The following is a 144,179-nucleotide window of genomic DNA, read 5'->3' on the forward strand; positions in this document are numbered from 1 at the left end:
AATGTCCACTAATTAAGTGAGTTACTGACAACTCATTTAATTAATATCTTAGTCCAAGAATAGTACCACTCAACCTTATCATCATGTCGGACTAAGTCCACCTGCAGAGTTTAACATGACAATCCTTATGAGCTCCTCTTGAGGACATTATCAACCTAGTATCTCTAGGACACAGTTTCCTTCTATAATCAACAACACACACTATAAGTGATACCATTTCCCAATTTATCGGGCTTATTGATTCATCGAACTAAATCTCACCCATTGATAAATTAAAGAAATAAATATCAAATATATGTGCTTGTTATTATATTAGGATTAAGAGCACACACTTCCATAATAACTGAGGTCTTTGTTCCTTTATAAAGTCAGTATAAAAGAAACGACCTCAAATGGTCCTACTCAATACACTCTAAGTGTACTAGTGTAATTATACAGTCAAGATAAACTGATACCTAATTACACTACGACCTTCTAATGATTTGTTCCTTTCCATTTTGGTCGTGAGTTACTGTTTATAATTTATAAGGTACTGATAACATTATCTTTTGCATGTGACACCACATGCTATGTTATCTACAATATAAATTAATTGAACAACTACAAACAAATGTAGATAATTTGACCAAATGTGATTCTTTATTCAAAACAAATGTTTACAAAAGCTTAGGCTTTCAGTATACACTCCAACACTTCCATACTAATGACTAGCCATATCTCAATATAGATTCTCATTCCCTCCACATGCTGATCGAAAGCTTTCGCCGGAAGGGCCTTAGTGAAAGGATCTGCCAGGTTATCCACTGATGCAATCTTGGCGATGACAACTTCTCCTCGCTTCACGATATCTCGTATCAGGTGGTACTTGCGCTCTATATGTTTACTTGCCTTATGAGCTCGTGGTTCCTTCGAGTTTGCAACTGCACCGCTATTATCACAATAAATTGTGATGATTTTGGGCAAACCAGGAATCACATCTAAGTCCATTAGAAAGTTCCTGAGCCATACTGCTTCTTTAGCTGCCTCAGAGGCTGCTACATACTCAGCTTCCATGGTTGAGTCCGAAACGCATTTCTGCTTAACACTCCTCCATGAAATGACTCCACCTCCTAAAGTAAACACATAGCCTGATGTAGACTTAGGGTGCGTTTGGTTCAAGTCATCATGTATAACCTTGGTTATGTGATTACCTGGTAATGCAACAAAAACTTGTTTGTTTGAAGGTTTTAATGAATACCCTAGTTTAATATTTTACCGTATTACCCTCAGTTACAAAACCAACTATACATAATAATATTATTATTATTATTATTATTATTTATTATTATTATTATTATTATTATTATTATTATTTTTATTGTTTTTTTACTTTTCTTTTTCCGGTATATTTTTTTACTTTTTTATGTGTTTTTTTATTTTTTAATATTTTTATATTTTTATATTATTTATATTTATATTTTTTTATTTTTTTACATTTTTTAAATTTTAATTTTAATTTATTTATTTTATTTTTATTTTTAAATTTTTTAAAATTTTTTTTAAAATTTTTAAAATTTTTAAAAAATTTTTAAAATTTTTAATTTTTTTTAACATTTTTAAAATTTTTATTTTTTATTTTTAAAATTTTTTTTTTTAAATTATTTATTTTTAAAAAAATTAAAATTTTAAATTTTTTAAAACATTTTTTTATTTTTTTACATTTTTTAATATTTTTTTTACATTTTTTCTCTTTTTTTCATGTTTTTTCTTATCGGAGGGTATTTTTGGTAAAAAAAATTCGTTAACCCCGAAATTTTTCCGATTCCGGGCTGCATGACCCTTTTGCTGACGTGTCGGGCATGGAACATTACTTGGGAATCATCGAATAACTAAACCAAATAAGATTTTTGTTGATAACCTTGGATGGATAACCAAGGTTATCAAGAATAACCCCGAACCAAACGCACCCTTACTGTTGTCCCTATCTGATTGGAAATCTGAATCCGTGTAACCCACAGGGAGCAAATCATCTGCTTGATAAACTAGCATATAATCTCTAGTCCTTCTCAGGTACTTTAATATATGCTTTACCGCAGTCCAATGTCCTTGTCTAGGGTTACTCTGATATCTGCTAACCATGCCCACGGCAAAACAGATATCAGGTCTCGTACATAGCATTGCATACATTAGGCTTCCTACAGTAGAAGCATAAGGAACTGCTTTCATGTCCTCTATCTCTTTTGATGTCTTCGGAGACATCTCTTTAGATAGAGCTATTCCATGCCTAAAAGGTAAGAAACCTTTCTTGGAATTTTGCATGCTAAAATGAGCAAGGATTGTATCTATATATGAAGCTTGGGACAGACACAACATTCTTTTCTTACGATCCCTTATAACTTTGATCCCAAGAATGTGTGCACAATCTCCTAAGTCCTTCATATCAAATTGTTTGGACAACCATACCCTTACGTCTGATAATACCTTGACATTGTTGCCAATTAACAAAATATCATCTACGTATAGTACAAGAAATACCACCACGTTTCCGTTACACTTCTTGTATACACAAGACTCATCCGGACACTGAATAAATCCATATGACTGGATTACTTCATTAAACCGGATGTTCCAAGATCTTGAAGCTTGCTTCAGTCCATAAATGGACCGATTGAGCTTGCATACTAGATGCTCTTTGCCTTTTTCAACGAACCCTTCTGGTTGCTTCATATGGATGTTCTCTTCAAGACTTCCATTAAGGAAAGCTGTCTTGACATCCATTTGCCAAATCTCATAATCCATATGAGCAACAATGAATAAGAGTATCCGGATAGACTTAAGCATGGCTACCGGTGAAAATGTTTCCTCATAATCGATTCCCTCTTTCTAAGTGTACCCTTTCGCAACAAGCCTAGCTTTGAAGGTTTCTACCTTCCCGTCTGTCCCTCTTTTCCTTTTGTAGATCCATTTGCATCCAATGGCTTTTACACCATCAGGTGGTTCTACAAGCTCCCAGATCTTATTAGAGTACATAGACTCTATTTCAGAATTCATCGCCTTTTGCCAAGATGCTGCATCTATATCTTGGAGTGCTTCGTCATATGTCCGGGGATCAGGTTCATGTTTACCCGGGATCAAGTCCGAAGACTCTCCCAAAAACATGAATCTTTCAGGCTGCCTTACAACCCTCCCACTATGACGAGGCACTGTCTGTGGTTGTGTATCATGTGTGACACGTGTTGCAGTCTCTTGTGGTACTTCATCTTGTACTGTTGGTACTGAAGTAGACGTGTCCTCTCTAAGTTCTTCTAAAACAACTTTGCTACTGGGCTTGTGATCCATTATATAGTTTTCTTCTAAAAACCGGGCATTGATGCTAATAATGACCTTCTGGTCTTTAGGACTATAAAATAAACCACCTTTCGTTCCTTTGGGATATCCTATAAACACGCGAACTTCTGTACGGGATTCTACTTATCAGCATCTGGTTTCAGCACATGTGCTGGACTACCCCAAATCCGAATATGTCTTAGACTGGGTTTTCGCCCATTCCACAATTCTATGGGAGTAGAAGAAACTGATTTAGAAGGTACTAAGTTCAGAACGTATACTGCTGTTTCCAGAGCATATCCCCAAAACGAATTTGGTAATTCTGAATAACTCATAATTGATCTGACCATCTCCATAAGAGTCCTATTCCTTCGTTCTGCTACACCATTCTGTTGGGGTGTTCCAGGTGCAGACAATTGGGATTGAATCCCGACCTCTGATAAGTAATTCCTAAACTCTCCTAAGAGGTATTCGCCACCACGATCAGACTGTAGTGTCTTGATACTTTTACCTAGTCGTTTCTCCACATCAGCCTTGTATTCTTTGAACTTATCAAAGCACTCGGACTTGCGGCGCATTAGGTAAATGTATCCGTATCTTGAATAATCGTCTATAAAAGAGACAAAATATTCAAAACCACCTCTTGCCTGGACAGACATAGGACCACACAAATCAGAATGAACCAATTCTAACACTTCTTTGGCTCTATACCCCTTGGCCTTGAACGGTCTCTTGGTCATTTTACCTTCTAAGCAAGATTCACAAGTTGGAAAATTTTCCAACTCTAATGAACTCAAAAGTCCATCAGCTATAAGCCTCTGAATCCTACTTAAGTTAATATGATCAAGCCTTAGATGCCAAAGATATGCTTGGTTCATTTCCGAAGGTTCTTTTCTCTTATTAGAGTTAGAAGATGAGTTATAAATTTCCATGTTTTGCTTTGTGGAAGAAATTGGATTTAAAGTATACAAATTGCCAACTAATGCACCAGAACAGATAATCACTTTATTTCTTTTAATAACTACATCGTTACTGAAAGAAACTGAATATCCATCTAAGAACAGTTTAGAAACTGAAATTAAATTCTTTCTAAAACTGGGTACATAAAGACAATTTCTTAAAACCAAATTTCTATTTCTACTAAAAGATAAGTAGACGTCTTCCACTGCAACAGCCGCCACCTTAGTAGCATTGCTCATGTAGACGGTAATCTCTCCTTCAGTTAGTCGTCGGGTTTCCTGGAACCCCTGCAGGGAATTGCAGACATGATCAGTGGCTCCCGTATCTACACACCAGGTGCTGGTAGATAACACCGCTAAACATGTTTCAACAACTATTGTATGAGATATACCTTTGTTGTTCTGATTCCTATGAGGACAGTCCGCCTTCCAATGCCCTGACTGCTTGCAGATGAAGCACTTGCCCTTCGGCTTCTTCACTCCAGCTTTAAATCCTGTACTCTGAGATTTATTCACTTTCTTTGCTGAGCCAGCTTGTTTCTTCTTCTTCTTTCCTCTCGGTTTAGAAGTAGAACCATTTTCAGCATAGTAAATTTGAGAATTGTGATGAAATAATCCTTCTGCCGCTTGAAGTTCTGTCAGTAGTTCCCCTAATGAATAAATCCTCTTATTCATATTATAGTTCAGGCAGAACTGCTCAAAACTTCTAGGTAGCGTTTGGAGGATCATATCTGATCCGGCGGTAAGAATGGGGGACCCACAGATGGGATCCCGTCCGAGCGGAACCAGAGATTACCCAGCCAAAGGTTTGAGTTTCCGACGCCAAAGCAGGAGAACCGGAGCCGAGTGGCCGAGCAGAGGTGTCCGCTCGGCCGAGGACAGAATGGCCGAGCGGAGGTGTCCGCTCGGTCGGAATCGTGGCGAGGGAACAGTGGTTAGCCGAGCGGCCTATTCGCTCGGCTCGGGATATGGTATGTCAGCAAAGGCATGATGATTAGACTGTACGCAAGATGGCACTATTAAAGGCCCCACTATCACGTCACGGAAAGGTTGATACAGTAGCAGTATGGTCTTATAGATGCCCTTCTGACAGGCCCACACCTAGGCATGGTCGAAAGCAGGTGATCGCTTCGATTGGTGTGCCCAGGCTCCTTCGAGAGGTCTATATAAGGCCTCCACTTCTTCAAGCGGAGGTACACAAGTCTACATTTTCTAAGCCACTTTCTTATTCCTTCGCCTAACTTGAGCGTCGGAGGGCCGTCGCCGGGACACCCCCCCCCCCAGCTCGGTTTTGTTGCAGGTTCGCCGGAGCACTCGAAGATCCAGCAGGGAGCGCCACATTCCCAGCGTCCGTTGACTCCTGGTTCGGACAGGATCAATATCGATCTGGGTTTCCCCATCAATTTCGTTCAGATAAGCCATCATCTTTAGGATATGATCCCTTACAAGAGTACCCTCTTGCATGGTGGCTGTCATTATCTTTCTCAAGGCTTCTTGCCTAGAAGCTCTATCCCGATGACCAAAGAGTTCCTTGAGATTGTTCATAATATCATAGGCTGTTGGTAAATCTTGATGCTGATGTTGCAATACATTTGACATTGAAGCCAAAATGTAACACCACGACATCTCATCTGCTTTTACCCATTTCCTATGATATTCAATCTCCTCTTGGGTAGATTCACCAGTAGGTGCTTCAGGGCACTGCTCAGTCAGTACAAATTTATAGCTTTCAACAGTAAGAACAATGTCTAGGTTTCTTTTCCAATCTATGTAATTAGGTCCAGTAAGTCTATTCTGTTGAAGTATGATGGACAGTGGGTTGAAAGTCATCCTAAGAATCACAAATAACTTTTGGTCAGAACTCTAAATTTAGAATAATATTGATTCCTCAAACAATACTATTTTAAATTAACCAACACCTCATAACACCGTGAATTTTGTATGCCACGTTAGTGTGGACGTATACAAATTCAACATTTGTAAAAGGAGGGTTTTAACCCATTAATTTTATTATCTTGTCAACCTAACTTTTTGACAAATAAAATTAATAGTTGGTATCATTTGGTCACACAAATAATAGCGATGACTCCGATGGGAGGATACTATTAGATGTGTCTAAGTGTATACCATTACTTGACACTAAGTCCATTAATAAGATTATGCCCCTTCCGTTGGGGAAGATCACACGCTCTTAATTAACTTCCTATAGTCATCCAAAAATAGAAGTATGTTCTAGTGATCCACAAATAAGCTCATCCGTTATGGAGGAAGGCACTCGAGCCAACGCAAGCTTGTTTGCATCACTTACAAACCAAGAATGGAGACCATGAGATTTACTTAAAAATCCCTCTCCCACTTAGTTATTTATAAATGAGAATTTTAACTATGCTAGCCTACTAAACTTGTAAACTAACATGCACACACAGCACAATAAATAGAAAATCTAATTTTCAACTATTATGGCTTTTATCTATAGTTATCCTCCGTGTGTTGTCATCCCAAGCTGCTGCCATATTTGGCCACCGCTACATCCATCTTGCTTCTAGTTCCACTGCGCCTCTGGTCCTTAGAAGGTTCCACGCTTTGCAAGATTCGATCCATGACATAAATAGAATTTACATTTTGATCCTATATTCCATAAAAGGAATGTACATGTATCTAGATCAAAAATAAAATCCTAATAAAACTAAATACAGCTCCTGCTGTATTTGAATACAATCATGCACATACAGATAAATGCCCTTGACATGTCCAAGGGTCCAATCACACACATAATAACTAAAAGCCGTAATAGTTGAATCCTGCATCCACAAAGTTAGCACATCCTACTATTAACCTGCCTAAATTATGTATGACATGTGCATAATTAACCTAATACCAAATACACAGAGGCAAAACCCTAGCTCTGATACCAATTGTTGGTTGCTACTCGGAAAACCTAGAGGTTCCACTGTACAAAATTTTTGTACAAAGGTCTGAACCTTTTCCTAGCTACCATGTGTTCTTTTAAATTAAATTTTGGATCGCCTGCGGAACTTAACACGTTTGATCCAAAACTTAATCTATTTGTTCTTTTAGGTTTTGACTTGGATCTCTTGCGGAACTTAACACGTTCTACCCAAGTCACCTTAAGTTATTAATTCTATTAAATATTAATTTCCATAATTGGTTCCCAGTACTGACGTGGCGAGGCACATGACCTTCTTGGATATGGGAGCAACCACCACCGACTAGACAAAACCTCTTATGGAAAGCTAATATTTAATTTCCTAAAATAACTTTAGGTTAACCGAAAAGAACAATCAAATCACAAGGAAAAATAAAACAAAAGAACACAACATCGAAAAACATATTCGAAATACTAGAATCGTAAGCCTTTTGTATTTGGTATTATTTCCATAAATAACTAGTATGATGCGGAAAGAAAAATTACTAGTTATATCTTTTAGAAAGACCTCTTGATCTTTTACCGTATTCCTCTTCTAACCTAGGACGTTGTGTGGGCAACGATCTTCCGAGATGAGAAACCACCAACCACCTTCTTCTCCTCCTAGCTAGGTTCGGCCAATCAATAAGGAAGCTTCACCAAGGAAGAAGATCAAAACACCAACCAAGCTCCAAGAGATGCTAGCTTTCTCTCCTTCTTCTTCTTCTTCTTCTTCTCCAAGTAGTATCCGGCCACCACAAGAACTCCAAGAGGGATGAAGTATTCGGCCACCACAAGAGGAAGAGAGGGAGAGGATGATGGCCGGCCACAACACCAAGGAAAAGAGGGAGAGAAAATAATAGAGGTTCTCCCATGAAGGCACCCTCACCTCTTCTTTTATATTCCTTAGCCTTGGCAAATTAGAAAATTTATTTATAATAAAATTTTCTTAATTTTTCTTGACAACAATTAATTAAGAAAAATTAAATAAATTTTCCTAATTAATTGTATGTTGCCGGCCACCTCATGTAGAGCAAATAGGATAATTTTAATCAACAATTAAAACTTCCTTATTTGTCTTTGAAAATTTTTAAAAAATAAAATTTCCTTTTAAAATCTCTTCATGGTTGATAAAAAGAAATTTCCATAATTTTAATTTTACAACATGTGAATAATTTTTAAAGAGAAAATAAAATATCTCACCAATCTACAAATAAGGAAAGAGATCTAATCTCTTTCTTTAATCTTTTGTAGATCTTTTACAAGAGAGATATTTTAATTTTAATTCTCTTTAATAAATTATACCTTCCACATAATAAAAATTAAAATTAAAATTTTTTTTTAAATAAATATGGTCGGCCCCTCTAGCTTGGGTTCAAGCTAGGGCCGGCCACCCAAATTCATGCTTAGGTCGGCCCTAGCTTGGTTCCCAAGCTAGCTTGGCCGGCCCCCTTTAGGTGGGTATAGAAAGTGGGTATAGGTGGGTATAGTACCCTATAAATAAGAGGCTATGATAGGGACCGAGAGGAGGAATTGGTTTTGGTCTCCCGATAAAATTAAGCATCCCGTGTTCGCCCCGAACACACAACTTAATTTTATCAATAATAATTCATTCCACTAGAGAACTATTATTGAACTACCGCACCAATCCCAAATTATATTTTTGGGCTCCTTCTTATTATGAGTGTGTTAGTCTCTCTATGTTTAATATATCGAATGTCCACTAATTAAGTGAGTTACTGACAACTCATTTAATTAATATCTTAGTCCAAGAATAGTACCACTCAACCTTATCATCATGTCGGACTAAGTCCACCTGCAGAGTTTAACATGACAATCCTTATGAGCTCCTCTTGAGGACATTATCAACCTAGTATCTCTAGGACACAGTTTCCTTCTATAATCAACAACACACACTATAAGTGATACCATTTCCCAATTTATCGGGCTTATTGATTCATCGAACTAAATCTCACCCATTGATAAATTAAAGAAATAAATATCAAATATATGTGCTTGTTATTATATTAGGATTAAGAGCACACACTTCCATAATAACTGAGGTCTTTGTTCCTTTATAAAGTCAGTATAAAAGAAACGACCTCAAATGGTCCTACTCAATACACTCTAAGTGTACTAGTGTAATTATACAGTCAAGATAAACTGATACCTAATTACACTACGACCTTTTAATGATTTGTTCCTTTCCATTTTGGTCGTGAGCTACTGTTTATAATTTATAAGGTACTGATAACATTATCTTCTGCATGTGACACCACATGCTATGTTATCTACAATATAAATTAATTGAACAACTACAAACAAATGTAGATAATTTGACCAAATGTGATTCTTTATTTAAAACAAATGTTTACAAAAGCTTAGGCTTTCAGTATACACTCCAACAGAAGCAACCGACGAAGCGACGAGACGCTATTCACCCCCCCTCTAGCGGGCACAAAGGTCCCAACAATTGGTATCAGAGCGAGGTCGCTCTTCTACGGACTAACCGCCAAGAGAGCAAGAAGCTAGAGGAAGAAGATGGTCTTGGGAGGTCCATTTGGATGGGACATCCAGATTCCTCCTCCATACGACAAGGAAGACTTCGCCTTTTGGAGGAATCGGCTGGAGACATGGTTCCAAATGGATTGGAACTAATGGGTTATTTTGAGTGACCCATTTGAAGCTCCTACGGACAAGAAGGGTAAACACCTCTGACCTCGGCATTAGACCGAAGAGCAACGAGAGCAATCGGAGGCGGACAAGGAGGTAACGAGAATTTTGCATAATTTACTACCTTATAATATTTTGTTGAGTGTAGGTGAAACCACAAATGAAAGTGATCTTTAGAAAAAGATCATTGCCTATCATGAAGACCCTACACAAGTCCAAGGAGTGGAAGGGCCTAAGGAGAAGGGTTCATTGGTCCAAGAAGAGAAGGACCAATCCGATGTTGACACGAGGTCAACATCCGAAGAAGATGAGGAAGAAAAGATGCAATCCGATGTTGACGAGAAGTCAACATTCAAGGAGGAAGAGAAAGAGAAGGAAGAGGTGGAAGAGGAGAGATCTTCCACATCCTCAAGAGATGAAGAAGGGGAAGAGTCCACATCCTTAAGTGAAGAGGAAGAAATAGAAGATGATGTCATCTCTTCATTGCAAGAAAATTAAATGGAGGATCAAGCATCAACCCTACAAGCAAAGGTATAAAGATTTCAATTATTAAAGATAAAAATCATATCATTTTCTTTGAGTGTAGGGAGCATGGTCACTACAAGAGCAAATGCCCCAAATTGGCCAAGAAGAAGGGCCAAGTAATAACAAAGGGCAAAGAAAAGCTCAAGGAGACAATCCCCACAACAAAGAAGAGCAAGGAACACATTGTGTGTTTCTTGTGTAATCAAAATGGACATTATCGAAGCCAATGTCCAAAGGGGAAGAGTTTGGTCAAGGTCAAAGGAGAAAGCACAAATCAAGGGGGAGCTTTTAAGAGCAAACCCAAGGTAACATTTAATAGTGCAATTCCTCCTAGTCATGATAAAATGCATATTAGAAATAATCCTTATCATTTTAATGCAAATTATTATGAAAGTAGGAAGCATGATAGTGTTAAGGGAAAATACATTCCTCCTCATGCTAGAACTACCACACCTAAGGCTAGGAAGGTAGATAACAATTTAGGCAATAACTCTAAGGATTATAGATATATGCCTAAATATAGAAATGCTTATAGGGGTCAAGAAAAATCCAAATCTATGGATTTAATGACAGAGAATTAAGTCTTGAGATCAAGACTTGATAACTTAGAAAGAGCCCTAGCAAAAATGGAAAATATGCTTAAGGGTCAAAATGAGCTTAACCTAGGAAAGTCTAGACAAGAGTCATCCAATGGCTTTAAAGGTTTGGGATACAAACCTAAAGTCAAGAAGGATGTGACTTCCTTTCATAGAGTTCCATATAGCTATGGGACCAACCCTAGGTTTAGAGGTCAAGTCAAAGAAACTAGGGAAGGAAACCTTAAAGGTTCTTTTGGCAAGACCAATGTGACCAAGACTTCTAAGAAGTATAACAAAGTCACAAAGAAGGTCACAAGGGAGGCCCTCCCTAGATTTGACTTAATAAAGGTGACTAAGGCCCGAAAAAAGGCAAATAAAGTCACAAAGAAAGTTACAAGGGAAATTATCCCTATGAGTGACCTAGTAGAAGTGGCCAAAGCTTCTAAGAAGCCTAGAAAGGTCCTTAGGAAGGTAACTAGGGAAGTCATCCCTAAGGAATACCTAGAGCATCCAAGGAACACCAATAGGTTTTGGGTTCCTAGGAGCATATTCTCTACACCCTAGATGGGTTTAGAGAGTGTCAACTCTAATTGGAAGGGTAGTTAACTCAACCTTATTAAAGTTGACACTTGAGAGCATTCTCAAGGTTATTGTTAACCTTTTGAAAATGAAAAGGTTTATTGGGTTACTCTTTGAAAGAGTGATATATGTGCCAAAATTTGAAGAGTTGAACTTAATCTAACTTGGCACACTTAAGAAAAGTATAAGAAAAATTAAGTTAGAACTTTGATACTTTCTTAAGGAATTAAGAGAAAACTCATGCTTTAATTAAATGTGATTAAAGTCTTGAAGAGCAAAAATGTGTCAAAGTTTGAGAAGTTAAATCTAATTTAAATTGACATACTAAAGAGAAGCAAAAGTAATGTCAAATTTGGAATTCGGCATTTTCTTACGGAATTAAGGGAAATGTAAACCTTAATCCAAATTGTCACTCTTGGAAAGAGTAACATGTGCCAAATCTTAAGGAATTATGTTTGAATTAAATTGGCACAATGTAGAAAAGGATATGAAATGCCAAGTTGGGGTTTTGACATTTTCTTAGAAGGTTAAAGGCAAATCCAAGCCTTAATTTGATTTCATTTACTCTTTGGAGGAGTAAAATGTGCCAAGTTTTGAGGAATTGGACTTAAATTTAAATTGGCACAAATGCAAAAAGAAATACCAAGTTAGAAATGAACTTGGTATTCTCTTAAGGGGTTAAGGGAAAATTTAAACTTTAATCAAATTAATTACTCCTTGGAAGAGTAAGTTGTGCCAAACTTTGAGGAATCACATCTAATATAAGTTGGCACACTTGGAAACAAGATAAGGAATTGTCTAGTTGAGATATTAGTATGTTCTTAAGGGATTAAGGACAAATTTAAGTCTCAATCTAAACATTTAATCCTTAAAAGGAGTAATATGTGCCAAACAAATACTTGAGTATTGAAGTCTTAATTTCAATTGGCACAAATAGAATAAAGGCAAAAGAAATGCCAAGTTGGTTTTGACATTCTCTTAAGGAAGGCATACACAATCTAGGATTAAATTAAGGCTTAGCTAAGGTTTAAGGATACTTAGATAGATTATCTAGGTATATTTTATTTATGCTAAAATGCCATGATTGCTTGCTCTTCATATGTCATGACATCATGTGTTGCATTCATGTTTATTATGAAAAATACAAAAATACCATGTCATGTCATACATACATCATGTAGTTATAGCATGTTTTTCTTTTGAAAATTGCTTATTTTGATGTATTAAGTTAATTTCCTTGCAATTAAGGATAAAGGCATTTATTATGAATGGTGAATATCTCAACAAGTGGGATTCTACTAAAATGACATCCTAGGTGGATGATCATAAGTCTCATAATGCCTAGATAGATATGTATGATCCCTTAGTTTAGGACAAAACCAAATTTACATCTCACAAAGAATCATAAGGTGACTTGTATGTGTTTTAGTACACATTAGATACAAGTGAGATGTTAGGATGGTGAATAAAACTCAAGATGCTGATTTAGTGCATCTTGTTGAGTTTTAGGTTCATCAAAACACATAGTTATGTGTTTTCCAATTATTGGGAAAGCTAATGTACAAGTTATGTGCATTGAGCCCAAAGAACATGATTGGATATTGGTTTTGAAAATGATTTTAAATGTACTTTGGAAAACCTTGATGAAGGCTATCCTTTGATAGTAATCATCATTGAATAGTTGAGCACAAACTTGGAAGAAAACACTAGAGTTTTTACAAGTTTCAAAGTTTGTGTCAATCTTTGAAAATAGGAAGTATTTTCATAAAAAAACTATTTTTCCTTGATAGTATATACCCTAAGTAGTGTCTACATGAATTTTCATGATTTTTAGATTTTTGTAGAATTTTTGGGGAGTTTCTGAAGTTCGCTGAAATTGAATTTCAGGAAATCAGAAACCCAATCAATCAGCCGATCGATTGGATTGGGTTCAATCGATCAGCCGATCGATTGGGAAACCAATTCCCTCGAATAGAAGGGTAGTGAATCGATCAGCCGATCGATTGACCTAGTCTGGATCGATCAGTCGATCGATTCAGAGGAAATTTCTGCGAGCAGTAGCTTGCGGAATCGATCAATGGATCGATTGAGTCCTAACTTCAATCGATTGGGAAGTCTGATTTTGGCTGGAAAAGCCTGATTTCAGCACTTCAAGTCACTTCGAGTCCCGTTAACCATTCCAAATCCCTTGGAATACATTTGTATTCATTTAGGGAGAGTTTTCATGTGAAAACAAGTATGGATTGGTTAAGAAATACCAAAGTGAAGTTTAGGATAAGGTTTAGTTTCAATTCTGAATTTTGGAACCTTAGAACTTCAAGTTTTGGTTTTCAAGGGTCATTAACCATTCCTAACCCTTTGGAATACATTTGTATACACTTAGGGAGAGTTTTCATGATGAAAACAAGCATGGTTTGGTTAATGTCGACTTAGGTGAAGTTTAGGTTGAGGCTAGTTTCATTATTGAATTTTGAACTTCAAAACTTCGAGTTTTGGTTTTCCTAATCATTTAGGAACCCCAAGTCATTGTTGGTGCAATGATAGAAGTTTGACCATATTTTTAGGGGGAGTTACTCTTTGAAAATATAAAAATATTATCAAAGATCTTGGAAGGTGGGTTAAACCTTCGTGATGAATTAATACTCAGGGTCGAGTATTAGAGAGCAATGGAAGGTTGGTTATTAATCCGGCGATAGGAACAGGGACCCCCCCCCTCTGAGGGAAGTCAACGCCACGTGAAAGTCAAAGGGCCGAACGGCCGACCGGAGAGGAGAAGATCGGTCGGCCAAACGGGGTCCCATCGGAGTCAAAGGCACCCGGCGAGGAGTCAGGGTTTCGACACTCGTTGAACAGGATTGTACGGCCGAGCGGGTGGCCCACTCGGCCGAAGGCATAAGGTAGCAATACTGCGATCAGTCTCCACAGAGCACACTACCGGGAATATCCTAAGTGGACCAGCACATATGACCGGCCGGACACTCGACATGTAGTAAGAAGAGAACAGGACAAGGAAACATCCTCTGACAGCGGGCATGTTCGAGGAGCAGGCCATACGCAGGATCTTATGACAGTGGTCCGCTGTTCCATCAAAGACGTACTCGGACTGTAGTAGTAAGGGGTCAGGTAAGCTTTTCTGACAAGCCCATATTGAGGTATGGGCTGAGAACACGTATTCGCCTCGATCTGTGTGCATGAGTCCCTTTCCAGCCCTATATAAAGGGCCTCACCCTTCACCGGAGGTACGCATGCTAGCATATTCGGAGTCACTTCTTTGTTGCCCACTTACCTGACTTGAGCGTCGGAGGATCGTCGTCGGGAACCCCTTCCCGGCCCGATTTCTTTGCAGGTTCGTCGGAGCGCCGTGCGACCGGCCGGAGATCTACATCAGTAACTCGGAGAGCGCCACGTGCCCAACGTCCGTTGATTCAGCTTTCGGACAGGATCAGTTATCTTCATTGCTAGGATGTTAAATGCTCTTGGATGAGCATTGTGGAGTAGATTACTGCTCAAAGGGGAGCATTGGGTTAATGAAGGGGATCAAACCTTCATTGGTTAAGTGGAAAATGCTCTCGGATGAGCATTGTGAAGACGATTACTGCTCAAGGGGAGCATTGAATACAATGAATCAGAGCTTCATTGGGAAGTTGATGCATGCTCTAGGATGAGCATTGTGAAGTGAAGTAGAGCTCAAGGGGGAGTTTTGGAGACAATGAAGAATATAAGATCTTCATTGTGGGGTTGTTAACAACATGTAAGGTTGTAAATAATGAAGAGTTGACTCTTATGGAGAAGAGTTTATTTTCTGATTTGATGTGTGACAAAGGGGGAGAATGGAAGGTTAAGTTAGGTCTTCATCCTAAGCAGAGGGAGTTTGCCCTCTAGGAAAGGAAGAGAATGAAGGAAACCTTCATTCATGCTTTGTCATGAGAGATTAAGGCTATGAGATTTAGTCTTGGTATAAAGAAGAGATTAAAGCTATGAGATTTAGCCTTGTGATAAAGAAGAGGTTAATGCTATGGGATTTAGCCTAACTTAGAGGAATTGTCAAACATCAAAAAGGGGGAGATTGTTGGGGCAATTTCCCTAGGTCATGTTTGACCAGTTTGACTAAGCTTGAGTTGAGTCAAGTTTGAGTCGGGAATTGAGTTTTGATGTTTGACAATGTATGGAGATTGCTGGAGAAATCGTCCGATTGTGGAGATGGTCAAGGGATTGACCAGGTTGATGAAAAGATAAGTCAAGTGGGTCAGTGTTGACCAGAGACTTGACCGGGTAAGTCCTAACTGGAGTTTAGGCAATGGGAAAGTCCTAACTGAAGCTTAGGCATCTGGGAAAGTCCTAACTGGAGGTTAGGCAAGAGTGAAAATCCAAGTAGGTCAGTGTTGACTAGACTTGGTGGTGAAAGTCCTGATAAGTGAGATCAGGCAATTAGAAAGTCCTAGTATAGCTAGGCAAAAGGAAAGTCCTGGTGAGGAGTCAGGAAACTAGAAAGACCAAGTGTGATCCTGGCAAAAGGAAAGTCCTGGTAAGGAGCCAGGCAATTGGAAAGTCCAAGTGTGATCTTGGCAAACGGAAAGTCCTGGTGAGGAGCTAGGCAATTGGAAAGTCCAAGTGTGATCTTGGCAAAGGTTGTAAGTCCAAGTATGTGGTCTTGGCAAGGTAAGTCCTAGCGTGACTTGGCGAGGAGAACCCGACAACTAGGATGAGGCCGATGGAAGCTCCAGAAGGCAAGGCATGAAGGATAGGGAGATATCCGAGAGACGCGAGGCTGATGGAGGAGGCTAGAAGGCTAGTTCGATGTTGATCGGGAGTAGCCAAATGCTAGGCGTGGAAACCCAATAGATCACGGTTTACCGAGAGTTGAGTTTGGGAAGCTGGACTTGAGTTTGAGTCAAGTCCAGGGTGTTCAATCGATCAGGCGATCGATTGAACAGGCTCCAATCGATCAGCCGATCGATTGGAGTGTGTTGCGATTGTTGAAACGGTTCAATCGATCAACCAATCGATTGGGGTAAGGAAATCGCGAGCACAGAAGCTCTCCCAATCGATCGGGCGATCGATTGGGAGCTGCCAATCGATCGGTCGATCGATTGGGCAGCAGAAGCTCTCGCGCGGATGCAGGAGCACAGAAAGGTTCTGAATCGATCAGCCGATCGATTCAGGCAGTTCCAATCGATCGGTCGATCGATTGGGAAGTGACCGTTGCGCAGGTTGCAGGCGATGAACGATTGGGATTGCTGGTTGCTGACGTGGCAATCGATTGAGGTTGATTTGGATCGATTGGGAGTACTTTATATAGCCTGGGCGGAGCGTTTTCTTCGCCAGTTCTTTGCAAGCTTCATCTGTGATTTTTCGTGCGATCTTCACCGAGCATCTTCCAATCTTCACCGCCAGTTCTTGAAGGCTCTTGGGGTGCATCTCCAAGGTTCAAGAGGCAACCTACATCAGAAAGATCAAGCAAGGAGAGATTTTATTTTATACCCTTGTTTATTTTCTTCTTGTTTGAGTGACTCTTGTTGTGAGGTGTTTGTATAAGGCTTCTCCGCCTTCGGCTGCGACCGAGAAGGAGTGTTTCATAGTGGAGGTGTGTGCTCGGAGTGTGGATCCTTGGATTAGTCACCTCTTCTTGAGGTGGATACCAAGTAAATCCTTGAGTTAGCGTTGGTTGTGCTTGTATTAGTATTCCGCTGCACATTATCAAGACGAAGCAACCGACGAAGCGACGAGACGCTATTCACCTCCCTCTAGCGGGCACAAAGGTCCCAACAAAACCGTCGGGGCAAAATCGTCGGAGAGCACGAAGAAAACGCAGAGGAAGAAATGACGACGCTGAGGCTTTATAAAGATGGGCGTGGCTGACCGGAGCCGTCCGATCTAGGGCTCGGGAATCCAAGCGCACATCCAACCGTTGAATTCGAATCATCAAACGTCACATCAGCAGCTGTCACCTTGGACATGTGGCGGCTGCGTTAGCGACACATGGCACCCTCCCACAGGGCAGCATTTAATGGGCGCGGGCGTGTGCTCGGGCTTAATGGGGGCGATTTGCACAAATCCCGAGGAGATTTGGGTGGCGTCAGGATTGACCGCCCAGCTCACGCTCCTCCAGAAGAGATGGGGAAAAAAGCTCACGCGTCAGCATACCCAAGTACAAAAGCTCAATGCGCCGACCGGCAGAGAGAGATCAGTCATACACGGGCCGATCGGGATGCAACCCGTCTATCAGTTAATCAGCTAGTCGATCACCAAACTACTTGTCCAGTCAGTCGGACTTGTAGCTGTTAGAGTGTATACTAAAAGCCTAGCTTTTTGTATAAACATTTATCTAGAAATAAGAATCACATTGGTCAAATGTCTACATTTATGATAAATGTAGTTGTTCAATTAATTTATATTGTACATAATATGGTGTGTGGTGTCACACACAGAGGATCATGTTATCAGTACCTTATAAATTATAAACAGTAACTCACGACCATAATGGAAAGGAACAAACCATTGGAAGGTCGTAGTGTAATTAGGTATTAGTTTATCTTAACTATATAATTACACTAGTACACTTAGAGTGTATTGAGTAGGACCATTAGAGGTCGTTTCTTTTATACTGACTTTATAAAGAAACAAAAACCTCAGTTATTATGGAAGTGTGTGCTCTTAATCCTAATATAATAACAAGCACATATATTTGATATTTATTTCTTTAATTTATCAATGGGTGAGATTTAGTTCGATGAATCAATAAGCCCGATAAGTTGGGAAATGATATCACTTATAGTGTGTGTTGTTGATTATAGAAGGAAACTGTGTCCTAGTGATCTAGGTTGAGAATGTCCCCAAGAGGAGCTCATAAGGATTGTCATGTTAAACCCTACAGGTGGACTTAGTCCGACATGACGATAAGGTTGAGTGGTACTACTCTTGGACTAAGATATTAATTAAATGAGTTGTCAGTAACTCGCTTAATTAGTGGACATTTGACATCTTAAACACAGGGAGACTAACACACTCATAATAAGAAGGAGCCCAAAATGTAATTTGGGATTGGTGTGGTAGTTCAATAATAGTTCTTTAGTGGAATGAATTATTATTGATGGAATTAAGTTGTGTGTTCGGGGCGAACACGAGAAGCTTAATTTCATCGGGAGACCAAAACCAATTCCTCCTCTCGGTCCCTATCGTAGCCTCTTGTATATAGAGATGTATACCCACCACATACTCACCTTCTTACCCAACCAATAGGGGCCGGCCAAGCTAGCATGGAGCTTAAAGGTTGGCCTTAAGGTGGCTGGCCAATAGCTTGGAGCCCAAGTTTGGGTGGCGGCCACATCAATTAAAAAGGATTTTTATTAAAATTATTTCTTATGTGGATATGATAGTTTTAAAGAGAGTTTAAAATTAAATCTTTCCTTTTAAAGCTTTCTACAAAAGATTTAGAAAAGATTTGAAATCTTTCCTTATTTGTAGATTGAAAGGAGATTTTATTTTTAAGAAAAACTTTCCTTTTTGACCATGATAATAATTTAAAAGAGAAGTTTAAAAATTAAATATTCTCTTTTATTAGTTTCTACAAAAATTAAGAAAAGATTTGATATCTTTCCTTATTTGTAGATTGAAAAGAGATTTTAATTTTTAGAGATAACTTTCCTTTTGGAAATTATCCACATGTTTAGAAGAAGAATTTTAATTTATAAAATTTCCTTTTTATTAACCAATCATGAAGGGATAAAAATTATTGGAGAAATTTTTATAAATTTCTAGAAACAAATTAGGAAGTTTTAATTCTTGTGTGAATTAAATTTTCCTTGTTTTGGGGAATTAGAAGTGGCCGGCCATTATTATTAAAAGAAGAAAATTATTTTTTAATTAAAATAATTTTTCTTTTTTATGACAAAAGAATTAAGGAATTTTTTATTAAAATTTCCTTATTTGTCAAGACCAAGAATTATAAAAGAGGGGGTAGAGGTGCCTTCACGGGTGATCAACTCTATTATTCTTCTCCTCTCTTTTCTGTTAGGACCGAAAAGTAGCTAGAGGGGGGGGTGAATAGCTCGTCGCGTTTGCTCGTCTCGTTTGGTTGCGCTTCGTTGCTTGTTTCTTCAAGAGATGGCAGCGGAAATACAAAGAAACAACATACAACGCTAACACGGTTGGTTTACTTGGTATCCACCTCACAAGAGGTGACTAATCCAAGGATCCACACCTACTCACGCACCCTCCACTAATAAAACCCTCCTTTATGGTAACTACCAAGGGCGGAGAAGCCCTACAAGACTCAATACAAGAAGAAAGGGAAAGGTAATGAAATACAAGCTTACAATGAGAGCAAAAACCCTAACCCTAGTTTCTTCTTCTTGCTTTGATCCGCCTCTTGACTTGGAAGAAACTCCAAGAACCTTCAAGAACTGGCGATCTCGAGCTTGAGAAGAGCTGTGGAGGAGATGAAAACAGTGAAAAGATGCCGAAGGAAATGAACGCCTGCGGCTTAAATCGACGCTGATCTCGATCGATTGGAATGCTCCCAATCGATCGGGAGGCTGGATCGATCCACGGATCGATCAGGCCTCCCAGTCGATCCACGGATCGATCCACGGATCGATCGGCTATTCTGAGCGGAGTGCCTCAATCGATCAGCGATCGATTGGGACCTCTGATTCACGCGATCCGGAGGGGTTCTGTTAGCGAGGACTCACCGGATCGATCGGTGGATCGATCGAATCTTCTGGAATCTCCGATCGATCGGGATCTCTGGATCGATCCACGGATCAATCAAACTTCCCTGGATCAATCACGGATCAATCCAAACTCTTGGATCAATCCACGGATCAATCCGGATCTTGGTTTTGCCCAAAACCAAGCCCAAGCCCCTAAACCAACATCTAGTCAACTATGACTTGTTGGTACATAAGACCTAGCATCCGGTCACCCTTGACCAGCTAGGACTCTCTCACCAAGTGTCTGGTCAATCCCTTTGACCCACTTGGACTTTTCTCTTCTTGCCAAGTATCCGGTCACTCCCTAAGACCTACTTGGACTTTTCTTCCTTGTGCCAAGTATCCGGTCAATCCCTTTGACCTACTTGGACTCTCACCAGATGTCTGGTCAACCTTGACCCATCTGGATTTCTCTTGCCTGGCTTCACTCACCAGGACTTTCCCAATTGCCTAGCTTCACTCACTAGGTCTTTCACCTGGCTTCACTCACCAGGATTTTCCTCCTGCCTAACATCCCAATTAGGACTTCCCAGTCAAGTATCCGGTCATCCTTGACCTACTTGACTCTTCTTCAATCAACCTTGCATTGTCAAACATCGAAATCCAAACCAAGACTCAAGCTTGGTCAACCAGGTCAACCTTGACCTGAGGAATGTTGCACCAACATTTTCCTCCTTGGTGGCTGGCCCTAGCTTCTTTCTCTTCTCTTCTTCTTATGGCCGGCGGCAACCTCTCTTGGAGCTCTTGATGGTGGCCGGTTCTAGCTAGGAGAAGAAGGAGAGGAAGGTGGTTTTGTTTCTTGCATCCCTTGGAGCTTGGTGGTGGTGGCCGGACCTCTACTTCTCTTGGAGAATTGTGGTGGCCGAAACTTGCAAGGAAGAAGAAGGTGCTTGGTGGTTCTCATCTCGGAAGATCGTTGCCCACACAACGTCCGAGGTTAGAAGAGGAATACGGTAGAAGATTAAGAGGTCTTTTTAGAAGGTATAACTAGTAATTTTTCCTTTCCGCATCATGCTAGTTATTTATGGAAATAATACCAAATACAAGAGGCTTTCGATTCTAGTATTTCGAATATGTTTTTCGAAGTTGTGTTCTTTTATTTTTCTTTTCCTTGTGATTTGATTGTTCTTTTTTGTTGACCTAAAGTTATTTTAGGAAATTAAATATTAGCTTTCCATAAAAGGTTTTGTCTAGTCGGTGGTGGTTGTTCCCATATCCAAGAAGTCCATGTGCCTCGCCACGTCAGTACTGGGAACCAATTATGGAAATTAATATTTAATGGAATTAATAACTTAGGTGATTTGGATCAAACGTGTTAAGTTCCGCAGGAGATCCAAGTCTAAACCTTAAAGAACAAATAGATTAAGTTTTGGATCAAACGTGTTAAGTTCCATGAGCGATCCAAAATTTAATTTAAAAGAACACATGGTAGCTAGGAAAGGTTCGGACCTTTGTACAAAATTTTTATGCAGTGGAACCTCTAGGTTTTCGAGTAGCAACCAACAATTGGTATCGAGCTAGGGTATTGCCTCGTGTATTTGGTATTAGTTTAATTATGCACATGTCATACATAATTTAGGCAGATTTATAGTAGGATGTGCTAACTTTGTGGATGCAGGATCCAACTATTATGGCTTATAGTTATTATGTGTGTGATTGGACCCTTGGACATGTCAAGGGCATTTTATTGTGTGTGTATGATTGTATTATAAAATACAGCAGGAGCTGTATTTAGTTTTATTAGGATTTTATTTTTTGATCTAGATACATGTACATTCCTTCGAGGAATATAGGATCGAAAAATGTAAAATTCTATTTATGTCGCGGATCGAGTCTTGCAAGGCGTGGAACCTTTTAAGGACCAGAGGCGCAGCAGAACAAGGAGCAAGATGGATGCGATAAGAAGACCCGGTGGCAGTGGCCAAAGATGGCAGCAGCTAGGGTTGGTGACACACGGAGGACAGCAATAGATAAAATCCATAATAGTTGAAAATTAGTTTTTCTATTTATTGCTTTTTATGCTGTGTTGTGTGTGCGTGTTAGTATGCATATTTAGTAGGCTAGCATAGTTAAAATTCCTCATTTATAAATAACTAAGTGGGAGAGGGATTTTTAAGTAAATCCCATGGTCTCCATTACTGGTTTGTAAGTGATGCAAACAAGCTTGCGCGTTGGCTCTGAGTGCCTTCCTCCATAACGGATGAGCTTGTTTGTGGATCACTAGAACAGACTTCCATTTTTGGATGACTATAGGAAGTTAATTAAGAGCGTGTGATCTTCCCCAACGGAAGGGGCATAATCTTATTAATGGACTTAGTGTTAAGTAATGGTATACACTTAGACACATTTAATAGTATCCTCCCCAACGGAGTCACTACTATCACTTGCGTGACCAAAAGGAAATCAACTATTGATTTGTCATAAAACTAGATTGGCAATATAATAAAATTAATAAACCCCTCTTACAAATGTTTGAATTTGTATACGTCCACACTAACGTGGCATACAAGATTCATGGTGTTTGAGGTAATTTTATTTGTCAAAAAGTTATATTGACAAGATAGTCAATGGGTAAAACCCTCCTCTTACAAATGATGAATTTGTATACGTCCACACTAACGTGGCATGCAAAATTCACGGTGTTTGAGGTGTTGGTAAATTTAAATAATATTGTTTGAGGAATCAATGTTATTTTAAATTCAAAGAGTTTTGACCAAATATTTGATCAAAGATAGATCAACTATTAATTTTATTCGTTATAAAGTAAAGTTGACGAGATAATAAAATTAATGAATAAAATCTCTTCTTCGATTTTGTATACAAAAAATTCATGGAGATTTTAAGGAGTTGATCTTGACCAAATATTTTTGAGATTCTTAGGATGTTTGTCAATCCCTAGTAGTCATACTATAGAAAAGACTTAGTAGTCCCAATTGTAATGATTGGAAATAGGACTTGGACATTAAGGCAGACTGTCTTCTTAGAACTAAGAACAATTTAGGTGTATTTAATTAATTAGTTGAAACATGCCTAGTGGTGTTATCTACCAGAACCTGGAGTGTAGATACATGATGCCATTAATCATGTCTGCAATTCATTGCAGGAAACCCGATAACTAAAGGTAAATCACCATCCACATGGGCACTACTGTAAAAGTGGTTGCAGTGGGAGATGTTTATCCTTTGATAAGAATAAAATATGGATTTTAAGTAATTATCTTTACGTACCAAGTTTAGAAAGAACCCGATTTCGGTTTCTAAACTATTATAGATATTGTGTCTATTTTGATAACAAAGTTGTTATCAAGAAAAATAGGGAAGTTATCTATTCTGGTATGATGGTTGACAATTTATAATCCAATAACTCCCACGATGCAACAAATGGAAATTAGTAACACATCTTCTAATTTTAAGAGAAAGCAACCTTCGGAAATGAACCAATTATATCTTTGGCACCTAAAGCTAGGTTATACTTAAGTAGGATTCATTGGTAGCTGATGAACTTTTGGGTTCATTGGTAGTGGAAATCTTTCCAACCTGCGAGTCTTACTTGGAAGGAAAATAACCAAGAAGCTTTTAAGTCCAAGGGGTATGGAGTCAAAGATATGTTGAAATCGGTTCATTCTGATTTGTGTGATCCTATGACTATCCAGACAAGAGTTAGTATTGAATATTTCGTCTATTTTATAAACAACTATTCAAGATACAAATAAATTTATTTAATGTACCGCAAGACTAAGTACTTTGATTAGTTCAAAGAGTACAAGGCTGATGCGGAGAAATGTTAAAGTAAATGTCACTATGGTAAGATCGTAGTGGCAAGTACCTCTTGGGAGAATTTAGGAGTTACTTATCAAAAGTAGGGATTCAATCCCAACTAACTGCACCTGGTACACCCCAAACAGAATGGTGTAGTAGAAAGAAGGTAAAGGACTCTTATGAAATAATTAGATAGATGATGAGTTATTCAGAAAATTATCAAATTTGTTTTAAGGATAAACTCTGAAAACGAAAGTGAACATAGTACCTTCTAAGTTAGAACTCTCTACATCATATAGAATTGTTGAATAGGTGAAAACCTATTTTGAAGCATATTCGGATTCGGGTAATCCAGCACATATGTTAAAGAGAGACAATGATAAGTTGGATAGGAGTTCACTTGTTTGTAAGTAATCCTAGATAAACAAAAGTAGGTTTATAGTCTTAAAAATCAGAAGGTCATTGTTAGCATCAATGACTGATTTTTTAGAAAAGGACTATATAATGAACCACGTGCTCATAAGTAAATTTGTTCTTAAGGAAATAATAAAGGACATGTCTAACCTAGTACCAACTGTACAAGATGAGATACCACAAGAAAACTGCAACACGTATCACAAATTGATACACAATTACAGAAAGTGTCTTGTTGTAGTGGGAGAGTTGTTATGCAACCTAAATAGGTTCATGTTTTGGGAGAGTTTTTGGACTCGATCCCTGGAGGACATGAACCTGATCTCCGGTCATATGATGAAGCACTCCAAGATAAAGATGCAGCATCTTGGCAAAGAGTAATGAATAAAAGAATTAGAATATATGTATTCTAATAAAATCTGGAAGCTTATAGAATCACCAAATGGTGTAAAAGCCGTTGGGTGTAAAAAGGTCTATAATAGGAAAAGAGGGATAGACATGAAGGTAGTAACTTTCAAAGCAAGGCTTGATGAAAAAGGAAACTTTTTCACTGGTAGTCATGCTTAAGTCTATCCGGATTCTTTTATCTATTTGGCAAGAGGATGTCAAGACAACATTCCTTAATGGAAGTCTTGAAGAAAGCATCCATATAAAGCAACCAGAAGGGTTCATTGCAAAGGGCTAAGAGCATCTTGTGTGCAAGCTCAATTAGTCTATGGACTGAGGCAAAGCTTCAAGGTCTTGGAACATCCGGTTTATCAACGTAATCCAGATCTATGGATTTAGTAACCGGATAAGTCTTGTGTATACAAAAGGTGTGATGGAAGCGTGGTGGTATTTCTTGTACTATACGTAGATAACATTTTTTGTAGTTGGAAACAATATCAAAATGTTGTCAGAAGTAAGAGTATGGTTGTCCAAACAATTCGATATAAAGGACTTGGGAGAATGTATATATTCTTGAGATCAAAGTAATAAGGGATCGCAAGAAAAAATATATTTTACTTATCCCAAGCTTGATACATCGGAAAAATCCTTGCTCATTTTAAGCATGCAAAACTCCTAGAAAGATTTCTTACCTTTTAAGCATGGAGTGTCTTTATCTAAAGAGATGTCTCCGATGACATCAAAGGAGATTGAGGACATGTAGGCAGTTCTTTATGCTTCGGCAGTTAGACAACCTAATGTATGCTATGCACGATATCAGAAATCTGTTTTGCCAAGGGCATAGTTAGCAGATATCAAAGTAACCCTAGATAAGGACATTGGACTGCAGTAAAGCATATATTAAAGTACCTTAGAGGAACTAAAGATTATATGCTAGCTTACAAGGCAGTTAATTTGGTCCCTGTGGGTTGCATGGATTTTGACTTCCAATCGGATAGGGACAATAATTAGTCAACCTCGGGATTTTGTGTTTGCTTTAGGAGGTAAAGTCATAACTATGGAAGAGTGATAAGCATAGGTGTTTTTCTGGACTCCACCATAGAAGCTTAGTATATGGCAAGCCTCTGAGGAAACCATAAAAGCTGAATGACTTAATTACCTCAAGATAGACTTAGATATGATTTCTAGTTTGTCCAAAGATTATTACAATTTATTGTAATAATAATGGTGCAGCAACAAACTCGAAGAAACCATGAGTCTATAAGGCAAGTAAACACAATAGAGCGCAAGTACTACCCAATACGAGAAATCGTATAAACGAGGAGAAGTTGTTGCCGCCTAGAATGCATCAGATGATGACCTATAGATCTTTTCACTAAGGTCCTTAAGGCGAGAGCTTTTGATGGACATGTTGAAGGGTTGGGAATCAGATGTATGGCAGCAGATATGGCAGCTTAGTCTTTTAGTATAAGTGGGAGATTGTTAGAGTGTATACTAAAAGCCTAGCTTTTAGTATAAACATTTATCTAGAAATAAGAATCACATTGGTCAAGTGTCTACATTTATGATAAATGTAGTTGTTCAATTAATTTATATTGTAGATAACATGATGTGTGGTGTCACACACAGAGGATCATGTTATCAGTACCTTATAAATTATAAACAGTAACTCACGACCATAATGGAAAGGAACAAACCATTGGAAGGTCGTAGTGTAATTACGCATTAGTTTATCTTAACTATATAATTACACTAGTACACTTAGAGTGTATTGAGTAGGACCATTAGAGGTCGTTTCTTTTATACTGACTTTATAAAGAAACAAAGACCTCAGTTATTATGGAAGTGTGTGCTCTTAATCCTAATATAATAACAAGCACATATATTTGATATTTATTTCTTTAATTTATCAATGGGTGAGATTTAGTTCGATGAATCAATAAGCCCGATAAGTTGGGAAATGATATCACTTATAGTGTGTATTGTTGATTATAGAAGGAAACTGTGTCCTAGTGATCTAGGTTGAGAATGTCCTCAAAAGGAGCTCATAAGGATTGTCATGTTAAACCCTACAGGTAGACTTAGTCCGACATGACGATAAGGTTGAGTGGTACTACTCTTGGACTAAGATATTAATTAAATGAGTTGTCAGTAACTCGCTTAATTAGTGGACATTTGACATCTTAAACACAGGGAGACTAACACACTCATAATAAGAAGGAGCCCAAAATGTAATTTGGGATTGGTGCGGTAGTTCAATAATAGTTCTTTAGTGGAATGAATTATTATTGATGGAATTAAGTTGTGTGTTCGGGGCGAACACGGGAAGCTTAATTTCATCGGGAGACCAAAACCAATTCCTCCTCTCGGTCCCTATCGTAGCCTCTTGTATATAGAGATTTATACCCACCACATACCCACCTTCTTACCCAACCAATAGGGGCCAACCAAGCTAAGCTTGAAGCTCAAGCTTAGGGCCCGCCAAGCCTAAAGGTTGGCCTTAAGGTGGCCGGCCAATAGCTTGGAGCCCAAGCTTAGGTGGCCGGCCACATCATATTAAAAAGGATTTTTTATTAAAATTATTTCTTATGTGGATATCATAGTTTTAAAAGAGAGTTTAAAAATTAAATCTTTCCTTTTAAAGCTTTCTACAAAAGATTAAGAAAAGATTTGAAATCTTTCCTTATTTGTAGATTGAAAGGAGATTTTATTTTTAAGAAAAACTTTCCTTTTTGACCATGATAATAATTTAAAAGAGAAGTTTAAAATTAAATATTCTCTTTTATTAGTTTCTATAAAAGATTAAGAAAAGATTTGATATCTTTCCTTATTTGTAGATTGAAAGAGATTTTAATTTTAGAGATAACTTTCCTTTTGGAAATTATCCACATGTTTAGAAGAAGAATTTTAATTTATAAAATTTCCTTTTTATTAACCAATCATGAAGGGATAAAAATTATTGGAGAAATTTTTATAAATTTCTAGAAACAAATTAGGAAGTTTTAATTCTTGTGTGAATTAAATTTTCCTTGTTTTGGGGAATTAGAAGTGGTCGGCCATTATTATTAAAAGAAGAAAACTATTTTTTAATTAAAATAATTTTTCTTTTTTATGACAAAAGAATTAAGGAATTTTTTATTAAAATTTCCTTATTTGTCAAGACCAAGGATTATAAAAGAGGGGGTAGAGGTGCCTTCACGGGTGATCAACTCTATTATTCTTCTCCTCTCTTTTCCTCCTTGGTGGCCGGCCCTAGCTTCTTTCTCTTCTCTTCTTCTTATGGCCGGCGGCAACCTCTCTTGGAGCTCTTGATGGTGGTCGGTTCTAGCTAGGAGAAGAAGGAGAGAAAGGTGGTTTTGTTTCTTGCATCCCTTGGAGCTTGGTGGTGGTGGCCGGACCTCTACTTCTCTTGGAGAATTGTGGTGGCCGAAACTTGCAAGGAAGAAGAAGGTGCTTGGTGGTTCTCATCTCGAAAGATCGTTGCCCACACAACGTCCGAGGTTAGAAGAGGAATACGGTAGAAGATCAAGAGGTCTTTTTAGAAGATATAACTAGTAATTTTTCCTTTCCGCATCATGCTAGTTATTTATGGAAATAATACCAAATACAAGAGGCTTACGATTCTAGTATTTCGAATATGTTTTTCGAAGTTGTGTTCTTTTATTTTTCTTTTCCTTGTGATTTGATTGTTCTTTTTGGTTGACCTAAAGTTATTTTAGGAAATTAAATATTAGCTTTCCATAAAAGGTTTTGTCTAGTCGGTGGTGGTTGTTCCCATATCCAAGAAGGCCATGTGTCTCGCCACGTCAGTACTGGAAACCAATTATGGAAATTAATATTTAATGGAATTAATAACTTAGGTGATTTGGATCAAACGTGTTAAGTTCCGCAGGAGATCCAAGTCTAAACCTTAAAGAACAAATAGATTAAGTTTTGGATCAAACGTGTTAAGTTCCGCAGGCGATCCAAAATTTAATTTAAAAGAACACATGGTAGCTAGGAAAAGGTTCAGACCTTTGTACAAAATTTTTGTACAGTGGAACCTCTAGGTTTTCCGAGTAGCAACCAACAGTAGCCTCCTTCGACTAGACTTGAAGGGAAGACATGTGATCCGGTGGTAAGGTGGGGCCCTCCCAACAGGAGGTCAAGGTGGTCAATGTTCTAGGCAGACGTCCGAGCGGGCGAACTACTTTCCCGATCAGCAGGAAGAGTAGCCGACCCGACACTTCGACAGCTCGGTCAGACATCGAGCTTTTGGCGCTCACAAAGCTTAGCAGGGAGAAACGAAGGACGAGCGGTCCCCCCGCTCGGCTAAGCAATGGATGCCGACTCGACCCAGCAGATAGGGCTCCCCCACTGCGGTAGGATGGCGCCGAGTAGCAGGTCATCGGCTGAGCGGACGCTCGGCCTGACCATTGTATTACCCAGATGACAAACTGGCCGAGCGACTCTCCCGCTCGGCCCAGTAACAAACAAAAGGAGCAGTTGACGATATCTTCTTAGGGACTAGCGTCATCGACAGGCGGCATGGTCGGCGACATGGTCTGACAGAGAATCGTACAGTGGAAGCTTCCACTGTCACGTCAGGGATATGCTCGGGCTATTGAGGTATGACGTCAAACATGCTTTTCTGATACGTCCTTTCCAAGTATGCTTCGGGAAGCGTGTATGCTAGGGAAGCGTGTATGCTAGGGAAGCGTGCACACGCCTCCCGGGAGCTCTATATAAGGACCCCCAGGTTTCGACGGAGGTACGTTCACTACTGTAGCTATAGTTACGTTGCTGCTCTTTCTTCTCCACTTCATTCTTCATTCACTTGCCGTTGCCTGACTTGAGTGTCGAAGGACCATCGCCGGGAAACCCATCACTGGCTCGACACTAACGACTTGTGGTTACAGGTTTAACTTGGCGGAGATCCACGTCACCTTCAGTCAACACCTGATCAGCGTGAGCACCACTTTCTCAATGTCCGTCAACTCATCTTCGAGGAGGAACAGGTCTAATTGTTGGGGAAGAGTTTTTTTAGTGGCTCATATTGTTTATCATTTTTTTTATTAATAACTATGATTTAATGTCCTTTATTACCTAAATTCTTTAATAAAGAGCCCATTGTATTATTTTCACAATATATTTTTTATTTTAATTTTTCAATTTTGAAATCACAATCATCTACCACTTTAATTTTTTAATTATAATGAAAAGAAGATCTTCATCATCTCAACTTCGAAGGACAAGAAAATCCATATGAGAATTATTATATTCAATTTATCAATAATAAGCTCCAGCAAATTTTGATACCCAAAATACAAGAAGTAATGATGACGATATATCTAGGATTTTAGATATATGAGCAACTTAAATACATGTAAATTATTTTTTTTATAAATTTTAAACTTTTTAAAATAATAATCTTAAATTCGATGAACCCTAAATTGAATACTAAATTGATGATTCTCAACCATAAATCATAATTCTTTTGGATAATTAATATTAAAAGTCAGATCTGTTAAAAAATTATCGAATCGATCCAAAGATCTAATCATCGATTTCGAATCGTAATCGCTACTCCAAGCCGAATAGAAGTCCATCCTTTTTCGCGCCAAACAATGGCGCCAAACTCTGTTCCCCGCTGGTTCAAGTCCCGCCTCCTTTAGTCCTTTCCTCTTTTTTTTCTCTCACTCTATACTCCCCGTTTCGCTCCGATGGAAGATCTATCGTGCTTGGCTGGTTCCCTCTTCATCTCTTCCACCGTCTTCCTTGTCATCGAGAAATACCGCTTCTCCTAAGGTTAGATCTCCCTTTTATTTCTAGGTCTCACGTGAGTTTCATCTTTTGGTAGGTTTTGAAGTTCCGTTTGATAAAAATAGAGGAAAAAGTTTCTAATTTGTGATCCTTTGGGAGATCAGAGGTTGGTTCTCTCTCGAGTAGAGATCCAGATTTCGTTTTTTGGGGGATCAGAGCTTCGTTTCTCTCTTGAGTATGGATCCAAATTTCGTGTTTTTTTGGGATCAGGGTTTGGTTTCTCTCTTGAGTAGCGCTCGTTGCTGTGATGGTTTGGAAAATGATATGCTTGTTCGTTTCTCAATGTCTGCATTATTGCTATTTGGACTCGGAAATTACTTCTTTTTTTTTTCTGTTTACATATCAAACATATAAAGAATGCCACAATATTAACTACGTTCGCTCCATCATCTAATATCTTCATAATGAACTACAGGAATAATCTTGGAAAAAACTAAGTGGATCTGGAGCTGAAGAAGAAATCTACCTGTGCTGTATACCTTTTTTCAGGATTTTTAGTTGCATCTTCCTAATATTCACTTGTGTCGGTTGAACGATGAAGGGCTCAACGTCTAGACTTCATGAAGTGCAGCCCACACGGAGATCTGCCAGACTCAAATCCTTACAACAAGTATATGAATCAGATGTTAAACTAGTGGATGGATCTTCAGAAATCCAGAAATACGATAACAACGCTGATTCTGGCCTTAGAAAACCGATAAAGACTGAGATGATGGAAACAGAAGACGAAACTTTTTTATGCAAACCACGTGAACAAGTTGAATCTTATACTTCAGGTACCTCAGATGATCAAATTGACATTCCTCTGAAGGTTCTACGTAAAAGGTGTAGAAAGAAGACACAGAATTTCCTAAAAGGTGTCTCTGATGTTAAAGTAAAGCAAGAAGAACCTGATCTTGAGGAACCTATTATCAACTTAAAGCGAAGGAATTTGAAAGGATCTATTGGCCACAATAAGCGAAGAAAATCTGCATTTATATCTTTAGATCCTTTGGTTTCTACATCTTCATCATGTCAACTAGCAGATACCGAGCAAGGGTGTTTACTTGCAATAAAAGACAACACATCAACCGAAATGAAAGTTTCAGAGGACACTACACATGTAGACTCAAATTCTACAGGAGGTGAGATCTCATTTTTTTTCTGTAATTCTCCCAATAACCTTTCTTGAGAAAAAACTTTCATTGTCAACCTAGATGATAAATTCTATTCATGGCATTCTGAATTAACTCCTTTTCGAATAATAGAATTCTGTAAAAATGTTTTTTTTCCAACTTTCTCTAGCTTTTATCAAGAAAATTTTGGGATACTGCAGGAACCCACTTTTTGGAAGATGGTGCAGCCCTTGTTCTAAAGGGAGATCCTATTTGTGCTGACGTTCATAAAACATTTTGTCATGCTAAAACTGACATCGTGGAAAGTTCATTGAATTATCAAACTGAAGCTAATCATGTTGTCTCCGCTACCTCAATGATTGGTTTGCTTCAGAAACACAATCAAATTAGTTCAACTAACCTCTCTATGGATGAATGTCATAAAGCCTCTTCTAACATTCATGTCGACTCTCCTATCTACAATATTGTTGTTATAAAAAATCATGACCTTCCTGAAGAATTTTTTAATAGTCCTCTTGTTAGACCTGATGAAGACGTTTTTGAAGATAAGCAGCTTCCTCCAATGCCTAATAAATTTGAAATATATCAAGCTGATGGAGAATCCAGAGAAGATACTGAACCTGAAAATAATAGGAATATTCATGACATTGGCAAAGAACATATTAGTCTGGAGAGGGACAATAGTTCACTGCCAAACCAGAACAATATTCCATCAGTTTCAGAAGCGATGAGAGCTTCTCCTGATAGTTGCAATGAGGAGGTTGTCTCTACTACGATGGAGACTAATCTTACAAACAGAAGCAAAAATGAGACTCAAAGGACATTTTTACTGGATGAAGTTACTCGTGGGATTGAAGTGGAAGAGAGTAATCATCCTAGTATACCGATATGCTTTCAGGTGAAAGATGTAACTAACACTCATAACCTACAGTGCAAGGAAGTATATGGGTTGGCAGAAATATTTTTGCAGGGGAATGAAAATTCATGTTGTGAGTTAATTAATGATGCATCAACAAATTCACTTGAATCTGTACCATCCTCCCAGATGTGCTTCAGTGCAATGAGTGAGTCCTGTAGTTCTGTTGAAAGCTCAAGCAAGGTGGAATCTTTCTGTAAAGTGGAAAACAATTTGACAGAGCAAGCAGATAAAGGAACCAATTCCTCATCTCGAATCTGTAATTCAACTAATTCAGATGGGTTGGCTGAACCTAATGCACAATCTTCTACAGCAGCTCCTCTGTTTGCTAATGCAAGCGGAATTCCGCAATACACCAATGATACTTCAGTGAAGGATACAGAAAACTCAAATTATGTAGTGGGAGAAAAGTTGGATGCCAATTCAAATCTGCAAACTATGAGTTCAATATCTATTGTGGTTGAAACAAGGAATGAACAACCTAAATGTGATGAAGAGATGTTGGAAGATCATAGTCCAATAAAGCTACTATCATATAGGAAGGTTTGGTTATTTCTTTTTGCACTTGTATATTGCTCATAATGTATATATAAGGTCACATTTTATCATTTGCTGTGTAGCAGACAATTTCTCCCACCTCTCAGGAAAAGCTTTGTCAGGCGTTGAGTGATATTGGATTGCAAGATGACAGTCAATTAACTGGTAGGCATCATTTTTGTGTATATTTAAGTTTATTTCCTTTTCTCAATTTTGCTGACCACTATCCATTTTGATTAAAGATTCCCCTGAAAAAAGGAAGAGTCTGTTATTAGACAAATTGCTCAATGTAAAGAAACCCTCATGCATTCCAAGTAAGAAGGAATCTGAATTGCTTATGCACCATGATCATGCGAATAAGAAGCCTTGGGATCATTCAAATGTCACTCCAGTTGGGAAAACAACTCTCAAGTTCCAGGAAATTTCTGGAAAGATGCCTTCAACAACTGACATGGATATGGAGAAAATCATTGAATTTTCAGAGCGGCAAATGCACGACATAGAAAGAATTGCTACACAGCTCTTGAAGAAATTGAATACCATGAAGACCATTGCAGAAACAACTGTCACTTCACAAGCACAATCTTTCCTAAATGCATCATTTGCTACTGAGGAGGTACAATCAATTCAGCTGCATTCCATTTATACGATTCAATCTGTTTTTACAGTTTTCACATCATTTATGTCACTGGAGCATGTTTGATAATTATCAAGTAAAGGGAAGGCAAGCGAACTGTATGATAAGATACTTGGATGGTAAAGGAGAGGGGAGAGGATAAAATTCCATGTATGTGGAGGAAATGGAAGAGTTCAAACATAAATTGGAGAAAGAAAAAGGAGGGATAAGAATTAAGCTTCCTAACAAAGGAAACATAACACGACCGAACCATCACAATCCAAACCAAGCCTAACTTAAAAGGAGGTGGTCTAGATGCTTAGATTTGTCTCACTGGAATTTTCCCCATCTCAACTTATTATGGTCAACTCTTCTTTTCCTGCCATTATTTCTTGAAGTAGAATTATTTTAGGTTGTAAATGAAGAGCTTGAACTCTGTGTTGAAACATCCAGACTATTTTCAACTTTTTGAAGTACTTCACTTTTATTCACTTATGATCATTGCTATCCTTTCATTCTTTCATGAGATGCTTGTACTTTATGATTGAGCTTTACCATTGACAGATAAAGGCAGCTACTGAAGATGCTTCTGAACTTGAAAAGACCACTAAGAAATGGTTGTCTATAATGAAAAAGGACTGCATTCGTTTCTGTAAAATAATAGTAAGTTTTTTACTTTTCTTATTTTCATAACAACAATCCAAAAGTACCTCAAACATGAGATTTGCTGCCATTTTATGTTAACTGCAGAGGTCAACAGACAACAAATCAACTTTTCCATCCAACGGTACTCAAAAGAAGAGGAGAATAACATTTGCCGACGAAGTTGGTGGCAAGCTATGCCATGTCAAAGTTTTCGAGCAGCAGCCACCACCCTCATTCACCTTACCCGAGCAGGCTGATTAGTAGCAAACTGAAAGCCCCCAAAGGCAATAAACTGCCATACCTCAGAAGAACAACCATTCAATCCATGCCGAGGTTCATGCATGATGCTGGTCTATGGGAGGTTCATGCATGATGCTGGTCTATGGGAGGTTCATGCATGATGCTGGTCTATAGGACTGCAACAGTGGCTCTTCTACCCTGATCCTCGTATAGACTACCAATACTTGACAATTCTCCTCCGGAATTGTCTAGATGCCAAAGGAACTTTGTGAAAGTAACTTGTGCTTTGCAGAAATTGATACTATGCCTGATGAGGGCAATTTTGAAATGAGCTGGTCCTCTTGTTGACTTTCACATTGTTACACATGATTTGATAAGATGTTTGCAATTACATATATGAGTGATTTTTTCACATTATTGATGGTCTTTCCTACTCTACACTATACTAATAACATAAAAAGGGTCTAAGAAATAAGTTAATAATTGTTTAATTAAGTCAAAAAGGATTATTTCACAACTATACCTTTTCATTTGTTAAGAATTTAATTTAATTTAAAATTATCTAAAGTTATTTATAATGGTAAAATTATTTGTGTATGATTTTTTAATAGCAAATTTGAGTAGAATGGAGGATAAAATTGTGTATAATAAATTTAATATGGTTTGATTATTTGTATGTATTGAGTTATCTTTTTTATTTAGTATAACCCTCTGGGGAAATGATGTAGCGGTAGGATATTTTAACCGACGATTCACTTAAGAACGTTGGATTAATAGGTCATTCGGCGCTTTCCAATTTACATAATGGTCACCTTAGAATTAATTGACATAAGTTATTGATGCGGTGATAAGGAGAGGCCCACCTTGGGAGAGATCTTCGTCACAATAGAGGTCAAAGTCAAGGCGGTCAACACCCCCTTGTTAGAGTGTATACTAAAAGTTTAACTTTTTGTAAACATTTATTTTGAAATAAAGAATCACATTGGTCAAATGTCTACATTTGTATGTTAAGTGTAATTGTTCAATTAATTTATATTGTAAGGTAGATCCGCTACCTTAGCGGCCCCCCTAGTGCCGGCCCCACGGATATGGAGGGAGGTTCATGCAGGTACACAGGCCATAGGCGCATGGCGGGGTAAACCCCAGGTCGTCAGTTCCTGAGAATCGACCCCTGGCCATTACGCCAGAGATACCATGCGCCCACCGTCTGTGCTACGCCCTGGGGGCGCAATTAATTTATATTGTAGATAACATGGTGTGTGGTGTTACATACAGAAGATCATGTTATCAATTCCTTATAAATTATAAATAGTAGCTCACGACTAAGATGAAAATGAACAAACCATTGCAATAGTCGTAGTGTAATTTAGTATTAATTTATCTTAACTATAAAATTACACTAGTACACTCTGAGTGTATTGAGTAGGACCATTTAAGGTAAGTTCTTTTTATACTGACTGAATAAAAAACAAGACTTTTGTTATTATGGAAGTGTGTGCTCTTAATCTTGATATAATAACAAGCAAATATATCTAGTATTTATTTCTTTGACTTATCAATGAGTGAGATTTAGTTCGATAAATCAAGAGGCTCGATAAGTTGGGAAATGATATTATTTATAGTGTATGTTGTTGATTATAGAAGGAAACTGTGTCATAGTAATTTAGATTGATAATATCCCCAAGAGGAGTTCATAAGGATTGTCATGTAAACCCTGCAAGTGGACTTAGTCCGACATGACAATAAGGTTGAGTGGTACTACTCTTGGAGCTAGATATTAATTAAGTGAGTTGTCAGTAACTCATTTATTTAGTGGACATTCGATATCTTAAACACAGGGAGATTAACACACTCATGATAAGAAGGAGCTCATATAGTAATATGGGATTGGTACGGTAGTTCAATAATAACTCTTTAGTGGAATGAGATATTATTGATGAACTCGAGTTGGGTGTTCGGGGCGAACATGGGAAGCTCAAGTTCATCGGGAGACCAAAACCAATTCCTCCTCTTGATCCCTGTCGTAACCTCTTTATAAAGTGTTATATCCACCCATACCCACCTTAAGATGGCCGGCCAAGCCTAGCTTGGAGCCCAAGCTAGGGCCGACCAAATCAAGGTGAGATGGTGGTCGGCCCTAGCTTGAACCCAAGCTTGGTGTGGCCGACCAAAATAAATTAAAAAGGATTTTATTTTTTTTAAATCTTTCTTATGTGGAAGCCATGATTTTAAAAGAGAGTTTAAAATTTAAATCTTTCTTTTTATAGTTTTCTACAAAACATTAAAAGAAACGTTTGATATCTTTCCTTATTTGTAGTTAAAAGGAATATTTTAATTTTTGATAAAACTTTCCTTTTAAACCATTAAAAGAGAGTTTAAAATTTTAAATATTTCCTTTTATAGTTTCTACAAAAGATTAAGAAAAGATTTGATATCTTTCCTTATTTGTAGATTGAAAGGAAGATTTTAATTTTAGAGAAAACTTTCCTTTTTGTAAATCAACCACATGTTTTAATAGAGAGATTTTAATTTATAAAAGTTTCCTTTTATGACCAACCATGAAGGGAATTTTTTAGAGAGAAATTTTTATTTTAAAAATTTCCGGAAACAAATTAGGAAGTTTTAATTTTGTGTTTAAAACTTTCCTTGATTGGAGGGATTAAGGTGGCCGGCCATGTGTAGTTTAAAAGGGAAATTTTTATTAAACTTTCCTTTCATTGGCAAAGAGAATAAGGAAGTTTTAATAAAACTCTCCTTATTTGCCAAGACCAAGGAATATAAAAGAGAGGGTAGAGATTCCTCACCTCATAACACATAATCTAGTATTCCCTTCTTCTATTCCTTGGTGGTGTGGCCGACCCTCTCATCCTTCATCTTCTCCTATTCTTCTTCCTTGGTGGCGGGCAGCATCTCATCTCAAGGAGCTTGGTGGTGGCCGGATCTTGTTAGAAGAAGAAGGAGAGATAGGAGGCTTTGTTTCTAACATCCCTTGAAGCTTGGTGCTGGTGGCCGAACCTCATCTTCTCTTGGAGTTCTTATGGTGGCTGAAACTTGCTTGAAGAAGAATGAAGCTTGGGTGGATTCTCGTCTCGGTAGATCGTCACCTACACGACGTCCGAGATAAGAAGAGGAATACGACAGAAGATCGTGATGTCTATAAGCTATAAAAGATATAACTAGTTATTAGTTTCCACATCATAACTGGTTCATCCTTTTATTTAGATCTTAAAATACCAAACACAAGAGGCTAATGAATCTAGGTAATGGAATTTATGTTTTCGATTTTGTGTTTCTTTTGTTTTTCAAATTTGTGATTCGATTGTTCTTTTGGTTAAACCTAGGGTTACTATAAGGAAATTAAATATTAAATTTCATTGAAAGGCTTTGTCTAAGAAGTGGTGGATGCTCCTATACCCAAGAAGGCCTAGTGCCTCGCCATATTTAACCTGGAAGCCAATCTCTGAAATTAATATTTAATTGAATTTGTAACATGGGGTGGATTTGGATCAATAATGTTAAGCATCGTTTGCGATCCAAGTCCAAACCACTAAGAACAGATAAGTTGAATTTGGAATCAATAATGTTAAGTTCCGTTTGCAATTCCAAATTTAATTTCTAAAGAACACAATAGGTTGTTAGGAATGGTTCAGGACTTGTATAAAATTTTTGTATAGGGGAACTGGTACGATATTCCCAGTAGCATCCAACACAATCACAGGTCGAGCGGGCGAATGGTTCGCCTAACCGAGATATGAGAGGCCCGATCCAATATCATCACTAGCTCGACCACCAGCTGAGCTAAGACACTCAAGACAGGAATGAACGCCAAGTGTTTGCAGAAGCAAGCCGAGCGACTACCCCGCTCGACCTTACATCAATACTTAAATCAACAGAGTTGAGTCATAGTTGAGCAGACCACGCATGAACAATGCTAATATAGTCGAACGACTATCCCGCTCGGCTAAGGTGCGCGCATGGCAACTAGACAGTGGAAGTATCGGCCGAGCGGTTACCTCACTCGGCCGAGTAGTAAATTCATCAGTTAGACAACGGAGATTCAAGCCGAACGACCATCCCGCTCGGCCCAGCAACGGACAACATTGAGGCAGGGAACTCTCAGCCGAGCGGCCATCCCGTTCGGCTGAACAACATACACCACAGGATATCCTTCAACATCCTTTTGGGAGTTAGTGCCGCCGACGGGCGGCATGACCAGGCAGAAGATCGTATGGCAGAAGCTTCCACTGTCATTTCAGAGATATGCTCGGCACATTAAGATACTATGTCAGGAACACTTTACTAACGTGTCTCTTTAGGGAAAGCTTGGGATTGCGTGCCTGCTTTAAGAAGCGTGCACACACGCTACAGGAGCCCTATATAAAGGGGGGTCAAGGCATCGGCGGAGGTATGCTTTTCTCGCGATCTCTACAGTTGCGCTATAGTTTTCGTTGCTTCTTGCTTCGCCAGAGACTAACTTGAGCGTCGGAGGGTCATCGTCGGGGATCCCTTCCCTGGCTCGGCACTGACACTGCTTGTGTTGCAGGCAGGAGCAAAGTCCCGCGGAGGTCAGCAGGAGCGCCCCAGCATCCACCTCCTTGACTTTCGGACAGGATCATATTTGGCGCCGTCTGTGGGAACGTCACTTGAATCCAAGCCGAGGAAATGGAAGACGTTGGATGGCTAACCACCGTGACGCTCACACAAGAGGAGTTAGAGATGCTCGTGCAAGCACGAGCAGCAAAAATAATGGAGCAGCAACAACAACAAGCGATCGCCGATCGGCTAGCATCGCAACCGGCGACCTCAGCGGCCGATCGACGAGCGGGGCAAGAAGACAGAGCGGAGCAACTCTCTGTATGGGGGCAGAATCGCAGACCAACCGACACCCAAGGGGAGGCGCCGCCCGCGCCAATCCCTTTCCATCGGGCCCTGTTTGAAACCCCTCGGAGATAGCTCAAGCACATCATGAGTTGGGGTCATCATCTGATGAGTGTCGCATCCCCCGAATGGATCAACAGACAGTTCTCAGAGGAAATCTTATAAGACCTTCTGCCTCGACACTATACCTCGTTGGTGATCGGGACATACAACGGGATGACCGACCCAGATGATCATCTGGATCGGTTCGACAATGAGGCTACGCTGCACCAGTACACGAATGGAGTAAAGTGCAGAGTCTTTCTCATGACTCTCTCCAGATTGGCACAGCGGTGGTTCAAAAGGCTGTCGGACGACTCGATACAAAGTTTCAAAGATTTCCAAGCCGCCTTCAGCACCTCTTTGCCAACAGCCGACGTTATCAGAAGACAAGCGCCAGCCTTTTCGCCCTAAAACAAGGGCCCAAGGAAGCGCTCCGAGCGTACATCCAACGCTTCAACCAGGTGGCCATGGATATCCCCTCGGTCTCGTCCGAAACCATGATGAATGCCTTCACCCAGGGGCTCGCTGAATGGGACTTCTTCCGGTCACTTATTAGGAAGCTGTCCCGGGACTTCGACCACATGCTGAAAAATGCCAATGAGTATATCAATATGGAAGAAGCCCAAGGAGGTGTCGATTGAGCATTCAATGCCAACCGAGCGTCGACCGACTAGCAGCCATCTGTCGCCAAAGGGGCCAAGAGTTGAGGGAGCACGACCACATCAAGAGGCTCAGACGCACGCCGTACAACATGTGGCATTCGACCGACACAAGGCGTCAAAGGGCAAGGTATGGACGCCTATGTTTTGTTCATTCCATCAATCGACAACGCACAACACACGAGACTGCTGAGGACTGACGTCGATCGTCATTCGATTGGCCCCTAGGGGGTATCGCCGTCACTCTCCATCTCCCGATCGATGGGACCGTCGTTGTTCAACCGAGCGGCGAGAAGAGAGAAGGGAGACCGAGGCCACCACCATCAGCGAAGGGAGGAAACCGATCCCTCCAGAATCCCGTCCGAGCGGAATAGGCCCTCCGCTCGGGAAGAGGAGAACCGAAATAATGCCTCCCGAGGTGAGATAGGCATGATTGTCAGGGGGCCGACCGACGAAGATTCCAACCGGGCCTGGAAATCATAAGCTCGGCGGTTGAAGATCCACGTCGTCGGGTGCAGCAAGGAGAAGACCGAAGGACCTCAGATCAGCTTCAGCCCAAACGATCTGGAAGGGGTTGAGATCCCTCACGACGATGCTTTGATCATCCGAGCGGTGATCGCCAACTACACCATCCATCGGACCTTCGTTAACATGGGGAGTTCGGTAAATATCATTTTCAAGAAGGGATTTGATCAGTTGCAGATTGATTGCAACGAGCTACTACCCATGGCGATCCCGCTCTACGGGTTCATGGGCAATGAGGTCTTGTCGATCAGCCAAATAAGATTAGCCATCTCGCTGGGGGAAGAGCCGTTGAGGAGGACCCGGACCACCAACTTCATAATTGTGGACGGACCCTCGGCCTACAACGTCATTTTGGGTCGACTGACCCTCAACGAATTCCGGATGGTAGTATCCACGTACTGCCAGAAGATAAAATTCCCAGTAGATGACCAGGTGGACGAGGTCAAGGGCGACCAACTGACCGCTCAGTGATGCTACATGGAGATAGTCAGAGCCGAGGCTAAAGCAGCACGGAAAGCTCCACGGCTAGAGGTAAATGCTATTATCGAAAAACCTCCTACCTTGATATATGAAGAAAAGGAGAAGGTGCAAATTTACCCGAGCCGGTCGGAAGCCACGACTTTCGTGGCTACCGACCTAGAGGGGAAGCAGAAGGTGGAATTGATCCTCTGTGTCAAGAGAAATTATGACGTGTTCGCATGATTGACACATGAGCTGCCCGACATCTCCCCGAGCGTGACCTAGCACAAGTTGCATGCCCGACTTGACACTAGGTCGATCAAGCAGAGGAATAGGGATTATAGCACCGAGCAGAATGTAATCATTCGGGCAGAGATAGAAATGTTGTTGGAGGCTGACCACATCAGGGAAGTCTAGTTCCCGAGTTAGCTTGCCAATGTGATACTAGTCTCTAAGTCGAGCAACAAATGACGGGTTTGCATCTACTTCCGCGACTTGAACAAGGCATGCCCAAAGGATTTCTATTCGCTGCCCAGGATAGATCAACTGGTGGACTCGACAACGGGCTGCGAGCTGATCTGCATGCTCGATGTATATCAAGGATACCATCAAGTGCCGCTTGCCCGAGAAAACTAAGAAAAGGTTAGCTTCATCACGGCCGACGGGACATACTGCTACAACATCATGTCGTTCGAATTGAAGAACGCTGGAGTCATCTACCAAAAGCTAATGAACAAAGTGTTCCGACGGCAGATTGGGCGTAACATGGAGGTATATGTCGATGACATACTCATCAAATCCCTCCGAGCGGCTAATCTATGCATAGATATCGATGAAACCTGTCAGACGTTAAGAGCATAAGGGATAAAGCTGAACCCAAGCAAGTGTCTGTTCGGCGCAAAGAGTGGTCACTTCCTAGGTTACATTATCACTGAGCGGGGCATCGAAGCCAACCCCAGTAAGGTCCACGCTTTGCAAAATATGCCTCCACCTCGGAACTTAAAGGAAGCTCAAAGGCTGACCGGTTGGATCATGACAGTGTCCCGGTTCATATCCAAGTCATCCGATCAGAGCTTGTCATTTTTCAAGATATTGCGCCAAGCCACAAAATTCCAATGGGACGCTGAATGCGACCGAGCGCTGGAGGAGCTGAAGGCATATCTTAGCTCATTACCTGTTTTAGCCAAGCCAGTCACGGGTGAGCCGCTCTGGATATATTTTTTATCCAATGAACATGTCGTTGGATCGGCTTTAGTCAGGCAGAGCGGCCAGGTTCAACAACCTGTATATTTTCTGAGTCATAAATTGAAGGACGCTGAATCTTGCTACACCGGTCTCGAAAAATTGGCCTATGCACTGGTACTCGCTGCGCGGAGGCTTCGCCCATACTTTCTATCACACTCAATAATAGTGTTGGCTAATAGTGCACTAGGGAGAATCCTCCTCAATTCATAAGCGTCCGAACGACTAATCAAGTGGACGACTGAGCTTAGCGAGTTTGACATTCAATATCAGCTCCGAGCGACGATCAAAGTTCAGGCCTTACGGATTTTGTTATAGAAGTCAAGAGTAACGAACCACCAGCGACATAGAAGATATATGTGGATGACTCGCCCACTCGGTAGGGCAACGGGATTGGCTTAATCCTCATCTCACCTCGGGAAGATCGGATGCAGCTGTCCGTCCGGCTAGATTACCGAGCTACTAACAACGAAGCAGAATATGAGGCACTGATAGTTGACCTACAAGAAGCTCGGCACGTGGGAGCGGATAGGGTCCTCATCCACTCGGACTCCCAACTCGCCGCTCAGCAACTATCCGGGACCTTTGAAATAAGCAACTCGCGGTTAAGACTCTATGTAGAGGCTTTCAAAAAGCTGAAGGCCAACTTTCAAGAGGTGGTTATCTAGAAGATCCCCCGATCGAATAATCAAGCGACGGATGAGCTAGTAAAGCTGGCCAGCTCATTAACGTCGATCGTCATAGGTCAGCCGATCGAGCAAGTATCACTGGTGGCCCACATCGACCGTATGGAGGGAATCACCTTTCCAAAAGACTGGAGGACGGGCCTAACAGAATTCTTACGTTCGGGGATTGTGCCTACCGATCCAGAGGATGCTCGCCTGATAAAGAAGAGAGTCTGTCGGTTCACCCTGATCAGCGACCAGCTCTATAAGAAGGCCTTCGCCCGACCCCTACTCAAATGCGTCGAATCAGAAGACGTCGATTACATCTTGAAGGAGGTACACCAAGGCGCTTGTGGGGGTCATCCGGGCAGCTGCACGTTGGCTCGAAAAATACTTCTGGCTGAATACTGTTGGTCAACCCTCCAGGATGATGCCGCTCGGACGGTGGCCACTTGCTTATCTTGCCAGAAGTACCACGACATGCCGCACCGACTAATTGAGAAAATGAAAGTGTCCACGGTATCGTGCTTGTTCGACTAATGGGTCATGGATATCGTGGGGTCTTTCCCTATGACAACCAGTCAACGGAAGTTCCTGCTCGTCGCGGTGGACTACTTCTCTAAATGGGTTGAAGCCGAGCCCCTAGCCAAAATAACTGAGAAGATGGTCATGAAGTTCGTATGGCAGAACATCATCTACCGGTTCGGCATCCCTCGCCGACTCGTCTCAGACAATGGAAGATAATTCGTCGGTCAAAGGCCCAGGGAGTGGTGCGAAGGATATGGTATCCAGCAGGCCTTCACTTCTGTGACCTATCCGCAGAGCAATGGGCAAGTAGAAGTCGCCAATCGAAAAACCCTCCGAGTCTTGCGCGCTCGGCTCGACCACATAGGAGGTAGCTGGGTCGACGAACTCCCCAACATTTTATGGGCTCTCTGCACGACTCCGAAAGAGGTGGCTGGCGTAATCCCATTTCAGTTGGTGTACAGTGGCGAAGCAGTCGTCCTAGTGGAGATGGGAGTAGAATCTGATTGGGTGCAACACTACGACAAAGGAACACCGAACGAAGGTAAATGGAGCTCGACTTGGTGGACGAAGCACGAGCAAAAGCTGTCGTTCGGCTAACAGCCTACCGACAGCGTATGAGGCAGAATTATAATCGGTGAGTGATCCCAAGATCTTTCTAGGTCGGCGACCTCGTCTGGAAGAAAGTGAAGCCGGTCGGCGATGTCGCCAAGCTCGAGGCATCATGGGCAGGACCATTTAAGGTCGTGCAGAAGCTTCGTTCAGGTGCCTATTATTTGGATGACGAAGAGAGGAGGCAGCTCGAAAGGCCTTGGAGCCCGAACCATCTGCAACCCTACAGGGTTGGATGAGAGGTGCACAAGTGAATCCTGTATTTTGTGGCTACTGTGTGCTTGCTGAGTGCAGGAAAAAGTTTGACTAAAAAAGCAAAGGCTTCTTTTAAGTGTGTCTCCACCAACGGTCGAGCGGCGACCTTAAAACCTCATCTCCGCCAATGGTAGAGCGGTGATCTTAAATCCGGGTGGAAATATATACAGACCGTCGAGCGGCGACGTTAAACGTGTGTCTCCACCAACGGTCGAGCGGTGACCTTAAACCCTCATCTACACCAACGGTCGAGCGGCGACCTTAAACCCTCGTCTCCACAAAATCGTCGAACGGCGACGTTAAACGCATGTCTCCACCAACGGTCGAGTGACAACCTTAAACCCTCGTCTACACCAACGGTCGAGCGGCGACATTAAACCCTCGTCTCCACCAACAGTCGAGCGGCGACCTTAAACCCTCGTCCTCACCAGAACGGTCGAGCAGCGACCTTAAACCCTCGTCTATACCAATGATCAAATGCCCAACCTCAGAACCCTCGGTGGTTGTGAGGGTGGCGGCAAGAAAGCCACAGGCGACGAGACGACCGCACCCTGCGGTGGCTCAACGAAGGAAGGCGTCCGATCTGATGAGGCTGCCTCCTCAATTTCCGAAATAGCGGGGGCTGATGTCTCGACCCTCTCGGCGGCCCCCACGGCAGAAGTAGTGGAGCGAGAGGGAGTCTCCGCCCGACGCCTCTTGCGCCTTATGAGAGGCTCGCCCGATGAGTCAGAGTCTTCAGCCTAGGCAGGGGGGAGTTGCTCTGATGGAGGAAGCGCTCTGCCAACCACTTTGAGGTTGGTTGTTCAGCTAGCAGTGGCCCCACTCACCACCGTAGGAGCTACTGCATCCTAGCCTGCGGGTCTTCCTGCGAGCCGATCGGATGGAGGCCATGGCTCGCTAGTTCCTCAACGAACGTCGTGTTGATTTCGACATCCTTGAGCTTGGTCGGACCAAACAGACGGACTCGCAACATGACTTCGACTGCAAAAATGTAAGAAAAATCAATTAGAATCAAAGGGAACAAGTAAAGTGGCTCTCTTACCTAGGCTGGCCGGCTGGTAGCCCGGTGCGGATCGGACTCATGCCAAAAATGTACAATACATCCTCCAGCAACAGCTTGTGGATGTGATATTTCTGATCGGCCAGCATGGAAGCCACATGAAGATAATCCGATTGGGTCTTATATCGCTTCAGGTCGGGCTGAGGCGCCACTTCAAGTTGCCAACAGGTCGCCACATGAATTCTTTTCAATGTTTATTAGAGGTCGACATTTTATCGAAGAAAACTAGGCCGACCTGAGACTGAAAAAGGAAGGTCCCCGACTTAGATTGCTTGGGATAATAAAAGTAGTGAAAGACTCATGGAAGGAGAGGAATGTCGTGCAACCAGAATAGGATGATGGCGTCGCACAACAGATGGAAGGAGTTCGGAACGAGTTGAGGAAGGGAGATGCGGAAGTACTTACACACGACGACAATAAAAGGATGGATAGGAAACTGTAGACCGGCGAGAAATTGGTCTCTGAACAGACAAATGCATCTGGTCAACGGAGCATTGGGTTGATCGGACGGAGAAGGTAAAACAATCTCGTACTCGAGAGGGAGTTCAAAGGTATTTTTCAGAGCCTCCGCGTCGCCCGCATCAAACCGGGACTCCATGGTGGTGTACCAGAGTCCATGAACGATGATCGACGGTTGCGAAGAGCTCGCCATTGCGATATAAAGCAAAAACAACGGAAGAAAGGCAACCGAAAGAACGAAAAGACCACTGAAAGGCCACTAGAACAGAGCAAAACAGAGGCAAAGGAGAGAGCTTACTGAAAGAGGAAGAGATCGCCGGGAGAGAAACACATGTGGTCGTCGGAGCGAAGTGGGCAGAGGAGCAGCGGTCGTTGGAAACACGAAGATGCAAGTGCGGGCGAGAAGCCGACGCCGTGGGCTTATAAGCGTTGTACTCAGTCGATTGGAGCCATCCGATCTAGGTCGTGAAAACCTATGCGAAGATCCGACCGTTGAATTTAAACCGTCAAATGTCGCAATCAATACCTGTCACGTCAGGCGTGCGGCGGCTGCGGGCATGACACGTGGGGTGCTACCACGGGTTGACAATTAAGGCCGGCATGGGAACCTGCTCCGCCTTAATCAAAAGAGATTTGCATGCTTCCCGAGAAATCAGGGTGACGTCCGGCCAGCCTGCGTTCTCCCAGGATAGACGAAGGAAAAAGTTTACAAGTGTAGGCTTTTGCTTGTCCGATCGGATCAAAGGAGCATGCTTATGACCAAGTGACCACCTTCAAAAGGCCGATCGGCAAGGGTCAAGCCCAGCCTGATCAGTCTGTACAGAAAGGAAGGCCGATCGGGAAGGAACCTGATCACGTAATAATCCTGTCAGTCGGACTGCGGCCTTCTTCGACTAGACTTAAAGGGGAGGCATGTGATGCGATGATAAGGAGGGGCCCACCTTGGAAGAGGTCTTCGCCACAATGGAGGTCAAAGTCAAGGCGGTCAACACCTTCTATCACAAGTCGAGCGGGCGAGTGGTTCGCCCGACCGAGATATGAGAGGCCCGATCCGACATCATCACTAGCTCGGCCACCAGCTGAGCTAAGACGCTCAAGACAGGAATGAACGCCAAGTGTTTGTAGAAGCAACCCGAGCGGCTACCTTGCTCGGCCTTACATCAATACTCAGATCAGCAGAGTTGAGTCATAGCTAAGCAGACCACGCATGAACAATGCTAATATAGCCGAATGGTTATCCCGCTCGGCCAAGGTGCGCGCATGGAAACCAGATTGTGGAAGTATCGGCCGAGCGATTACCCCGCTCGGCCAAATAGTAGATTCATTAGTCAGACAACGGAGATTCAAGCCGAGCGGCCATCCTGCTCGACCCAGCAACGGACAACATTGAGGCAGGGAACTCTCAGCCGAGTGGTCATCCCGTTCGACTGAACAACAGACACCACAGGATATCCTTCAACATCCTTTTGGGAGTTGGTGCCGCTGACGGGCGGAATGGTCAGGCAGAAGATCGTACGGCGAAAGCTTTCACTATGATTTCGGAGATATGCTCGACTCGTTAAGGTACTGTGTTAGGAACACTTTACTGACATGTCTCTTTAGAGAAAGCTTGGGATTGCATGCCTATTTTAAGAAGCGTGCACACACGCTACAAGAGCTCTATATAAAGGGGGGTCCAGGTATCGGCGAAGGTATGCTTTTCTCGCGATCTCTATAGTTGCGCTATAGTTTTTATTGCTCCTTGCTTCGCCAGAGACTGACTTGAGTGTCGGAGGGCCATCGCCGGGATTCCTTCCCTGACTCGGTACTGACGCTGCTTGTGTTGCAGGCAGGAGCAAAGTCCAAGTCAGCAGGAGCGTCACATCCCCAGCATCCATCTCATTGACTTTCGGACAGGATCAATTATCATGTGCTAACTAAAAATAAATAAATAAATAAATAATAAAAATAGTCTACTAGTTTTTTTCTTGCAAAATAATGAAATTTTCAACAAATTTGATAATTTCACATTCAATTGTTTGTCTATATTGCCATTAGTTAAAATACACAGAATTTCTGAAAATTTTGAATTTGCCCTCGACATCTTCTGGATCATAGTTCCGTCTTGTAAATATAATAAATTCATGGACTTAAACGCAATTTTGTTTTGGGGAACGGGTGGGATCCCTATCCCTGCCCGTCGCCCGCTACCCGTTTCCTCTACGTTCTCCATGGCCGCTGCTTCTCCTCTGACATTCGCGGCGTCCTCCCTTCCTCTCTCAAATCACGCCTCCGTCTCCGGCAAGGCCCAATTCTTCTCCTCATCGTTCCGACGCCCGATCCATCCGATCACCATGAACGCTCGCACTGCTTCCCTCTCCCGCCGATTAGCTGAATCCCTGGGCACAACTGAGGTAGTTCGACCTTCCTCCCCTCCTTCCCTGCGCTCAGCTGGTTGATATGGCATCCGATCTCTTTATATTCTTATTTTTAAGGTCGGAGAGGATTCTGGTGCCCCTTCTCCTCTCGATGTGGAAGCAAATGCCGATAAGGTCAGATGTTAATGCTTCTGTTTCTTTAGTTCATTTTTGCTTCTTGATTTTTCATGTCTGGTTTGTCTGTGACTAAGTGCACGAGAAGAACAAGTAGTCAGCAATTCAGACGATTATTCATGCATTTGAATGAAGTAATGTTGGAATTTTCTGTCCAATACTAATTGATATCTTTTGAAAGTTTAAAATTATAATTTGGGCATAGAAGTACAACCCTAACTCAAAGTTATGATGTTATGGGTGAGAAGTGTATACCTAAATTTTAACCACAATTTTCCTTAAGGATAATTTAAGTTGAACAAACGGATATATAGCATGTCTTTCGCTCTTCACTTAACCTTTGCATCTATCATAAAGAGTTGATGTTTCCTGACTCGATTAAAGATATTCTGCAGGTGGTCACACCTGCATGTTGTTTTGATGACGAGATCATCGACATAGCATTCGAGAATGTCATTCATAGATAGATAAGCTAGATCCTTTCGATCTCAAAATACAATCTTACACCATAAAGACCTGTTATATGTAGGAAGAATTATATAAAGATCTACCATAGGTTTTTGACACCAAGACAACTACCAAAATTATGTTTTTTCAATCAATTTAATATTTTTTATTTTTTATTAAATCCTTTGCATGGTATTTAGAGTTGGCCATACTTAAATTTTGTGTATTTTCATCAGATTATGATTGGTAGAGTATCCCCTATTTTGAAGTTTCTCATGTATATTGCACATGCAATATGTTTCTTAGCTTCCTATATATGGAAAATGGCAACAAGAAACCTCTTATGTTATGCTCAGTTGAACAAACTCTTAACATGCAGGACATTGGATTTTTACGTCATTTATGATCATGCAGAGTCTCTAAGATGTGGTAGTTTTGATTCCTTGTTGGATGGTTGTGCAGTAGTCAATATGCCCTCGCTTGATTACCATGAGAATCAGGTGCAAGGTCAGTGTAGAATGTATTGGGCCTCCTCAAGTTTCAAGGCAGGCTATTGTCTCATCTCATAGTCACGCAAGGAGCCATACTTGCTATCTCACCCCATGTCGAGTTGTTGAGTGGTTAAATGAACATTGGCATAACCTTGGAGGTGTTGGAATTTATATATATATATATATATATACACACACACACACGCACATTGTATGTGTGTAGTTGTATTTTTTACATCAATAATGTGATCAAACTTCCTCTTATTTATCTTCTTCTTTCATGGCTAAGAACATTGGCTATCCTCGCCCATGGTACTTGATCCTTGGTGTTCAAAATTGCTAACGCATTATCACATCCCCGACTTAAGTTTTTCTAGTTGTGGCAATGATGTTGGTATCAGGTAGACAGTGGTTTGACTGATGAGCAATTTACTTTCTATTTACTCATAATATGCTTCTGCTAGAAACCAACACACATCTTTGGCCATGCTTAAGACGTTTTGCTGACTACAATTTTTGAATTTTAATGCTATCAATCTTTGGTTTTATAGCATAAAACCAGAAAAAATTAACAGCCACCAGTGGTTATTGTTATCATTAGTTATCACCACAAGGCAAACCACTAACATCCTAGTAATGTTTTTATTCATAATTCTTGATTATATTATATCATTCAAGGATGAAAACAACCCTTCTTCTATATTGGTTTTGCTTCCAAATTATATCAGGTCTATCCCCTAGAATATGAAAATTTCTAGGATGCTATAATAGACTCCTGTAACTTTGTTTTTTTTTTCCTCTCATTTTTTGTGCAAAGAAATATGTTCTAGTCAAAGTACCAATTGCCTTGGGCATTATTTGGGGCACTTATATTATCTAATGCTAATGCATGTTTTTTTTGGGTGAAGATTTTTGTATATTATATTTCTAGTGAGTTCTAGGGATAAGATTTACTTACTTTTGAGTTATACTTACCTTCCACATCTTGAATGCAGTTCATCTGTATTGATGGATCATCGAACAACGTGAAAGGGCCAATAACACAATTTCCTTCTTCTCAAATTGAAGCTTCCACGGTGTTGCAAGAGAAGTTAGTGATAAGAAACACTAATGGAGAGAATCTTGTGGGAGTTATACAAGAAGCTGGTTCTTCAGAGCTTGTAATTTTATGCCATGGTTTTAGATCCTCGAAAGAAAGCAAAACACTTCTTAACCTTGCTGATGCTCTAGTATCTGAAAACATCAGTGTATTTAGGTTTGATTTTTCTGGGAATGGAGAGAGTGACGGTACATTTCAGTATGGTAACTATTGGAAAGAGGTAGAAGACTTGCGGGCTGTAACTCAGTTCTTCTCTGGGCAGAATCGTGAAGTGCATGCTATTGTTGGGCATAGCAAGGGGGGAAATGTGGTCCTCCTATATGCTTCCAAATTTCATGATATTCATAGAGTTGTTAATATTTCTGGTCGTTTTGACTTGAAAAAAGGTATTGAGGCTCGGCTTGGAAAGGATTTTATGGAAAGAATAAAAAAGGATGAGTTCATTGATGCTATGGACAAGACGGGAAGATTTATTTATTGTGTGACCAGGGAAAGCTTGATTGATCGTCTGAGCACAGACATGCACGATGCATGTCTTTCAATTGATAAAAATTGTAGGGTCTTGACAGTTCATGGTTCAGAGGATGATGTTGTACCACATGAAGATGCTTTTGAATTTGATAAGTTAATTATTAACCATAAGTTACAGATCATAGAAGGTGCCGACCACCGATTCATTTCACATCAGAATTATTTAGCTAGAGTGTTATTGGACTTCATCAGATAAAGTCAGGAGAATGGTGCAGTGGGACAAGAAACGTCCATTGATTTGAATAGATTTTCAAGCTTCCATTTTCTATAAATTGTGAAGGAACTGAAGATATTTTGTCACTCAAGAAACACTAATTGTTTACTCTAATTAGTAATGGAATCTCATTGAACCTGTTGCCCAGAAAGTTATGACAACAGGTGTCATCTATTGTACAATGATCTGGTGACTAGTATGCTTTCTCGAATAGGATTGGTGCTAGATTTATTGTGTGATGTAGTATACTTCAATGGTTCCCTTTTGGACAAGTTTATGGTATTTGAAACTGCCAGTGCCTTTAAGTTTTCATTCATCCTGGAAATCTCAACTCTTTTGTAATTTTCATTGGTTTGTCTTGCAATTTAATGTGACTTTTGATAGATATATAATGAAATGTAGCATACTTCAACTCTTGAGTTGTAGTAATTTTCTTTAGCTTGTCATTGAAGCACTAAATTGCTGTAAAATGATCTTGAAGCAAAATGTTTCCATGGCCCTTTTGCAGTTTCCAAAACCTTTTTCTAATGGTACTAGTCGGGACTTGTAGCAAACCCAACAAGTTTCTCTTGATGCACACAGAAGCTAGGTCGTCCCCTGTTGATGCTGGTCCTTTCTTTTTCCAATGTCAGAATGGCTGCATCATTTGGTTTCTCATGTCCATCTTTAATGCTTCATGTTTTTTAAATTTCATGGCCGTTTTGTTCTGTTAGAACTGACAGACTATTCTACATAAATAGGCATACGATCATCCAAATAAAGCATCTGTCATCTTAAGCAGAAAATATGAAGGGCAGTTTTGATGTACATACAACAGTAAACTTTGTGCACTGATTGATTAGGAACGAGAACAAATTGGAACTGAAGACCAGATTGCTGTTGATTTGAGGTGATTTTGTCGCTAGTACTCCGTCAGTTCAAAATGTTCAATTCATGTACCTCTTTATCTGTGCACCTAGCTTGCTAATGTGTTTTCTTGTCCATAAAAGCCATGTGCAGTTGCTTGTTGTTAATATTAGGCGTGCTGGGGATGCACCACTGCAATCATCTACTGCCCAAATGATCGACAAGCTGATGCTGCTTGGCATTCAGCAGATTTAGGCCTGGAGCTCAAGCTAGCTATCACTTGAAGTCAAGTTCATTTGGCTTTCTTCTTCGACATTTTTGATATCTTGTCCTGATACGGTTCTTGAATAGACGCCAGCTATAAGTATGAGCCATGTCTGTCTTTTGATCATATTACGGCTGTTGCTCATGGCCATTCTCTTTCTCAGTGCCTCATTCTGCGAATCATTTGGCGGCATGTTGTCTTTGCTGGCTTCCATCAGTGCCATTGATCACAGGATTCACTAGAATTGAAAGGGATAATATTTCTTTCTTGTGTTATTTACTTGCTTATAATGCACAGTGTCAGACAATTCCGTCCTCAAAATTTGTCCCTAACTTCTTAACTTGTTTTTCACCCAGTAGAAGACAGGGGTTTCTCAATAAATGCACACCACTCCCAATGAATGCTCATCGCGTTGTCTTCTTTTGAGCAGAGACAACCAGGTTTTGGACAGAATGAATTGCATACGACAGGAAGTAGACCAGCATCATGGGTGCCAAATTTGTTCCGAAGGTACCTTATCGGCCTTATTTTCGTCTTTGGATGCTTTAGGTTCTGTTTACTTGAAAGGTTCTAAGAGTACCATAGAGAGTAGTAAACATGGTTTTAATTCAACTTTGTTCTTCTCTTTGCATTGTTTACTTGACAATGATAAATTTTCTTATTTTACTTGAAAGAAAGATACGAAGAGAGAAAATATAAATTTGCTCAAATGATGAAACAAACTAAGGTGTCGTCGGAGGAAAAGATGGTGGCCTTGTAATTATAGAGTCGGTGGATAATATCATTTGCCCAAAAGGAAAGACAACATAATTATTTTAAACCTTCCCCTTCCCCTTCTTCTATAACACGTGCTTCCACATCCGCACCATCAACATGTGACATGGGGTCTGGCTAGTGAATCCATGGTGACTCAAGCATTTTGTCCTCTTGGTTGAGCTAAATTCTCCACTGGTGCCTTGGTCCTAAACTTGAGGCATTCCTGATGTCATTAAGCTCTAACCTGTGACTATATACTTCATACACATGGAAGCATATATATGCACTATTAGCTGCTTAGTTTTCACTATGGTTATCAGAATCATGATTTCAAATTTAATTCGCACGATTTGATTCAATTCACACCAAAAACAGTTTGAACTGTATAGACGAACAGACTTGATGCCAAACAACCAATTTGTATTTCGTAACTTAGGCATTAATAGGATATAGTCAAGTATATAGTTTCACACAATTAATTTACGAGAGGACATCAACATCTCCTAAAACATGTTATATATGATATTAGGGGTTTTCTCCCTAGAATGTAATTGAATATGAGGTTAAATTTTTTTTGACTTTTTTTTTGATTTTTTTTAATAAGAACCTTACAATTTAATACAATTTGCCATTTACAAAATCACTAAAACAATTTATGATTGGAACCTGGATTCAACACTTAACACAAACGAGAATAGATGGATATCTGCACCCATGCAATTTGTTTGTTTAAGAGAGAAAAAAAAAGGCCAGAAACCCAAGACAAAAAGTTTAGTAACAAGCAGGAGATTATTATTATTATTATTTTTGTTCTTTTACCTGTACTCATTATTTAGTTAAGACCATGCCATTGTTCTGCACTCTGCACTTTGATCATACCCCGCAGAAAAACTATAAATTGACCTAATAATTTAGCTCTCTTTACATAATCTGGACTATAATAAGTATCCGAGATGAATATAATCATTTTTTGCTACATTGTTTTGGAATGTACGAGAGATGCATTAATAATACCAATTTAATGCAGCAACTACCCATTTGGTTATTTGTTTATTTCACTGTGGGAGGTGTGCTCCCATTTGGTTAACTCTTTGCAGTATACTTCATTTGGGCTTCTGCATTGTTGACCTATCATGTGATATTAATCAATACTTTGCCAGTGATTGCAGAGGTACGGAGACTGTCACGAGAGGGGGGTTGGGTTTGCTTTTGGAGGCACTCCATTTCTCCTCATCTACGTGAACGATTCTGACCTCTATAAACCTTGAGCCAGACATGTCTAAGTGAACATCCTTACTCCTCTGAATCATGAGGGGGCACCCTTGCATAAAAGAATGTCTTTAATTTGGTCAAGTAAAGAGATGTTCTTGGGTCCGTAAAACATAACTGAAGTGAAGGAGTATGGACAAAATCATTCATGGCGTCACACCAAATAGACGAAGCAAAGTTCAGTAGTCTCTTGGTTCCTTTAGCTGCTCAAGCTCGCATCATTTGAATGAGAAATAAAGCGTGTCATATGCGATCTGAACTTGTTTTGTTTGGTTTTCAACAGGAAGGACATTGTTTCATCGAAGAAAAGAGAGGTGTAGGGACGGTGACAAGAGAGGCTGCACAATGAACTGGACAAAAGGAGGAGGTAAGCTATTGATTAGGGGGCAAAAAAAATATGCAACTTGCATCTTATGTGGTTGGAATCGAATCTAAATCTCACCAAGTCGAGTGGCAATATGCTTCTAGTCGGTTCGATCGGCTCGGTTGGGAATACGCAACCGATTTGGTAATTGATAAAATTGAGTGCAAAATCTCTTCTAGTGTAGTGATGTAGTGAATGAATCCTACAGAGCTTAATATTTTTTTTGTTCTTGACATTTAATTACTTATTTTTAGCACGAATATGATGTATCGTATATTTATTATATAATTTTGAATAGGTTGAATTATATATAAACTTTTATGTGTTTGTATTTTTTTACAAGACATTATGTGCCCTCCTTTACATCTCGCATCATCAGTTATCATCATTTCCTTGTTGACTAGGCATTCTATTACGTGGCTTGATTATATAGGAATCCGATGAGTGTCGCATTCCCTATCTATTGCAATGTTTAATCCATAGATAATCCACCCTATATATTATACATATACTGTCAACAGTTGTTGTCTCGGAATCCTTTTTTATTTGTTGTTTTTTGATTGAGTTATGGGCAAAAAAATTAAAAGAGCATTCAGTAATTATTCAAATGTATTTAGGGTGAGTTTAAAATTAGAGTTTAGGATTTAAATCGTGTAGAAATTATTGAGTAATTGCTATAACTTATAAAAACTACAAAGTAGTTATAAAAGTTATTCAGTAATTATTATAATGTGTTTAGATAAGTTTAAGTTTTAGAATTTAGGATCTTTCAACATTATTATATTAAAATATTATTTATCAACTTGTCAAATTATTTAAATTTTATATTAAAACAAAGTCACGGTAAATCTAAATCCTAAACTCCCTAAATATATTATAGTAACTACGAGCTAGTTATTAAATATTGTAACATCTTTTTTAAAAGGGTTCTGGTAATTTATTTTTACCCGTAAATTATCTTATTGAAGAGACCCATTTATCTTAATGGTCATTATCTATTTTATGGGTGGTTTGTTCTATTAATTATTTATAATTATTCATTGAGAGCACGAAAAACATCCTTATTTATTTATATTTTAAAAGATATTTCTTTTTTTTTTAAAAAAAAGTTAAAATAGCATTGTATTTATAATTATCTATCTAAATTATTCATTTGTATCCCATTTTGAAAGTGTTTTATATAAAATATTATCATTTTATATAAGGCGGTGTTCTTTTATATAAAATAAATAGTTTTAAAGTGAAAAATAAAAAAGAATATTTGAAAATAATTAAGAGGATTAAAATATGAATTTCATTAAGTTCAAATTAAGAGAAGATGATGTACCTAATGTTTTGTTTTGTTTTGTTTTGTTTTTATGGATAAGTAATTAATGGAATGGATATGAATTGTGATTTGCAGCGGCAGAATTTGGAGCGTTGCTAGTAAAGAGGGAGGCGGGCCGTGGAAGAGTCGGTGGTTGAGCTGTTTCCACGGTCGCCAGGGGAAGCCGCGTCGCTCTAACAGAAGGGGGCATGGGCGGGCAAAGTGACATTAATTATAGATAGATAGATAGGTAAGGTAGGGGGGCTGTGTATGTGGTGATATGATGTGCTAGGTCGCCCTTTACTTTTGATTTCGTAACCAACATCATCATGTCACCCACGCCACGCCTAACGCACCCTTTTTCTTTTAACACTTCTTTAATCTATAATTTATTTTTCAGTTAAATTAAATTAATCAGTATAGTTATTAAAAAATTTAATAGTCAAAAATTAAATTAATCGATATCATTTTATTCGATTTTTATTGAAAAGCTTGTTTTTAAATCGGTTCAGTCAAGTCCTACCTAGCTGCATAAGGTTGATTTTCCATTTTCTTTTCTTAAAACAAACTAATAAGGATATAATAAATGCTTAAAAAGTATTTCATAACTAAATTAGAATATTTTTTTTATTAATTTTGAATAAGTCAATAAAAATATTTTAATATAAAAATAGTTTTTTTTTATAAACAAATTTTGATAAGTTGAAGTAATTTTGAGTATTTTTAAAATAAAATATACATGATAATAAAAAGTTGCGTTTTGTTCACTCATAGGAATCAGAATGAGAATGAGTATCATAGTATATAGAATGAGAATGAGTATGAGCTTGAGTATGATTCTTAAAAATAATTTTTGGTTAGTTGAATAGAGAGAAAAAAATATGATGAGAGAGAATGTGTGCTGAGAGAGAAAGTATGATGGGAAAAAATGAAGAGAGAGAAAGTGTGATGTGAGAAAATGAGAAAAGTGTGGTGAGAGAAAATAAGGAGAGAGAGTGTAATGGGAGAAAATGAAGAGAGGAAAAGTATGATGAGAGAAATTGAGGAGAGAGTATGGTAAGAGAGATTGAGGAGAGAGAAAAAATATGATGAGAAAAATGACAAGTGTGTAATGAGAGAAAGTGTGATAGAAAAGAATGAAGAGAGAGAAAATGAGAAGAAAGAGAGTGATGGGAGAGAATACATGGAGAAAATGGAAGAAAATGTGTGACGAGAGAGAATGAGAAGAGAGAAAGTATGATAAGAGAATTAAGAGAGAGAAAGTATTATGAGAAAGAATAAGGAAAGAGAAAGTGAAATGAAATAAAAATTAAATAAATATATTAAGGGTATTTTTGTCCAAAACTTAATTTTCATTTCCATTCCTATTAAAACTCAAAGGAAGAGATGAGTTTCATCAATACTCATTTTTAGATTTCATTCTAAAATCTTGATTTCATTCCCATCAACTAAATACAAAGTTTAGAAATGAATTCATTTTCTCATTCTCAGACTCTTAAATCAAGCGCCATCTATATTATTTTTGTTATTTAAATAATATAAGAAATGTTGTGTTTAAATTGTAGTTGTTATTTAGGCCCATGAATTACACAACCAATTATTTTACTATATTTGTGCGTTTGGGGACTCACTTTTTATTTAAAATTAGTAATCATGCACATATTATATTTAATATGTATAATATAGTATACGAATACACGTAGTGTAGTATCTTAAACCCATAAATTAAACTTGATAATAGTGCGATAGATTCATATAATAATGCAATGTAAGAGTGAAGATTGAAAACTCAATAAACTACTATAATAAAATTTTATTTATAAAAAATTAATTTATATATATATATATATAATTAATGAGAAGGGTAACTAAATAAAAATCAAAATATTTTTTTTCATAGAGAACGATGAAACATTCCCATTCTATTTCATTTAAGAGACTCTTTTTTCCATCATCTTTTTAAATTACATTTTAAAATAGTTTTTTATAATTTTAAACTCTCATTTTTAAATTACACTCGTCAAAGTAGCTGATAGTTAATCTAGCCCGAGATTTTAAAACAAGTGATATGCTAATCTATCTTGAGAAATATTATAGCCTACTAAACTTAAATGGAAGAACTAGTGATGCTTAAATGTGAGAGCTCGAGATGCTCAAATTAAACAGGTTAAGAAACTCAAACATGATTGTCGATCAACTGTTGACCTAATTTGAGGTCTTAAAACATATAACATGTCGTGAGATCGCGTAGGCGTGATCAACTCACTAGGGTAAAATAATTAGTAGGGATATCAATCTTAAAGTATAGTTTTCAAGATTCTTAATTACAATTAAAAGAGATTTTTTTTATAAAATAAATAAATAAATAATTAATTAAAAATCCAACACAAAGGGGACTTCTTATCTTTTACGCATCTCCAAGCTCTTTGGCCCTTCCTAGTTGGCCCCATCCGGAACCTTCCCTCCTCCCCAAAGATACCTTCCAAAATAATCAATTCCCATAAATTTAATTATTAAATAAATAATTTCGCATTTCTTGTTCTAAATTACAAAATGGTTGGTTCTATTGCAAATCAAAGTTACAAACTTCAAAAGAGATTTTAATAGAGAAAGAAACTTCTAAATTTTCAATTCAATTAGAATTTAATGTTGACCGTTGATAATTTATTTTTATTAATTTAATTAAATAATAAAAAAAGGTCATCTTCCTAATTTACTTTTCTCATTAAAAAAAAATTAATCACTAACTCTTTCCTTTTCCTACTTATAAAGCCCCGCCGTTTCACTTCTCCATCGAAAAGGAAAGGAGATAATGCGACGGCCAGAAGAAGAAGAGGAGGAAGAGAGAAGCTCGCCGGGGTGGCGGCGCATCCCCATCAACGACAACGCCGACCTGCTGGCCGAGATACTCGGCCGCCTCGACGGGCGCTCGCTGGCCGTGGCGGGGTGCGTCTGCCGCCTCTGGAACGCACTCGCCCGCCGGGAGGCAGTGTGGGAGGTCGTCTGCTACCGGCACGTGGCCTCCGCCGGGGCCTCCGCCGCCGCCGGCGGGACCCGCTCCGTGGTGGCCGCCCTCGGTGGGTACCGCCGGCTGTACCGGCTCTGCATCGGACCGGCGCTGGACCGGCTCGCCGGAGTCCGGCGACGGCAGGGGCCGGCGGCAGCGGCCCGCCACGTGTCCCTCTCCCTGGCGCTCTCTCTCTTCTCCATCGACTGCTACGAGCGGCTGGGCGGCGGGGGCGGGAGGCAGCAGCAGCCGCCCCCGACGTCGCTGCTCTTCCTGGGCAAGCCCGTCGACGTGTCTTGATCCCCGCCGCCCTTCAACCCCGGAGAATTATCCTCCGTTGGATTGGAGGAACCAGAGGATTTCGCTTCCTCATTCTCCTCCATATTTAATTATTGCAGGGAAAAAAAAGAAAATAATTTGCTAAATTGCCTACTAAATTCCTGCCTCGATGTCTCATCACTATGAGATTTTTTTTGCTTATTTTATAGAAAAAAAAATCAGAAATTTCTTCATGGTAAGAACAACCCAACTATGAAATTTAAACTCTAATCCTCTTATTTATTCTTCTAAAGGCATAATTCAATTGGTTATATGTTTGGGAAGCACGAGTGAATAAAGCATATAAATGAGACACATCTTTCTATATTGTTTAAACAAAACACTTGTACACGAACTGCATTGTTTGAAATCACATTATATATTGTCTTTAACATAAATAACATGCCTTTCACACTACATAAAAGCACACATGAATAAGAATACTGTGAAGATTTAAAACAATACATCCATATCATGATCAAGGAATCAAATAGAATAGGAAAAGAAACAAAGATAAAAATCAAGGCACACACAGAGCAGTACAGGGATGATCACTTCAGACTTTGAGCAGTGGAGGAAACTTGGAGAGCTAACATGGACTTGGTAGCTTTTCCATTCACATAGTGTTGCCTGCAGACGGGCATGTATACATCAGCCCCAGCAATAAGCTCCGTCTGGGTATCGTTCGTCTTCCTCAGTGTAAAGAAAGCACGCCTACTGCAAATCTCGCAACGGGCTGTAAGCTTAGTGACAGAATCAGCAAGTGGCACAACATCAAGCACAGAGCCAAATCTCTTCCTGTCAAGGTAGTTTATTTACCTTCGTTAGGTGGAGGTAGGATCACAGAATAATTAGATAGATGCAAATTCACATAGTTGGATTTGTTTCGACTGCAATATAGTATAAAGCATACACAAACTGTTTCAAACTAAAGGGGATAGCTCACCTTAAGTAGTCACCATCAAGGCCTGCAACAACAATAATTTTTCCCTCGAGATCAGCAGCATTGCAGCAGAAATCATAGAGATCTTTGAAGAATTGGGCTTCATCAATACCTATTACGTTCAACTATCACGATGCAGTGTCAGCAGAAAAAAAATTGAGAGTTTATGAACTGTAATATAAAGCTCATTCAGACATTTCAAACATGTCCATGAACAATAAAATCCAGTTTAAGATACTCTTTCTATAAACAATGTATTAGATGCATTACAAGCAACCATGCATCAAACTTCTCTTCCGTTGCAGTATTTACAAAAATAAAGAGACAAGAATGGCATATTCAAGAAAATGATTTCTAAAAAATGTGAGAGCAAACAACTATGGAGGTGGTAAAAGGCGAAAAGCACACCCCTAGCGCCCCTGCCAATCTATCTTAAGACCAACATAAAGAAGGTAAATCATGATGACACTGATAAGGCAAGTGGCAAGTGAGGTGAGCAAACAACTATGGAGAATGAACATAGATAAGATAATATTTCAGTGATAAAATTGCTCAAATTGCCTTTTTACTCAAATTTAAAAGCTAAAAAAACACATGATTACTGTTACAAAATGTCACTCATTCAATTTGCTTATGGATTCTTTCCCTTAGGATAGTGGTGAAAGGAGACTTGCCAATCTTAAGAGTTGGTCCTCATTTTGAAGGAGACACCCTTTGAAGGCTTCCATACAAATGATAGAGAAGATGCAAGTAGTCTATTCCAACTAACAAATTCCAAAGATCTCCATCCCTATAGCTATCTCTTACAAAATTGCAAGATTCAAAGTGTCCGAAAAAAATAATAATAATGTTGTCACATGACCACTTATCACTCCCTCCGCCTTGCAACCCCAGAGGGAGTCATGAACACTGCATCCAAATTAAGGTTGGATCAACATAACAAAAATGCATACCATTTCTTACCATCATTCATATCAAACAATGTCAAAAAGAAGACCAAGCTGCCCCATGGTTTCCATAGCCATGTTGTTTATAGCACAGGAGGTCAAAATGACTTGGAATTCTCATAAAGATGATTATAGCAATGTATAAACTCATCCCCAACACTCATCAAATCCTAACCAACACAAACAAAAAACACGTCACAACAGCATTGCCATATTCATCTCTAAAAATACCTAATTTAAAGAATCTATCATGAAAATTGACCAACGATAAAATTTCTCACAGCCACATCACCCAAATAGTATAGAAATTATTTAAGCTTGCTTTAAACTTTCATCCTACTACTTCCCATCCCAAGTAAAAAAAGGAGTAATTCAAAACAGCTCTCCATTGATTCAAGTAAAATTGAAGATGCAAAAAAAAAAAAAGCAATAAAAATTCATCCTTTGTATATATCCGTTCTCCTTGTACTGCCATCCATTCATCCTAATTTCCATCACCTCGTTTCAGTTATTATCATATCAGAACCATTAGATATTGACATCATATCATTGGCAAGGAGAATATGAAAAGAATCGTATCCAATTGATCTTCAGAAGATCACCTTGTAGACAATTAAACAATTACGATAATCATTCAAATAAACAACGCATCGTTTACAGGTGATGTCTGCATGCGTATCAATTTGCAAGGGATGAAACAAAATAAAGCACAATTTTGATATACCTTTTGATAGGCTGCGTCTCCTATTTTATCTCGTAGAGAAGAAAGCTTCGAGAGAGAAAAGCATGGCATCCTGACTCCATCATGCGTCACCACCGAATCGAGTCCGTACCGCGTATCCCTCTTCGGTTTAATCACCGCCACCGATCTGCCTGGGCAGAAGGAAAAGATCAAGATCTGAACGAATTATAGCAAAGAAAGCATCCCAAGAACAAACCTTCCGCAGTCCTTCTCGGCCTGGATCCTCCGGAGGAGGGCGGTGGTCTTCCCGGCGAACATCGGGCCCAGGATTACGTGAATCTCTCCTGAAGGCGATGGAGAAGCCATTGGCGGCGAATCGAGCCTCGATATTGGGAAAGAGGAGACGATTTAAAGGCGGATGAGGGGGCGGAATGGGGGAGACGGCGGGAGACACGTCCTATTAAATATACAATTTGTCCGAATAAGCGCGCTGAATTGATTTTGGCGGGAAATGTCATTTGGAATTTGAAATTAGAGCTTTGGAGGGAGGGAGTGGGTGGGTGTTAAAAGAGGGTTACGATAATTATTTTTATCTTTTTTAAAATAGTAGAAATTATTTAATCATATAAATATAAAAAGTTAGAATAGCACCCTCTGACGCTCAATAGCTATTGGATAAGATTCATCATCTTCGAGGTTAATTGATTTAAAAAGTTAAATACTTAAATTAATATAAAAAAAATACCACGTCTCACTTTAAAAATCATGAAAATTGCTCTTCGTTTTTTTATATCGCTGGATGATTGGTTTAGTCTTACAGTAATTTTTTAACGTTAAATTAAAAAAAGTACTTGACGATCAGTCAAGAAATTTAATCTTCTTTGATTGCATCTTGCATTTTAAAAAAAAAATTTACTACAGTTTAGATATCTTATTATGATATCATGATCCGGGGATTAAAAATTACTATTCCTTGAGTTTCATGAAAAACGTCAAATTTGAATTTATTTTTAACTATAACTCCTTTTAATCAGATTTCTTTAATAAATAAATAACTATATATATATATGTCCTATTATTTATTTCTGATAATTTTAGATGTGTAAACAAATAAATTTAATATATTTATTTTAATATACGAGGACACTTTATTAACTTATCCATCTAAATTTTCAAATATCCATAAAATTACTAAGCTAATGATAAAATTATGACATTGGAAAAGTAAATGCATAATTTGAATATTTGAAAAAAATAAAAAGGTCGTTATTAATGGAAGGAGAAAAATCCCAATCGTTATAATTAAATATTATTTATTCCCTTCTGTCATCGTTTTCATTGACTTAAATTATTGTGTCTTTGCTCAATCAAACGGCTGTGGTCATAACTAGAGGTCACTTTCCATTTCATGCACATGTCAACAATTTCTTTACTTGCAAAGCTCCTCACTACGATCCAACTAATGCGGATTAATCCGACCCACAAAAGTTTTATGTCAATCTCCAAAAGCAAATAATAGAAGTGCAATATCAAATCGTCAATATTCAATCTTTGCCATCTTCGTCACCTTATAACATCCAACATCGAATCAATACTCTGTTCATGAAGATAAACTCATAAGGTTTTTAATCTAAATTTTCCACTAAATTTAATGCCAAACAAATCCAGCATTTTAAGAATCCATGTTGTACCTTATCGGTCTACCATGCCTATGGGGTTAAAAAAAAAATCAAATAAAGTTCGCAAAACAATTACCAAATATATTTAAAGTTTAAAAAATACCAAAGACATTTCAATGGGCAAACAAAAATTTAGTCAACTTTTATATGGTAAAAAGGTACCTTCCTCTAAGGTGTCCATTTCAATTCATCCTTTTGTGATTAAAGAATAGAAAATAAAATTCAGTCAACTTTAGCAATTGATCAAGAGGTCAATAACCAGTTAAGTCAGCTATATAAACAACCTTCAGTAGTGTTCCTATCAGCAGTGGATAAGCCATCTCCATAATCACATCATATTCACATCAGACAAGTATGTAAACTAATTGTTTCAATTAAATTTGTTAAATTTTATTGAGAGTAACTAAAGGTCATTTTAAATTATGTAATTCATCAAAAAAGGATATCTCTTTTTTTCTTAAAAATAAATAAATAAATAAAATAACATCTCATGATATTTTATCCTAAAAATATCTCTTATTTTGATAGTATTGTAATAGTTACAACTACTTACTAATCTATATAGCTACTACAACATTTGCCCTCAGAACGTAATACAGACAATAAACACATAACATCTTTGACATAATGGATCGATTCTAAAAAATTGACGATCTGAAATTTATCCTACCATAAATCTCACGCTTGTGTACTTATATTTATCTCCTTCCATATCCGTAGACTATTAAGATAGCAGATCTATTTTTTTACTAAATAGTTACTATAATTATTTTGAAATAATTTTGATAAATTTAAAATAATTTAAATACTAATTGACTTGTTAAAGAATATTTTGATATAATAATATTCAAAAATTTAAGGAGGTTTAAGATTTAATTATAATTGTGTCATAGTTATTTAGGCAGTTACTATAACTATTTTAAAATAATTTTAAGCAAATTAAAATGTTTTTTAATATAGTTTAAATAATTTTGATAAATAAGTAATAAGTATACAGTAATTTTTATTAAAATGAAATAATTATTTTTTTATATTATAGTAACTACTTCCAATAACACGCAGTTGCAACTAAACTCCAAAACCTTAAACAAGCACAATTATATATTAAAATATTTTTTTATCTAACTCAATTAAAATTATTTAAACTTATTTAAAATCACTTTAAAATAATTTTAAAAACTGTTTTGTAGTTGATACAATAGTACTGAAATAAAGAGTATTATTTGGATAAAATATTTGATAGGATTTCTTTTTATTTTTTTTTTAAATGAACGTCATTTAAATTTTTGGCAAGTTTATTTTGCCTTTAGTTGTTTATGGTGGTTCACAGCTGTTGTTGGTTCATATGATTTCAAATTCAAAGCCAACAGAGTCCCAAGACACATATTTGTATTGATACAGGCACTTAAAGCTATCACCATCTCAACCCTCAGCCGGCTGGAATAGCCAACACACTTATCAACCAATATCTACTAAAACGGATGCTTGGCCACAGAGATTACAGTAATTGCTTGCAATACAATAACAATTGTGTTAGAATACCTGAGTTTATGTGCTGTGTTGTTGACAATGACTCCTGAAATTGATATGTGGCCATGGATAAATTATTTCCAAGGTCATATAAGACATAGCAGTGACCATCACTGCAGTTTGAAGGTGCTATTCATAAGCCAAGTTGTGCAAATAATGAGTCATTTAGCTTCTGGGATTCTATCTTATCAAGAGGCTGTGAGAGGAAGAGCCAATTCCCATGCACCAAACTTTGTCTCAATGCAGAATTTCAGCAAGAAAAGACTTATTTTAAAATCATCAACACTAAACAATTTAAGTTGCTCATACAAACAAAAGTAAATAATTTCACTGAAATAGTTCATACTAGTTGCTTAATTAAGGTGTGAATATTCTAATAGAATGATTTTTTTTGCTTTACATTCTAATGATCATTTGTTTCAAAAGTTTAAGGTGGTGTGATAAGCATATTATGATCTTTGAATATAGGAGGATCATTATGGTTTTAGCCCTGACAATGTCACAAAGTAGCAGGCAAATATTTTAACTAGCTATTCATCAATAATATTTGGATGAAGTAACCTATGTTGTCTTATTGGTCGGCAGGGAAACTTAGCTGAACATGAAGAAGAGAAAAAAATCACCAGATGCATGCGTAAGCTTATTCTCAGTTTGATGAATATCTCGACTTAATTAGCTTATGGATGATAGAAGATCATAAGTCATTACCTAATAAGGCTGCAATTAGCAAATACAAATATGTCAGAACATTCCTAATTGTTAATAGCATGAAGATCATCAGATCCGTTTTAGAAGCACAAAAAACAGAGATCGCGTCATGTTTAAATAATGTTTTTCCAAGCATTGGCTGGGGAGTAGCTTTCGTATGCCGCGCGTCATTGGCATGACTATGGACAGTCTTAATTTGGTTTACTATGTAGTTAGTTCAGCTCCTGCAACCACTTAATGCATTATTGACAAAGACAACAAAAGATGAGTGGAGGCTCATCTACAAGATTTCTATGAAGGGGCTCTTTAGTAAAGGATTTGCATTCCTGAAGATTGGTGTTTACATGCTGAAACAGGTTGTAATATCATGGGTCCTCCTCCCCAATTGTTCAGGTTCAAAGAGACGAGTTTCGGCTATTGGTTCCCGAGTGAATCAGTTGAACGGAGCAACACATCCTTCAATCATATCGAACACTCCTTTAGAGAAAAAGATGCAACTAATATTGGTTACTACAAGAAATTTTTGTACTACACAGCTAAAAAATCAAATCCTACTCAAGACCAATCCACATTTCCCCAAATCTAGTTGAATTATACAAACAATATTATATAGATATATACACACACATACAACTCCAGAAAATGATACTTCTATCAAGAGTCATACTGATGGCGATTAAAATGTATAGAAAATGATAAATTTGAACAGGGATTAACGTTACCGAGTGATCTTTAGTCTGCCATGGCTGGCGCAGAGGAGTTGTTCTAGTGCCGCAGCTCCCGCAAATAGCCCAGCAGCATCGCTGCCTGAGAAGGAATTGCATGAAGAAACAAGCCGGTGGTTGTGTGGTTAGTGGAAAATTGAGAAAAGAAGAACAAAAAGTAAGCCATGGACAGACCTTGCGCTTAGCTCGCGTTGAGCCAGCCTGCGAAAGCTCAACCAATGGTGGGATTGCGCCTTCGCCCAAGAGAAGCCTTTGGATATGGGGACTTTCGGCGGCGAGCTGCAGCAGCGCGTGCACAGCGAACTCTCTCCCAGCTGTTGGTCCGGTTTCCATTGCCTCGACCAGCACCGGGATCCCTCCCGCTTCCGCCACCGCATCCTTACCCTCCGGCACCGCAGCCAGGCTTCCTAGCACCACCAGCGCCTTCTCGACTGTGCCGCCGCCGCGTTCCCCCACCAGCTCCACCAGTGGAGGCACCGCCCCGGCGCTGATAGCCCTTTCCTTGTTCCGCCGGACCGAGCACAGCTTGTACAGCGTGGTTAGGGAATCCTTTTTTCCCCGGCTCGAACCGCTCACGAGCAGAGACACCAGCGGCGGAATCGCCCCGCAGGCACCGATTGCCCCCCGGTTCTCCTCGATCATCGACAGGCTAAGCAGTGCGCAGGCAGCATTCTGCTTAGCCACTGCTGTCCCCGTCCGCAGCGCGTATACCATCGGCTTGATAGCCCCCGCGGTAGTGATGGGCTTCTTGTTCTCCTCCTCCAGCGAGAGATTCAGAAGCGCCGTCACCGCGCTCTCCTGCGTCGCAGGGTCGATGCTCTTCAGCAGAGGCACCAGCGCCGGAATCGACCCCGATGCCCCGATCAGCGCACGGAAGTCCGACCGGTGCTTCGCCAAGAGCCGTATTCCCGCCGCCGCCGCCCGTTTCAACTCCGGGGACGACGCCCCAAGCGCCTCCACGCACGCGCCAACCGCCGGCCCGATGCTCTCGACCGAAGCGCTCTCGATGGCCTCCAACGACGACGACGACAAGGCAAACACGAACTCGTACGCCTCAGCATCGGCGGCCGCGGACGCCGAGGGGCTCGGCTGCGCCTCAGCGGGTGGCGCAGAGGCGAGCCGCTGAAGCTCGCCGGATATATCCGAGCTGAAGCCGGAACAGTCAGAGAAATCCCGCGATAGCTCGAGAATCTCGGAAACAGATTCGGCGGAGGAGGCGGCGGACTTGGCATCGGAACCGCGGGGAGAGCCGACGGCGAGCTGCTGCAGCTGGAAGTCGACGAGCGAGTCCGTCAAATTCTCTGATACAGCGGCGGAGCCCGCATGCGGCGAAGCGCCGGCGGGCGGATCGTTGCGGAATAGGTTGGAACGGAGGGTGCGCATGGAGCGGCCGAGGGAGCGCTGGATTCGGGAGGAGGACGAGTCGGCGAGAAAGACCATGGCGAAGGAAGAGGAAAGCAGTGGGGCGTGGCGTCGGTGGGCGAAACGGACAAGGAGCGGAGGGGATTGGAAGAGGAAGGAGGGAAGGGGAGGGAAGGGGAGCGGGGTAAGTTTTGGAGCGAGGGTTTTTGTCGAGTTGCGCTGAGGTGGGTGGGTGGATGGGCGACGTGCGGCGGGAGGAATGGAGCGTTGGGATCGCGCCGCCTTGTGCGGTGCGGTGGCGGCAGCGCCGTTTGTTCCGCCTGCGGCGGTCGAAGTCGAGTACAGGTGGCAGTTTGGGTTAGATCGACCTGTACTCTGGGCACCACAAAATACAAAAACTAGGCACACAGAGGGTCCCACCGCGACAGTCGCGAATGCTGGGCGGTACCTGACTTTTATCCGTCTCTCACATGTATCTATGCGTCTGTGTCATTTCCGAGTATCTCGTACACCCAACAGGGGATTAGAGTAAGACGCAATGCTACAATGTTATAAGGACATCTACAGTAAAAATTTATAACATGCAATGCAATGTAATGTATTAAATTTTTCAATATAATTTTTTTTATTATATAGATGAAATTTATAATTTTTTTTATAAATTTATATTAAAATCTTGGGATCAAGTTTATAAAAAAAATAATAGAAAAAAGATAAAGAGAGAATTTTAAAAGAAGTGGAGTTTTTAAAATTGAGAAGTTTTACGATAATAGAGAGTAATTTTTTTTAAAAAATAAGCTTTTTAACTTTTGATGTGACAATGATGTGGCAGAGTATAAACCTCTTTAAGAGGTTTATGACTGTGGATGCTCTAACATCCACCACCTCATCAAAAAGTATGGGGTCCACTGTCACATACTTATTATAACAACATCCTTCTTTCACTCACATCTCTTTTAACATTAATACTCATTATTTATGGGCCCCGCAATCCACTCAATTATCTTAAAATTAAATCATATTAAATAAATATATTTTAAATATGTTTTAAAATATTTAAATTATTATTATTATTCTTAATAATAATATTACTTTTAAAAATATAATTTTATTATTTTTCAAAAATAATATTAATTTTTAAAATATATTTATTAAATAAAATAGATGGTTGTGAGGAAACGAAATTACAATGTTAGGAAAACGAAATTATAAAATTGGGAAAATCGAAATTACAACTGAGCGCCTAAAATTATAAAGTTGGGAAATGAAATTACAACTGAGCGGCTAAATTTATAAAGTTGGGAAACAAAATTTATTTTAAATTACCATGTAATTATGAAATTGAAATGTAACAATCACTTAAATAAACCATACAATTATGAAATTAAAAATAATATATGAAATACTAATTCATGGATTGTTGTTGTATTGCCCCCAGATATGCTCAACTAAGTCGGCGTGAAGTTGGTGATGAACTTGAGTGTCACATAGCTCAAAATTTGTTCGAAGATAATCCTGAAATCCTCGGTTTGAGCCATGGATAGGTTGTGCGGATTCGTCACCTTCATCGTTATACCAATTTGTCACGTGACCTCCCTCATCCTCAACAATCATATTATGTAAAATAATGCATGCTAACATAATTTGTTTTAACTTTTTCTTATACCAATAACGAGCTGGACCTCTGACAATTGCCCATCAAGATTGGAGCACCCCAAATGATCGTTCAACATCTTTTCTTGCAAACTTCTGTCTTTCCTTAAACAACTTCCTCTTGGGATCCTCCGGGCAAGGAAAAGCCTTAATAAAAATAGCCTACTCGGGATATATTCCATCTGTTAGATAATAGCCTTTCGTATATACAGTGTCGTTCACTGTGAAATTAATCTCCAGCATATTTCCTTGCAAGACGTTGTTGAATATGGGAGATTCATATAACACGTTAATATCATTACGTGAACCGGCGACCCCAAAAAATGCATGCCATATCCACAAGTCATGAGACGCGACCGCTTCAAGTACGATTGTTGGTGACCCATGCCCCCTTGTAAATTGACCTTTCCAAGCAACTGGACAATTTTTCCATTTCCAGTGTATACAATCAAGACTACCTAACATGCCAGGGAAGCTATGTCTCTCATCATGCATTTGAAGAAGACGTTGAACATCATCAGCATTTGGCCTTCTCAAGTACCTATCACCAAATATTTCAACCATGTATTCACAAAACTTGAAAAGACACCTGATGACAGTTGATTCACCCATACGTAGGTACTCGTCAAGATGATCGGCAGGGACTCTGTAAGCAAGTTGACGAATCGCGGCGGTGTATTTTTGTAGTGGTGACAACCCTTTTCTTCATACAGCATCGTCCCTATGTTGAAAAAATGCTGAATGATTCTCTAATGCATTCACTATGCGGAGGAATAGCTCTCTTCGTATTTGAAATCGTCTTCGAAATGTTTCATCATGATACACCGGGGTTATAGAGAAATAATCATTGACGAGCCTCTCATGCCCGACTTCACGATTTCTTTGGACGAACTTTCTTTTGCGCATGTCCCTCCTCTGATATGCTTCCATAAGTTGTTGGTGTTGTTGAAGAACCAATAACATCAATTCTTCACCCGGATCATAAGCTTGCTCATCGATTTCAACATGGACTTCGTCTTCACTTGTCGAGCTAGAACTTGAGCTAGAACTGCCTGTAGAATGAGACATTTTTGGAAATGGTATGATAGTCGAATGAAAATCTTGTAGCACAATGTGTCTATATATATTATTTTTCTCATGCAATGGCTAGTTTGTAACGACTAGTTTGCAACGGTAAGTTTGCAACAGCTAGTTTGCAACGGCTAATTTGCAACGGTTAGTTTGCAATGGTAAGTTTGTAACGCCTAGTTTGCAATGTCTAGTTTCCAACGGCTAGTTGTAACAGCTAGTTTCCAAGGCTTGTTTATAACGACTATTTTGTAAAATTATAATAATTAAAAATTACATTAATCGAAATGAGAAATATAATAATTAAAAATTACAATCACTCGAAAATATAATAATACTAGAAAATGAGCGTTCAGTAAATAATTTAGATATTCCATCTCGACCTAATATCCTGGCATAGGCATTCATGTATGATAAGCTTCTCCTTTGTCATCTGCAAGGTGTCTTTATTCAATATTTCGTACTCCTTCAACTTCAGGCGACGATTCTTAGCTTCAGATTTGGACAATGCAACTTTTGCCTTAATCTCCTCTACTTCGAGTTGTTTTTGTTTCAAATCGACTTCGGACTTTTTCACGCTTGTGTACTCAGTGAAATTTGTGATAATATTGTTGTAGTTTACTGTCAGATCCTCCATGGTCGATTTTACTTTGTCTTTTCCCTTTCTTTTTACTGCCTTTTGTCCAATTGGACGAGTATCTTCATAATCAAGGTCTATACTCACATCTTGGTTGAAGGAGGTGTTGCTTGCTCCCGATTCTGAGGTCCTCGTCTTCTTTGTGGCCACAAAAGTGATCAACGAACTGTGGAGTAAACATTGGACGATCTTTGACAATTCTCCACATATGTTCGAGATTGAATGCAATACCATTGTTTTCGGATCGATATTTTTCGTACGCAAACCTCAATATATCTTCATCACTGTGACCACTTCGATATGAACTATAAACACTATTGTAATTTGCGTTGAATCGATATACCTTCTTTTGGATTGTATTGTGTCAATGTGATCGTATAACATTTGCACTTCTGGTGTTTGAACCTAGGGGAAGATTTTCATTGTAGTACCTTGCAACCCATTCCCAAAAAGCATCCGCCTTTTGATCATTGCCGATTATTGGATCATCACTGATAGTGACAAAACTTCTCGCTAAGACCTCGTCTTCAACCTTTGTCCAACTTGATGTAAAATACCGGAAATAGGCGAATATGAATAAGGGAATTTTCCGGAATTTTTTTGACATTTTTCGAGAATTTTTCGGAGCTCGTATGGATGAATTTACGGGGATAAAGTTGGGTCCCGGAAAAGCCTGTTTAGGCTACCTCATTTTAATGAGGAAATGGTTGATTTTCTTCTTATTTTCCTTTTCTTTTCTTATTTTCCTCCGCCGAACCGTGCCCGCGTGCCCTCACCCGACGGTTTCATTTCTCTTCCGATTTCTTCCCTGATCTTCTCCCGAATTCTTCACTGTGTCGATTCCTTCTTCTCCTCTTCATCTTCTTCCTCTTCCGATTTGCCGACGCTGTGCCCTAGCCATCATCTCGACTATGCCTTCTCCACCCGACGGCGCCGCGCAACGGTTCCTTATTTCCTTTGTGCTGCAGCCGACGCCGATTCACAGCCCAAGCGCCGGCGACGCTCGAGCCACCGTCGGTTCCGATGTCTTCTCGCCGTCACTCTAGCACCGCCGACATCTACTGATGCCGACCTTTCCTCTGCCCTAGTTCCTCAGCCGCCGTCTGTGTGGGGTCTCCAGCCGATGGTCTTCTGCCATGCCAAAGGATTCTAGACTTTCACCAAATCCAGAGAAGGGTAAGGGAAAAACATTTCTTTTTGTGGCTGGATTGAAGTTGTGAATGGATTTTTAGGTTGATTTATGATATTCTTTTGATCCGGGCAGTGAGGAGGGTCTTCCAACAGTACTTTGTCCAACAGCAACCCTTGAGTTCCAACAGCGGCAGAATTAAGGTAAGGATTAGGTGTATTTGAATATTTATTGTAGATCATGTTCCGAATTGGAGGATTTGGTTAGATGATCATGTGAATCTAGGTAAGGAACATGATTATGATACATGTTGATTTAGGAAGGAATTGGTACATACATAATTGTTTATGTATTTGAATTAGGTGTGATGTAGTTTTCATGATTTGTAAAAATGGAATTAGGTGATTGATTATATAGATGATTAATCATGTGTAAATGGAATTAAGTTTGGATTCTTGATCTAATGGTAGATTAGGGATTAGGTAACTAATCCTAATTTATCGTTAGACTTTGTTTAGGTAGGTTGAGGTTTATAGTTTAGGGTTTTGTCCTAAATTGTTATTAAGGATTTTATTTAGCTATTCATTTAAATTTTTAGCTAAATAAAAATGTATACATTGGTGACACAGGACTTTGACGCGAGACGAGTATCTCGGAGTCAGATTTGGACCATTTCGATTGGAGGCGGGTACTTTTGACTTTTTGTCTTTGATATGCTTAGTAATGAAATTAACATATTGCATCAATTGTGTTTCTTATCTGTTTCGGTTAATCACTACCCAAATCTTGATATATGTTTGATTGATTGATTTGTTTTGCATCCCATGTATACTTTACCTGGCTATACATGCTTATAGGGGTAGTGATATACCATGCTTCACCAGGTTCAGGACCTAGGTTTTTATACCTTCTGTGTACCTTTGATTCGATATGATTCGTTGACCTAGGGTGCACTTTTCTATATATATGGATTAGGTCAGGATGTTTATATGGTTGTTGCCATGCATCATTTGCATGATTGCATGCTGTGCGATAGTCCGCTCCATTATTGTTGAGCACATCGCCAGTTACATGGATCTGCACACACCACCACTCATGGGTTAGTGGTCGATTCAGGCAGAGTGTGTTGCAGCAGGGACTCTGTTAGGCACCGTTGGTCCGCTCATGGGTGTTGGTGCGGGTAGCACTAACGGTCTAACCCAGGTTTTGATGAATGACAAATAGGTTAAGTTAGTTGTGTTGTTGTCTGACACTTTGATCGAGTGTGCAGGAGAAGTCCAGACAGGTCGACGGGCTGACCAGATGTCTGGCACGAAGTCCAGCTAGGTCGACGGGCTGACCGGATAGCTGGCGAGAAATCCAAGCGGGTCGACGGGCTGACCGGACGCTTGGCGAGAAGTCCAGCTAGGTCGACGGGCTGACCGGATAGCTGGTGAGAAGTCCAAGCGGGTCGACGGGTTGACCGGACGCTTGGCAAGAAGTCCAGACGGGTCGACGGGCTGACCGGACGTCTGGCAGGTAAGTAAGGTAAGTCACTGGAGGGGAGTGACTGCGAGGACGCGTTCCCGGGAAGGGAACATTAGGCGTCGATCCGGCTTAGATCCATTTCGGATATCTAAGTCGAGATCGTGACTAGATTCCGGAAAGACGGAATCTAAGTCATACTCTTGATGCTAATTTTATTACTTAGCGTATCTGTAAAAATGTGCTAACAAACTGTGCTGCAGGGTTTATTTGCCTCGGACTAACACCCGTTCGGTGTAGGAATGTGTGTGCTCGACGGCCCCTTCTCCGGCGCCTGGAAGGTCCGATCCGATCAGGTTTTATCCCGTGACGACGTTGACTTTGAGTCTCGTTGAGTTTGGACTATTCGTCGCCTTGCCGCGGAAGGGATCCCGTGCCTAGCATATAAAAGAAGCCCTGCAGGGCTTCAATATATCGATCTTCGAGAACTCGAGTCCAATCACTCCGCTCTGCACTCCAACGACGTTCACAAAGCTCCGACGACTCACTCCGGCTCTCTTTTTAATTCATTGTTTGTCGGTTAGCTTTGTTTTCTTTCTTTTCATTAGCAATATTTGTACGTAAATTGTAATTATCCGAATTGCTAGTGAATTGCCCAACGAAAGTACTCAAGGAGTACGGGCCTTCGAGTAGGAGTCGTCACAGGCTCCGAACGAAGTAAAAATTAACAGTGTTCATCTCTTCTTTACTTTTCCGCTGCGTCTTAACTCGAGATTTTCGAATCGATATTCACCCCCCCTCTATCGAATCTAACGGTCTTACAAGTGGTATCAGAGCAGGTACCGCTCTGATTTGGTGCAACCACCAATCAGACAGGGGGTGAAATCATTTTTTTTAACAATTCCAAACTGATATTATTATCTTTTTGGAAGATTTTTTTTCTCGTTGCATTTAAAATCTAAATTGGTACAACACCAACTTAGAGTTTCTATTTCTCCCGCACTGCTAATCCAAGACGAAGTCTTGGGATTTTTTTCCAGTTAATTTAGTGTGTGCAGGATAAGATGTCTCAACAAGAAGGCTTCAGCACAGTACGCCCTCCCCTATTCAACGGGGATGACTTTTCGTATTGGAAGAGGAGAATGGAGGTCTACATGAAGATAGACTACGACCAATGGATGAGCGTCACAAGGGCTTACAAAATTCTAGTAGACAACTCCGGGAACATAGTAGACCCTGAAGACTGGACAAATGATATAAAGAAAAAGGCATCAATTGAAAACAAAGCCATCAATACTCTACACTGCGGACTAACACGAGAAGAACTGAACCGGGTCGGACCGCATCAAAACGCTAAGGAGCTTTGGGATAAACTGATCGAGCTGCACGAAGGAACAAGCGACGCGAAGGTAACAAAAAGAGATTTGCTGTTAAATAAAATTTTTAATATAAAAATGCAGGAAGGAGAAACGGCAAGTCAGCTCCATGCGAGGGTCAAAGATATCCTCAACGGTCTCCATGCGATAGGCCACCAAATGGAGAACCGAGACTTAATCAGGTACGCGTTAAATGCTTTTCCGCGAAACAATTTGTGGGCATCAATCGTAGATGCCTACAAAATTTCAAAAAATTTATCTAAATTAAAATTGGATGAACTCTTTTGTGAATTAGAACTTCATGAGCAAACTAACGCCGGGGTCGAGAAAGGTGTAGCTTTATTTGTAGGTTCCTCTAAAGAAAAGAAGAACAAGCCCGAATCTGAAGAAGATTCCGATCAAGACTCTGAAGACGAAGAATACCTGGTGAACCTGGTAAGGAAAATGTTCACCAGGAAAAAGAGAAGCTTCAGCAAACAGGATCTTCAGAAGATCAGTTCGCCAGCCGACTCAAGAAATGTCACATGTTTCGGATGTAACAAAAAGGGGCACTACAAGAACGAATGCCCAAGATTGAAACTTGACAAACCAAAGTCAACAAAGAAGAAAGCCCTCAAAGCAACATGGGACGATTCCTCCTCAGACGAATCGGAAGGAGAAAAGCACCAAAGTCACCTCGCGCTGATGGCTCGCGAAGCTGAAACGGAAGACGAATCAGAGGAATCGGAAGACGGGTCCGAACCCGAATCGAGCCACGAGTCCGTACTCGTTTCCGAAGGTTCCGAAGAGGTATACCTAAACTTAAATCGTAAATTCTTTAGAATTATCTCGTGTTTAAATAAAAAATTAGTTAAATTGGAAAATAAAATAAATCGCTTCTTGAGGAAAATCAAAACCTCAAGGAACAATTAAAAAATTCGAATCCAACTCAAGATCGAACACTTGAGGAGGAGAATTTATCATTAAAAAATGAAATTAATAAGTTAAAAGAATTGTTGGAAAAATTCACAACAAGATCTAAAAATTTAGATTTAATTCTAAATAACCAAAAGACATGCTATAATAAAACCGGACTTGGATATAAGTCAAACTCAAACAAAACCTTTAAATCATTATTAACCCAACACAAAGCAACTAAACAAGCTTGGGTCCCGAAAGCATGCTTAACCACGCAAGTAGGACTTAATCAATTCTATATACCTAAAGATAAAATACATTATATAAACTTGAATAAATCAGATCAAAAACTAAAATATAAATCTAAATTAAAATCAAAATTCAAAACTCAACAAAATTTAGATTATCACCAAGTTGATTATAACTATAAAAAGAATCGACACAAACCCAAAATCTAAATTAATGGCCAATAATTCAGGGGGAGGCTCCAGAATAGCTGACACCTCCAAAACTAACCTACCCGACAGGGTAACCCAAACTAACCTACCAGGTAATTAGGATTAGTTAAGAGACCAAGTTTAACTTGACTCATGGTACTGGTGAAATTTTTGGATGATAGTACGTTAGGGAAGCTTGGGCATCGCATGTCTAGAAAGATATGGCTTCGATCTGGTGCATTTGGCCAAGTGGAACTGACCAGTTAGACGAATCCTAACCAGTTAGACCAAGATTTAGTACTAAGTTCCGTGGATAGGACTATTCGGAAAACTTCGAAAGGTTGGTTACTTCTAATGATGTCCATGTGACTCACCAAGCTTAGAAATTTATCCGAAGAATGTCTATTTGTGGAAACCAAAACTAAATCTGAATCTAACACACGTTAAACCAAAACTCCATAATTAAAAATCTAATTTCATCTCACAAAATCATAGGATTCCCTGATTGATAATATAGATCGGGTGAGATGAATAAGGCTTAAAAATTAATTTCAAAATTTTAATTTTAAATTAATCTCAAAATTTAATTTTAAACTTAAATTTTAAACTTAAAATCAATTTCAAAATTTTAATTTTAAAACTTAAATTAATTTCAAAATTTTAATTCTAAAACTTAAATTAATTTCAAAATTTTAATTTCAAAAACATAAATTAATTTCAAAATTTTAATTTTAAAACTTAAATCAATTTCAAAATTTTAATCTTAAAACTTAAATCAATTTCAAAATTTTAATCTTAAAACTTAAATTTCAAAATTTTAATTTTAAGACTTAAATTAATTTTAATTTTTTAAAAAAAAAAAGGTCAAAAACCAGGGGCGGGTGCCCTTGGTATTCTCGTCGGGGGCGCCCGGAAGGGATTCCAGGCGCCCCGCCCCAGCAACCCCGGGCGCTCGGAAGGGATCCGGGCGCCCGGAGTCCCCTATAAATAAGGGGCAGCAGGCGCCCCCAACCTCTGCCCCACTCATTCTCACTTTTTGCCAAGGTTCACTTTGAACCTCAGTGCGAAAGTACTCTAAATCAAAATTTTCTTGCGGTGAAGACGCTGTTGCGATTCAACCGAGGTCGTCAAATCTATATTTTTTTCGATGGCTCCTCGGTAAAACATTCTTCCCCTCTCTAAAATTTTTTTTGTCTTCTAAATTTTTTTTTAATATTCTTTATATACAGTAGGAAACGAACAAATACTGGTGCTGGACCCTCCAATGCTAGTACAGACCCTAGGTTTCCCACAGACGAACTTAGGATTAAATTTGAGTCCACCATTTATAAGGCCATTAGGACTACCTGCATAGATAGAGCGTTCTTCCTTAGGTCATGTCCCTCTGCTTTAGAGGTTATAGGCCACTATAATTTAAGGAACCTTGTCGAATGTACCAGTCCAATAAACATAAGTCTATGTGCCGAATTTTGCAATAACCTAGTAAAAGTAGACGATTTCACCTACACCACTAGGGCAGCAGGCACTGATATCGTATTTTCCCCTACGACTATCCGAGAGTTTTTAGAGTTGCGTCCATCTACTTGCTCCTTTTTGTGCTATCCTCCGAGGGATCTACCGTTCGACGATCCCTACTCACATATTACTCTCGATACGATGTATTCGTATTTTTTTGAGGGAGAGAGAGATCCCACTGTGACACAGTTTAGGTCAGCAGAACTTAGAGTCCAGGACTACGCTCTTTATAGGGTTGTAGTTCTTTGCATTTTACCACTGACTACTCGGGACATCGCTGTAATGCGCCCATTCCATTCATTCTTACTTTATGCCCTGATTCATAGGTTAGAAATTGACATTAGCCTATATATCTTCTCCACCATCATTTACTCAGCCGGATTCGTGACTGACAATCGAGTCCATATGCCATTTGGTCACATTCTGACAGCCTATATGTCCTCGTTGCACATTGATGTCACTAGAGGAGACGTTGCCCATATGACCGAGTTCGATGTTATATCCTCTCGGAACTTTTCCCTAGCCGGCATCCAGGTAGATAGAGATGACGGGACTATGACTTGGCGGAGGGGGGCACAGCACCAGCCTGATCCAGACGCACAGATGGACGAGTTCATGCTCGCACTATTTCCGGAGGAAGCCGCACCGGCTCCACCACCACCCCCAGCTCGAGCACCACGACACGCTCCCCGCACCCTAGCCGACCGTATGACCGGACTAGAGAGAGCCATGGGGAGTCTCCAGCAGGAGAACTCCGATTTTCATCGGGACATACGGCGAGAGGTTGCCGAGTTACGAGCTGCCGGGGACACCCGCCACACTGAGCCGATGGCACTTCTTCGATCCTTGGGATCTGGACCACCCCCTTCATCATCTCAATAGCTTTAGTGATGACCTACTTCTGTAGCTACAATATTTGTAAAATATTTTGGATTTATCTAGTGGCATTTCAAACTTACATTGAATATGTTCTATCTTAATAGACTAGGATCTTTCAAAAATACTTTCAAAAATGATTTTATCAACTTATAGGCTAAACGTGATTGTTTTCAAACTTTCCATTTTTAGACTTTCAAAAACAGTTTTGGCCTTAGACTAGTTTTGAATCCTTAGAAAGCATGTACCCATAGGTTTAGTTCTTGAGCATCTCACCAACATCTTAGGTTGACCTTGCTTGTGTTTGATAAACATAGAAAGGGGTGAGATGCATAGGCCAACTGTCTGGACTTAAGATGCTTATTTCAGTGCATCAGCATAAGTCTGGACATTAAATACAATTCAGATATTAATCAGATTAAAGTTCATCGGTCAAGTCAAACACTGACTGATCATAATTAACTTAATCTGACTAACCAAGTGAAAGCTACTATCTTCTGATAGTTAGTTAGTACCAAATTGGTTAGACAGCTGGTAAGAGTTAAGTATCAAATTCAGGGGGAGAAATAAAACTACTTTAGTTTTCCAAATTGAATTTTAAACTTAATTTTAAAAATCAAAATTTAAAAACAACTTGTTTAAAATTGTGAAATTTTTTTAATTCACAAACTTTTTTTCCTTTTTACCTAGTCTTTGAAAACTGAACTTTTCAAGTATTTTAAACCATGGTTTTGAATCTAGTACGTTTAAACTTTGAAAATTTGATTTTGGAAAACAAATTTTATCAAAACATTCTAAAAAGTAAAGATTTAAATTTAATTTAACTTTACTTTGAAAATGTTCCTGCATCTAGTTCTTAAAATTTGATTTTACTTAGTTTTGACAATTTGATTTGAAGGTTAAATTTTACAAAAATTATTTTACAAACTAAGCTTCTCAAAATCATTTTCCTTGATTTTGAAAATTGAATCTTTTACAAACTTCGTGTTGAAAAATAAATTTCAATTAGTTTTGAAAAATAGATTTTTCAAACTTAGCTTTGAAATTTTGGTTTTGAAAACTTATGTTTGAAAAGCGTTTCAAAGTTGAAACTTGTTTCAAAGTGTTTCAAAGTTGAAATTTAATCTTGAAATTTAGACCTTATACACTTATGTTTGAAAATTAAACTTAAAAGTTTTCAAATCTTTATACTCCCCCCAGTCAACTTGATCTTTTCTTGGATTTAAAAATTGTACTTTTGTCCTTGAATCCTGAACCAAACTCAGTCATTTTTCAAGATTAAGTGTTATTGTTTTAAGTAACTCTACACTATGATTGTTTACCCTTGTTTTTTTTTATGAATGCCAAAGGGGGAGAAGGGTTAGGTGGTTAAGTTAGCTAAACCAATCTGAAAACACAAACTAACTTTAAAACCACACAAATGCATGTTGTTTCGTACATATGCTTTCACTAACTCAACCAGGTTGTCATTCCATCAAAAAGGGGGAGATTGTTGGTGCGGGTAGCACTAACGGTCTAACCCAGGTTTTGATGAATGACAAATAGGTTAAGTTAGTTGTGTTGTTGTCTGACACTTTGATCGAGTGTGCAGGAGAAGTCCAGAATGTCTGGCACGAAGTCCATCTAGGTCGACGGGCTGACCGGATAGCTGGCGAGAAGTCCAAGCGGGTCGACGGGCTGACCGGACGCTTGGCGAGAAGTCCAGCTAGGTCGACGGGCTGACCGGACGCTTGGCAAGAAGTCCAGACGGGTCGACGGGCTGACCGGACGTCTGGCAGGTAAGTAAGGTAAGTCACTGGAGGGGAGTGACTGTGAGGACGTGTTCCCGGGAAGGGAACATTAGGCGTCGATCCGGCTTAGATCCATTTCGGATATCTAAGTCGAGATCGTGACTAGATTCCGGTCTCGGAAAGACGGAATCTAAGTCATACTCTTGATGCTAATTTTTATTACTTAGCGTATCTGTAAAAATGTGCTAACAAACTGTGCTGCAGGGTTTATTTGCCTCGGACTAACACTGTTTTGCAGGTAAGTCCGGGCGCCCGGAGGGGATCCGGGCGCCCGAAGGTCCGTGCGCCCGGAAGGGATCCGGGCGCCCGGAGGCAAATTTTATCCCCAGGACGACGTTGACACTTGGAGCATGCTGGTTGGGAGTGTTACGTCACATTCCAGGCGCCCGGAAGGGATCCAGGCGCCCGGAGCAGCATATAAAAGAAGCCCCAGGTAGGAGCTTCAATATATCTGTCTTCTGAGAACTCTGAGTCCAATCACTCTGCTGCTCTGCACTCCAACGATGTTCACAAAGCTCCGACGACTCACTCCGACCCTCTTTTTAATTCATTGTTTGTCGGTTAGCTTTGTTTTCTTTCTTTTCATTAGCAATATTTGTACGTAAATTGTAATTATCCGAATTGCTAGTGAATTGCCCAACGAAAGTACTCAAGGAGTACGGGCCTTCGAGTAGGAGTCGTCACAGGCTCCGAATGAAGTAAAAATCAACAGTGTTCATCTCTTTACTTCTTTACTTTTCCGCTGCGTCTTAACTCGAGATTTTCGAATCGATATTCACCCCCCCTCTATCGAATCTAACGGTCTTACAATGGGTAGTGTGACACAACGAGTTATCCGATAGGGATTCCTCCCCGTCATCGTGTACCGGGAGTTGAGAGCATTGCTCTCCCCCATCTATGATTTGGGGTAGGAGGATAGGTGTACTCCGACAGCATCCCGTCCACTCGGTCACTCATCAGGAGTAGTGACGACAGAGTGCACGGTTGTCACAGCCCTACCCACTCGGCCTCACTTTTGTATGAGATGATCGACTGGCGTCAGGGGTGACCAGGACACATCATTGGCATCATATGCATGATGCATTTATTGCTTGTGTTTGTGGTTGCTGCATTTATATGCTGCATATTGTTTGGATACCTATGTTTGACATGCATACAGGATCCCTATACCACTCAGACTGTTTGACCTTATACTCAGGACCTGGTTAGTACAGTATTCTCTTGTTTACTTCAGATGCATTTTATCTTTCTTATCAGGAGACTGTACGCATGATTAGTGCTAGGTGTTGTTTCTTTACTTTGCATATCAATTGTACCTGCTGAGTGTTGGACTCACCCCGCCTCCATTGTTGTTATTTTCAGGTTGATGCTGTCAGGAGGGAGTTCCAGTCGCTGGTCCCCACAGCACATAGTGCTACTCCTCTGCTGGTTTTGAGTTGTTGTTTTATTTTAGCTTTTCGCTATCAGACTTTGTTTTAGTTTTGTTTTGGATTTTACATATGGATATTGTATGGAATTTTTTTCGTTGGATGGACTTTTGGTATGATTTGGATTTACTCTACTACATGCCTGCCTGGACGGCAGAAGAGGTGAGTTCGTCGGTTTTGAGCTTTACGAGTGTAGTTGAGTAGGGTGGTTTTCGAGTCAGAGTATTACTACTTTGTTGATTATATATAACTGCGTGGATGGTTGTGTGGAATGTGTTTTTTTATTTATTGTTATTATTCCAGCCGCATGTGGCTGAGGTATGGAGATATGTAGAAAGTTTCAGATTATCCGCCGTACAGGGGAGATGCTGTCGAAATTTCTTCGGACGGGGACTCCTTTGGGGCGTGACAATTTAGTGGTATCAGAGCACAGGTATACGATCTTTTGTTTTCGTATTTTTGATGTTTGGGATAACCTGATACCAATTTATTTACTTGGTATCAGAGCGCCACGTTTGGCGATACTTGTTGGATTTTTGTATTATGGATTTTCGAAAATTATCTGATACCAATTTATTTGGTATCAGAGCGGGTTATGATACCTGCTTTTGGTGTTCTGGAGATTTATCGGATACCTGTTGTTGGTATTCTGGGTATTTGGTTAGCCAGGTTTGCGAGTCAAACTGGGCATTTTCGGATTTTCGATATGGTTATGTTTCGGATTTCCGTTTCGGATTTATTTGGATTTCCGGCGATATTCTCGTTCAGAATTTTGAGGTCAAAAGTTGGGGACGGGACAGCGATGGAATATCTCCAGACGGCAAATAGGTATGATGTTTATTTTATGATAGTTAGGACATCTATTAGCACTTTATCTTTATTACCTGTCTGGTTGTTGTAGCCATATTACATGTGATGGGTTAGCCACTGATCTTGGTCGACCCTCATAGAGATCAAGGATTATAATCTCTGGTGATTTTTTTCTTATCATACCATCAGTAGTGTTAGCTTCTGTTACTACTCGTAGGAGATGGAGGCACACTGGGTAGTGGATGATACCTACATATTCCTGTTGACTTAGCCAGGAGAGTTTTATACTCATATCTTTTGGATATTAGGGTACCAGGTACGATGGAAATTGATCATTGGGGGTTACCATGTTTGATCATTGTTGAGAATGGTTTGAGGTTGAGGGATATTGTGAGATAAGATATTATGATATGTTGATTTCTAATGATTTATGAGAGTAAATGTTATGTGGTTATTTGATGATCAATTACTAGATATTTATTTTGATGATCTATTAGTGGATAACTATTTTGATGATTTATATTTGGGTTGTCATTGATGGTGACATAGTGAGTGTCATTTATGATATTCACAGGTTTGATGATTATGGTTGGTGATCAGATTATAAATTGGGTGCTGGAGAGTTTTATAGTTGAGTGTGCCCATGAGATTTTAATATATCTGGTTAGTTGTGGTTAATTAACAGGATGATAAAATTGATATTTGCTTCCTCTGATATGGGACTATATGGATAAATAATGATTGATGTTTTGAATGCTAACTTGCCCTCATGGGGAGTAGAGATTTATTCATCTGATATAGTGTGGGCTGATGTTTTTGAGGATGAAGATGAGAGTGTCTTGATGATCTTGAATTCTGACTTTATCTTTTGGGTCGTACACATTTATGCATATGGTATTATGTGGTTGGATATACCTTAGTTGCTTGTAGAGGATTAAGGTAGGGGTGTAATCGAGCCGAGCCGAGCCGAACTATCGGATGTTTGAGTTTGGCTCGTTTATAATCGAGCCGAGCTCGAGCTTTATTTAACGAATATATTCATGGCTCACGAGCTTATTCGAGCTTTTATCGAGCCTAAACGAGCTTAATAAATATAAATTATAAATTTAAATATTCATTAAAAACTAAATTATATATTTTAAAAAAAATATAATATTCTTGTTAAAATTTATAATTTTATTCTAATAAATAAATTTAATATATTTGTCTATGTTTTTCATAAGTAGAGTGTAAAATCTATAAATTCAATATCAAAACTATTTTTTTTTTATTTAAAAGTTGATTTATGAGCTTAACGAACATGTTCACGAGCTAACGAGCCGAATATTGTGAAGCTTGAGCTTGGTTTGTTTATCTTAACGAGCCTCATTAAACGAGCTCAAACGAGCTTTTATCGAATCGAGCTTCGAATAGCTCACGAGCAACTTGGCTCATTTACACCCCTAGATTAAGGTATTTTTGATTAGTTAGTAGATGAATGATTTAGTTTTTGTTGGTTGATCAGTAAAGGATTGCCATACTCTATTTTTAGAGGTTCAAATCTTTAGGTTATTTGTGCTTAGTTATGTATTTAGAGCACATTTGAGTACATGTTTTGTACTGACGTGGAAAGGACTGATTTAGCCATATATCATTATCGGCTTGGATTGGTTTAGAGGATCGATGTATCCTAGTCCGTGAAGACTTTGACCGTGGACTGTATATACCTGGTGGGATAACTTAGAGGGTGCATTGGGATATGTGACCCCACTGATGCAAGGAAGTGTAGAGCAAATTGCTTAACACTTATCGGATATAATCGTTACTAGTGTATTCTGGGAGAGTACATTTAGATTTATGATCATAAAATTTTTTTTCCCATTGGATATAGTCTTGGTAGTGTATGACATTGACTGGCAATGTTATACCACGGTGTGTATATCGTTCTTGTCCGATACCAGTTCCTTTGAACCTAGAGTAGGGTTGTTACTGGATGATTAGGCTGCTTTATTTTGGGTTGCCTTTGATTGATGTATTCATGCTTGATACATATGCATGAATTTTGTTTAGATATACCGGTAACCCATGAGTGTTGGTAGCATAAGGTTGGTCTCTTTGATTGAGCTGGTATGCTGATTTTGCATGTATATCATGATTGTTTTGGGTTGTAGGAGTCCTGTGGTAGACTGTCCATTTTTAAGTAGTATATGTACTCATGTTCTGATATGGTTTGAAGGTTCCTTGTGGATCATAGATATGTAGTTGGGTGTATGTATCTGGAGGTATTATTGAAGATATCTTGTTGATTAAATCTGAGATGTAGTATAAGTACATCGGTGGTGTTTTGATGGAGGCATTTTGTCGATTTAATCTGAGTTGTGATATGTACATATGTGTTTGGTGTGGTATATGAGGTATCTTTTTGATTATGTTTGATATGTGAGTGCACCTGGGTTTAGTATGCTTTATTGGAAGTATATGTTGGTTATACTCTTGGCATAGGTGTATATATGCCATGTGAGGTTGTTTGAGGTGTATTGTCGATTATACCTATGTTGATATATGCACACGGGTTCGGTATGCATTGTTGGAGGTAGCACGATGATTTATGCCTATGTTGTGAGTATGTTTGGTGTGTACTAATTGGAGAATTATGTCGATCATACATATGTTGTGTGTGCATGTGTGCCAGGTGTATGGTGGGTAGCATCATGATGATTCTACCTATGTTGAATGTAGAATGCTGAGTGTCTACATTATGTTATTGGTTGTATAACCCTATCAACTAATTCTCCTATTAGTGGGTGACCAACCCACTAGGATGATGATAGAGTTGACTATGGATTTGATTTGTTTACTAGGTTGTTTATACCTTTGGCTGCCCACAGTGATATGTGGTCGAGTGATCTCGTGCAGCCTTTAGTTGGATAGTTAGGTGCCTTGGACACTTATGGATCGTTTGTGGTGGAGCGGAGCTCCCACATATACATATTTCGGATTGCTTGTAGCGGAGCATTGCTCCCATATCTATTGCAGATACATGTTATGGATTATTTGTAGTGGAGTGTTACTCCTACATATTGAGGATTTCTTGTGGTAGAGCGTTGCTCCCACATATGTGGTGTTTCTCTGTGATGGAGTGTTGCTCTCACCCTGGAGGATTTATTCTTTGGTGATTTATGTTATTGATGATCAGATTTTTCGATTTATTATTGGAGATCTTATGGATAGGAATGTCTGTGATACGGACATTATGTGTATTGGTTTTTGCCATATAGGCTTACAGTGCCTTAGATGTTTTCAGGGACTCGATGATCCTGGTATGTCGAGGATGTTTGGATATGTGTCCATTATCTTTGTGGACGATGTTGTGATCTATTACGGATCCGAGGTGAGTCACATACACTACCTTTGCATAGATCTAGAGATGATTCGACGAGAACATCTATATGTGATTATCAGTAGTGCTGGTTTGGATTGTCTTTTATTATGATGTTTGGGACACACGGTCACTAGTAGGAGTGTACCGTGGTTCCACAGGAGATAGAGGTTGTTACCGTTGGGAGCAGCCGAAATCAGTGTAGGAGATCCGCAGTCTTTTGTGACTCGCAGGATATTACAGACCTTTCGTCGAGGGTTTCTTCCGCATAGCTATGCTACTTTCACGCGTGACCATGAAAGGCGTGAAGTTTACTTGGACTGAGGATTGCAAGACCAGCTTCTAGGAGCTGAAGCGGAGACTAGTGTCGGCTTTGATTTTTTGGTTTTTTTTACCTTCGGAAGAGGACGAATTTGTCCTCTACACCGACGCGTCTCTACAGGGTATGAGTGCTGTTCTGAGGTAGCACGGTAGAGTATTCTTATATGCTTCTCGATAGTTGAGGGAGCCTGAGAAGAAAATACTCAGTTCATGATTTGGAGTTGGCTGCTATTATTTTTGCCCTGAAGATTTGGCGGCAGTACCTGTATGATATTACATTGAGATTCTCACTGACCAACGGAGTCTCAAATATCTGTTCACTCAGAAGGAACTTAATCTTCGACCGAGGAGATAGATGGAGTTCCTGAAGTATTATGACTGTACCATTAGCTATCACCTGGGAAAAGCTAATGTGGTTACCGATGCACTTAGCTAGAGGTCCAGAGGGACTTTAGCTTGCCACCGAGTTGTGGTCACAGATTTGATTCAGGATTTCTCTGAGTTAGACATTGAGGAGCAGGGACAGACATAGCAGGGTATTCTTGTTACCATAGTTGCTCAGTCATCGATCAGGACGAGAATCCGAGAGACCCAGTTGTTGAGACCTCATAGAGCTCAACGTGAGGCAAAGTGGTTCATATTATCAGACAGAGGATGTCAGAGGCATAAGACTGCCAGAAGTGTTATGCTGATCGGAGTCGGAGACCCTTAGAGTTCTCCATTTGCGGCCAGGTATTTCTACGAGTTTCACTCACGAAAGGGGTGAAGAGATTGACATCAGAGGTAAGCTAGCTCCGCGATACATTGGACCTTTCCAGGTCTCGGAAAGGATTGGAGCAGTAGCTTATCGGTTGGCACTATTGCCGTCCTTGGCAGGCGTTCACGCCGTATTCCACGTATCTATGTTGAGGAGATACGTACCCGATCTGATACATGTGTTGATAGATAATCTCAGTTCTCCTTTCAGCCTGACGTCACCTATGAGGAGGTTCCGGTATGGATTCTAGACCGGAAAGAACGTCAGTTGCGGAACAAAACTATCCGGCTGGTTAAAGTCGGATGGTAGCATCATTCGGACGAGGAGGCTACTTGGGAGCTCGAGGATACGATCCGAGTTCGATATCCCGACCTTTTCACTTGAGATATGTGATTTAGTATACCGTTCAGCATTCATACTTTCTATATCTGTCGTAGTACTTGCTGATGGTAGATAACGAAATTTGGGGGACCAAATTTTTATAAGTGGGGGAGAATGTAAAATACCGGAAATAGGCGAATATGAATAAGGGAATTTTTTGAAATTTTTGGACATTTTTCGGGAATTTTTCGGAGCTCGTATGGATGAATTTACAGGGATAAAGTTGGGTCCCGGAAAAGCCTGTTTAGGCTACCTCATTTTAATGAGGAAATGATTGATTTTCTTCTTATTTTCCTTTTCTTTTCTTATTTTCCTTCGCCGAACCGTGCCCGCGTGCCCTCACCCGACGGTTTCATTTCTCTTCCGATTTCTTCCCTGATCTTCTCCCGAATTCTACACTGTGTCGATTCCTTCTTCTCCTCTTCATCTTCTTCCTCTTCCGATTTGCCGACGCTGTGCCCTAGCCATCATCTCGACTGTGCCTTCTCCACCCGACGGCGCCGCGCGACGGTTCCTTATTTCCTTTGTGCTGCAGCCGACGCCGATTCACAGCCCAAGCGCCGGCGACGCTCGAGCCACCGTCGGTTAAGCCCTTCGCCCTCTTCTGATTTGTTGCGCGCCGTCGCCGACATCTACTGATGCCGACCTTTCCTCTGCCCTAGTTCCTCAGCCGTCGTCTGTGTGGGGTCTCCAGCCGATGGTCTTCTGCCATGCCAAAGGATTCTAGACTTTCACCAAATCCAGAGAAGGGTAAGGGAAAAACATTTCTTTTTGTGGCTGGATTGAAGTTGTGAATGGATTTTTAGGTTGATTTATGATATTCTTTTGATCCGGGCAGTGAGGAGGGTCTTCCAACAGTACTTTGTCCAACAGCAACCCTTGAGTTCCAACAGCGGCAGAATTAAGGTAAGGATTAGGTGTATTTGAATATTTATTGTAGATCATGTTCCGAATTGGAGGATTTGGTTAGATGATCATGTGAATCTAGGTAAGGAACATGATTATGATACATGTTGATTTAGGAAGGAATTGGTACATACATAATTGTTTATGTATTTGAATTAGGTGTGATGTAGTTTTCATGATTTGTATAAATGGAATTAGGTGATTGATTATATAGATGATTAATCATGTGTAAATGGAATTAAGTTTGGATTCTTGATCTAATGGTGGATTAGGGATTAGGTAACTAACCCTAATTTATCGTTAGACTTTGTTTAGGTAGGTTGAGGTTTATAGTTTAGGGTTTTGTCCTAAATTGCTATTAAGGATTTTATTTAGCTATTCATTTAAATTTTTAGCTAAATAAAAATGTATACATTGGTGACACAGGACTTTGACGCGAGACGAGTATCTCGGAGTCAGATTTGGACCATTTCGATTGGAGGCGGGTACTTTTGACTTTTTGTCTTTGATATGCTTAGTAATGAAATTAACATATTGCATCAATTGTGTTTCTTATCTGTTTCGGTTAATCACTACCCAAATCTTGATACATGTTTGATTTGTTTTGCATCCCATGTATACTTTACCTGGCTATACATGCTTATAGGGGTAGTGATATACCATGCTTCACCAGGTTCAGGACCTAGGTTTTTATACCTTCTGTGTACCTTTGATTCGATATGATTCGTTGACCTAGGGTGCACTTTTCTATATATATGGATTAGGTCAGGATGTTTATATGGTTGTTGCCATGCATCATTTGCATGATTGCATGCTGTGCGATAGTCCGCTCCATTATTGTTGAGCACATCGCCAGTTACATGGATCTGCACACACCACCACTCATAGGTTAGTGGTCGATTCAGGCAGAGTGTGTTGCAGCAGGGACTCTGTTAGGCACCGTTGGTCCGCTCATGGGTAGTGTGACACAACGAGTTATCCAGCAGGGATTCCTCCCCGTCATCGTGTACCGGGAGTTGAGAGCATTGCGCTCCCCCATCTATGATTTGGGGTAGGAGGATAGGTGTACTCCGACAGGATCCCGTCCACTCGGTCACTCATCAGGAGTAGTGATGACAGAGTGCACGGTTGTCACAGCCCTACCCACTCGGCCTCACTTTTGTATGAGATGATCGACTGGCGTCAGGGGTGACCAGGACACATCATTGGCATCATATGCATGATGCATTTATTGCTTGTGTTTGTGGTTGCTGCATTTATATGCTGCATATTGTTTGGATACCTATGTTTGACATGCATACAGGATCCCTATACCACTCGGACTGTTTGACCTTATACTCAGGACCTGGTTAGTACAGTATTCTCTTGTTTACTTCAGATGCATTTTTATCTTTCTTATCAGGAGACTGTACGCATGATTAGTGCTAGGTGTTGTTTCTTTACTTTGCATATCAATTGTACCTGCTGAGTGTTGGACTCACCCCGCTTCCATTGTTGTTATTTTCAGGTTGATGCTGTCAGGAGGGAGTTCTAGTCGCTGGTCCCCACAGCACGTAGTGCTACTCCTCTGCTGGTTTTGAGTTGTTGTTTTATTTTAGCTTTTCGCTATCAGACTTTGTTTTAGTTTTGTTTTGGATTTTACATATGGATATTGTATGGAATTTTTTCGTTGGATGGACTTTTGGTATGATTTGGATTTACTCTACTACATGCCTGCCTGGACGGCAGAAGAGGTGAGTTCGTCGGTTTTGAGCTTTACGAGTGTAGTTGAGTAGGGTGGTTTTCGAGTCAGAGTATTACTACTTTGTTGATTATATATAACTGCGTGGATGGTTGTGTGGAATGTGTTTTTTTATTTATTGTTATTATTCCAGCCGCATGTGGCTGAGGTATGGAGATATGTAGAAAGTTTCAGATTGTCCGCCGTACAGGGGAGATGCTGTCGAAATTTCTTCGGACGGGGACTCCTCTGGGGCGTGACACTTGAACGCTTTCTTGTACCCTCAGCATTTGAAACCACCTTTTCTAAATTGACCACCTCAATTGGGGATTCACGGTTGGAAAGTTGAGTCTCCGAGACAAAAGTCAGAGTTGCAGGTTCATTCGACATCGAAGGAGTGAAAGACATACCAGTTGTGAGTGGGGTACCATATCCATGAACAATCGACGCGCGTGAAATACGGATGACTCATGTTTTGCCAATATTCAGCTGGAAGCGGCTGATATGGACCTCTAGGGGCATAATTCAGATGATTCATAGAATCTCCAAAACCTTGAAAATTTTGAAGATTTTGTGGAGGAAACGACATATTGGGAAATGGATGTGAGTATTGATAATTTGGTGGAATTTGTGGATTTTGGGAAGATGAATATTCTTGCGAGTTGTTTGTAGAATTTAAGAAATTTGTAAAAAATGTCCTATTATTTTCATCCATTTCGGGTAGAAAATAAGATGGTAGGAACTTGAAAAAATAGATGGGGAGAGAATTTAGAGAGTAGAATTGAAAGAGTAGTGAGTTGGAATGAAAATATGTGTACATATTGATGGATATTTATAGACAAAATTTTGAACTAGTTGTTAAAAAATAACCGTTAAAAAACTAACCGTTATTACCTTTTTAATTTTATAATTTATAAATTTTTTAATAAATAAATTTTTAAAATTATATATATATAACATGGGTGGGCTGGACTAACCGTTATTACCTTTTTAATTTTATAATTTATAAATTTTTTAATAAATAAAATTTTAAAATTATATATATAACATGGGGTGGGCCAGCCCTGGCGCACCCCATGAAGCTTGAATGCGTTCAGAACACTGAACGCGTTCAAGCAATGAACTTTAACGCGGTCGTCTGTAACGCCGCGTTAAAGCTACAGTGACATTATAACGCTGCTTTAACGTGGCGTTACGGATGCTCTTAGACCATCTTCAACCGATGCCCTTTTACATCATTTTAATGTAAAAAAGACACCAAATCTCCTTCAATCGAGACCTCAAAACTTATAAAAAATGGTGCAAGTACGGATTTTTTAAAATATAATATATTATAATATTAAATTTATATTTAAAATATTCTTAAATATTATAAATTAATATTATTTAATTTAATTAAATTTATTATGTAACTAATTAATTTTCTTGTAACTAAAAACATAATATCATAAAAATTAGTTATTATATACAATAAATTTTTTAATTTTAATAGTAATTATTATGGTAATAAAAATATTTAACAAATTAATATGTATGTTGAATAATAAATTATAAGATGGAAAAATAGAATATTCTAAAGAATATTCCTTTTTAGTGTAGGAAATGGTGTGCATTGGTTGAAGTTGGAAAAATTTTTGGTGCTCAAATGACACCAAATTGATGTTGAAAGTACATCAATATAGGTTTTGTGGTTGGAGATGGTCTTAAATCTCAATGTATAAGCCCTCCTCTTGTTGAATCTTTTAACTACAATACCACGGTAGAATATTAAGGTTATTATTCAGATATTACGATTCGATTTCTGGCTATAGTATATATTTGTAGAAAATTTTCTTTAAATAGGGAACGTAATCAAAGGATACTAGGCTTCTGGGTTGGCCGCCGACGTGCTTCTCGATTTATCCTAATGGATGGTGGAAAACTTCTGTAGGGCCGGATTGGTCATCTAGGGATAATCAATGAGACTAACTGAGTTTATCATTTTTTTTAACCCAACCTCAACATCAACCGTAAGTTGCCCTTGCTATATTAAAACATCTGAAAAATTAAAAACAAAGGGAAGATTTACCTTCAGGAAAATTAGAGTTTGGTTAAATGACTGGAATGATTATGGGTATGAGTTTGATAGTAATATGAAATGAGAATGAGAATGGAAATAAAACTCACCTAGTTATATGAGTTTGGATGATTCCTATAAATCTAGAAATCATTCCTAAATTGTTATTTCCAAACTCACAATACAAATACTATATTTTACTATCATTCCATTTTCTAATTTCCAAATCCACCAACCAAACATCACCTGCCATTTTTGGCAGAAAGTCTAGATACAGAAGTAGCAGACTCGATTACCTATCATTTTTGTAATCAAGATTGTTTAAATCCTACGTATTTATATACTCTACTCAAAACATAAGAACACTTAGACATAGTAATCTCTAGACTCGAAAATAGAAATCATAAGAGAAAATCCTGCCAAATATTGAAAACGAGATAAAATCTATTGTAAATTAAACATCATTAATCCTGATCTGACTATTGAGTCACAAGACTTAAAATACACCAATTGGGAAAGAGAAGAATGTAAAAAAATCACATTTCTCAATTACTTACACTTAAGGTCATACAACAGTCTGATTCTAGACATAGGAACCTTGCTTTTATTGTTAACAAAGGAGCAGAACAAAAAAGAGGTTAGTCTAAAATCATCTTTAATTATAAGCATTTCAATGACAATTGTTATGAAGATGATTACAAGATACCAGATAAAGACCAACTACTTAATAAAATTCACAATTCAAAATAGTATTCCAAATTTGATATGAAATTTAGATTTTGGCAAATTAAAATGCATCCAGACTCTATCACTTGGACTACATTTTCCTATCCTGAAGGACATTTTGAATGACTTGTAATGTCATTCAGACTCAAAGTAGACCCCAAGTTTTTTAATGCAAAATGAATGATATTTTTAGAAGAGTTACTTCTTTTTACTTGTGTATAATATTGATGTTGTACTAGTCTTCTCCCAAACAAAGGATGAACATTATACTCATCTACACATAATACTTAACTTATTTGAAAAACATGAGTTAATTATCTCTCGGAAGAAAATAAAATTATCAGTCTCCCATATTGAATTCTTAGACAATATCATTGGCCAAGGGAAAATCTCACTCCAGGCTCATATAGCTACTAAGCTATTAAATTTTCCTAACAAAATAGAAGATACAAAAACCCTTAGATCTTTTCTTGGTCTACTTAATTATACCTGACCATATCTTAAGATATTAGAAAAATAAATGGTCCATTGTATAATAAAACTACAAAGATATTTTAACCAACAAGATATTGATTTGGCTAGACAAATTAAAACTATGGTTCAACAACTGTTAATGCTAACTCTACCCTTAGATTTAGACTACTTAATCATAGAAATTGACGGATTTGAAACTGGATGGGGTGGAGCCTTATTTCGTAAACTTATGATCCAAAAACTTTAGAAGCCTTGTGTAGATATGCCTCAGGAAAATATAAAGAAAAAGGTCATTTTACTTCCTTAGACTACAAAATACTTACAATAATTTACTACTTAGATTCTTTTATGCTTTCATATGCAGTAAAGCAGAAATTACACTCAGAACTAATTGTTAAGCTATAGTAAAATATAGTCAACAAACTAAGGGCACTAGGAAAAGACTTGACTAAAAAAGATGGATTAAATTCATAGACATAATCATCAATAGAAGATTGAAAATTAATTGGGAATATATAAAAGTAACTAATAATTCTCTAGATGATACTTTATCTAAATTACTTTAATAACTTGACTTATACCATTCAGGAAAGATGGACAAACAAAAGAAGGTTCCAACTTATGGATATAAAACTATGAAGTTCGGTAATCAAGAACTTTTCAGTTTAATTTAATAGCACAATTCGATCCAGTACAACATTGTTTGATAGATAATATTTGGAATATCTCTACTTCACCAAGAATAGCTAATCATAAGATAACAATTATCAATGCTTTTTCTAATTATTTCTTAACAATTTTGCAAAACTCTATGGGGAAAAAGTTTTCTTGCTATGCTATTTGTTAGTGCAATTAACCTCTAGGGTTTCGATGTTTGACAATGCACCCAAGTCTGGTCAGTTTGACCAAGGGTTAATCTAAACGGAACTTGATGTTTGGAAGAGAGTAGTCTAGTCAGGACTAGATGACTAGTAAGGAGAAGTCCTAACTGGAGGTTAGGCAAAGTGGAAGTACTGGTGAGTGAAACCGGGCCCTAGTGAGTGAAGCTAGGTAATGGAAGTCCTAGTGAGTGAAGCTAGGTCCTAGTGAGTGAAGCTAGGTGGTGGAAGTCTTGGTGAGCGAAGTTAGACCCTAGTGAGTAAAGCTAGATAGTGGAAGTCCTGGTGAGTGAAGCCAGACCCTAGTGAGTGAAACTAGGTGGTGGAAGTCCTAATGAGTGAAGTTGGGCCCTAGTGAGTGAAGCTAGGTGGAGGAAGTCCTGGTGAGTGAAGCCAGACAATGGAAATCCTAGTGAGTGAAGCTAGACAACCTTAGGGGGGAGATAACCCTAAGTTACTTGAATTCTATTAACACTGTTTTGCATTATCATTTTATCTATTGTGCTAACTCAGTGTTGTAGGAAAGTTCAGCTAGGTCGACGAGTTGACCGGGTAGTTGGTACGAAATCCAGACTGGTGGACATGCTAACTAGATGTCTGGCAAACGGTAAATGAAGGTAAGTCACTGGAGGAAAGTGACTGTGAGGGCGTGCCCCAGTTGAGGGACATTAGGCGTCGGCCCAGTCTAGGACCATTTTAGATCCCTAGACTGAGACATTGACTAGTTCCTGGTCTTGGGAGGATAGGAACTAATTACTCTTTTTATCACTTGTTTATTTGTCCTAACACATGTCTTGCAGGACAAAAGGAAGAAAATGACCTTTGGGTGAACAGTGCCCGAAGGCGCCTTCCATTGTTATGGAAGGCGTCTCGGTACTGTTCATAGAAGGCGCCTTCCATGGCTATGGAAGGCGCCTTCCACAGGATAAATTTTGATCGGTTCGCAGATAAAGTACAACAAAGTCTGGATAAATTTTTATCCCATTGATGGTGCCTTCAAGGCCTTTGGAAGGCGCCTTCCAAGCCCTTTATAAGACTATTTCGAGGAGACTTTGAAGAATCAAGAACATACGAGCTATTGTGCGCACCTCTGAGCCTCCGACTACTTCCTGTTGCTGCTACGACATTACCAAGAAGCTGCTGAGCTCGATGACTGATCCGAGAAGTTTCGATCATGCCCGACAGATAGACATCAACACGGAGCACATCATTTTCATTCCTATAAGAGTGTTCATAACAATTATTTTTCTACACTTAATTTCTATAAAAGGGTAAGTGCAGTTTGTTGCACTTAACCTAATTCTTGTGTACTCGACTCTCTCTTTCGGGGGTACCGGAAGAGATTTTTAGTGGATTTCCCATCGATAGGTCTGCAGGGCCTGGGCCTTGGAGTAGGAGTCGCCGAAAGCTCCGAACCAAGTAAAAACCGCTCACGTTGTTCTTGTGTTGCTTTCGTATTTTATTTTCGTTGCTTACTTGAAAACGATTTTCAACGAACGCTATTCACCCCCTTTAGCATTTTCACGATCCAACACTATTTTCTCAGGACTCTATATAGGATTATATGCTAATTGGGATGAGGTGGGTTGGGGGGGGGGGATAGCGCTCGTGGCTTTCACGTTCGTTTAAAACATGATCAAGTAAAATGTAGCGAAATATAAGTTAAATAAAAATAAGCAATCACTAACACACCAATATTTACTTAGTTCGGAGCATGTGGTGACTCCTACTCCATGGCCCGCATGTGAGAGTACTTTCATTGGACAATCACTAATAGCTCAAATAAGATTATAAATGTGAATTATAATAGCTATAAAATAAAGTTACCGACAATAAGAGAATTAGCATAAATTCGTTTGTCGATTGTCGGAGCAGCGTTTGAGTGTCGTCAAATCATTTCAAGAGTAGCATGCAAGAGCGGAAGATGTTTGAAATGATGTGTTTGAGGTGCTGGTTGAATCCTCCTTTTATACCCACTCCGGGCGCCTGGACCCTCCCCGGGCGCCTCCACAGTGCTGACATGGCATTCTCTTGTTGAAACTCAATCTGACAAAAACCATCCACCTTAAGGCCCCCGAACCACCTTTGGGCGCCTGGACTATGACGTATGCCCCCTAGTCATCACGCTCCAGCTCGTAGTGCAGATCAACTTTTGGTCATCCGGGCGCTTGGAGCAACTTCGAGCGCTTGGCCAAGCACCCTCTCGGGGGCGCCTCTTCGCCGAACCTTCCCGGGCACCTGGACAAACTTTTTTTACTCAAATCCTTTTTTTTTTGTAAAATAAAGTTAGTCCAGGCAAAACAATATAAACAAAATATGATTTTTATAGCATTCGGACTGTCCAGTCTTGACTTTGAGTTTTGCTGAAATTCTAGGTCAGACCGACGCCTACTATTCCCTATTTGGGGAACGAGTTCTCACCTACTATTCTTAAGAGAGTTTACCTTTTGTTAGATCGGTCCTCTAAATTGTCTGGACTTTTTCTCAACGTTCGAGACGTCATGACTTCATGCTGGATGTCCGATTCCCGACCTATCCAGTCTTCCACCTGGTGCCCATGACCCACAGGATTTTCACCTAGCATCCTCGACCCAAGGATTTCGCCCAACATCCTTGATTCGTCAAGACTTTACCTAGTCTCCCAGACCAGGACTTCATTGCCTAACCGCAGTAGGACTTTCCAGCTACCTAGTGTCAACTAGGACTTTCCTTTACCTAAGATCACTTAGGACTTTCCTGTAAATTCAGTCACACTTGTTAGATCATAAGATAGCTTAACTTTGAACCCCTTTTTCATTATCAAAACACATGTTCGATCGTCTGGTGCTCCCTGCACTAACAATCTCTCCCTTTTTAATTATGACAACTTGGTTCAAAAGTTAAGTAAAACAATATAGCAGTTCAAGGAAAAAATATAGTAATTTAATACTAAAGTAATTTAAACACAAAAAACTTTTTAAGAATAAGTTCAAGTGTTAAAGTAACTTTTAAAGGAAAGATTAAGAAAATAATCTTTTCAATTTAGCTCCTCCTTAATTTAACATTCCCCCTTAACTTTCTCTCTTCCTTAACTTTTGACCATTTTCTCCCCCTTTTCCATTCATCAAATACAATTTAGGGGAAAAAGAAAAACAAATTGCTTAATTTCAAAATTAAATATTTTAGTTTTTCAAATACTTATTTTTTGTGACAAAGTTTAAACTTAAAAAAACTTATTCTTTGAAAAATACTTTGAACCAAACTCTGCTTTTGAGATAGTAGAATTTTACTTTGAAAAACTTTAAAAAAAAAGAGTAAAAAAAAAATTCAAGTAGGAAGTTTAACTAGAGTACTTAGTTTTTAAAAAAAGCTTACTTGATGAAACTAATTGGGTTTCAAACAAATTATCTTTTGGAAATACTTAGTATTTTTGTAAAAGCCTTAAAAATTAATTAACATTTGAAAATACTTCATCTTTAAAAGATATTTTTTAAAGTAAACTTTAGCTTTTGAAAAGATACTACAGGTTTTGAAAATAATTTGAAGTAGAACTTAGTTTTGTTTAGCTTTTAAAAACTTTATTTTTAAAAAAACTTAGTTCCACAAAATACACTTGACTTTTGAAAAACCTCTTTCTTTTTCTTTTTGGTTAAAAAAAAACCAAAAAAAAATACAAGACTAACCGCATGAGCAACAAAAGTGATTAAAGTAAAAAACATTATCTATTTTCCTAATTTTTCATCTCACCCTTTCTAAATTATGAAAAATGTTAAACTTATTAGTTTGTGTGAGATAAAGTTAAGTTTAATTTTGAAGTTGGTTTCAGGTTTTGAGAATATTATCTCTAAATTTTGGAGAATATTTAAGATTAAAATTTGAAAGATATTTAATTTTAAAAAAATATTAAAGTCTGAATTTAAGTCTAAACTTTTGAAAATATTTAAGTCTAACTTTTTAAAAATAGTTAAGATTAAATTTAAGTTTCTGAAAACAAAATTTGAAAGATATTTAAGTCTAAATCATATTTTGAAATTAAAATTTGAAGATTAATTATGATTTAAAAATTAATTAACTTTGAAAATAATTAAGATTTCAAAGATTAATTATAATTTGAAAGTTAATTAACATTTTAAAAATAATTAAGATTTTAAATTTGAAAATTAATTATGATTTGAAAATTAATTAACATTTAAAAAATATTTAAGATTTTAAAATTGGAAATTGATTTGAAAATTAATTAACATTTTAAAAATACTTAAGATTTTAAAATTTAAAAATAAATTGAAAATTAATTAACATTTTAAAATAATTTATATTTTAAAATTTAAAAATTAATTATGATTTAAATATTAACATTTGAAGATTAAATTAAGTTTAATTTGTTTTGATTTAAGTTTAGTTAAATTTGATCAAGTTTAGGTTAAGTTTGATTAATTTGAATTATATTTACTTTGATTTAAAGATTAAGTTAGGTTTAAGCTTGATTAATTTGAATTATTTTTACTTTGATTTAAAGATTAAGTTAGGTTTAAGCTAATTTTAAATCTAAATCCATCTCACCTTTTTTCTAGATTGTCAATCATGGAACCTTATTTATTTTGTGAGATGGTTAATTTTATCTTTAATTTTGATTAAAATCTAAGGATTAATTTATATTTGAGTTAGACTAAGATTTAATAATTAGTCAATTAAACATCCATTTCAATAATAGGCTTTCCAGGCTGTGACGAGGTACTAGGCCTTCTTGGATATTGAAGCAATAATCACTTCTAGACAAAGTATTTTAAAGAAATTGAATATTTATTTTTCTTTCAAAAATCCTAGGTCTAACTAGTCAAGTGTCAATCAAGCCTAAGTCCTTATCTATCTTAATTTAAGCATGTATAAGAAAAGTGGTAAAGTAAGCATCAAACAAGTTTATCTAATAATAAAGATGATCTTTCTATTGGCTCCCCCTGGATCATAGCCTCGATAAAGTTTATCAAGGTAGTGGATTTGATCCTCAGGGATCCAATATTATCAAGTCCAACTTTTTTAACCAGGTTAGACTTGGGGACCCATTCTTGGACTAGGTTCTTAGTTGATCGATTCACTAAAGATAAGTAAGATTTGAATAGATGTCTAGGCTTGTACCCAAGTCAGGCTCGGTTGTATACAACTCTTTATTTTCAAAGAATCATATCAAGCTAAGATTCTTGGAACCCAAGGTGAATCATTCCAACGTGCCCTTAAGTCCTTTGACTTGGGTTTTCAAATTGAAATTTTCTTCCTTAAGTTGTTGGACTTGGGTTGAATTTCTACTTTGAACTGGCTTAGTTAAAGGACTTGGGTTAGTCTCCTCCTTAAGGGATTCAATCTCCTTTTGGAGTGTCTTGACCCAGATATTAGAGTTAGCTAATTTTCTTGATAAGTAAGAAATTAAATTAAGCGGTCTAATTAAGAAAATACTTATAGTAGATTGGGAACCTTCTGAATCAAATATGGACCCGTGGTTTCACTCAGACTTAGCTTTCGATTCTGTCTTGGACTCGGATTCAGTCTCGACAACATAAGCTTGTACTGGTAAAGCAAGGAAGCTTGTTTGCTCGTGTTCTTTGTTGGTGCCTTCCAAGGATTCAGACCACGTTGCTTTTAAAGTCTTCCTTCTTCTTTACTTCTGGTTTGGACATTCAGGCTTGATATGCCCCTTCTTATTGCAGCTGTAGCAGGTGACTTCGGACTTGGCCTTTGTGTTTAATTTTAGACTTGGTTGTGTCGTCTTTTGACTGGATCACCTTCTTGATCTCTCTTTTGGTGAATCCCTTCTTCTTGTATAATTTTTGAAATAGGTTCACGAGTTCAACGGTAATTTGATCATCTTCTTCCAAGTCGGATTCACCTTCAGACTCGTGTTTGATTTGGTACTTCTTCCTCAACTTCTTTGTCTTGCTTGTACCTACAACCAACGCAATACTTTTTTCAACCGAAAGTGCATTAGTCTGTTCATGCAATTCAAATTCTAAAAATAGCTCATCTAGTCTAATTAAAGAAAGATCCTTAGATACTTTGTAAGCATATACCATCGATGCCCACAACGTATTTCTAGGAAAATCATTTAATGCATACCTTATTAAATCATGATTCTCTACCTTCTAGCGGATCGCGTGTAGTTCATTAAGCAGGTCTTGGATCCAAGCGTGTAATTAGCTCGCTGATTCATCATCCTGCATTTTAACATTATAAAACTTATTTAAAATTAAGTCTCGTTTACTTACCTTAGTGTCGGAGGTGTAGGGGATCGGTGGCCGGCTTGAAGGGGGGTTGGATAGACGACACCCCCAAATCAATAGCTTTCTTCCTACACTTGTTAGCTTGCGTAGCGGAATACAAACAAAACAAACAAGTTAAACACTAAAGCTAAGAAAGGAAATGAAATGCAAACCGCTAACACGTTTGTTTACGTGATTCAGAGATAACTTGCTCCTACTCCACGGCGTATCCGTAAGGTGAACGATCCCTCAATCCATCGATGGATTAATCCCTGACAAACTCCAGCTAGCTCAACCTCCTTGTGGGTGGAGAAACCTCACCACAACTCCAACCAAGACCTCTTGGCACACAAAGATCTTTTGAGCACAAAAGACTTCTAATTAGACTTTAACCAAGTCTAATTTCGTCAGGGATAACCAAGCTTCCAAGGCTTGGTTATATAGGCCGTGGGTTGAAAACCCTGCCTACCAGTCGACTGCCAAAACACGCAGTCGACTGCCCTCTATGGAAATTCGACCGTCACATCCCAACGGCTCGATACCAGTCGACTGCTTCATATTGATCGAATGAACAGAAGCATTCTGTTCGCTCCCAGTTGACTGCATGATCGGCTGCACCAGTCGACTGCTACAGTAATGCTATAGTACTGCTACAGTAAAACCCTAAACTAGGATTTTACTCCGAGTACAATCTCTCATGCACTTGTACCCTCACCCTTATGACTCACTTGATGCTTCTTTGTAGCCTTGACCTCTTACCATCAAGCCTACTTCCTTTGGCTCTTGTTCCTTGGATGCATTCAAGCACGCGACTCGTCCCCAATGTCATCCTTCGCATATGCCTCGAAGTCGCTTCCCTCGGCCTTTGTCTTCGCTGCTATAACGATCTAAAATTCCTCATTATGAGTCCTAATAGTATGTAAAAATATTTAGAAATGCTTTAGAAAAATTCTAGAGATTTTTAGAAATTTTTAGAGTATTTTTATGTAATTTTTGAAGGTCGTTTAGTATTTTTACTAAACGAAAGAAGTTTCGACAAAAAAATGTTCAAGCCGAGATTCAAACCCGAGACCTCCGGCCGAGCCAAGCCTTAAGTGAATCCGGCTAACCAAGTGTGCAAGCAGTTGTTACTGATCAAATAGGAAAGGAAATATAATTAAGAAGTAGTTAGGAACAGCTAAAATAAAAAGGGGAATAAAAAAGCTCGGCTGAGGATTCGAACCTGCGACCAGGGGTTTCGACGAAAACGCAGCTAACCAACCGTTCTGCAAGCGTTTTGTAAACAAATTTATAATGACTAGGTGTTAAACCATAATAGAAATGCTAGGTTATAAGAGGGATAAGTTGATATTGGATTTTCTTGCCCGAACCCTAATCCCTCTCTTCCCTCCTCTCGCGCGGCGTCGGTTCTCTCTCGGGCGAAGACGAAGCCGAGCTAGGGTTTCCTCCCTCCGGCGGCCGGCGAAGACTTCCTTCCTGCGAACCTTGGTGATTTCGATCCTCTCGTTGAGGAGAGCTCGGGGGGACGAGGAAGAGGCCGGGAAGCTGAAGCTCCTCCGAACCCTAGAACCTCCTTCTCGGCTGTAAGTCCAAGAAAATCTAAGGTAAGTTGCTTACTCACCTGCGGTAAGATTGGTTTTCGCATTCTAGAATTCATTCTTTGATTTCGGTGGTATTTGTGGCTTTAGGATTTCCTGCCGTGAATTGAGATTTCGGATTTCTTATCTTTTCCGGAGCTTGATGAAAACCCTAGAGTGGATTCCGAGATTTGATTGTTCTTTTGGCTTCCGAGTATGCTGCTTAGATTGAGCGGTTTTGGTTTGAAGTAGCTGCCATGTATTTCAAAAGGAAGGAAGGAAGAAGATGTGTATAGTTTGAGCATGTAAATTGAATCCTTTTACCTCTACAATTAGTATATCAGATTAGACATTTCTTTAGTTTTGGTCTATATGTGGCCTTTCGGTTTTGGATTTGTGGTATCCTTATGTTTTGAAGCATGTTGTGAAGATTTGGGGGTAAAGTGTAGAGGTTGTATACTGATCAGTATATCAGATTAGTATAGTGGTAGTTTGTTAATTGTAATATTTCCTTTAAGCATTATTAGATGATATATGTCGTCTTTGAGTTTAAGATGGCGCTACCCACCTGTATATTGTGATATGCCGTATTGTGTTGCAAGTTTGTTGATTATGAGGAATAAACGGCAATTAAGAAGAACAATCATGTTTAGTTCCTTCTGGTATCCGAATTATATTATAAAGGCTATGGTTTAGGGCTTGTTGTCGTGGGATTCAAAGGATCCGAGTTTGATTTGAGATTCTTTTAGGATTTCAGAATATATGGTTAAGTAATGCAGTTTATTTTTAGTAGTTCAGGTTTTAGATTTCTTTTGCATATCGGTTATAGATCTTTTATAGAGCTGTTGGGCATGAGCAGATTGTATAATGAGTAGTGCCCATTAGCTATTAGTTGAGCATAAGTAATTTCCTTTGCTGCCATAAAACTCAATTCGAATTGTGTAGTTTTGAAAAGTTGGGTAGTATATTAGTTTCTTCAGTTTTCATTTGCTATTGATTATAGCATGAACAGTATTGATTTATCTCTGTACAACATTGGAATAGTTAGAGATTTTTGAGTAGCATGCATTCTTTGCTCTCTTTCTTTTATCTCTGTTGTAGCAAGATTTAAGGTTTTAATTCCAACAAGTTTTAGATTTAGTTTAAGCTTGTATGATATGCAGACTTTCATAAGTATTGCTTGCAGATTTTAATAAGTGTTCCATGCAGAACTCCAATCTTAAAACAAATTTTTATTAAGCTTAATATGCAGAATTTTATTAGCATAGTAGGCAGATTTTTGGTTTAAGCATTTTAAAGTTAGAATTTGCTTAAACATTTCAGTTTCTTTTTAAAGAAGCATTCTTTTAGAAGTATTAACAAGTATAAGAAAGATAAAGAAAAGCAAGAAAAAAGCCAAGGCCTTAAGTAGATCCCAAAGTCAAGACTTTAGGGATTTTGACACACAAGGTGCTTAAAGGAAATGCCGAGGCATTATATATTAGAAGTAAAAAAAGATAACAAGTATTTTACTTTATTTAAGAGGCTAGTACCCGACTTCCGAGGTTGTCGTTAAACAAATCCAGGTGTTCAATTCCGAGGTCTTGGCCCTGGTAGACCGAGGTCTGCTCTTTTAGGATTGGTGGCTCGTTACCCCAACGTATTAGGGAACGCGCATAAGATGGTACTACGCCTGGGCCCAAGAAGAAAGTTGATTATTATTTTGAAGTACTATAAGTATAAGCTTTTGAACAAGTAAAATAAGTTTCACATAAGTATAAAAGTATTCAAGTATAAGTTTTAAACAAGTGGAATAAAAGAATAAGTTTAGAACAAATGAAATAAGTTTCATTTTGTTTTAAATCAACAAGTTTAGTTTTCTTTTATGCTAGCATGTTATTTAGATTAGCTTACTGTTCTTTGCTATTAGAAGAGCATGAGTAGCTTTACATGTTTAGCATTTTAGCCTATTTGATTCCTTTACTATTGGATGAACATGAGTAGTCTTCAGTAAGCATTCAGTTAGTTCATGTTATAGATATATGTACATGCATATCGAGATTTTTGTGAGTTAGATAGCGCTTACTAAGCATTTTGCTTATAGATTGCATTTCCTCTTACTGCAGATAAAGGAAGGCGAAAAGGAGGTGAGGATGGTGTGTGATGCCAGGACTATGGGAGATGCTTGGGCATTTTTAAGTTTCCGCATTTTAGTGATTAATAAATATTTGAGATTGTATCTTACATTTCTTGTCATTAGAGATTATTTTGTTTTAGATTGTATGCTTAGATGAGTTTGACACTTATTTAACTGTGTGGTTGTTTGATATATGTTTCAGCCGCCTGTGGCTGACGTATACTATGTATGTATCTCAGTTTATGGTCACCGGTACAGGGGAGATGTTGTCGAAATTTTTCGGTAGAGACTTCTCGTGGTTTCGATCATACCGGTTAAGTAGAGTTAGTAGTTAAGTAACGGTCATCCTTAGAGAGTAGTATAGTAAGAAGGGTGGTCGTTACAGTTGCCTTGTCCACGGTCCCTCGGATGCTCCATCCTTCACCGGACCTGAAGCCATCAAACTGAGTCACATGTGTATCCTGCATTCCTGCACACTCACATACATATATCAGATAACAAGGGTGAACCTAATTTAAACCCTTTGCCCAAATACCAAAACACATGGTCCCACGGACCATTGGAATTGCTCCAACAATCTTCCCCTTTTTGATGTTTGGCAATACGTTTAAGTTAGGGAAAACATAATAGCAAATAAACATGCTAAAACAAATGGACTTACGTTGCCAAGGCTACACACTTGGATTTATACCGCCGAATGGACTTACGTTGCCAAGGCTATACACACTTGGACTTACACTGCCGAATGGACTTACGATGCCAAGGCTACACACTTGGATTTACAACGCCGAATGGAAAATAATGCAATATGCATTAGAACCTATCATAAAGCTCCCCCTACACCTAAGCTCCCCATTGAGCTAGGAATTTCCAACAAATAGGGATATTTAAGAACTGATCACAAGGCTCCCCCTATGCAAAGGCACTAAGATTTTCCCAACTAAATCTTACTTCTCCTCCTTTGCCTAACATCCAAAAAGCTTTTAAACAATATCTCAATTGTTGAAAACTAATCATCCAACTGACCCTAAACTCGTGTATTTATTCCCCATGGATCTCATACACATATACGAGCTGAACCGGTCAAAATCCAGTGTTGAAAACACTTTCAAACTGGTATCAGTTGACTGTAAGTAGTACTAGTCAACTGACCTTATCGAAATGAGCTTACAGAGACATTCTGTGCTCAAAAACACTGTTACTAGTCGACTGCTAACTGTAGCAGTCGACTGGTACGCTATTTCTGAAAAAATCAACCTTTTCTAACCAACTTCAGAAATGCACAAGAAATTCCATATACCTCAAAAAATTCTCAAATTTTGTAGAGAAGTCTATTTTATCAATGTCTACTTGGGAAAAATATATATAAAAATATATTTATCACAAATCCCAAGATTGACACAAAATACAAAACTAACTAAAAGTTCAATTGAACCTTGACCTAAAGTCCTAGTGTTGGCTTCCTCTTGATGTATTTGCCCATACTAACTCACAATGCATCCCTAGCATTGGTTTATATGACATATATACATCTAAAATCAATTATCATGCTATATGACCCCAATGTCATATTTCTAAGCATGAAACATAAACCAATTGTGCCAAATCCCTAGGTTTGAGACTCAAGTCCGTCTCCAAACCACTTGGCACATTTCATGGCTCGTCTAGACTCCCAAGTAAAGCCCACCTGAGATCCATTGGCCATGGGTCCCAACTTAACTCTTTGAGCTCCCCCTAGAGCTCTTAACCTTAGCCACCTCCCTAGGTGACTCATCCACAATTACTAGGTCACATCGGTGTACCTCCGGTGACACTTGGCCTACAAACCTAACCTTATTAACCTTGGACACCTTGTCCTTGGTTAATTTCCCTTTACCTTTAAATGGTTTTCCCTTGTCATTTATTGACTTCTCCTTTCTATAGTCATATGCAACCCTAGCATAAGACTTTACCTTAGCATTGGAGACATTAGATCGGTATCCCAAACCCGATCTATCATTGTTGAATTTTTAACTACCCAACACCATGCTTAACCCTCTAGATCCAACATTGAATCTATCTAGGGTTTTCTCCAATTGATCAAGCTTTGCTTTCAAAGCTTGATTTTCCCTTTCTAGGTTCCTAAACCTAGAGTTAACATATCCACCATGGGCATTCCTAAACCTACCCATTTTTCTAGGCATATGTCTCCTCTTCTTGGGATTAATGCCTTGGGTCTCCTTAGGTCTACCCTTACTAATTTTATCATGAATGATTCTCCTAGGGTTATGCTCTATAATTACGCTATTCCTATCATGATATTTAAATCCAAAATTTTGCATGACTACATAATGATAATCATTATTTTTCCTAGCATGCATGAGAGTATAAGAATTTGAATTACGATTCAAGTTAGGGTATACCTCCCTTACCCTTGAAGCTCCCCCTTGACACTTGCTTCTCTCCTTCTTCTCCCATTTCTTTAGATGCGCTAGCTTCTTAATCTCTCCCTTCTTGGGACATTTGGTGTGGTAGTGACCCTTCTCTCCACACGTGAAGCATATGATGCGCATCCTCCTTCCTTGGGTTTCTTCATTCCTACAACCCTTATTAGTATTCAAATTAACTTGAATGGGTTTAGGAGTTACCTTCTTCTTACCCATTGGACACCTACTCTTGTAATGCCCATTCTCATTGCACCCGAAGCAAATTATGTGGTCATTTGACTTCACTTCGGTGGAGGTGCTTGCTAGGTTGACCACTTCCAAGACCTCTTCTTCTTCTTCACTTGTCTTGGAATTTTCTTCAATTCTTGAGGATGTAGATGATATCTCATTTTCCTTTTCCTCCTCGGATGTTAAGCGTGACTCAACTTCCGTTTGCTCCTCCTCAACCTGAGCAATTAAACCCATCTCCTTGGGTTCTTCTTCTTTTTGTACAGGTTTATGTTCTTCCCGTAGAACCATCTTCACCTTGCTCCACAAATCGTGGGCGTTCTTATATTCACCTACACCAATTATCACATTAGATGACAATATATCTATTAAGATTTATATTACCTTTGAGTTTACCTCCGAACGTGAGGTTTGCTCTTCCGTCCAATGTCGTGGTCGGAGTATTTTTCCCTTCTTATCTCTTGGGACTTCGAACGGGTCCTTGATCACCATCATGGTGTCCCAATCTGTGTTGAAGAAGACTTCCATCTTCATCATCCAAAATGTGATGCCCCCAAGGCTTCCTCCTTCAAACTTTAGAGGTGCAATCAAGCCGGTCATCTTCTTGTATTTACTCTTCTCAGCGATTAGTCCGGTGAAGTGCGACCTTGGCTTTGATACCACTTATAGGGGATCGGTGGCCGGCTTGAAGGGGGGTTGGATAGACGACACCCCCAAATCGATAGCTTTCTTCCTACACTTGTTAGCTTGCGCATCGGAATACAAACAAAACAAACAAGCTAAACACTAAAGCTAAGAAAGGAAATGAAATGCAAATCACAAACACGTTTGTTTACGTGGTTCGAAGATAACTTTCTCCTACTACACGGCGTGTCCGTAAGGTGGACGATCCCTCAATCCGTCGGTGGATTAATCCCCAACAAACTCCAGCTAGCTCAACCTCCTTGTGGGTGGAGAAACCTCACCACAACTTCAACCAAGACCTCTTGGCACACAAAGATCTCTTGAGCACAAAAGAGTAATTAGACTTTAACCAAGTCTAATTTCATCAAGGATAACCAAGCTTCTAAGCCTTGGTTGTATAGGCCGCGGGTTGAAAACCCCGCCTACCAGTCGACTGCCAAAACATGCAGTCGACTGCCCTTTGTGGAAATTCGACCGTTACATCCCAACAGCTCGATACCAGTCGACTGCTAAAACTAGCAGTCGACTTCTCCACACTGACCGAACAAACAGAAGCATTCTGTTTGCTCCCAGTCGACTGCTATAGTAATGCTACAAGACTGCTATAGTAAAATCCTAAAACTAAGATTTTACTCCGAGTACAATCTCTCATGCACTCGTACCCTCACCCTTATGACTCACTTGACGCTTCTTTGCAGCCTTGACCTTTTGCCTTCAAGCTTACTTCCTTTGGCTCTCGCCCCTTGGATGCATTCAAGCCCATGACTCATCCCCAATGTCATCCTTCGCGTATGCCTCGAAGTCGCTTCCCTCGGCCCTTGTCCTCGCTGCCTTGCCCACGGTCCCTCGGATGCTCCATCCTTCACCGGACCCGAAGCCATCAACCTGAGTAACATGTGTATCCTGCATACATGCACACTCACATACACATATCAAATAACAAGGGTGAATCTAACTTAAACCCTTTGCCCAAACACCCAAACACATGGTCCCACGGACCATTGGGATTGCTCCAACAGGAGGTATCGTCATGTAGCTCAATTAGCTTTTCCCATAATTCCTTGACGTTGTCGAAGGGGCCGACCTAGTTCAACTCTTCTTTGGTTAAGCCACGTTGGAGAGTTTGAGTGTGTTGGTATAATCTGTACTAATGATCTAACTCAGATTTTGATGAATGATAAATGGATTAAAGTTAGAGTGTTTGTAATCTAATTACTTTACCAAGTGTGCAGGAGTAGATAGGTTTGGAGGACCTGACACCAAGTTGAAATCTAGCTAGGTTTGTGGGACCCGATAGTTGGTGCAAAGTCTACATAGGTCCTGGGGACCCGATATTTGGCAGGAAGTCCGATTGAGTCTGCGGGGCTTGACAACCTGCTGAAGTCCAATTGAATCTGCGGACTTGACAATTGGTGGAAACACCTGGTGGGTCAAAGGCGAGTCAAGTCACTATAGTTGGTAAGTAAAAGGTAAGCAAATAGAGGAGAGATTCAATGAGGACATGCACCTAGTTGAGAGAATAGTAGGCGTCAGTCCAGCTTAGGTCCATTTGGGAAACCTAAGTTGAGACCTTGACTAGATCTTGGTCTTTGGAAGACAAGATCTAATTACTGCTACTATCTTACTGCATTGTGCTAACTTTATTTTACAGGATAAACATATTTTTAGGAAGAACTCATGCCTACACACGAAGAGGAAAAATCCGAAGAAAAGGATGAAGTGGTCCAAGAGGAGAAGAAGGACCAATCCGATGTGGAGACCAATTCAACATCAAAAGAAGAAGAGGAAGTGAATTCGGTCACGTCCGAGGAGAAGGAGGATGAAGGGAGGCTATCCACAAGTGTGGATGAGGAAAATGAGACATCATCCACATCCTCAAGGGTTGAAGAAGAATCCAAGACAAGCGAAGAAGAGGTCTTGGTGGTCAACCTAGTGAGCACCTCCACCGAAGCAAAGTCAAAAGACAACATCATTTGCTTCGGGTGCAATGAGAAGGGGCACTACAAGAGTAGGTGCCCATTGGGTAAGAAGAAGGTAACTCCTAAATCCATTCAAGTTAATTTAAACACTAACAAGGGTTGTAGGAATGAAGAAGGTCAAAGAAGGAGAATGCGCATTGTATGCTTCACATGTGGGGAGAAGGGACACTACCACACAAAATGTCCCAAGAAGAGGGAGATCAAGAAGCTTGCGTAATTAAAGAAATGGGAGAAAGAGAAGAAGAAGAAAAACTCAAGTCAAGGGGGAGCTTCAAGGGTAAGGGAGGTATACCCTAACTTGAATTGCAATTCAAGCTTTAATTCTTATACACCCATGCATGCTAAAAAATAATTGCTATTATTTACCCATGCATAACTTTGGTTTCAAATATCATGATAGAAGTAGGGTTAATGTAGATCAAAACCCTAAGGTATCCATTCATGATAACTCTAGAAATGGTAGACCTAAGGAGACCCAAGGCATTAATCCCAAGAAGGGGAGACATATGCCTAGAAAAGTGGGTAGGTCTAGGAATGTCCATGGTGGACATGTTAACTCTAGGTTTTGGAACCTAGAAAGGGAAAATCAAGCTTTGAAAGCAAACCTTGATCAATTGGAGAAAATCCTAGATAGATTCAATGTTGGATCTAGAGGGTTAAGCATGGTGTTGGGTAGTCAAAAACCCAACAATGATAGATCGGGTTTAGGATACTGATCTAATGTCTCCAATACTAAGGTAAAGTCTTATGCTAGGGTTGCATATGACTATAACAGGGAGAAGTCAAGAAATGGCAAGGAAAAACCATTTAAAAGTAAGGAGAAATTAACCAAAGACAAGGTGTCCAAGGTTAAGAAGGTTAGGTTTGTAGGCCAAGTGTCACCGGAGGTGCACAGATGTGGCCTAGCTATTGTAGATGAGTCACCTAGGGAGGTGACTAAGGTTAAGAGCTCTAGGGGGAGCTCTAAGAGTCAAATTGGGACCCATGGCTAATGGATCTCAGGTGGATTTTACTTGGGAGTCTAGACAAGCCATGGAATGTGCCAAGTGGTTTGGAGACAGACTTGAGTCTCAAACCTAAGGATTTGACACAATTGGTTTATGTTTCATGCTTAGAAATATGACATTGGGATCATATAGCATGATAATTGGTTTTGGATGTATAGATGCCATATAAACCAATGCTAGGGATGCATTGTGGGTTAGTATAGGCAAATACATCAAGAGGAAGCCAAAACTCGGACTTTAGGTCAAGGTTCAATTGAACTTTTTAGCTAGTTTTATATTTTGTATCAATCTTGGGATTTGTGATAAATATATTTTTATATATATTTTTTTCCAAGTAGACATTGATAAAATAGACATCTCCACAAAATTTGAGAATTTTTGGAGGTTTGTGGAATTTCTGGTGCATTTCTGAAGTTGGTTAGAAAAGGTTAATTTTTTCAGAAATAGCGTACCAGTCAACTGCTACAGTTAGCAGTCAACTGGTAACAGTATTTTTGAGCACAGAATGTCTCTATAAGTTCATTTCAATAAGGGCAGTCGATTGGTACTTCTTGCAGTCGACTGATACCAGTCTGAAAGTGTTTTCAGAACTGAATTTTGACCGGGTTAGCTCGTATAGATGTATGGGATCCATGTGGGATAAATACATGAGTTTAGGGTCAGTTGGATGATAAGTTTTCAACAATTGGGATATTGTTCGAAAACTTTTTGGATGTTAGGCAAAGGGGAGAAGTAAGGTTTAGTTGGGAAAACCTTAGTGTCTTTGCGTAGGGAGAGCCTTGGGATAAGTTCTTACAAATCCCTGTGGGAAAATTCCTAGCTCAATGGGGAGCATAGGTGTAGGGGGAGCCTTGGGATAGGTTCCAATGCATGTTTACATTGTTTGTGATTCGGTGTTGTAAGTCCAAGTGTGTAGTCTTAGCATTGTAAGTCCATTCGGCGTTGTAAGTCCAAGTGTGCAGCCTTGGCATCGTAAGTCCATTCGGCGGTGTAAGTCCAAGTGTGTAGCCTTGGCATCGTAAGTCCATTTGGCAGTGTAAGTCAAAGTGTGTAGCCTTTGCAACGTAAGTCCATTCGGCAGTGTAAGTCCAAGTGTGTAGCCTTGGCAACGTAAGTCCATTCAGCGTTGTAAGTCCAAGTGTGTAGCCTTGGCATCGTAAGTCTATTCGGCGGTGTAAGTCCAAGTGTGTAGCCTTGGCAACATAAGTCCATTTGTTTTAGCATGTTTATTTGCTATTATGTTTTCCCTAACTTAAACGTATTGCCAAACATCAAAAAGGGGGAGATTATTGGAGCAATCCCAATGGTCCGTGGGACCATGTGTTTTGGTGTTTGAGCAAAGGGTTTAAATTAGGTTCACCCTTGTTATTTGATATGTGTATGTGAGTGTGCAGGAATGCAGGATACACATGTGACTCAGGTTGATGGCTTCGGGTCCGGTGAAGGATGGAGCATCCGAGGGACCGTGGACAAAGCAGTGAGGACAAGGGCCGAGGGAAGCGACTTCGAGGCATACGCGAAGGATGACATTGGGGACGAGCCGCGTGTTGGAGTGTATACTGAAAGTTTAAGCTTTGTAAACATTCATTATGAATAAAGAATCACATTTGGTCTAATTATCTACATTTGTTTGTAGTTGTTCATTTAATTTATATTGTAGATAACATAGTATGTGGTGTCACATACAGAAGATGATGTTATCAGTACCTTATAAATTATAAATAGTAGCTCACGACCAGAATGGAAAGGAACAAACCATTAGAAGGTCATAGTGTAATTAGGTATTAGTTTATCTTGACTATATAATTACACTAGTACACTCAGAGTATATTGAGTAGGACCATTTGAGGTCGTTTCTTTATACTGACTTTATAAAGGAACAAAGACCTCGGTTATTATGGAAGTGTGTGCTCTTAATCCTAATATAATAACAAGCACATATATTTGATATTTATTTCTTTAATTTATCAATGGGTGAGATTTAGTTCGATGAATCAATAAGCCCGATAAATTAGGAAATGATATCACTTATAGTGTGTGTTGTTGATTATAGAAGAAAACTGTGTCCTAGAGATACTAGGTTGATAATGTCCCCAAGAGGAGCTCATAAGGATTGTCATGTTAAACCCTGCAGGTGGACTTAGTCCGATATGACGATAAGGTTGAGTGGTACTACTCTTGGACTTAGACATTAATTAAATGAGTTGTCAGTAACTCACTTAATTAGTGGACATTCGATATCTTAAACACAGGGAGACTAACACACTCATAATAAGAAGGAGCCCAAAAATGTAATTTGGGATTGGTGCGGTAGTTCAATGATAGTTCTCTAGTGGAATGAATTATCATTGATAAAATTAAGTTGTGTGTTCGGGGCGAACACGGGATGCTTAATTTTATCGGGAGACCAAAACCAATTCCTCCTCTCGGTCCCTATCGTAGCCTCTTATTTATAGAGTTCTATACCCACCTATACCCACCTTCTATACCCACCCAATAGGGGCCGGCCAAGCTAGCTTGGGATCAAGCTAGGGCCGGCCTAGGTATGAGATTGGGTGGCCGGCCCTAGCTTGAACCCAAGCTAGTAGGGCCGGCCAAAATAAATTAAAAAAGAAATTTAATTTTAAATTTTATTATTATGTGGAAGATATATTTTAAAGAGAATTAAAATTAAAATATCTCTCTTGTAAAAGATCTACAAAGATTAAAGAAAGAGATTAGATCTCTTTCCTTATTTGTAGATTGGAGAGATGTTTTATTTTTTCTTTAAAAATTATTCACATGTTGATAAAATTAAAATTATAGAAATTTCCTTTTATCAACCATGAAGAGATTTTAAAGAGAAATTTTATTTTTTAAAATTTCCGGAAACAAATTAGGAAGTTTTAATTGTTGATTAAAACTTGTCCTCTTTTGTTATCCAATGATGGCCGGCCACTTGAAATTAATTGGGGAAATTTTATTTTATTTCTCTCAATTAAATCATGTCAAGGAAATTAAGGAAAATTTATTGTAATTAAATTTCCTAATTTACCTAGGCCAAGGAATATAAAAGAAGGGGTGAGGGTGCCTTCACAAGAGACAACATCTATTATTTCTCTCCCTCTTTTGTTCCTTGGTGTGGTCGGCCAACCTCTCCCTCTCTTCCTCTTGTGGTGGCCGAACCCTACCCTTCTATTGGAGCTCTTGTGGTGGCCGGATACTACTCGAAGAAGAAGAAGAAGAAGGAGAGAAAGCTAGCATCTCTTGGAGCTTGGTTAGTATTTTGTTTTTCTTCCTTGGTGAAGCTTCCTCTTTGTTGGCCGAACCTAGCTAGGAGGAGAAGAAGGTGATTGGTGGTTTCTCGTCTCGGAAGATCGTTGCCCACACAACGTCCGAGGTTAGAAGAGGAATACGGTAGAAGATCAAGAGGTTTTTCTACAAGGTATAACTAGTAATTTCTATTTCCGCATCATGCTAGTTATTTATGGAAATAATACCAAATACAAGAGGCTTACGTTCTAGAATTTCGAATATGTTTTTCGAAGTTGTGTTCTTTTGTTTCTTTCTTTTCCTTGTGATTTGATTGTTCCTTTTGGTTAACCTAAAGTTATTTTAGGAAATTAAATATTGGCTTTCTATTAAAGGTTTTGTCTAGTCGGTGGTGGTTGCTCCCATATCCAAGAAGGTCATGTGCCTCGCCACGTCAGTACTGGGAACCGATTATGGAAATTAATATTTAATGGAATTAATAACTTAAGGTGACTTGGGTCGAACGTGTTAAGTTCCGCAGGAGATCCAAGTCAAAACCTAAAAGAACAAATAGATTAAGTTTTGGATCAAACGTGTTAAGTTCCGCAGGCGATCCAAAATTTAATTTAAAAGAACACATGGTAGCTAGGAAAAGGTTCAGACCTTTGTACAAATTTTTTGTACAGTGGAACCTCTAGGCTTTCCGAGTAGCAACCAACAATTGGTATCAGAGCTAGGGTTTTGCCTCTGTGTATTTGGTATTAGTTTAATTATGCACATGTCATACATAATTTAGGCAGGTTAATAGTAGGATGTGCTAACTCTATGGATGCAAGATCCAACTATTATGGCTTTTAGTTAATTATGTGTGTGATTGGACCCTTGGACATGTCAAGGGCAATTTATATGTGTGTGCATGATTGTATTAAAATACAGCAGGAGCTGTATTTAGTTTTATTAGGATTTTATTTTTGATCTAGATACATGTACATTCCTTTTATGGAATATAGGATCAAAATGTAAAATTCTATTTATGTCGCGGATCGAATCTTGCAAAGCGTGGAACCTTCTAAGGACCAGAGGCGCAGCGGAACTCGGAGCAAGATGGATGCGACAGTTAGACCCGGTGGCGGTGGCCAAATATGGCAGCTTGGATGACAAAACACGGAGGACAATTAAAGATAAAAGCCATAATAGTTGAAAATTAGATTTTCTATTTATTGCTTTTATATTGTGCTGTGTGTGCATGTTAGTTTACAAGTTTAGTAGGCTAGCATAGTTAAAATTCCTCATTTGTAAATAACTAAGTGGGAGAGGGATTTTTAAGTAAATCCCATGGTCTCCATTACTGGTTTGTAAGTGATGCAAACAAGCTTGCGCGTTGGCTCTGAGTGCCTTCCTCCATAACGGATGAGCTTGTTTGCGGATCACTAGAACAGACTTCCATTTTTGGATGACTATAGGAAGTTAATCAAGAGCGTGTGATCTTCCCCAACGGAAGGGGCATAATCTTATTAATGGACTTAGTGTCAAGTAATGGTGAACACTTAGACACATCTAATAGTATCCTCCCCAACGGAGTCACTGTTATTATTTGTGTGACCAAATAATACCAACTATTAATTTTATTTGTCAAAAAGTTAGGTTGACAAGATAATAAAATTAATGGGTTAAAACCCTCCTTTTACAAATGTTGAATTTGTATACGTCCACACTAACGTGGCATACAAAATTCACGGTGTTATGAGGTGTTGGTTAATTTAAAATAGTATTGTTTGAGGAATCAATATTATTCTAAATTTAGAGTTCTGACCAAAAGTTATTTGTGATTCTTAGGATGACTTTCAACCCACTGTCCATCATACTTCAACAAAATAGACTTATTGGACCAAATTACATAGATTGGAAAAGAAACCGGATATTGTTCGACCTGAAAGCTATAAATTTGTACTGATGAACCTTGTCCCGATGCACCCATTGGTGAATCTACCCAAGAGGAGATTGAATATCATAAGAGATGGGTAAAGGCGAGATGAGATGGCGCGGTGTTATATTTTGGCTTCAATGTCAAATGTATTGCAACATCGGCATAAAGATTTACCAACGACTTATGATATTATGAACAATCTCAAGGAACTCTTTGGTCATCGGATAGGGCTTCTAGACAAGAAGCTATGAGAAAGATAATGCGACCACCATGCAAGAGGGTACTCTGTAAGGGATCATATCCTAAACATGATGGCTTATCCGAACGAGATACTGATCCTTGGAGGAGAAATTGATGGGAAACCCAGATCGATATGATCCTCCAAACGCTACTAGTTTTAGCAGTTCCTTTGAACTATAATATGAATAAGAGGATTTATTCATTAGGGAAACTACTGTCAAGCGCAAGAAGGATTATTTCGTCAAAATTCTCAAATTCACTATCGAAAATGGTTCTACTTCTAAACCGAGAGGAAAGAAGAAGAAGAAACAAGTCGGTTCAGAAAGAAAGTGAATAAATCTCAGTGTAAGAATGCTGGAGTGAAGAAGCCAAGGGCAAGTGCTTCATCCGCAAACAGTCGTGGCATTGGAAGGCTGTCCTCGTAAGAACCAAAACAAAGGTATATCTCATGCTCTAGTTGTTGAAACATGTTTAGCGGTGTTATCTACCAGCACCTGGTGTGTAGATACGGGAGCCACTGATCATGTCTGCAATTCCTTGCAGGGGTTCCAGGAAACCCGACGACTATCTGAAGGGGAGATTACCGTCTACATGGGCAATGCTACTAAGGTGGCAGCTATTGCAGTGGGAGACGTCTACTTATCTTTTAGTAGAAATAAAAATTTGGTTTTAAGAAATTGTCTTTATGTACCCAGTTTTAGAAAGAATTTAATTTCAGTTTCTAAACTGTTTTTAGATGGATATTCAGTTTCTTTCAGTAACGATGTAGTTATTAAAAGAAATAAAGTGATTATCTGTTCTGGTGCATTAGTTGGCAATTTGTATATTTTAAATCCAATTTCTTCCACAAAGCAAAACATGGAAATTTATAACTCATCTTCTAATTCTAATAAGAGAAAAGAACCTTCAGAAATGAACCAAGCATATCTTTGGCATCTAAGACTTGGTCATGTTAATTTAAGTAGGATTCAGAGCTTATAGCCGATGGACTTTTGAGTTCATTAGAGTTGGAAAATTTTCCAACTTGTGAATCTTGCTTAGAAGGTAAAATGACCAAGAGGCCGTTCAAGGCCAAGGGGTATAGAGCCAAAGAAGTGTTAGAGTTGGTTCACTCTGATTTGTGTGGTCCTATGTCTGTCCAGGCAAGAGGAGGTTTTGAATATTTTGTCTCTTTCATAGACGATTATTCAAGATATGGATACATTTACCTAATGCGCCGCAAGTCCGAATGCTTTGACAAGTTCAAAGAATACAAGGCTGATGTGGAGAAACGATTAGGTAAAAGTATCAAGACACTACGATCTGATCGTGGTGGCGAATACCTCTTAGGAGAGTTTAGGAATTACTTATCAGAGGCTGGGATTCAATCCCAATTGTCTGCACCTGGAACACCCCAACAGAATGGTGTAGCAGAACGAAGGAATAGGACTCTTATGGAGATGGTTAGATCGATGATGAGTTATTCAGAATTACCAAATTCGTTTTGGGGATATGCTCTGGAAACAGCAGTATACGTTCTGAACTTAGTACCTTCTAAATCAGTTTCTTCTACTCCCATAGAATTGTGGAATGGGCGAAACCCCAGTCTAAGACATATTCGGATTTGGGGTAGTCCAGCACATGTGCTGAAACCAGATGCTGCTAAGTTAGAATATCGTACAGAAGTTCGCGTGTTTGTAGGATATCCTAAAGGAACGAAAGGTGGTTTATTTTACAGTCCTAAAGACCGAAGGTCATTGTTAGCACCAATGCCCGCTTTTAGAAGAAGACTATATAATGGATCACAAGCCCGAGTAAAGTTGTTTTAGAAGAACTTAGAGGACATGTCTACTTCAGCACCAACAAGACAAGATGAAGTACCACAAGAGACGCAACACGTGTCACACATGATGCACAACCACACATGCCTCGTCGTAGTGGGAGGGTTGTGAAGCGACTGAAGATTCATGTTTTGGGAGAGTCTTGGACTTGATCCGGTAAACATGAACCCGATCCCCATATGATAAAGCACTCCAAGATATAGATCGCATCTTGGCAAAGGCAATGAATTCCAAATAGAGTCCATGTACTCTAATAAGGTCCAGGAGCTTGTAGAACCACCTGATGGTGTAAAAGCCGTTGGATGCAAGTGGATCTACAAAAGGAAAAGAGGGACAGACGGGAAGGTAGAAACCTTCAAAGCTAGGCTTGTTGCGAAAGGGTACACTCAGAAAGAGGGAATCGATTATGAGGAAACCTTTTCACCGGTAGCCATGCTTAAGTCTATCCGGATACTCTTATCCATTGCTGCTCATATGGATTATGAGATTTGGCAAATGGATGTCAAGACAGCTTTCCTTAATGGAAGTCTTGAAGAGAACATTCATATGAAGCAACCAGAAGGGTTCATTGAAAAAGGCAAAGAGCATCTAGTGTGCAAGCTTAATCGGTCCATTTATGGACTGAAGCAAGCTTCAAGGTCTTGGAACATCCGGTTTAATGAAGTAATCCAGTCATATGGATTTATTCAAAGTCCGGATGAGTCTTGTGTATATAAGAAGTGTAACGGAAACGTGGTGGCATTTCTTGTACTATACGTAGATGATATTTTGTTAATTGGCAACAATGTCAAGGTATTATCAGACGTAAGGGTATGGTTGTCCAAACAATTTGATATGAAGGACTTAGGAGATTGTGCACACATTCTTGGGATCAAAGTTATAAGGGATCGTAAGAAAAGAATGTTGTGTCTGTCCCAAGCTTCATATATAGATACAATCCTTGCTCGTTTTAGCATGCATAATTCCAAGAAAGGTTTCTTACCTTTTAGACATGGAGTAGCTCTATCTAAAGAGATGTCTCCAAAGACATCGAAAGAGATAGAGGACATGAAAGCAGTTCCTTATGCTTCAGCTGTAGGAAGCCTAATGTATGTAATGCTATGTACGAGACCGATATCTGCTTTGCCGTGGGCATGGTCAGAGATATCAGAGTAACCTCGACAAGGACATTGGATGCGGTAAAGCATATATTAAAGTACCCAGAAGGACTAGAGATTATATGCTAGTTTACCAAGCAACGATCCGCTCCCTGTGGGTTACACGGATTCGATTTCCAATCGATAGGGATAATAGTAAGTCTACATCGGCTATGTGTTTACTTTAGGAGGTGGAGCCATTTCATGGAGGAGTGTTAAGCGGAAATGCATTTCGGACTCAACCATGGAAGCTGAGTATGTAGCAGCCTCGAGGCAGCTAAAGAAGCAGTATGGCTCAGAACTTTCTAATGGACTTAGATGTGATTCTGGTTTGCCCAAAATCATCACAATTTATTGTGATAATAGCGGTACAGTTGCAAACTCGAAGGAACCACGAGCCCATAAGGCAAGTAAACATATAGAGCGCAAGTACCACCTGATAAGAGATATCGTGAAGCGAGGAGAAGTTGTCATCGCCAAGATTGCATCAGCGGATAACCTGGCAGATCCTTTCACTAAGGCCCTTCCGGTGAAAGCTTTCGATCGGCATGTGGAGGGAATGAGAATCAGATGTATGGTAGAAGATATGGCAGCTTAGTCATTAGTATAAGTGGGAGATTGTTGGAGTGTATACTGAAAGCCTAAGCTTTGTAAACATTCATTATGAATAAAGAATCACATTTGGTCTAATTATCTACATTTGTTTGTAGTTGTTCATTTAATTTATATTGTAGATAACATAGTATGTGGTGTCACATACAGAAGATGATGTTATCAGTACCTTATAAATTATAAACAGTAGCTCACGACCAGAATGGAAAGGAACAAACCATTAGAAGGTCGTAGTGTAATTAGGTATTAGTTTATCTTGACTATATAATTACACTAGTACACTCAGAGTGTATTAAGTAGGACCATTTGAGGTTTCTTTTATACTGACTTTATAAAGGAACAAAGACCTCGGTTATTATGGAAGTGTGTGCTCTTAATCCTAATATAATAACAAGCACATATATTTGATATTTATTTCTTTAATTTATCAATGGGTGAGATTTAGTTCGATGAATCAATAAGCCCGATAAATTGAGAAATGATATCACTTATAGTGTGTGTTGTTGATTATAGAAGGAAACTGTGTCCTAGAGATACTAGGTTGATAATGTCCCCAAGAGGAGCTCATAAGGATTGTCATGTTAAACCCTGCAGGTGGACTTAGTCCGACATGACGATAAGGTTGAGTGGTACTACTCTTGGACTTAGACATTAATTAAATGAGTTGTCAGTAACTCACTTAATTAGTGGACATTCGATATCTTAAACACAGGGAGACTAACACACTCATAATAAGAAGGAGCCCAAAAATGTAATTTGGGATTGGTGCGGTAGTTCAATGATAGTTCTCTAGTGGAATGAATTATCATTGATAAAATTAAGTTGTGTGTTCGGGGCCACGGATGCTTAATTTTATCGGAGACCAAAACCAATTCCTCCTCTCGGTCCCTATCGTAGCCTCTTATTTATAGAGTTCTATACCCACCTATACCCACCTTCTATACCCACTAATAGGCCGCCAAGCTAGCTTGGGATCAAGAGGGCCCGCCTAGGTATGAGATTGGGTGGCCGGCCCTAGCTTGAACCCAAGCTAGTAGGGCCGGCCAAAATAAATTAAAAAGAAATTTAATTTTAAATTTTATTATTATGTGGAAGATATATTTTAAAGAGAATTAAAATTAAAATATCTCTCTTGTAAAAGATCTACAAAGATTAAAGAAAGAGATTAGATCTCTTTCCTTATTTGTAGATTGGAGAGATGTTTTATTTTTCTTTAAAATTATTCACATGTTGATAAAATTAAAATTATAGAAATTTCCTTTATCAACCATGAAGAGATTTTAAAGAGAAATTTTATTTTTAAAATTTCCGGAAACAAATTAGGAAGTTTTAATTGTTGATTAAAACTTGTCCTCTTTTGTTATCCAATGATGGCCGGCCACTTGAAATTAATTGGGGAAATTTTATTTTATTTCTCTCAATTAAATCATGTCAAGGAAATTAAGGAAAATTTATTGTAATTAAATTTCCTAATTTACCTAGGCCAAGGAATATAAAAGAAGGGGTGAGGGTGCCTTCACAAGAGACAACATCTATTATTCCTCTCCCTCTTTTGTTCCTTGGTGTGGCCGGCCAACCTCTCCCTCTCTTCCTCTTGTGGTGGCCGAACCCTACCCTTCTATTGGAGCTCTTGTGGTGGCCGGATACTATTCGAAGAAGAAGAAGAAGAAGAAGAAGGAGAGAAAGCTAGCATCTCTTGGAGCTTGGTTAGTATTTTGTTTTTCTTCCTTGGTGAAGCTTCCTCTTTGTTGGCCGAACCTAGCTAGGAGGAGAAGAAGGTGATTGGTGGTTTCTCGTCTCGGAAGATCGTTGCCCACACAACGTCCGAGGTTAGAAGAGGAATACGGTAGAAGATCAAGAGGTTTTTCTACAAGGTATAACTAGTAATTTCTATTTCCGCATCATGCTAGTTATTTATGGAAATAATACCAAATACAAGAGGCTTACGTTCTAGAATTTCGAATATGTTTTTCGAAGTTGTGTTCTTTTGTTTCTTTCTTTTCCTTGTGATTTGATTGTTCCTTTTGGTTAACCTAAAGTTATTTTAGGAAATTAAATATTGGCTTTCTATTAAAGGTTTTGTCTAGTCGGTGGTGGTTGCTCCCATATCCAAGAAGGCCATGTGCCTCGCCACGTCAGTACTGGGAACCTTTTATGGAAATTAATATTTAATGGAATTAATAACTTAAGGTGACTTGGGTCGAACGTGTTAAGTTCCGCAGGAGATCCAAGTCAAAACCTAAAAGAACAAATAGATTAAGTTTTGGATCAAACGTGTTAAGTTCCGCAGGCGATCCAAAATTTAATTTAAAAGAACACATGATAGCTAGGAAAAGGTTCAGACCTTTGTACAAAATTTTTGTACAGTGGAACCTATAGGTTTTCCGAGTAGCAACCAACACCGCGGGCTTGAATACATCGAGGGACGAGAGCCAAAGGAAATAGGCTTGAAGGCAAGAGGTCAAGGCTGTAAAGAAGAGTCAAGTGAGTCATAAGGGTGAGGGTACGAGTGCATGAGAGATTGTACTCGGAGTAAAATCCTAGTTTTAGGGTTTTACTGTAGCGTTATTGTAGTGTTACTGTAGCAGTACTGTAGTGTTGCTGTAGTTGTATTGTAGCGTTACTGTAGCAGTCGACTGTATATTTTAGCAGTCGACTGGTGCAGTCGACCGTGCAGTCAACTGGGAGCGAACAGAATGCTTCTATTCGTTCGGTCAGTGTGGAGCAGTCGACTGCTAGTTTTAGCAGTCGACTGGTATCGAGCCGTTGGGATGTAACGGTCGAATTTTCACAGAGTGCAGTCGACTGGTAGGCGGGGTTTTCAACCCGCAGCCTAGATAACCAAGGCTTGGAAGCTTGGTTATCCCTGACGAAATTAGTGGTGGTAAACCCTAATTAGTAGTCTACTTGTTCTCAAGTGTTTGTGAGTGTTGTGGTGAGGATTCTCCACCCATAAGGGGCTACTTGAGATAGCCGAAGTTTGCCGGGGGCTAATCCACCGACGGATCGAGATCACCCACCTCAAGGACACGCCATGGAGTAGGAGCCCTAATATCCGAACCACGTTAAACGAACGTGTTAGCGGTTTGTTTGTTTTTCTTTCCTTTAGTGTTTAGCTTTCATATTTGTAGTTAGTTTGTATTTCCGCTGCGTATACTAACGAGCGTAGGAAGCAATCGATTTAGGGGTGTCGTCTATCCAACCCCCCTTCAAGTTGGTCACCGATCCCTTACAAGGCTCACTGGTGAGTTATAGAAAGAAAAAATATTGTCTAAAATGTTTAGAGTAATCTAGCAATTGAAACTAATCGAGTAGCAAGTTAGTTAATTGAAGTTAACCTCCAAATTGAAGCTAAAAGTTTGGTATTAGAGCCTATTATGACTTTGGGATCTTACTTGAATTTCTAGTATATGTATATAACTTTGAGTACTTTAGTCAGAAAACTAGACTACTTAGATCTTGTCTTACAACCAAAAACAATTATTACTCTAGATCAAAATAGACATAGTTGTTATATAAGAATTAAATCACATACTCACTGCCTTCACCCAAAAAGCGCACACTTAAACTCCCTTACAAACTAATAAGTATAGGTACTTCTGTAGAAACACGGTTCCAACTCTTGCTAAGAAAAGTTGATAACATCTCCCAAAATTTAACTCAGCACAACAGACTAGTAGCCGAAGTCTTAAGAAACTTAGATTATCTAAAAGCCTCTCAAGATTCTTTGAAACAAAACTTACAACTAAATCTCCTTCCAAATAAAAAGGAGATACAGAGAATACAAACTTCAGAAATTGACTCTAAAATGCTATTACTACAATCAAAGGATTTGATTGTGAGTAATAAAAAATAATTATATGAAAAACTTGATGTTCTGCATAAATTACTGGAAGAACTTAAATATAAATGAAGAAATTTAGATTTGAAAATATACACCACGATGAAGATTTAGAGTACTCTAAACAATTTTCTATCACTAAAGAAGACTCTTATTGTCAATTAGAATTCACTGGACAAGGAGATCAAATTCAAATATAACAAAACAACACCATTATGGCCTTAGTAACATCACTTCATTATCGACTTTCTTTACTTGAAAATAGGTTACTTCAACTGGAGAAGCTTAGTCTTAGTCTTTCCTAAACGACTGATTAGAAAGAAGCCTTAACAAAGTTAAATAACAATTTAAATCAGCTGTCCTTAGGTAAACCAATACCAAAGACACCAACTGTCACTTCTAAGTTTTTAACATACACTAGGTAAGATGAGTCTCACACGAACTAAACCTTTTACCGGAAGTTCCCATTTGACTAGACTAATAGAAGTCAATACTACTTCTTGGTTAGACACCCTAACCAGAAGAATAGCTTTTCTACTATTGGTCCTCACTAATTGAAAGAAATAATTGATTTGGAAAAAGACTTAAATATTTTTTTTAATGAATAATTAAATACTTTAAATCTTAAAAAATTTTATAGTCAAGAAATTTTATATTTTTCTACGTCAGTGTATCAACATCACAGACAAGAAACTCTTCACCTCCCTGATGGAGGAGAAGTAAGACTTAGTCTTATGATAGATGAAGTCGCTAAATTACTATATCTCAGAAAATATAATTATATCCATTTGAGATTAATTGTCTTTGGCCTTAGAGGACTTACACTAGCTAGATTAGGAGGTAAAGTACTCTTAGTGTTGCATGATACTAGACTTTCTGACAATGGAAAAAATCTATATTGAACTTTTTGAAGTAGACATGAATATCAATTTAGGTATCACTTATTTACGTCCCAATTTTAATATAACTATATGAGACTTTGTAAAACATATTAAAATTCAGATTTAGGAGAAAGGTTTTAGACAATTTCAAGGAGACAATATCCAACTTAACATTATTTTTGTAGGAAAACCATGAATCATATGCATAATCATTTCATAATCATTTCAAAATCTCAGTAAATGATATGATTGAAGCCTTAACTTCCAAAGGAATCCACTTTCTCAAGCTATGAGAATATAATTCTGAAACATTGGCAGGTTTAGAATGGAATATCAATTTACATAGTCCAGAAATTGCTTTAAAACCAACAACATCACTTATGTACAAAGACATGAATAAATAACTATCTGTTATTTTTTTTGGATACCAACCATCAACCTTCTCCACCGAAATAGAGGAATTATCTGAACCCCACAATGTAAACTTCATGTTACATCATACTTTAGATCCTTTACAAATTTGAGACAACTTGGACAAAGACATCTTCAATTTGTATGAAAACAAAAGATCAAACAAGTCAGTACTAAAACAGAAACTTATAATTGCATGAATATAACAAACACAAGTCATAGCCTTTTTAGTGACTTAGATGAATATGTTTATATGCCTTCTGAGGCTGCCTCAGCTTTAACTGATGAAGATCTCGTAGAATTGGAAGCCTTTAATCAAAAACATCATAAACTTCCAACCAATTGGATATTATATTTTGATGAAGAGAGAAATATAATTACCCAAAACACCCACTTACTTGAGAATACTGATAGTTTTTATAGTATCCCTATCTTAGCTAAAAACTATATGAATCTAGCTGGATCTTCAGCTACTTCAAAACTCTATGATGTAAGACTACTGGAAAGTACAATGAGAATCATGGACTATGGACAAGGACACCCTCCTAGAACTAGGAGTGTGCCTTACACAAACAACAATCCTCTCGCCAAAACCATAGGCAAAAGACGACCTCCAGAAGTAACATTTTTTTTTTGGCCAAAATGTAATTTTATTAAATATAACTAAATGTGATCCTCAGTTATATGATACTTACTTAGAACAATGGATAGTCTCTGTAAAATAAGAGTATCAAGCAAAACATGAATTAGACATAGAAATAAGAGATGTCATGATAAGAATAGGAGAAAACTACTTATGAGATGTTGCTAGAACAACATGGAAAGATTTTAGACTTCATTTTCTAGAATACATTACTCGGATTGCTTCACAAGGAAATAATATTCCTAGCTTTTGTTATGTCATACATAGACTCTTAACTGCTAGAGATGCTAATACTGGTTTAGATATCAGACAAAAAGAAGTTATGAGAGACTTATAACAACTTCAACTCACTACCAGAAAATTAGGCTTTTGAGATAAAAATTTTAAGACAATGACAAAATTCATCTCAAATACTAAGTAATTAAGATAGTAATTGTTAGAGTGTATACTAAAAGCCTAGCTTTTGTAAACATTTATTATTGAAATAAAAGAATCACATTGGTCAAATGTCTACATTTTATTTGTTAAGTGTAGTGTTCAATTAATTTATATTGTAGATAACATGGTGTGTGGTGTCACTCACAGAAAATTATGTTATCAGTTCTTTATAAATTATAAATAGTTGCTCACGACTAAGATGGAAAGTAACAAACCATTGGTATAGTCGTAGTGTAATTAGGTATTAGTCTATCTTGACTAATAAATTACACTAGTACACTCTAAGTGTATTTAGTAGGACTATTTTAGGTAAGTTCTTTTTATACTGACTTAATAAAAGAACTAGACCTTAGTTATTATGGAAGTGTGTGCTCTTAATCCTAATATAATAACATGCACATATATTTAGTATTTATTTCTTTAACTTATCAAAGGGTGAGATTTAGCTTGATAAATCAATAGGCCCGATAAGTTGGGAAATGATAATGCTTATAGTGTGTGTTGTTGATTATAAAAGGAAACTGTGTCCTAGTAATCTAGGTTGAGAATGTCCCCAAGAGGAGCTCATAAGAATTGTCATGTTAAACGCTGCAGGTGGACTTAGTCCGACATGACAATGAGGTTGATTGGTACTACTCTTGGAGCTAGATATTAATTAAGTGAGTTGTCAGTAACTTACTTAATTAGTGGACATTCGTTATCTTAAACACAGGGAGACTAACACACTCATGGTAAGAAGGAGCCCATAATGTAATTTGGGATTGGTGCGGTAGTGCAACAATAACTCTCTAGTGGAATGAGTTATTGTTGATGAACTTGAGTTGTGTGTTCGGGGCGAACACGGGATACTCAAGCTCATCGGAAGGCCAAAACCAATTTCTTCTCTAGGTCCCTGTCGTAGCCTCATTAGTGTCTTATAATCTATCCAAATAAAAGCCATTCTTGGTGTCCAAGAAAGGAAGCCGGCCCATTGCTTGGTGACCAAGCAATGGCCGGCCACCATCTCCTTAAGAGGGTCGGCCCTCTTGCTTGGTGACCAAGCAAGTAGGGGCCGACCATAATAAATTCAAATAGGAAGGGTGTTTTAAATTTTTAAAATCTTCTCTTTGTAAAAAACTATAAGTTTTAAAAGAGAGATTTTAATTTTAAAAACTTTCCTTATTTGAATTAGGCCATATGGTTTAATAGAGAGTTTTAAAAGTTTTAAAACTTTCCTTTTTTAATCATTTTCATGGTTTTAGAAAAAAGGAAGAGAAGTTTTAAAATTAAAATTTTCTATTCATGTTAAAAGAGGAAATTTTTGAAGAGAAGTTTTAAATTTTAAAACATGGTTTTAATTTTTTAAAACTTTCCTTTTTAACATCCACTTTAGGAAAGAGAGTTTGTAAAATTTTATAAGAGGATTTCTCCTTGTAAAATTTTATAAAAAAAATTATTATTCCTTCCTATAAGTGGTCGGCCACCCTTGCTTGGTGCCCAAGCAAGGGGCCGGCTAAATCATCATCCAAACAATCCATATTTTGGTGATTGATTTAATCAAGAGGAAAGAAAAGGAAAAATAAAAAGGGAAAAGGAAAAATAAGAGGAAGATTTTAATTTTTGTAAAAATTCTTCCCTTAATTGCCTTAGGCAAGTAATATAAAAGAAGGGGTGAGGAGGCCTCATGAGATATCAACTCTTATTCTCTTGGTGGAGACTCTCTTAGTGGCCGACCCTCTCTCTCCCTCTCTTCTCCCTTTGCTCTCTTTTCTTTTGTGGTGGTGGTGGCCGAAAGTTTGAGAAGGAGAAGAAGTCTTTGGATGGTGTTCACATCTTGGAGGATCGTCGCCCACACGACGTCCAAGGTGAGGCGAGGAATACGGAAGAAGATCTTGAGGTCATTAGCTTGCAAAGAAAATGTATAACTAGTAATTTTCTTCCGCATCATGCTAGTTATTTTTCTTTGTTAGAATTCCAAACACAAGAGGCAATAGATTCTAGTTTTTCGGATTTGTTATTCGAGTTTGTGTTTTTTTGTTTATTCGAATTTGTGATTCGATTGTTCTTTTTGGTTAAACCTAGAGTTATATAAGGAAATTAAATATTAACTTTCCTTAAAAGACTTTGTCTAGGAAGTGGTGGTTGCTCCCATATCCAAGAAGGCCTAATGCCTCGCCATGTTTAACCCGGAAGCTAATTTTGGAAATTAATATTTAATTGAATTTATAACGTAGGTGGGTTTGGATCAATAGTGTTAAGTTCCGCTTGCGATCCAAGTCTAAACCATTAAGAACATATAAGTTAAATTTGAAATCAATAATGTTAAGTTCCGTTTGCGATTCCTAATTTAACTTCTAAAGAACACAATAGGTTATTTAGGAAAGGTTCGACACTTGTACAAAATTTTGTACAGTGGAACCAGTACGATCTTCCTAGGACTTACCAACAATTGGTATCAGAGTTAGGGTTTGCCTCTGTGCTCTTTAGTTTTCAAATTTATTATGCACATGTCATACATAATTTAGGCAGGATAATAGCAAGATATGCTAACTTTGTCGTTGCAGGCTCCAAATATTATGTCATATAGATATTGTGTGTGATTGGACCCTTGGACATGTCAAGGGCATTATTTTTGTGTGCATGATTGTATGTATCAAATACAGCAGGAGCTGTATTATTTTTAGAATTTTTTTTTTGTTCGATCTAGAATACATGTACATTCCTTTATGGAATATAGGATCGATATATGTAAAATTCTATATTTATCGTGGATCGTATCTTTGCGAGGCGTGGTGCTATTGGAGGACCAGAGGCGCAGCGGAATAAAAAGCAAGATAGATGCGACAACTTGACCCGATGGCGGTGGCTAAAGATGGTAGCAGCTAGGGTTGGAGCATATTGAAGACAGTGATGGAAAATGCCATAATAGTTGGAAAATTAATTTTCAAATTTATTGCTTTTATTTACTGTGATGTATGTGTGCATAATATGCTAGCATAGGTTAAAATCCTCATTTTTAAATAACTAAGTGGGAGAGGAATTTTAATAAATTCCACGGTCTCCATTACTGGTTTGTAAGTGATGCAAATAAACTTGCGCGTTGGCTCTGAGTGCCTTCCTCCATATCTGATGAGTTTGTTTGTGGATGACTAGATCAAACTTCCATTTTGGATGACTATAGGAAATTAATTAAGAGCGTGTGATCTTCCCCATCGGAAGGGGCACAATCTTATTAATGGACTAAGTGTAAAGTAATGTTATACACTTAGGCACGTCTAATAGTATCCTCCCCATCGGAGTCACTGCTATTATTTGTGTGACCGAAGGAAAACCAACTATTAATTTTATTTGTCATAAAGTTAGATTGACAAGAATAAAATTAATGGGTAAAACCTCCTCTTATAAATGTTTGATTTTGTATACGTCCACACTATCGTGGCATGCAAAATTCACGGTGATTTGAGGTGTTGGTTAATTTAAAATAGTATTGTTTGAGGAATCAATATTATTCTAAATTTAGAGTCTTGACCAAAGTTTATTTTTGTGATTCTTAGGATGATTTTCAACCCACTGGCCATTATTCTGAAAGAGAATAGACTTACTGGTCCCAACTATATAGATTGGAAAAGAAACCTGGATATTGTCTTAACTACTGAAAGCTATAAGTTTGTACTGTCAGAGGTATGCCCAGATACAACTAATGGTGACTCTACCCCAGAGGAGATTGAGTATCATAAGAAATGGGTAAAAGTAGATGAGATGACGCGGTATTACATTTTGGCTTCAATGTCAAATGTATTGTAACATTAGCATCAAGATTTACCAACTGCTTATGATATAATGAACAATCTCAAAGAACTCTTTGGGCACCAGAGTCGGACTGCTAGGTAAGAGGCAATGAGGAAGTTAATGACAACCACCATGTCAGAGGGCACACCTGTAAGAGATCATATCCTCAAAATAATGGCTTATCTGAATGAAATACAAGTTCTTGGAGGAGAAATCAATGGGGAAACCCAGGTCGATATAATTCTCCAAACGCTACCCAGAAGTTTTGAGCAGTTCTGCCAGAACTATAACATGAATAAAAGGGAGTATACGTTGGTGGAACTACTGACAGAACTACAGGCAACAGAAGATATATTTCGTCACAGTTCTCAAATTCACTATGCTGAAAATGATTCTACTTCTAAGTCGAAAGGCAAGAAGAAGAAGAAACAGGTCTTTTCAGCAAAGAAGGTGAATAAACCTCAGGGTATAGGACAAAAGCTGGAATGAAGTGTTGGTGCGGGAAGCATCCGACGATCGAACCCGTGTTTTGATAATGGCAAAGGGTTCAAAGTTAAGCTGGTTTGTGGTCTAACAGTTTGAATGAGCTTGCAGGAAAGTCCTAAGTGTACTTAGGCAAAAGTCCTAACTACGGTTAGGCGGGTGGAAAACCCTAGGGGGTGGTAACCCTAGGTCATAGGGGGTGGTAACCCTATGCGGAAAGTCTTGGCAGGACGAGGGCTTCAGGCAAAAAGTCCTAGGGGGTGGTAACCCTAGGTGGAAAGTCCTGGAGTCGCGAACCAGGTGGAAGACTGGACGGGTCGAGAAGCGGGCGTCCAGCAGAAAGTCCGGAAGCATCGAGCGCCAAGCAAAAGCCCAGTCGATCTGGAGGATCGTGCTGGCATCAGGTAAATCTCCTGAGTGGAGTAGGTGAGGACGCGTTCCCCGGAAGAGGGAACAGTAGGCGTCGGTTCGACCTAGGGCTTCCGGTTGGAAATTCGAAGTCAGAACCGGATAGTTCGACGACTGTCAAACTTAAGCTTCTTATATATACATTATGTTTTGTTCTAACTCTGTTTTGCAGGAAACTAACAGTTTTGTGCAGGGGTAGAACTGACCGGGATCGGTCGACCGAACCTTGGGATCGGTCGACCGAACCAAGGATCAGTGTCGACTGGATCATGCCAAATTGATCTGGTCAGAGGAGCTGATTGGTCGACTGAACGGTTGGATCGGTCGACCGAACTGAGGATGAGACTTGACCAGATCGAAGCGGAGCGAGCAGATCGGATGGGAGAAGACCGTCTGATCGGTCGACCGATCCGTCTCGGGTCAAGCCTGATCCCGAAACTTGGGGATCTAGATCAGCTTCACAGAGCCTATAAAAAGGAGCCTCGGAAGCAGCCAAAGGATCAATCTCGATCAGAAAGACCTGTGCTCTAATACGCTGCTCCAAACGCTTCAATTGCGCTGTGCTACTCCGACGACAACTGACGACCTCGTGTCATCAAACTCCTGTGTATTGTCGATATTGCTTTTTCATTCAGCACTTGTAATCTTTAAATTGTAAAAGATTTTCAAACTGATAGTGATTGCCCACTGAAAGCGATCATCGATCGCGGGCCTTGGAGTAGGAGTCGCCCTAGGCTCCGAACCAAGTAAAACCTTGGTGTTCTTTGTGTGTGCTTGTGTCCTTTTAATTTCCGCTGCGTTTATCACTCGAGTTTTACGAATCGAACGTGAAAGCGACGAGCGCTATTCACCCCCCCTCTAGCGCTTTCGATCCTACAATTGGTATCAGAGCGGGGTAGCTTTGATTTGGTGCAACCACCAATCAAGCAAGTTTTCGTGGTATTTTCAGTTTTTCGTAGTCGATCGGAATTAGTATAATTACTACATTCCGATCTATTTCTCGTTCGAATCGATTTTTGCTCGAAGTTGGTGCAACACCACTCGAGTTCATTTTCCTTTATAGATCCCGCACTACTAATCCAAGACCCAGTCTTGGAACAGATTCCCTTTCTTTATGCGCAGGTTTAAAAATGGCGCTTCAAGAAGGTTATAGCACCACTCGACCACCGCTCTTCACCGGAGACGACTTCAGGTACTGGAAGGGCCGGATGGAGGCATATCTCCAGACTCATTTTGAAGTCTGGATGATCGTCAAAATCGGGCTCCAACTACCAACTGACAGCGCTAACAAGCAACTACCATACGAGGACTTAGACACAACACTAATAAAGAAAGTAGAAGCAAACGCAAAGGCAACCTGCATAGTCCAATGTGATCTGATAAAGGACGAACTCAACAGAGTAGGATCGTTCTCAAGTTCAAAGGAGCTATGGGAAAAATTAATCGAACTACATGAGGGTACATCAGAAACCAAGGTAAGTAAACGAGATCTTCTTTTCAATAAATTATATAATATTAAAATGTAGGAAGGAGAGACAGCAAGCTAGCTTCACGCAAGAATTCAAGATCTGCTGAATGGACTTCACGCAATAGGACAGAAAGTGGAGAACAGAGATGTAATAAGGTATGCACTCAATGCCTTTGTAAAGCCCGAAAAAATTCCCAAATTTATTTTAGAAATACCCTATGATTTTTCTAGATTTTTAGAATATTTTTACATAATTTTTGGAGTACCGGAAGTAGCAAAAATAAATAAGTCGCAAAATGGTTTACGCGGGAATCGAACCCGGGACCCATCAGAGCCTACGACTTATTATGTGTTCCGGAAACCAAGTGAACCCAGCAGGGCCGTGCTGAAAGGATAGGAAATCAAATATATTTATATTTGATTTGGGAGAAATAACTATTCGATATAAATAGAAAACTTAAGTGGGATTGGTTTATTTTTTTTGGTTTGGTATTTTCTCTCCTCAACGAAGCCTTTCTCTCCCTCTCCCGTTTCTTTCTCTCGGCGCAGCAAACAAAGCAAAGGAGACCTAGGGTTCCTTCCCTAGGATCGTGTGTTCACTTTCCGGCAACAACACCAGCACGAAGTCGGTTCTTCTCCGCGAGAGGAACGCGAGGACGTAAGCGGTTCGTCGAACGGAGCAGTTTTTCCGGAAAACCTAGCGGATAGAATCGTAAGAAAACCTTGCGATTAAGGTAAGAAACCCCTCACCTGCAGTATAATTGCTCTCGCTTGTTAGTTTTGGCGTTAGTTCAGTAGTTCTATAGTTTTCAGTTTTAGGGTGTGCTTTTAGTGCACACCAAGCATTCGGTAGAATGCCCAGTTCAGAAGGATGCACCAGTAGGCGTCCTAACAGCATGTAAAATGTATTAGAAACATTTTACTCAGCTTATTATCAGTTATTACAGCTATATGGATCAGATATCCATTGGGTGGGCTCCCACAGTAGCCTCTAGGTTCAGATAACCTAGCTCTAGGTTCAGATAACCTAGAACAGCAAAGTAAAATAAAACAGTATTCAGTATTTTACTTTTATTCAGTTGGCACTGTACTTGGATCAGATATCCATGGGCTGGACTCCCACAGTCGTCCCTAGGTTCAGATAACCTAGTAACCCTGCTGGATTCGGAACTTGCAATCCCGGGTCTCGTAGGGATGCGCGCACAGTAAGTACAGTTGCCAGGGCCCAGCAGCATGTTTAGTATTTTCATCTATTATTATATATATAGTTTTCCAAATATGTAATCAGTGATGGAAACACTAACTTAGTTTCAGTTTTAGTTAATTATCTCAGTTAAGTTTCATGATTTGAGTTCATGACCAGTTAGATGTATATGCATGATCAGTTCAGTATTTATGCTTAGTTCATATACAGTATGCTATGCTCAGCTTGTTTGTATGTCATGATCAGTTCAGTACATGTTGTATGCCATGCCATGTTGCCATGCTCAGTTCAGTTTTCAAACAGCATGATTTAAAACCATAATCGCATCGTTGCATGTTTTTGTGAGGTAGATGGTTTCTTACTAAGCTTCTTAGCTTACAGATGCTATTTTTCTTATACTGCAGATACCGGTAAAAGAAAAGTGGACTAGCGGAGGCTGGGGGGCGATGCTACGATGATGTGTGTGTGCAAGGGGTCTGGAATAAAGATCCTTGGGATCTATACACTTTTATTTCAGTTCTAGTACTTAACATGTCTAGTTTTATGACTTAGTCTTGTTACTAGGTGTTATAGTTTAGTAAACTATGTCTTGTTTAGTTTATCATGTTTAGAACGTTAGTATTTACATGCTAGAGTGTTTTCATGTATATAGAGCTTGTGTATGTGATTTTTGGCACGATCGGTCTTGGAAATCGAAATTCTGATTTCATTTCGACTATCGAACTCGGATCGGCCAGACCGATCCAGGTTATCCTTCTCTGGATCGGTCACCGACCGATCCGAGATGATCTGATAGCTCATCAGATCCCTCGATCGGGCCGACCGACCAAAGATCGAGCGAAGGCATCCCGGCGTCTCCGGTGCACGGAGACCGATCCACACACGATCGGTCTTGCCGATCGACCTCTGCGGATCGGTCCGACCGATCCAGCTGCACAGAATCGCGGCAAGTTTGGTCGAGCCGTGGATCGAACAGCAGCTAGCTGGGAAGTTAGCTTGGAGTTCTAGCTCAGACGAGAGGTCAAGTATCCTCCTTAGCACATATACCCCAACCGGAAAGGTCTTGAACCCTTCCTTATAACAGCATGGGTGTACCAGTTGTCAGTTTAACAGTGTCAGTTAGTGAAACTTTATTTTACCCAGTTTAGGGCACAGTACAGCACAGTAGCTTCAGTAGTTAATGTAGCGATCCGGCTCACAGCTTAGTACCCAGGAGTTGGGGCGTTACAGCCTTTCCGAGGAATACCTTGTGGGCATCCATGGTAGATGCATAAAAGGTATCCAAGGACTTATCCTCAATTAAGTTAGATGAGCTTTTTTCTGAATTTGAATTACATGAGCAGACTAATGCACGACCAATCGAGAAAGGTATCGCTTTGGTTGCAGGTACAAGTAAAACACGCGATCCGAGATCACGACGAAGAATCGTACCAGAGTCAGAAGAAGAACCAGACTCAGACGATGAAGATGACGAGCTAACAACGGAACTCGTCAACCTGGTAAAGAAACTGTACAACAAGAAGAAAGGTTTCAACAAGAAAGACCTGAAGAAGGCAAATTCAAACCAAGGAAGCACAACCAAAGGCGAAGCTCGAGGTAACGTGCTACGGGTGCAATCAGAAGGGGCACGTCAAGGCGAACTGTCCAAACCAGAGAGAACTAAAGAAACCAAGGAGGAAGAAGGCCCTGAAGGTGACATGGGACGAGTCTTCTTCAGAGGAGTCCGACGACGAAGAGCTCGAACAGACAAGTTTTCTCACGTTGACGGCACGGGACTACACCAACGAATCCTGAAGCAAGGATGAATCGGAATCCGAGTCTGAGAGAAGCCACGGATCCGCATCCATTTCCGAAGGGCCTTACTCCGCTGTAAGTATCCCGCGTTTATATAATCTAGTAAATTATTTAATTCAAAAATTAGCAAAATCAATCCTTAGGATCAAGTTACTTCTGAAAGAGGCATCAGCCCTTAAAGAAGTGACCAACCCCAAATCCTTGTCTGAATCCGTTCAGATTGGAACCTCGACTCAAGTCCAAAAGATTGAGGAAGAGAATTCTAATCTGAAAATTCAAGTCAAGAATTTGAAGACTGCGTTGGAACAGTTCACTTTGGGTTCCAAGAATCTTGACCTAATTCTTGGAAAACAAAAGGTCGTATACAACAGATCCGGAATTGGATTCAAGCCCAAAAAGAGGTATAGATCGTATTTATCATTAATCAACAGACCAAATAGTAAGATAGTCCAAGCATGGGTACCCAAGTCCAACCTGGTCAATCAAGTTGGACTTGGTCAATATTGGATTCCTAAGGATCAAGTACATTACCTTGATAGACCATATCGAGGCTATGATTCAGGGGGAGCCAAAAGAAAAACTGTATTAACAAACAAATAAATCATTAATAAATAAATAATTTTTTTTTTAAAAAAATTAATAATTTATATAAATTTATCAATAATATAGGAGGAGACTCCAGAATAGTTGACACCTCCAAAACTAACCTACCCAGCAGGGTAATTAGGATTAGAATTAAAAGGGCTAGGTTTAACTTGACCTACGGTACTGGTGAAGTTTTGGATGATAGTACATTAGGGAAGCTTAGCCTATGCATGTCTAGGAAGATATGACTTCGACCTGGTGCATTTGGCTAAGTGGAACTGATCGAAGCTACCCTTTACGGAACCTAACCAATTAGACCAGGGTTTTGTACTAAGTTCAGTGAATAGGACTATTTAGAAAACCTCGAAGGCATGATTACTTTAATGATGTCCAAGTGACTCACCATAGCCCAGAAGTTTATCCAAAGAATGCCTATTTGCTGAGCCCAAAGCTAAACCTGAATCTAATACAAAGTTAAACCAAACCCCACAATTGAATCGAATTCATCTCACAAAAATTATAGGATCCCTTGATTAAAAAATTTAGATTGGGTGAGATGACTAAGGTTAGAAATTGAAATTAAAATGAAAATGAAAATGAAAATGAAAATTAAAAACTTATTTAAATCTTTTAAAAACTTATTTAAAAATCTTTTAAAAACTTATTTAAAAATCTTTTAAAAACTTATTTAAAAATTATAAAGAACTTATTTAAAAAATCTTTTAAAAATTTATTTAAAAGTTTTAAAAAACTTATTTAAAATTTTTTTTTTTAAAAAAAAAAACTTATTTAAAAATATTTTAAAAACTTATTTAAAAATTTTAAAAAACTTATTTAAAAAATCTTTTAAAAACTTATTTAAAAATCTTTTAAAAACTTATTTAAAAATCTTTTTTTAAAAAAACTTATTTAAAAATCTTTTAAAAACTTAGTAACTTATTTAAAATATTTTTAAAAACTTATTTTAATTTTTTTTTAAAAAAAAACTTATTTAATTTTTTTTTTTTTTAAAAAAAACTTATTTAAAAAATATTTAAAAAAAAACTTATTTAAAAAATATTTTAAAAACTTATTTAAAAATCTTTTAAAAACTTTTTTAAAATTTTTAAAAAACTTATTTAAAAAATCTTTTAAAAACTTATTTTAAAATCTTTTAAAAACTTATTTAAAAATATTTATAAAAAACTTATTTAAAATATTTTTAAAAAACTTATTTAAATTTTTTTAAACTTATTTTAAAATTTTAAAAAACTTATTTAAAAATTTTAAAAAACTTATTTAAAAATTTTAAAAAACTTATTTAAAAAATCTTTCAAAAACTTATTTAAAAATTTTAAAAAACTTATTTAAAGAATCTTTTAAAAACTTATTTAAAAATATTTTAAAAACTTATTTTAAAAAAACTTTAAAAAAACTTATTAACTTATTTAAAATCTTTTAAAAACTTATTTAAAAATTTTAAAAAACTTATTTAAAAAATATTTTAAAAACTTATTTAAAAATCTTTTAAAAACTTATTCAAAAATCTTTTAAAAACCTAATTAAATCCAATTAGACAAAATTAATAAATCATCTCACAATCACTCATTAGTGAGCTAACTTCAATCAATCTATCATTTCATCAAAATGATTTCAATTCAGATACTTTATGTGTAGGAATTGGATCAATGGATGTTGGATAGTGGATGCCCCAGACATATGACTGGAGATAGATTGAAGTTCACAAAGCTCAAGTTAAAAGATCTAGGCTCAGTTGCATTCGGCAACGACAGTAAACTTAAGGTAATCGGAAGAGGTACCATCGAACTCAATTCAGACTTTATTATTCGAAAAGTTTTATTAGTTAAAAATTTCAACTTTAATTTAATTAGCATCAGCCAATTATGTGACAGTGGTTACTTAGTTAACTTTACCAAATCTGGGTGTACAATTAAAAATGATCATAACCCTGAAATTATACTTAAGGGCATTAGGAGAAATAATGTATACAGAGTTTATAACAAAAATATCCTAAAAGTAGAAGAAACAACAAATGTAATATTTGATGAAGAAAATAAATTACCCAACACAATAAATGAAAATACAGAAAATGTTATCTTAATAAACAGAGAAGATGATGAAATTCAACCCGAACTTATTGAATCTGAAGAGCAAGTCACTAACCCAAGTATAAGACCAACTAGAACAAACACAAATCACCCATCTGACCAAATTATGGGCGATCCAACTCTAGGAGTTAGAACTAGGTCATCTTACAGAAACCTTAGCCAAATAGCCCTAATCTCCAAAATTAAACCCAAAACTATAGACGAAGCCCTACCCGATCTAGATTGGATCTTAGCAATGCAAGAAGAATTAGCCCAATTTGAAAGAACCAGGTCTGGGAACTAGTACCTAGACCTATTGATAAAACTATAATTGACACTAAATGGATTTTTAGAAACAAATTAAATGATCAAGGTGAAATAGTTAGAAATAAAGCTAGGCTAGTAGCCAAAGGGTTCAATCAAGTAGAAGGGTTAGACTATGATGAGACCTATGCCCCTGTAGCAAGACTTGAATCCATCAGGATGTTGCTGGCCTATGCAGCACATAAGGGATTCAAGCTATTTCAAATGGACGTAAAGTCCGCATTTTTAAATGGATTTCTTAAAGAAGAGGCATATATAGGTCAACCCTCAGGATTTGAGGACTTAGAACAACCAAACCATGTTTTTAGACTAAAAAAGGCCCTATATGGACTAAAACAAGCACCTAGGGCTTGGTATGAACGTCTGTCCAATTATTTAATATCAAAAGGGTTCAACCAAGGTCAAATAGATCCAACCCTTTTCATAAAAACCTTAGAAAAAGACATTTTTATAGCCCAAATTTACGTAGATGACATTATTTTTGGATCAACCAACTCTAAATTTCTAAAAGAATTCACCAAACTAATGGAAAATGAATTTGAAATGAGTCTAGTAGGTGAACTTAATTTCTTCTTAGGGTTACAAATTAAGCAAACCAAAGATGGAATCTATATTTATCAAACTAAATATGCTAAAGAACTAGTTAGAAAATTTGGAATGGCAAACTCAAAAAATATTAATACACCAATGGCTACTAATGTTAAAATTGACTCAGACATAGAAGGTAAACCAGTAGACTTGAAATACTATCGAACTGCGATAGGAAGTCTACTGTACCTAACTGCGAGCTGACCAGATACTCTTTTAGCAGTAGGTATGTGTGCAAGATATCAATCTTGTGCAAAAGAGTCTCACTTAACCCTTGTCAAAAGAATCCTTAGGTATGTTAAGGGAACCCTAAATGTAGGACTATGGTACCCTAGATCTTGCACCCTTGACCTAACCGGCTACTCTGACTCAGACTATGTCGGGTGCAAGCTAGATAGAAAAAGCACGAGTGGTAGCTGTCAATTTCTAGGACAATGCCTAGTAAGTTGGTCAAGCAGAAAGCAACATTGTGTTGCTTTATCTACCACTGAAGCTGAATATATAGCCCTAGGTGAATGCGCATCTCAATTGCTATGGATGATGCATACCCTTAAAGACTATCAACTAGAATATCAAAAAACAAAAATTTCAATTGATAATATAAGTTCAATAAATCTAACAAAAAACCCAATTCACCACTCAAGGACTACATACATAGAAGTAAAGCACCATTTTGTAAGGGATCACGTAGCTAAGGGTGATATTGCACTTAACTATGTTGAGTCAAAATCAAACCTAGCTGACATTTTCACAAAGACCTTACCTGAACTTGAGTTCAGTTCACTTAGAAGACAAATAGGAATGTGTTTAGTAGAATAGAACTTATTCAATGTTTTCTATTTTCCTAACTTCTAGGAAAAATGATTTCAAAATCCCAATTTTATTAGACTTTCAAGTTTGGACTTAGCCTAGGCACTCACCTGTAGATATCATGTTCCCCTAGCTTCAGTCAGAGCATCTCACAAGCACACTAGGCAGAACTTGTTTGTGTTTGAAAAACTTAGAACGACGTGAGATGCATAGGGTACAACCTAGACTTTAAAATGCTTATTTTAGTGCATCGCAGGAAGTCTGGGCGTTAAATACCAAAAATACAGTAATCAAGTTAAGTGATCCTGACTTAGTCAAATCTAACTAGATTTTTAACTTAATTTGACTAGCCAAGTGAAAGCTGTCACCTTCTAGGTAAACAGTTAGTAGCTAATGGTTAGACACTTGACCTAGAAGATTATATGATTAATTTGACCCTTCAAAATTACTCGTGCTTGGACTTTAGGATTACTCATGAACAACCTTAGTTAGAATTTTTACAAGTTAAACTCCTCCCTCTTAACAGCTAAAAATTAACTAAGTCATTCAAACTAAATATTTTTCTAAAAACATTTTTCAGCTATTTTCTAAAAACATTTTTCAAAACAAAAATATATTTAAAAAAAAAGACTTTTAGCTAAGTAACTCCAATAGCCGTTTTTAAATATTTTTGCAAATGCTTTCAAACTTAGCTAATTTCTGAGAAAAATTCTATAAAGTCTTTTCGAATCCAACTAACTTTTCTCAAAAAGCCTTTCCTTTCAAAAATTAGGTTTTGCTTTTCAAACTATGGTTTACAAACTTAAAAAGGATCCTCTCTGAACCCTTAACATTCACTTAGCTAAATGACTTACAAAAATAATTTCTTAGTTAAGTACTTCTAAATTTAACTAAGTATTTTTTCAAAATATTTTGATTAGCTAAGCTATTTCTGAATAGTTGAAATAATTTATGCCTTAGCTTAAGTACTATGATTTTTTCCATTCCTTATAGTTTGATATATGGCAAAGGGGGAGAGTAGCATAAAATTCAAAAAATAAGCTCTAATTAAGGGGGAGCCTTACACTCTAAAAATTGTAACTTAAGCTTAAGCCCTGTTTAAAATTGTCTACTTATGGCTGCTTACACTAAAAACTTTAAAAAAATTTATGCATATGTTTACTTATGCCTGTTTTTCTTAACTTTGAATTTGAGTTGCCATAATAAAAAAAGGGGAGATTGTTGGTGCGGGAAGCATCCGACGATCGAACCCGTGTTTTGATAATGGCAAAGGGTTCAAAGTTAAGTTAGTTTGTGGTCTAACAGTTTGAATGAGCTTGCAGGAAAGTCCTAAGTGTACTTAGGCAAAAGTCCTAGCTACGGTTAGACGGGTGGAAAATCCTAGGGGGTGGTAACCCTAGGTCATAGGGGGTGGTAACCCTATGCGGAAAGTCTTGGCATGACGAGGGCTTCAGGCAAAAAGTCCTAGGGGGTGGTAATCCTAGGTGGAAAGTCCTGGAGTCGCGAACCAGGTGGAAGACTGGACGGGTCGAGAAGCGGGCGGCCAGCAGAAAGGCCGGAAGTATCGAGCGCCAAGCAAAAGCCCAGTCAATCTGAAGGATCGTGATGGCATCAAGTAAATCTCCTGAGTGGAGTAGGTGAGGACGCGTTCCCCAGAAGAGGGAACAGTAGGCGTCGGTTCGACCTAGGGCTTCCGGTTGAAAATCTGAAGTCAGAACCGGACAGTTCGACGACTGTCAAATTTAAGCTTCTTATATATACATTCTGTTTTGTTCTAACTCTGTTTTGCAGGAAACTAACAGTTTTGTGCAGGGGTAGAATTGACCGGGATCGGTTGACCGAACCTTGGGATCGGTCGATCGAACCCCCAAGCCAGCAGATCAAACTTCCATAGATTGGACCAGGCTCGACCAGAGGATCGGTCGACCGAACCTTTGGATCCGTCGACCGAACCAAGGATTAGCGTCGACTGGATCATGCCAAGTTGATCGGGTTAGAGGAGCTAATCAGTCGACCGAACGGTGGGATCGGTTGACCGAACCGATGATGAGACTTGACCAGATCGAAGCGGAGCGAGCGGATCGGATGGGAGAAGACCGTCTGATCGGTCGACCGAACGCAGGGATCGATCAACCAATCCGTCTCGGGTCAAGCCTGATCCCGAAACTTGGGGATCTAGATCAGCTTCACAAAGCCTATAAAAAGGAGCCTCGGAAGCAGCCGAAGGATCAATCTCGATCAGAAAGACCTGTGCTCTAATATGCTGCTCTGAACGCTTCAACTGCGCTGTGCTACTCTGACGACAACTAATGACCTCGTGTCGTCAAACTCCTGTGTATTGTCGGTATTACTTTTTCATTCAACACTTGTAATCTTTAAATTGTAAAAGATTTTCAAACTGATAGTGATTGCCCACCGAAAGCGATCATCGATTGCGGGCCTTGGAGTAGGAGTCGCCCTAGGCTTCGAACCAAGTAAAACCTTGGTGTTCTTTGTGTGCGCTTGTGTCCTTTTAATTTCCGCTGCGTTTATCACTCGAGTTTTACGAATCGAACGTGAAAGCCACGAGCGCTATTCACCCCCTCTAGCGCTTTCGATCCTACATGAAGAAGCCGAAGGGCAAGTGCTTTATTTGCAAGCAGTTAGGACATTGGAAGGCGGACTGTTCTCGTAGGAATCAGAACAATAAAGGTATATCTCATTCTCTAGTAGTTGAAACATGTTTAGCAGTGTTATCTACCAGCACCTGGTGTGTAGATACGGGAGCCACTGATCATGTCTGCAACTCTTTGCAGGGGTTCCAGGAAACCTGACGACTATTTGAAGGACAGATAACCGTCTACATGGGCAATGCTACTAAGGTGGCGGCTATTGTAGTGGGAGACGTCTACTTACATTTTAAGAATAGAAGTTTGATTTTAAGAAATTATCTTTATGTACCCAGTTTTAGAAAGAATTTAATTTTAGTTTCTAAACTGGATTTGAATGGATATTCTGTTTCTTTCAGTAACAATGTAGTTATAAAGAGAAATAGAGTTATTATCTGTTCTGGTGCATTGGTTGACAATTTATATACATTAAATCCAATTTCTCCCATAAAGCAACAAATGGAAATTAATATCACATCTTCTAACTCTAATAAGAGAAAAGGACCTTCGGAGATGAACCAAACATATCTTTGGCATCTAAGGCTTGGTCATATTAACTTAAGTAGGATTCAAAGGCTTATAGCCGATGGACTCTTGGGTACATTAGAGTTGGAAAATTTTCCAACCTGTGAATCTTGCTTGGGAGGTAAAATGACCAAGAGACCTTTTAAGGCCAAGGGATATAGAGCCAAAGATGTGTTAGAACTGGTTCATTCTGATTTGTGTGGTCCTATGTCGATCCAGGCAAGAGGTGGTTTCGAATACTTTGTCTCTTTTATAGACGATTATTCGAGATACGAATACATTTACTTGATGCGCCGCAAGTCTGAGTGCTTTGATAAGTTTAAAGAGTACAGGGCTGATATGGAGAAACGTCTTGGTAAAAGTATCAAAACACTACGGTCTGATCGTGATGGAGAATACCTCTTGGGAGAGTTTAGAAATTACTTATCAGATGCCGGGATTCAATCCTAGTTGTCTGCACCTGGTACACCCCAACAGAATGGTGTGGTAAAATGAAGGAATAAGACTCTTATGGAGATGGTTAGATCGATGATGAGTTATTCAAAATTACCAAATTCGTTTTTGGGATACGCTCTGGAAACAGCAGCACACATTCTGAACTTAGTACCTTCTAAATCAGTACCTTCTACTCCCACAGAATTGTGGAATGGGCGAAAATCCAGTCTAAGACATATTCGGATTTGGGGTAGTCCAGCACATGTCCTGAAAGCAGATGCTGATAAGTTAGAATCTCGTACAGAAGTTCACGTGTTTATGGGTTATCTTAGAGGAACGAAAGGTGGTTTATTTTATAGTCCTAAAGACCAGAAGGTCATTGTTAACACCAATGCCCAGTTTTTAGAAGAAGACTATATAATGGACCACAAGCCCAAAAGTAAAATTGTTCTAGAAGAAATGAGAGAGAACACGTCTACTTCAGTACCAACAGTACAAGATGCAGTACCACAAGAGACTGCAACACGTGTCACACATGATACACAACCGCAGACAGTGCCTCGTCGTAGTGGGAGGGTTGTGAGGCAACCTGAGAGTTTCATGTTTTTAGGAGAGTCTTCGGACTTGATCCCGAGTAAACATGAATCTGATCCCCGGACATATGATGAAGCACTCCAAGATATAGATGCAGTATCTTGGCAAAAGGTAATGAATTCTGAAATAGAGTCTATGTATTCTAATAAGGTCTGGGAGCTTGTAGAACCACTTGATGGTGTAAAAGCTGTTGGATACAAGTGGATCTATAAAAGGAAAAGAGGGACAGACGGGAAGGTAGAAACCTTCAAAGTGTTGGTAGCTACTCGGAAAACCTAATGGTTCCACTG

General features: G+C 38.8%; 6 protein-coding genes and 2 long non-coding RNA genes across 11 annotated transcripts; 5 read left to right on the forward strand and 3 right to left on the reverse strand.

Moving 5' to 3' along the window:
- The first annotated feature begins 30,486 nt into the window (after positions 1–30,486).
- LOC122046676 lies at positions 30,487–35,082 on the forward strand. 2 transcript variants are annotated; one of them, XM_042607474.1, is made up of 7 exons: positions 30,487–30,603; positions 31,034–31,742; positions 31,934–33,192; positions 33,270–33,351; positions 33,429–33,802; positions 34,367–34,465; positions 34,553–35,082. In XM_042607474.1, exons 2-7 carry the CDS (start codon positions 31,154–31,156, stop codon positions 34,706–34,708), a joined length of 2,559 nt encoding a protein of 852 aa, XP_042463408.1. In that variant the 5' UTR covers positions 30,487–30,603; positions 31,034–31,153; the 3' UTR covers positions 34,709–35,082. The 2 variants fall into 2 exon arrangements, with proteins under 2 accessions (XP_042463408.1, XP_042463409.1); XM_042607475.1 differs by having other exon boundaries at positions 33,273–33,351.
- Positions 35,083–48,233: 13,151 nt separating this feature from the next.
- LOC122046678 lies at positions 48,234–51,620 on the forward strand. The gene is made up of 3 exons (XM_042607476.1): positions 48,234–48,461; positions 48,543–48,599; positions 50,533–51,620. The coding sequence occupies exons 1-3, from the start codon at positions 48,279–48,281 to the stop codon at positions 51,361–51,363; spliced, it is 1,071 nt and encodes a 356-aa protein (XP_042463410.1). The 5' UTR covers positions 48,234–48,278; the 3' UTR covers positions 51,364–51,620.
- Positions 51,621–58,968: 7,348 nt separating this feature from the next.
- On the forward strand, positions 58,969–59,706 carry LOC122046680 (F-box protein SNE-like). Its single transcript, XM_042607478.1, has one exon. It carries the CDS (start codon positions 59,000–59,002, stop codon positions 59,492–59,494), a length of 495 nt encoding a protein of 164 aa, XP_042463412.1. The 5' UTR covers positions 58,969–58,999; the 3' UTR covers positions 59,495–59,706.
- Positions 59,707–59,934: 228 nt separating this feature from the next.
- LOC122046679 (thymidine kinase) lies at positions 59,935–62,524 on the reverse strand. The gene is made up of 4 exons (XM_042607477.1): positions 62,341–62,524; positions 62,127–62,271; positions 60,459–60,580; positions 59,935–60,310 (listed from the first exon to the last, which is right to left on the reverse strand). The coding sequence occupies exons 1-4, from the start codon at positions 62,448–62,450 to the stop codon at positions 60,064–60,066; spliced, it is 624 nt and encodes a 207-aa protein (XP_042463411.1). The 5' UTR covers positions 62,451–62,524; the 3' UTR covers positions 59,935–60,063.
- Positions 62,525–65,123: 2,599 nt separating this feature from the next.
- Positions 65,124–68,551, reverse strand: LOC122046681 (U-box domain-containing protein 4-like). 3 transcript variants are annotated; one of them, XM_042607481.1, is made up of 3 exons: positions 66,901–68,551; positions 66,724–66,808; positions 65,124–66,457 (listed from the first exon to the last, which is right to left on the reverse strand). In XM_042607481.1, the coding sequence occupies exons 1-2, from the start codon at positions 68,164–68,166 to the stop codon at positions 66,767–66,769; spliced, it is 1,308 nt and encodes a 435-aa protein (XP_042463415.1). In that variant the 5' UTR covers positions 68,167–68,551; the 3' UTR covers positions 65,124–66,457; positions 66,724–66,766. The 3 variants fall into 3 exon arrangements, with proteins under 3 accessions (XP_042463415.1, XP_042463416.1, XP_042463414.1); XM_042607482.1 differs by having other exon boundaries at positions 65,124–66,478; XM_042607480.1 differs by having other exon boundaries at positions 65,124–66,808.
- A 1,352-nt stretch (positions 68,552–69,903) lies between these two features.
- On the reverse strand, positions 69,904–70,809 carry LOC122048537. The gene is made up of 2 exons (XM_042610092.1): positions 70,453–70,809; positions 69,904–70,317 (listed from the first exon to the last, which is right to left on the reverse strand). Exons 1-2 carry the CDS (start codon positions 70,807–70,809, stop codon positions 69,904–69,906), a joined length of 771 nt encoding a protein of 256 aa, XP_042466026.1.
- Positions 70,810–72,576: 1,767 nt separating this feature from the next.
- Positions 72,577–73,260, forward strand: LOC122049390. Its single transcript, XR_006130945.1, has 3 exons — positions 72,577–72,622; positions 72,711–72,778; positions 73,205–73,260. It is a non-coding gene; the product is annotated as an uncharacterized LOC122049390 (long non-coding RNA).
- A 15,428-nt stretch (positions 73,261–88,688) lies between these two features.
- LOC122049391 lies at positions 88,689–89,372 on the forward strand. Its single transcript, XR_006130946.1, has 3 exons — positions 88,689–88,734; positions 88,823–88,890; positions 89,317–89,372. It is a non-coding gene; the product is annotated as an uncharacterized LOC122049391 (long non-coding RNA).
- The last annotated feature ends 54,807 nt before the right edge of the window (positions 89,373–144,179 follow it).

This window comes from Zingiber officinale, chromosome 2B (assembly GCF_018446385.1).
Source record: "Zingiber officinale cultivar Zhangliang chromosome 2B, Zo_v1.1, whole genome shotgun sequence".
Classification (NCBI taxonomy): Eukaryota; Viridiplantae; Streptophyta; class Magnoliopsida; order Zingiberales; family Zingiberaceae; genus Zingiber; species Zingiber officinale.

Bases quoted from the DNA above. Each gene is read 5' to 3' on its own strand.
- LOC122046676 (XM_042607474.1), top strand. From the start codon at position 31,154: ATGAAGGGCTCAACGTCTAGACTTCATGAAGTGCAGCCCACACGGAGA. The intron at 33,193-33,269 runs GTTTGGTTATTT...TTTGCTGTGTAG, and splicing joins AGCTACTATCATATAGGAAG to CAGACAATTTCTCCCACCTC. The intron at 33,803-34,366 runs GTACAATCAATT...TACCATTGACAG, and splicing joins CATCATTTGCTACTGAGGAG to ATAAAGGCAGCTACTGAAGA.
- LOC122046678 (XM_042607476.1), top strand. From the start codon at position 48,279: ATGGCCGCTGCTTCTCCTCTGACATTCGCGGCGTCCTCCCTTCCTCTC. The intron at 48,462-48,542 runs GTAGTTCGACCT...CTTATTTTTAAG, and splicing joins AATCCCTGGGCACAACTGAG to GTCGGAGAGGATTCTGGTGC. The intron at 48,600-50,532 runs GTCAGATGTTAA...TCTTGAATGCAG, and splicing joins TGGAAGCAAATGCCGATAAG to TTCATCTGTATTGATGGATC.
- LOC122046680 (XM_042607478.1), top strand. From the start codon at position 59,000: ATGCGACGGCCAGAAGAAGAAGAGGAGGAAGAGAGAAGCTCGCCGGGG.
- LOC122046679 (XM_042607477.1), bottom strand. From the start codon at position 62,450: ATGGCTTCTCCATCGCCTTCAGGAGAGATTCACGTAATCCTGGGCCCG. The intron at 62,272-62,340 runs GTTTGTTCTTGG...CTGCCCAGGCAG, and splicing joins GCCGAGAAGGACTGCGGAAG to ATCGGTGGCGGTGATTAAAC. The intron at 60,311-60,458 runs GTGAGCTATCCC...CTACCTTGACAG, and splicing joins CTTGATGGTGACTACTTAAG to GAAGAGATTTGGCTCTGTGC.
- LOC122046681 (XM_042607481.1), bottom strand. From the start codon at position 68,166: ATGGTCTTTCTCGCCGACTCGTCCTCCTCCCGAATCCAGCGCTCCCTC. The intron at 66,809-66,900 runs GTCTGTCCATGG...ATTCCTTCTCAG, and splicing joins CAACGCGAGCTAAGCGCAAG to GCAGCGATGCTGCTGGGCTA.
- LOC122048537 (XM_042610092.1), bottom strand. From the start codon at position 70,809: ATGTCTCATTCTACAGGCAGTTCTAGCTCAAGTTCTAGCTCGACAAGT. The intron at 70,318-70,452 runs GTATGAAGAAAA...TGTCTTTTCAAG, and splicing joins TTCAACATAGGGACGATGCT to TTTTGTGAATACATGGTTGA.